Source organism: Halichoeres trimaculatus, unplaced genomic scaffold, assembly GCF_033239565.1.
Source record: "Halichoeres trimaculatus isolate MK-OKI-2021-1 unplaced genomic scaffold, fHalTri1.1 fHalTri1_scaffold_15, whole genome shotgun sequence".
NCBI classification, from domain to species: domain Eukaryota; kingdom Metazoa; phylum Chordata; class Actinopteri; order Labriformes; family Labridae; genus Halichoeres; species Halichoeres trimaculatus.
Window position 1 is genome coordinate 20,973,434 of NW_027437193.1, and position 144,179 is coordinate 21,117,612.

The 144,179-nt window shown below is 39.2% G+C and overlaps 2 protein-coding genes across 3 annotated transcripts; one reads left to right on the forward strand and one right to left on the reverse strand.

Moving 5' to 3' along the window:
- Positions 1-5,124: 5,124 nt before the first annotated feature.
- On the reverse strand, positions 5,125-77,075 carry slc1a7a (solute carrier family 1 member 7a). The gene is made up of 11 exons (XM_074688478.1): positions 76,926-77,075; positions 57,469-57,548; positions 34,099-34,314; positions 21,377-21,419; positions 19,829-20,060; positions 19,535-19,634; positions 17,591-17,824; positions 14,382-14,576; positions 10,664-10,798; positions 10,279-10,378; positions 5,125-6,515 (listed from the first exon to the last, which is right to left on the reverse strand). The coding sequence occupies exons 1-11, from the start codon at positions 77,064-77,066 to the stop codon at positions 6,249-6,251; spliced, it is 1,743 nt and encodes a 580-aa protein (XP_074544579.1). The 5' UTR covers positions 77,067-77,075; the 3' UTR covers positions 5,125-6,248.
- Positions 77,076-133,301: 56,226 nt separating this feature from the next.
- LOC141804448 (protein shisa-like-2A) lies at positions 133,302-138,552 on the forward strand. 2 transcript variants are annotated; one of them, XM_074688878.1, is made up of 3 exons: positions 133,302-133,705; positions 134,121-134,257; positions 134,417-138,552. In XM_074688878.1, the coding sequence occupies exons 1-3, from the start codon at positions 133,524-133,526 to the stop codon at positions 134,599-134,601; spliced, it is 504 nt and encodes a 167-aa protein (XP_074544979.1). In that variant the 5' UTR covers positions 133,302-133,523; the 3' UTR covers positions 134,602-138,552. The 2 variants fall into 2 exon arrangements, with proteins under 2 accessions (XP_074544979.1, XP_074544978.1); XM_074688877.1 differs by having other exon boundaries at positions 134,121-138,552.
- Positions 138,553-144,179: the final 5,627 nt, after the last annotated feature.

A 144,179-nucleotide genomic window follows, 5' to 3' on the forward strand; every position in this document is an offset into this window, starting at 1 on the left:
GTTTCCAAGCTGGGAGAAACATTACCACTTCTCTTTTTTTTTAATTTCTAGTGAGGTTAAAGCTGCACCCCAAAATTGTAAAAAGAATCTAATCTGGAGACAAACATATTGTTCCAGCCCTACTCTCTACCCTTCCTCCAGACTCTGGATCCTTGATTCCCAGATGTTAATGAATAAAAAGAGGATTTCAGACCACCTTGGCCTTAAATCATTACTGATACTTTGAATTGATCAGTACTGTTGATAAATACGTTTCACACTTTACACACTGCTGATTAACGCTACAGTATTTTTTCTGTAAATATAACATCACATCAACATCATCACTTATTAGAAAAGCTGTCATGTTACTTTACCAAAGTGCTTCAGGACTACTTCACATTTCTGTCCCGTTTCAAAATTCAAACATGTGCCCTACTTTCATTTTTATTCCTGAGTTGACCTCTGACCTCTGCCTGTTTACGCCCCCCTCACCCACCCCACCCTCCCCTGTAGACCTTCTGCCAGCTCCAGCCTGTGCTGCTCTTGGCTCGTATCTAACTCTCCCTCTCTGTCCCTGTGCCAGGTGTCCAGCTGGCCAAACGCTTATATCAGATGCTGCCCAAGCTGCATCGAGCTGACCTGTTTCACTGACCATTAGCAGTGGGCTAATGGGTCTTTAGGATCTAAACTGTAACAAACACAGTCAGAGGGTTAAATGAGGTGAAGCAGCGCTGAGTTAGATCAGGATTTCAGGTTTGCTTCCTCTCAAGTTTACACAGGGAACTTTTTACTTAAGCTTTGACAAAAATCTTTGCTAGAGAAAAAAAAATTGTGTTTAATTAAGGGGTGGACAAGTTCTGGTAAATTTCAGGAAAGATTTTTTTTTACCTCAGGAATATTAGACTTTTTCAGGGTTCTGTTGCTTTCAACTTTAATAGATTTGTCTTAAAATTCATAGAAAATTTTGGGAAATTTTAGGTAGGGATGGTACCGAAGTAGGTACTTTTATAGGTTCCAACCAAATTCTGTCTGTAGTACCGAGTACCAATACACGTAAAATCAAAGGATACCATGTTAAGGTACCTAAATGCACCTTTGTGACCGTGAGGGAGTGGAAAAGTAGGTGATTTTCCATGCTGGACATGAACACAGCATTGCAAGGTTATATACTGAAGAATAAATATGTTAAATCAAAAAAGTTTGAGATTTTATTATTAAATAAATCAATATTAATTACGGCATAAACACACAAAAGCACCAAAAATTGGCACTGTTGAGTACTGATACGGATTGCCAGGTACCAGGCATCGGTACCATATCGATTCGAATGTGAAAGGTACCCATCTGTAATTTGGGGTTTCTTCTGTTTACTATCAACTTGAACAAACTTTTCAAAAATGATATTGGTTGAAACAACATGACTGAATGCAAATTCAACAAATAATTCCGTTATAATTCAGTTTGATCAACATCAGTTAATACTTCACTAGCCTACAGTGTTTCCATGGAGACCACATTTCTGGATTTGGAGTCTGGAAAAACCCGTCAAGGTAAGATTTGATGAAATTGATGACAGCAGCCAATGGTGACGATGAGGTCCAGGTCCTTAATGAATAGAAAGCACGGCCATGGTTTGACATTTTTGAATGAACCTTTTTTTGGGGTGTTGAGGGGACATAAGGAGTATGTCCAGGCCATTGTAAATACTTAAGTCTTCTTTTATTTTTCAGCATTCATATTATTTGTTGTTGCTTGTGACACATATTTATAACTATATTCATAACAGTTAGACTCAGTTAAGGAAAACTACCTAAAATGGTTTATATTATGTCATCCAAAAATATTGCTTTAGATGTGTTTGCATGCATGTCTGCTCATAAGCAATCATTTTTTGAAAATAGCTACAAACTTATATAACAAGGTACATATAGTTTTTATACATTCCTGGAAATTCCCATTAGTTTTCAAAAAGTTTCATGGAAAGTTTCCAATTTTGAAAATTTTCTGAATTTTGCAACCCTTATTATGATGTACTATGTTTGAATGCCATCAAGTTCTTCAATGCAAAAGCTTTATCTACAACCCACGGTCACACCCTGATCGGGATCTTCACAAATTTTATCCTGAAACTTTCAGCATGTACTGTCTTTAGACCTCATTAAATCAGTGTAAACTAACAGGCTTCTTCCATGAATTCCCTTTATTTGCATGTTTGAAAAAGAAAAAAAAATAAAATAATAACGACCTTGACACATACAGATGTTTACACCACAGCAGTGTTTGTGGAGCATTTCCTTTGCATGTGCTGTGTAAGCCCCCCAAGGTTACTGAGTTTAAAGTAGTTTTTCTGTTTTTTGTATTCATGATCTAGTTTTGCTCCAAGGTTGCTGTTTTCATACTCACTGAAAGCTTTTACATTGATTCAGCTGAGGGAACAGTGAAAATGCCCCTGACAGCACACCTATGAGCACTCAGCCTTCATTTTAACTGGACACAATATCCTGCTCAGTCACACGGGTTCACTGGTTTGTTTCGTGCAGTATGTGTTTGTCCTTGGTTCTGATCAATAGACTGAGTGATCAGCAGGTTGTTTCTGCTGATATAAAGAAACCTTTTACCTTTGAGTTCCCTTATAAAAACCCTCATTAACCATCAGCTCTTTTATTACATGTTTTTCTCCTGTTTTAACCATGGTTTAGTGAAAAGGTGTGTTACACTCACAGTTAACAGATCCTGTGGCCTTTTTAATATGAGATATCTTTGCTTTTACTCTCGCTGAATAATTCAACATTGAGTTTTTCTGCCTCGACACTATCACTATCTGTGACAGCTTTGTCCGCATACATCCATCCTCAATCACGGTTGGATCTTCAAAAGTATTCTGTTGACTGTTCACATCATGTGCCTCCTTTCATTTTCTGGATCTCTACCATAGTTTAGACTTTCTGTCTTGAACGTCTCCTGCCTTTCCTACTTTGTCCCACCTCTGTTCTATTTTTACACACAGTAAACAAAAGAACATCAAAGTCACCACACTTCTTTCTGCACTCTGACATGGTCACAGGCAGCTCCAGTCTGTCATTAAAGCTCCATCTCCCACATTAACAGTGTGCTATCAGCCCACAGTGGCACAGGAAAATCAGCCAAACAGAGGCAAGCACTCAGCACGGCAGTATAATGGATGTCTCGTCAACTGGCTGCATGGTCAAGGTTGACAGCACACTTACCAGGACGATGCACGATAAAAGCTGAAAAATGGTAGGTATACTTTTTTTGAATCATTTTCCTGCTGGGAGGTTTAACATCAGAAGCTTCAGCTTCTTCATAGATGGTGAGATATTTTCTTTCCCTGATACCTGAATCCATCCTGCAGTCCACGTTTCTAATCAAAGAAGAAAAGCAGCCCCAGAGCATCACTGAGGCACCGCCATACTTCTCTGCAGGCAGGATGGTTCTTGTCAATACATGCTTCATTCCTCCAAGTCCCCAAAAACTTTGACTTTGTGACACTGAATAGCTCCCTCTTTCTTCCACGTCCACTGTTTTCCCAGCTTTACACTTGAGAAAGGCCATGATCTCTCCTCTCAGGTTTTTTGACAACTCTCTCCTGACTAGGTCATTTTTGCAACATGTAGTCAAATATCTACAGGAACAAACCTCTATTTGACGTCCTCTAACTCAAGCAAACACAGTCCAACTCACTGGAAACAGTTGGATAATTTTGAGTGCATCTGTGCACTGTAAACCTGGATAAGTTGAGTTTACTTGAAAAATGCTTGTAAACTCGTTACCTTAAAATAACGAAGTAGTGAAAAAAGTTAATTTAACTCAACATCTTAAGTAGTTACGATTATTATGGAAAATCATTCTACCCAATGTTTTTAATTAAATAAACCTGATGCTTATTTGTTACAAATTAAAATATTGGGTAATGTTAAACAAATTTGCATATTACTGTAAAACATAATAAGTTGACTTGACTCAAAACTGAAAGAAGCAATATCAATAAATTCTGCCTTATGATTTAGTGGGTGTAAGTTTAAGCAGATCTGAACAACTAAATTAAATAACATTTTAAAGTACAGCTGGGTCTTATATCCACAGCGGTCCCTCCTCACTCATGGTTAAAAACACTGTCACAACAAAAATCAGCTCTAATTTCATAACTTTGGTAACCGTAAGTGAGGAGGGAAGGCAGTAGATATGAGACCCTGCTGTACATTGGAATATTTTTCTTTAGGGGGCACAGGTTGTCTGAGCCCCACGGCACTGACTGGTAGTCTGTGCTCCACCTACTGGGTCTTATACCTATTGACTTTAGTAGTGTGCGCCTAATAGTTAGTATATTGATTAATTATATGTTTGACTGGACTATCATGCTATTTAGGCCAATTTTAAAATTATGTGTCAAAAGTTGTAAAAAAGGAAACATTTATTTATTGTTGACACAGTTAGTCCACACCACATAGAGCATGGACAGCTGATCGATGCCACAAGGAGCACAAACAACTGGTCCATGCTGTGACGCACAGATTAACTGTCCGAGTCATGTGGAGCACAGAGAGCTTGTGCCACAGCTGCACTTTTAGAAGTACAGCAGGGTCTCATATCGACTGCATACCCTCCTCACTCACGGTTACAAAACACAGTCACGAACTAATGATTTTAAGTTGTTCTTACTTAAACAGTAACAAAAGTTAAATCTACTCAGAAATCATCATTTTCAACTCTAAAAACTCAGACATTTGAGTAAACTGAACTTACTAACAAATTTTAAGCTTTCATAGCTTAATCCAATGGAGTAATTTAAACTTTGGGGTTTACAGTGGGTATGGAAAAAAGTGACAAAGAAATACTGAAATATTATCACATAAATATATAAACCTATATGTGGTTTAATTAATTTTCAGAGGTGACTTGCTGAAAGGACATCAGTGAATCTCAGTCTGGAGAAATCACTTAAGAAAAATTTGAATAAACCAAATTAAGTCTGATCCCTCTCATGTCTTTACTTACTTCAAGAAGTATAACCATAGAAATTCGGATATCAAAAGAAAGAATAATAGGAAGGTTGTTTATATGTTTTCAATAAATATTTTTTTACTTCTTGATGAATTCTTTTGTACAGAGTTGGTATATTTTTATCATTTTTGGATTACAGCGAAACATTTTTCTTTGAACAAATACAGAATGGCAGCTTTGAAACATACTATTGTGGTATTAAAATCTACATTTTTCATAATTTCTTAAAATACATACATGTACAGCATATATCATATACATATGGAGAGAGTTCAGAGTGTGACCTGTGACCGTTGGCTCGTGTTGCTCCTGCTCCCGTATGCTTCTCCTTTGATTGTTTAAGGCAAAGAGGGAATACAATGGGATGCAATGACAACCTAACACAACCTCCACGCAGAGCACACACTCATCTTCTTTGTCATTATCACTTTCATTTTTGACCGTACAGTACTGCAGGTATGTATGAGGCATTGTACCCACTGACACTCGGGACAACAAGGCAGAGAAGTGCAGGAAAAAGTGACGCTGAGAAAATTTAGGGAGTTAGAGATTGTGCTTTTAAAACCCCAAATCTAATCCTGAATTAGTGAAAACTATTGCATTCAAGGGGTTGAATAAACAGTTTTTAATCTTATCCTATTGTCTCTGTGTTGTGTTTGTTATTGTGTCAGTGTATCTTTTGGAAAAATGCTCCAAACAGGCAACATTTTTCCTGAGTTTCATCGTAGAGGACAGAATGACAACAAAAAAAGCAATATACAAAACCCCAACCAATAATATCCTAAAAATAAACCAAGCCAGGTCATAATAAATAAAAAGAGATATGAGTTTCTGTTTCTTCTTCCCCCAAGTCCACAAAGGGAAAGGTTCCTTTAAAAAACATCCTGTCATAGCTGACGTTTTTTATCATATGAAATCCATCACACTGGGCTGACTCACAGATCTGCTGGAATAAAGGATCAGCTCAGTCAGTTACAGCAGCACACACACTCACAGCTGGTACCAAAGATTACATTTCTGATAAATATGTACACACAGACAAACATACACAATCAAATGTGGGTAGATATGTAGAAAAAATGTCTTTTTCTCCAAGGTTATCTGTATTTATTCTCACTGGGCCGCCCTCCTCATCAGAGAGGAAAAAGTGTGTGAACTCTGTCACCTCAATCTTTCATTTTCTCCCTCTTCTGCCGGCCCTGCAGCTGATGAGCAGCCAGTCGCTGTCAGCAGAGCGGCTGCCTCTATACGTTAGTCTCCAGCCCGTTCATATCTACGGCACAGTGGTCCTTGTCCCTGTGCTCTCTCTTGTGGTGAGAGGCATGACCGTGTTTCTTCTTCTCCATTGGCCTGATCCCCTCCTCCAGCTGGATCAGCCGGGCCACGTCGGGGCTGAGGTGATCCTGCTTGGTGCCTGGCGGGGGCGGCTGGTAGCATCCATTCTTCTGGTTCTGGTAGGTCATCATCTGCTGGATGCTTATCATGGGCTTAGTTTCACAGATCAGAGGCACCTGGTGAGACAGGAGGAAGAGAAGAGCGACAGAGTGAGTAGACAGATATATCCAGCCCAACAATCCCTCCTGCTTTAGATGCTGTTCATGTTCTCTCCCCCTGCGCTGCACTTTTCATCCCTTGGTCACTCATGAGCCAGTACACAGCCCGAAACCCCCTCAGGCTTTGTGTGTTTTCATGGCTGAAAACTAGGTGTGATGGAGCCTTTACAACCCAAGCCCAAAGCTCTGAAACCAGCTGTTTGAATAAATAGATAAACCATAAATCTCCTCTGAAAACTTACTTCAATTGAAGAGCTTATGCTGATTTCTTGAGATTATGGGCCGTTCCAATTATGACTCATCCACACAACAACAAGCACAAAAAAAGATAGAAAAACCAAGAAAAAAGAGAGCAGAGAGAGGGAGGAGGACAGGAAAGGCAGAACCAGGGAGACGACTGTTTGGGCTTGAGCTTCCCCTGATGGATTAGGGAGGAAGAGAGGAAGAGAAAAGATTATGTACTTCCTGGACATCAGGGCAAAATGATTATCCCAAGTGGTGCTTGGTTTTATTCTTGAGAGGCACTTTGTCCAAGTTTAGAAAAAAAAGAGGGATAACAATAATAAACATCATTATAAGTGCTTTTTAACTCTCTAAGCCCTGGCTTTTTTATGTGGATCCTGCTAAAAAATTGACAGACCCAAAGTGGAAAGAGTATATCTTTGCATACAAACAAGGTCTACTTAAATCATTCTGGGATCATAATGAAGGGAACACTTGTGAAATTTGTTCCGAGGTGTCAGTATTGGTATTTACTGCACTGGCTCAAAGTAATAACTATGACTTGAAAGTGAGAAAGAAATATATATATGACTATATTTATATGTGTTAAGCCTTAAAGTCCCGCAATTGGAAGCTCACAAGGTTTAAAGGGTTCAGTGTTGTTGAATTGTTATTGCAACTGTCTTAAACTCTGTCATAAAGTTTAATGGCTTATCTAAAAGCACTCCAGTTTTGTTCAATACAGATAAACATTGCTTGCATTTACATTTTTAAAAGTACATTAATGATTTATTTTTTAAAAGAATATTTAAGTATTTTGTTCAATTTTCCAGAGATCCTGACCCTTAACACTTCGAAATTTCTCTTGAGTTTTGTTGCTTTTGTTTTCCCTGGTCTCATCTTTGCAACAAGCCGATAGTTTTTGAAAAATTTTGAAAAAAACCTCCAGTCCTGCTTGAACGGCTGAATTCCAGGGTTTAGTTTTTATTAAAATGTGTCTTATTCAAAGCACCTTTTTAAACGAAACCTTAAAGCTATAGTCTACGATTTGGAAGCTTGGTTATTATTAATAACACAGTTTATCAGGCCGATATGGTCCGATGGTCCAATCTATGGTCTGATGCAAAACAGCATAATAATTGACCAATCCGAAATGCCGTCCCCCTCATTTCAGGTTTGTGCATGAGTCCATCCAATCCCCTGTCTCCTCTGCTCCACACCGTCCTGCCCATGGTCTGGCCTGGACCTTCACCACCACCCCTCTCACGTCAGCTAGCTGCTCAGCTACTGAAGCGTCATGGAGCCAGAGAAGTTGTTACTGTTACCCTCCATAGGGAAGGGAAGAAAACAAAAAAGTTTAAAGGAAAAGGCTGAAGCAAGGAAGAATTATGAGCGATACAGGTGCCAATGGAGACTGAATATTGGAGAAATGAATGATCAGTGGAAAAAGCTGCAGAGGGATTTGGGACTGAAGACTGACGCTGAGACAGCTGAGTTTCTGTTGAACAGGTAATGACTTTGTTTACCACAGTGGAAGATGTCTGCTGAATAATTCTGGTTAGTCTGTGCCTATACTGGCTAATGGCTAAATGCTGCTAGTCGGAACGGGTCGGCTCTGTCAATAGATTTTAGCATAAGTTAGCTGCACATCTTTAGCATTGTAAATTAAGCTGGTGAAGACACGCCGAGAAAGGTAAAGCCTCGTCCACAGTTGGCTCTGCTCTGATCAGCTGGCAGTGGCAATGCCAGACCTGCTTCGCCAGCTAATTCATGGTTTTGATCACGTTGGTCCAATTGAAAAAGCTACCACTGTGTGTTACAAGGAGGAAGAGTGTCGTGTTAGCTACATTTTCTGCCGGCCTGCTTCTTGCTTTGTCATAGGGGGCGTGCTGTTAGGAAGCAGGGGTGGGGGTGGGGTGTTTTTCAAATGTGTCTCATCGGCCAATCTGGGTTTCAGATCTAGGTCATAGCTTTAACCAAAAAAAAAAAAAACCTGACTCAAAGTCCTTTCAATTGGCTACTCTTGCCATGAAAATTTTTTGGTTGTAATTGTTAAAAATCAGATAACATGTGGCTATGTTTTTTTTTCCATTTTAAGAATTAATGGTTGAAAGACTAAACGCTGCAGTACGGGACAGACCATAACTTTGTATCATTCTGGTCAGTGTCTTTCAAAGAAAGATCTGTCTAATGCCTCATACACTGATTAGCAGGCTTGTGGAGTAACAGATTATATGTAAGCATTACGCAGTTAGGATACAAAAAAAGGTAACTGTAATCCGTTACAGAACAGAAAGAAAATACAGGTATGTTTGATAAAAACAGGGGTTATTTAGCAGGATTACATTTTAAAATCAAACAGGACACACTACAATCGTCGGACAACATTGTCAACTTTGTAAACAATACTGTTTTGAAGGCAAAAACTTTGAGAATTTGTAATCAGTAGGTGTACCGCCTAAATTTCCTTCATAGTTTTAATATTCTTTTTTCTTTTTCTAAAAATTAGTATATGGACACCTGATTTGCGAGAACTGTAAAAGGAGATTTTATTGTTGTACCTTTTTCTAAGAAAAAACACCAAGCAGATGACACATCTTTTATACTCTCTTGTCTTTATGTGTATTTTTGGTGTTACAGAAATCCAAAAGTAATTAAGAGTAGTCAAGTACATTACTTTGATATTGTGATACTTTGAGTAAGTTACTAATTACATTTCTTAACACGTAACTTGCAGTTGTACTGGATTACATTTTTAAAGTTTAGTAACAAATTCTGCTGTCTGGTTTGAGAAATGACAGAGGTCCAGATCTTTGCTGTTGAAAAGATTGAAGATGCTGTTTATGCTGCTCTGTCCCTCATCTGACTGCAGCAGTTTTGCAGAGACAACATGACATTGACAACATAATCAGTCTTTTTGTTGATGGTCTCATCAGCTCTTGTGGAGTTGCAGCTGATTCACAAACAGATCTCATATAGAGGCTCATTAAGAGACAAATACAATTTATTGGCTCATTTCTTCCATGGTCAACTGGGTAAAAAGGGACAAAAATCTTCAATTTGCTTAAATAAGAGCTAGAGAGTTCCTCAAATTGGTTTAAATCCCCTGGCCTTTAAATGCGATGCTGAAATAAACAGACCAGAGCACTTCCTCTTCCTCTGCACCTCTGCACTGGATTTCTTCTCTGACCTTTTAATAGTCAATCTGAAGCCCTCTGGATTTGGCAAACAGTAAATTATTGTAATAATTAACTAAAGAGTCATCGTCTGTCCTTTCTATAGAGAAACCCCACAGTAATGCCACAAAGAAGCTCTTGATCTGCTGTAGTTTCTGCTTTTCTGTAAAATGCCCACTTAAAATAAAACTGGTAAGCACTTCATTTGAAAGATCTTTGTTATAACAATGAACCATCATTTACTTCACAAACTGGGACGATAAAGATCCATACAAACCCAGAACACACACATTATTTTCAAGTTTGTCCTCGTGCAAGCTCACCTGCTCTCCTTCTTTGACAAAATCTTTCCTGCAGATGTGAGCCATGATGCCTGTGGCGAGAGCGTCACCCATCACATTGACCATCGTCCTGAAACGATCCCTGAGTGATGAAATTAAAAGTCATTCATGGTGATGATGTAATTCAAAAAAATAAGACATTTCAAAACATTAGCACTGAGCCTTTAGTTTGTTCAGCTTTCAGTGGGTTGATGCTGGTTTATATCATTTTAAAACATCAGGCACTTGTGCCCTGTTGTTTTTTAATTCAAAGTCAATGAATGGATGTAAAGATCTGTGCTTTTTCCTACACTGTAAAACCTTTCCACATAACAGCCCGCTGTGACTTGCTGGCTTAGATTGCATCCACCAGAGCAGATTAACTTACAACGCCCAGTCAACGGCAATGATCAGCGTGATGTCATCAGTGGGCAGTCCAACTGAGGTCAACACGATCACCATGGTTACAAGTCCAGCCTGAGGGATGCCTGCTGCACCGATGCTGGCTGCAGTGGCTGTGATGCTGAGAAGACAAACAGAGGAGCAGAGTTGTCATGGTTTTATGAAACATACAGTGAAGTACTTATCAAACAAAGTCATCAAATGAAACGGTTGAATTTTTCTTTTCAGGTTAAATTGCAAAACTCAAACACCTGATTGCTACAGGTTCATTTAAAGTTGCATGTTTGACAGTCCACAAAAATTAAATGAAGATATACATCCAGAACTTCCAGCCATTTCTTTCACGTTTTGAATTTTTATATATTGAATTTTTTTTTTTCAAAATTACTCCATCAACTGAGAGCCCTGCATAAAAAAACTCAGCAGTAGTCAGTGTTGGGACAATGTGTGAAGAGAGAAGGTGACATTGTGGAGAATTAAATGCAGGGCAATAACTGTCGTCTTTTCAGCTTGTTTGATCAGCAGTGTTGTTTTTTATTCTTTAACCCCTTACTGCCTGAATTAATTAACAATTATTAAAATAGATTGTCATCATGTGTTATTTGAGTGTGGTACACACAGTAGTTATAACTAAGTTATATTATGTATAAAGACACAAGTTCATCCCCTGACCAATTTATTCTGACATAGTGGATCTGATACGATCTTTAGTTTATGTAGAATATCAATCAATAGGTGTTTTCGGCTGCATCTAGACCTGACAGAGTATACACACACAAGGTATACGTGTGTGTGGTCATGTGAGAAAAATGTCCTGATTTGAATCCATGAGCAGTCATTGTAAAGAAGTACTAATCTTTCTTGACTTATAGCTGCCCCTTCTCAGCTGAACTGACAGGAGAGTTCGGATGCATTCTGAGCGAGCATCTGAAAGAGTGAATCAAGTCCTGTGGAAAAAATAAATAAAAAATCTGTGCCTGCATTTCTCATAATCATATCTGGAAAATGTCAGGAGGTTGTGTGTGAGAGAGACTTTACAAATGTAGCAGGCAAGGCAAGTAAGGTGAGGATTTATTCAGCCCTTGACCACAGGGACAGAGAGCTTGAAGAAAAAAAAACAAAACTCTGATCAGTGGAGGTAAGACACAACGTCCACATGAAGATTTTTAAGGTACTTTTACACATTCATTTCTGCTAACGTACCCTTTCACACAGCCACATTTTTAATTTGATCTAGTAGCCTACTGTTTATAACCAAAAAATTGAAATAAGTTTTTTTTTAAACCCAGATTCATAGTTTCGAAACACAAAGTCGTCACCTTGTGACAAGATCACCCACTCTCTGCCGCAGATTGTTTTTCTAACACCCTGAGACACTCATGAAGCGTCCCTCTTCTAACGTGAAGAGGGGAGTGAGAACACGTTACACAGGTCGAAGATAACCAACAGTATTAAAAGCTGCTTCTGAAAAAAAGAAAACATTGTCCTGCCTGTTGGGCTTTGTTGTTCATTTACAGGTTATCTCAACAGCTCGGATAAATAGGAAAGTTAAATCAGTCTGAAGTTTGGATTTAGTGAGTTCAGGATCCTTTCCACAAAAATAATAAAGCAGCCTCACATTTCTATCTTATTTCCTTTAATGTGTCTGCCCTAATTTTAAAAACTGTTGGTAGTGTTTTTTTTTTCCCAGGATGATGCAAGCAATTGTAAAGAGTTCATGTTAAATTGTTAGCAACATGCTAATGAAAATTAGCTTCCCTCTATCATCAGACTTAAGAAATAATCTTTAGTTGTAAATGATTCAGCGAACACTGATTCACTTTTCTGGATGCTAATGCTAACCTGGTCTAGTGTTTCAAGCTTAGAATGGAGCTAATTAGCTGAGCATGCTAACACTCTATCAGGGCTTCTGAAAGTATATATGTCTTATCTAAACAATTCCTCACACTTTTGTTGTGGTGCTTTTGAGTTTTGACACACAAACACATATGAATAATACAGATAAATTTTATATAAAACACAAATGATTCAGTTTAAAAAACAAAACAAAACAGTGTAGCTTGAATTTTAAAAAAGAGGAGTTACGTCTTGACAGACTTTGTGGCCCAAACTGTTGAAGTTCCCCCGTCAGACAGCAGTATAGCTCATAAGCCCTGTCTCCTCCATTAAACCAGGAGCAGCATGGGTAAAACTTTAAAACTAAAATACATGTCCAGTACATTTTCTCAAACATTGTATTGTCATTATGTTTTTTTCTGCTATCACACTTGTGCCTCAGTGTTCATACTCTTTCTGGGGTTTCCGGGGTTTCTGCCCGTTAAAGGGGAGTTTTTTTTTCCTGCCATTGTAACTTGTTAAATGCTGCAAAGTGTTTTACTCATAGTGGGTTAAGATGAAATAAGACTTATCTTGTCTTGATGTTGGGTTTCTGTTACTAATTTTTTTTTCAACATTAACTAGTCCAGACCTGTTTATTTTTTTGGAAAGTGTCATGAGATGACGTTTGGTATGATTTGGCGCTAGACAAAGACTGATTGATTGATTGATAATTTACGCAATATAATGCAAATCAATCAGTAAAGTGTTGATTTCAAACCTGACACTGTAAGGAATACTGAGATTTTTTTGTTCTTGCACATTTACTGAGGTGATACTTCAGTTCAGGGCTGTATGTTCAAGAATTATCACATCAAAGAATTTGACATTTAATTTTGTGAGTATTTGCATTCCTACGCTGCCCCTGTGTAGGAGGAATTAGAGCTATAGAGAGAGGACGACTGAGCGGATATTCTGTCTGAGACCTTAGACCTTGAGCTGAAACTGACAAACTGTCCCTTTGCAGGGCCAGGGAGGTTAGGGATGTTGGGTTCGCATGCAGATAGAAAAGCTCCATGATCTGCAGCCAAACAGCACGGTAACAGGACGCAGCGAGAGGGGAAAATTATTATAATTCTGGCGTGACATGGGAGATGAGTAATACAGGTCATATGGGTTTTACCGCCAGGGGATTATAAACGAATGGGCACAGACTGCAGCCATGAGGAGGTCTGCTTAATGTTATTACAGCTGGATATGTCATAAAACAAGAGGTTGGACAGGACGTTTTCACTGACCTGAGTGAGCACAGGTGATGTGTTTGGAAGTGATTAGCTTAAGGTGATTTGGCAGGAGAACAGGAGGCTTTTTCAGTGTGTTTGTTTGTGTGTGTGTGTGTGTGTGTGTGTGTGTGTGTGTGTGTGTGTGTGTGTGTGTGTTTGTGTGTCTGTCTGTGTCCCTGGGGCTTCCAGACTGATTTAGCAGAAATCAGATCAGACTAAGAAGCTCATATGAGGCGTAATCTGTGTGACATTTACATATATGTGTATCAAGTAAATCCCATAAATTTTTTTATTAATTCAGAATTAAACTAAAAGTGTGACGTTAGATTAATTCACATGTTGCACTCAAACATCCCCTGTACGCCTGCACCGTTTTTTTTCTGACCCAGAGGGAATTTGTTTTATTTATTTTAGCCACAAACATCTCAACATCCAGTTTTTGCATTTCATCATTTCTGAGTGTGACACTGACACGAGTTAGACGAGGAAGAAGATGATGTTTAATATGTGTGGATCTGGTGTTTTGACCTTCCTTGCTTACATTTATTTACGCTAATAAATTAATTTCCTCAAGTGTCTGCTTTCCTTTTCCAGTCTTATCCTTACCTGATTGTGATGATCTGTCCAAAGTCTAGCTCATAGTTGTTCACTTGGGCGATGAAGATGGCCGCCACGGCTTCGTAGAGCGCAGTGCCGTCCATGTTGATAGTGGCTCCCACAGGCAGCACGAAGCGGATGATTCGCCTGTCGATGTGGTTGTTCTCGAGGAGGCACTTGAAGGTGATAGGCAGAGTGGCAGAGCTGCAGCAAAGACATTTCCTCACAGTTAATGATCTCACTCTGAGAAATGCAACGTAACGTATGATATTGTAAGACAGGAGCTACAAACGTGATTATTGCACAGGTGGTGAAGCAACCAACTCATACATTACTCCAGGTTGTAGTTTACTCTTGGATAGTAGCTTAACCATATACTTTCTTTTTTTTTTTTAAAGTTCACTGTATTTGTCTGATTATGTTGAAATGGATTTTAGTCAATCAAAGAGTCCAGCATTTACCTGCATACCAAGAAAAAGATATGTATGGAAAAGAAGATATAAATTTTAGACACCTGTGTAAGAGTTAATGAAGCTTAAATGTGAGATCACAGCTGATAACACTTAAGCAGATAGCCTGAATGTAAAAACAAGGTGGAAAGGTGATATTTTCTAGAAAGTTGCTACCTGAATAAATTCAAATTTTGCTCTAACGCAAGTTGATAAACTGACTGTACTAAATCTAATGCTGTGTTCGAGGCAACCCGTAACTTGTATGTTACCCAGTTGAAATCTCCGAGTTCCGACCTGAAAGCGTTCTAGGCAATTTACGACTTCCGTTTGAGCGCAAGGAATTCTGGGATGTAAACAAACCAGCTTGGCAGAAATTCTAAGATTTATGCTTGGTCATTTCAATTACCAAAGGAGCCTGTAAGTTCTTTATTTAAGAGAAACGGAGGAGGGGAAACGGCACATGAGGTATTTACATTATATTTCATGGTATATGTCGTTATTTTAAAGTGTATTTTTGTTGATTATGCACTGAACGCCAGAGTTGCTGCCAGTGTGCAATGTGTGAACTTCAGACTAGAAGTTTACACTTGTAGCCCAGTGATGATCACTCTCTCTCCATCCCTCCCTTCCTCTATCTCTAGCAACACATTTGTCCACCAATTCAGACACATAACAGATTATAGCACATAATCGTGTGTGTAAATTGTGATTACAACATTCGAATTTACTTTACATTGTTGTAAAGTCTATTTCTCACTGTGTGTCACGCGCAGCACCACCACATCCATAGAGGCTGCCATATTGTTTTGGCACAGATGTGACGTCACAAGTCGTAACTCCAAGTACATTGATCTGGTACGAGTTCACGGGTCGTAAATTACGAGTTCGACTGCCGTTCCAGGGCATTTTCATGAGTTACAGGTTGCAAATACATGAGTTACGGGTTGCCTCAAATGCACCATAACATTTCTCATGTTAGAAAAAAATCTAGTTATGTTTTTTGCTCTTCATTTTGTGAGAAATCTTGGTTAGATAAGATCCGGATGCTGCAAAAACACAATTTCCTCCAATTAATGGTGTGTAATATATGGATGTAGTCTCCGTGACATCACTCATTTGTTTCTGATTCCGATTTTTCAAGTCTGTCTTTGGCCGGGTCTGTATTAGAAGTGCTCAACTCAACCCAGACTTTTTAAATTCAGGATGAGGTGAAGAGGCTGGCCTTAAGCCTCATTTCTGACAGCTACAGGAAGTCAGTCGTGCCCTTCCATAGACAAAACTTGTAACTCGTAATAACAAGTTATGAAAAAATCCAGCCCCCATACAGCGTGCTGATAGAGAGATGAGAAACTCATTAATACCAAACCAGTTTTTGAATCAGGCTGAAAATATGATGATTTCTTAATTCAAAAATCAGCTTTTTTTGTATTGATGTGTACGAGGTTTACAAGGTCTCTGCCGACAGTCTCAAAAATAATAATAATGCCACATTAAGTTATAACACCCCAAATAATGTAATGAAATAATGTAATAAATGTTCACTTCATTAATTGATAATTTCCCATTATGTAATAAGTTCTTACTTATTACAGGCAGAAACTCACATTTTGTAATAAGTGATGCGATATGTAAGAACTTATTACAAAATGCAGCTTAGTTTATTACATATTGCATTCAAGAATTTTATTACAAAATGCAGTGTTATTACATAATGAAGAGATAATTTATTACATTATTTTTGGGGCATCATTAAAAAATGTGGTATTACAGAGCCCCCAGTTACACAGCAGAAATAAACATGTTTACAGTCTTCAAATAAACAAACAAACAAACAAGATTTTTTTGTAGGAATGGTATGGCAGGGCTGGAGGTTGAATTTTCAGTGTGGACAATTTAAAGTAACGTGTGTGTCAGTGTGGGTCAGTGTTTACAACACAGCAACCTACATCATTCAGCTTCAAGACCCTGCTTTAAGAAACAATGGGCAACGATACTGATACATCTGTCTCTATAGAAATCTGTGGTTTAAATTCTGGTTTCATATCTGAAAAAATCAATGAAAAACAAACAGAACACTGGAATTAAATTAAATAAATAAAATAAACAATTAAATAAATAAAATAAACAATTAAATAAATAAATAAATAGCTAACAAACTAACTAACTGACTAAATGACTCCATCCCTACCATCACTGCTGCACTGAGAAGATGAATGAATTTAATGAACTGAGGGTTATTTCACTGCCTGCTAACATAGAGTCCATACTCCAACAGCTTCTAGGAAAGCTTCTAACATGCTTGACTGGCTCTGAGGTGCAGTGTTGCTGGAAAAGTTCACCAATGAGCCCATTATCACTTCAGACATTAACAAAGTCAAGAGGGTTACAGTAAAAGCAAACAACCATTATGTTAAAAGTGAACTCTGTTATTCATGTTTCCATTTACACAGGGAGCATATAAAGCACTGTCACCCTGACCTCTCTTACCTTTCTGCATTTGAAATAGCTTTTTCCAGAACATAAATTGAGGCTTATTAAATTCTAACTACGCGTATTACCATAGTAATGAACCATCTAAAGTGACAGCACTAAATGAGCTGCATGTTCATAGTGTGGATGCTTCAAAGGAGATGGAAGGAAAAATACAACAAACAAGATAGAGATTCATTATTTGTTGCAAATGTGGTCATGAACTTATTCAATAGATTCATATTTCTAAACCCTATGGAGTGTTTTACTATTGGCTGTAAGAACCTTTATTCTTACCTTGAGGAGGTGGCGAGGGAGATGAGCAGGGCCTGCAGGATGCCTCTGATGTAAACAATGGGGCTCTTTTTAGTGATGAAGAAGTACATGGCTGGGAGGATGAATAAACCATGTAGGATCAAACCCATGACGACTGTAATGGCGTAGAAACCAAGCTTCTTTCCCATAGCTGAAGGGTCGTCCATCTCCAGGATTTTTCCAGCAACCAGGAACACGATCCCAAAGGGGAAATACCTGAAACAGAAAACTTTGAGTTACTATACATCTGCTTTGATATAAACATCTGTATCCAGATGCTATGTATAGACAGTTGCAGCCCACTACGAAAATCACTGAGGAAGAATTTGACTCAGGCTTGACTCAGGCTCTGTGCTGCATCCTGACACTGCACTGGGAGTTGAAGACCTGATAGAGGACTAAGCCCCAACTGGGTGAAGATGAACAGGATGTGTATCTAGTGAAAGTCTAACACAAGAAAGCCTTGCTAGGTAGAAAAAAAGGGTAACTAGTGCGTATAACATTATCCCTTCTCACCACTCACATGCTGTAAAACCCAAAGTTCAAATTACTCAATTGGATTGAGCTATCAAAACTTAAAATTTGCCAGCAAGGTTTGATTTACTGAAATATCAGAGTTTTTAGAGTTGAAAATGATGATTTCTGAGTAGATTTAACTTTTGTTCCTTAAAATCAATAGTTTGTGACTGTGTTTTGTAACCGTGAGTGAGGAGGGGACACAGTCGATATGAGACCCTGCTGAACTTCTAGACATGCAGCAGTGGCACAAGCTTTCTGCGCACCACATTATGCAGACTGTTTGTCTGTTCGTCATGGCATGGACCAGCTGTCTGTGCTACTTTGACACTGATCAGCTGGCTATGCTTTATGTGGTGTGGACTGGCTGTCTGCGTCAAAAACAAATTAACGAATCATTGCATTTTCAAAGTGGGCTTAAATAGCATGATAGCCAGATCAAGAATTTCATTAATAAATACATTAACCATTAGGAACACACTGCAAAAGTCAGTAGGTACAAGACCCTGTACCGTGGAGCACAGACCAGCAGTCAGTGCTGTGGGGCTCAAACAACCTGTGCCCCCTGAAGAACAACATTACAATGAACAGCAGGGTCTCATATCTACTGCCTCCCCTCCTCACTCACGGTTACCAAAGTTGCGAAATTGGAGCTGATTTTTGTTGTGACAGCCTTTATAACCACGAGTGAGGAGGGAATGCTGTGGATATGAGAGCCAGCTGTTCTCTAAAACGTTATTTAATTTAGTTGTTCAGCTTTGCTTCAATTGTATAATGCTACATTTACTTAATTTATGAGGCAAATTAATGGATATCACATCTTTCAAAGTCAACTTATGTTTTACGGTGATATACATTTTTTTTTTACCTTACATAATATTTTAATTTATAACAAATAAGCATCCGGTTTATTTGATTAAAGACATTCAGTAAAATAATTTTCCATAATAATCATAACTACTTAAAATGTTGAGTTAAATCAACTTATTTCATTACTTAGTTTTTTTAAGTTAACCGGTTTACGAGCTTTTTTCAAGTAAACTCAACTTATTCGGGTTTTAAGTGCACTTGGGTTGTCAAAATGAATAATTAATGTAGTATATGACTTGATTTAAAAAAAAGTCTATTCTAAAGCAATCATTTAAATTTAAAGAGTCAAAATGTCCTATTGTCCAAGGTCAAAAGGTAACAAAGGTGACTGAAACGACAATCGAAGTCATGAAGTCCAAATGTTGAGAAACCGGGAATAAAAACAAAAGGTTTGGCCATTTGTTTGGATGTGTAAATGTAGAGCCATTTAACTAGTTTATGGACATTTTTCATTCAGTGGTGACACCACTTCACTGTCACTGAGATCACAGAAAGTCCCAATGATTCTTCTTCTCTCCTGCTTTGGGATAAAACTCGTACCAGATAACGATGGCCACAATCTTCAGGACAGCCTCATTCAAACTCTGGCAGAAGTTCACCAGAGCACTTCCATTGGGTCCCATTCTCCCCAGCATTATCCCTGCACAGAAGAAAACACAAGAACACATAATGTTCTGAGTTAAACTCAGAATACTGATGGTAATTTTATCTTCAGAGGATGACACTTTTAAACTCATTTAGCAGATATATGGGTTGGCCAACTTTTCACAATGCAATTACAGATGTTTATAAACAGCACTCTGCATAATATGGTTTGTCATGACAACCACTCACCCATGGTTGCGGAGAAAATCACAATACCCAGCACGTTCATGCCCTCGCTGGTACCAGGTGATGTTTTCATGATGACGTCAGGTGGTGGTGTGAGGTCCAGGGAGAAGTTCTGGACGTCAGTGCCGTTGTCATCCTGGATGCCGTAGATGTAAACCCTCCGCGTGGTGGTCTCATCCAGGAGCTGGGCCACCGTGGGTTTAGGGATGAGCTCAGGGACTCTCTGGGTTCGATACTATAAAGCAAAACAGACCCCAGGCCAAACCGTTAGCAGATTAAATATGTCGCCAGATTCAGAAGCAGCAGATTGGTGCATCATAATGAAGTGTCACAATGGATCACATAACTCAGATCAAATCGGTTCAGAAAATGACTTTGATGTTTGATATACTCACTATAAAGTCATAACTTTAATATGGTACTTCTTCAGTTTTTTTTACATTAAAAAATCTGTCACAACCCACCTTTTGCAGCAAAATCAGCTATAATTCAAGCCACGTACAAACACAAAAACTGAAGTCTCTGCAAAGAAGTCAGTTATCTAATACTGATTGATAGCACATGAAACCAGCTGCTGATTCTCACAGATAAATGCCGACATGGTGACAGTGAGAAGAGGAGGGTCAAACTATTGTTTGGTATAAGCAGCCATATCTATGTAGACCCTTTCTTGTGTTAAAGTTTCCACAAAAACATCACAATACAACAGCCTATCTCTCTGCAAGGTATTTATAGTTTTGGAATTTTTTTTTAGTTTTTAATTTTTTTCTGTTTTGATTTTTTTTTTTCAATTTCAGTTTAGTCTTAATTAGTTTGTAAAGCAGGTTTTCTAGTTTAATTTGGTTTTTATTAGTTCCAGTGTATTGTTTTAGTCTTTTTCTGTTTGTTATATGGGACATTTGTCAGGGTTGAGATGAAAAATGTCAGAAAAAGCTTTGTGTAATTAAGACTCAAAACATCACACCATTTATAAATGTATTCACTGAGGACAGGTGAACAACCCTCCTCATAAAACAAGAAAGATGAACATCCGTTTTGTCTTGTGCTCCAATGTGCTGTATGTCTGTGCATTAGCTCCTTTTTAGGGTGAAGCTCGGTTAGCCTCCCAGTGTGAGCTTTCAGCTAGACTTTGAGATTGGTGGGACTTTTCCCCTCGAGAAATGTTCCACATACTTTATCACCTTCCACTGCACGGCACTTACTCCTATCAGAGACACTGTCAAAGCAATCCCAAATGGGGCTCTGCCACTTTCGATCAACTTTTCTCTCCTATTAAAGCTCTGATACCGTGAAAGCAGCAGAAAACAAAAAACATTTCATATCCACTCAAAATACTGAGAAAAATAAGAACTAAAGATATTTTTTATATTCTTTTTGTTTATCTAAATCAGAAACTCGCAGTTTACACACACACACACACACACACACACACACACACACACACACACACACACACACACACACACACACACACATATACATACATATAAATTGCTAATTCTGTTTGTGTTTGCTGTGTGTTGTGTCTTTGCCTTAAATAACTTCCCTTACCTGTTGAAAAGTGGCTTGAACCAGGTTGGCTGGAAACATGTTGCTGGAAAAGACAACAAACAAACATTTATAAGTCTCTGGAATTACATTCGAACAAGCAACACAGCTCTATCTCATACACTACACACTAAATATAAAACTATCTCACTCAAAATTTTAGCATTTATAACAGACATGTTTAAAGAACTCCTGTGGGAGATTTTTATTCTTATTGTCTGCAAATCAAAAGTTTGTATTTTTGTCCCCAATACTCTGCCTTCGGAACAGAAAGAAACATAATTTCTCTCCGAGAATTAGTGGTACTTATCCTGTCCCAGGGCATTTATTCACTAAATGTACCATTATGAAAAGTTAAGTTGAATTTATGCTTATATATAGTATATTTTACTTATTATTGCACCTCAGGAAGTTTTTTTTCATATATTTTTAGTTTAACAGTTCGTCTCTTGTTTTAACACAAAGTCCAATTATTGTTAGACTTGAAATTCTTATTACAAGATTGCTCAAGAAAACTGCTGCATGGGCAAATAATTTGACTGGTTTTAAAACGTTTTCTTATTAATTTCAGTGTTTTTGTATATATTTAGACTCCATGTTTTGCAGTGTGAATGTGAATCAATCAATCAATCAACTTTATTTGTACAGCACTTTCTAGTACAGGACTTTGTAATACAAAGTGCTTTACAAAAAAAAAATCAAATAAAATCAAATAAAATCAAATCAAATAACACGAAGTAGGATAAAAAGCAGAGAATTGCATAATTGAATAAAATGAAAACACAAGACACGCAATCCCCCCTCCCCCAAACCACATTCAATATACACACACAAAGGCATAAAAAGGAAATTCTGACTGAAAACAGAATAAGAATTGGAGGACTGAGGAAATGCCATCTTAAATTAAAAGAGAAATATAATTCAATTCATAATGCAATACAATTCAGTTACACAAGCAACCACTGTGACAACATAATCACTTCTTATTTATTTCCCTCTCGATTTATTCCCTCTGATGTGTATATGTGCATAATGTATTCTGTACACATACAGCATACATTACCATACACATCCACCACATCCACCAAATCCTTACACATCCTAACACATCCTAACACATATCAAAGCAATCTCCCAGACAGGCCGTGGAATATTCCAGCATCCTTCAAAACCCTTAGCTGTTTTGGAGCTGCCTACAAATGATTGATTTCTTTGTTTCAACAATTCAGAATGTAGTCTGCACAAAGTTCAGGAAAAAATTAGAAACTACCAAAAATAATAAAGTATTTCGTATTTTATTTCACATGTTAATGTTTGCCTTTTTTTTTGTTTTGTGTCCAACATTTCCTCCAATTTGACAGCTTTTATGCGAAATACAGAATTGTTTATTTTTTAAGTTTGATGAAGTTGTTTCCTGTATTGTTGTTTTTATTGTCTCTGCTCTCATTGTTGTGTAGCCTGTGTCACTTTTTGTCCTGGACCTGTTTGGCTTATCTTGTCATGTGAGTTTCCAGAGGTCTGTTTTCATGAATCCAGGTTAAGGTGTTTATTTAAATTATACCTACAGGCCTGTGATTATTGAGAATTGTTGTGACTTACGTTGCCTAGTTTTTTCCAGTGTTACGGTGATTAATTTTTCTCTTTTGACCAGTATGTTACCATGAATTCCTGTTGAAATTTTGCATTGTTTTTTTTCTTTTTTTGCGGCTTGAATAAAGAGCCCATTTGTGTCAAACTTTTGAATTGAACCTTGAATGGGTTCATGACTTGAGGAAACACACAAAGAGCAGGACCCCATTTCAGATGAGCTAAAGAATTTAACCCCCCCCCCCCAAAAAAAAAAAAAAAACAAAAAGAAAAGAAAAGAAAAAAACAAACAATCAAACAGAAAACAGTTACTAGACACAGTGTGTGACAATAATGGATGTGAGACCTGAGGGAAACACAATGTCAGAAGGTAAAACTAAACTGAAGACACAGGAAGTGAGAACTAGAAAATTAACAGGAAACACAGGGAACAACACAAGACATGGATCACTATCCATGGTTACATGAGGAGTTTTCCATCTTCCCAATGGAGTCTTTCTGAATGACTTTTCCAAAAACAATAGTATACATGAAAAGGAATATTCCAATCTCTGGTCTACATGCGCTGCTATAATCAAACAGAACAGTCAATGGGGCATGCGCAGAAAAACATAAACATCAAGTGATTTATCAAAGATGGAGGAGGACAGTTTGTGTTGTCCACGCATTTTTTTTGCTAGTTGCGTCTTATGTCATATCTGAGCATGCGCTGAAAGAACGCACCCTGACAACTTTCCATCCGAGTGGATACATGATACCTCAATCGGTTTGGGGAAAGGAATATTCCACCCCTGTGAAACCGATAAAATGTCCATTCAGATTGGCACTTTTCTTCTGGAATGTGGTGTATACAAAGGTTAAATTCTTTCCGTTTGAGCAAATAAACCGAATGCAAGCGGAATATTTGGGTCCGTGTATACATGGCTACCAAGAACAAGATATAAAGTCATGAACTCTTGACACAAAGAATCAAAAGGCAAATCCGTGAACACACAGATACAAACATAAAGAACACACAACAAAGAGGGCAACATGTCAGTCCATGTATTGTACAGTCAATGGTAAGTGTTGTTTTCCAGAAAACATCATAACAAAACTTATTCTATAAATGTAGAGAAACTAATTTACTGAAATAATTTATTTCTATCTGGATCTATATTGATAATTAAAGTGTATATTTAGAATTTGAAATCTATGGACTTGCACAGCACTATTGACCAGTTACAGTTAAATGCAATTCTTTGTGATTATGTTTCCTGCAGCTAACTGTCCTGTTTTACACGTGTGGATTTCTGTCATGACAAACAGGGGATTGACTCACCCAGTAGGTACACAAGCCAGACATTGATGTCTTTTTTATAAAGCAGTTTAACTACATGTTCAACTTATTGTGAACCATCTGACCTGAGACAGTGTGGATTATAGATGACAGCATGAAGGGGCGCACTGGAATCGAACTGGTTCATTGATTTCAATAAAGGCTCCACATACCCACAAACACATGTCTCCTGTACAAATATACAACAGCCTTTTTTTAGTCATCAAAACAGCCTCTACATTGTTTCTGCAGCAAACCTACAGGGAAAAGAGCTTCAATGAGGCAACTTAAATCTGCAACTGGGAAATAATGACAGCAGCTTCAATAAAGCAGAATTAAGATGTCAAAGGTTTATGCCAGACATGCCAACTGGTTTTCCATTGTTTGCAAAAATCACTTCAAATGTCGATCATCTTACTGTTGTGCCCATAGGTTGTGCCTCAGCTCCAGAAAATCAAAGAAAGCATTATTAACAACATTCCAGCTTCAGTTCAGACAACTCACACTTGAATTGTTTATTTGACATGCCTCATCACTCGTCACAGATAAATTTACACCACAACATTGAGGAGTGATGACCAAAACCTACTGAACACAACCCTCCCCTGGAGCCTGCAGGTGGTTGCTGAGGTTAAAAAGAGCATGCAGCAATACAAACGCAGGGTAGCAGAGGCAGGGACAGGTATTAAGAGAAAGATATGAGACTCCTAGTTTAAACAGACCGCCAAATTGAGAGTGAGAGTATGTGATTGAAAGATGGTTATGACAGGTGGGACATGCGATATGTACATGGCAGCACAGCTCGAGTTGTCTGCCTGAGCTATCTCACGGCTCGCCCCATTTGGTCATTATTTGTCTGTGATAACCGCTTCACCTCAGATTCCCTGGCACAAGTATTAAGGCCCCTGCATATCCACACCCCATGGAGGAAGCCCCTGAGCAGGTGGCATGAGTTCAAATCCAACCTGTGGCACCTTTCTCGGTGTCATCCCCCCACTCTTTCCCTGATTCTTATTCAATCCACTGCACTATCCTTTCCAATTAAAGGCATAAAAAGCCCCAAGCTTTGACTAAAAGGAAAAAATAAAAAAGGAAAAGAAAAAAGAAAGAAAAACAATGATTTACCACACAAAGTTTCACATGAAAGACAAAAAAGTAATTAAATACTCAAAACGCTCAGAGCTCCACAATCAACCAAATTAATCAGCGGATGAAGTTTTCTTTGTTAGATTCTGAGCTGATCCTTCGAAATGGGTGAATTTGTGAAGTTAACTCTGACAGATTTTAAAACCTTGGTTGAACTACAACAAGTATAACTGAAAATGTCACTATATGTCTACACTATGGCATTCCATCATTGAGGGAAAAATAAAAAATCAATATAGACCTTATACTAATGTGTCACACAGCAGAGGAAAATACAAAAATAATAAGTAGCACAAAAGCATTATTTATGATCCTTGAGTGCTCTTGTGTTTACAGCCATCACAGAGGCTTCTTTTACCACGACTGTCATGGGCGGCTGTGACGCATCCTGTCCTTCATACTGCAAGAAAAAGCAGCATAAGTGCCTGAGAGGAGCATTGTGGAGTTCTATAAAATTGCATCCCAAGAATGACAATCCATGCAGTTACATTGCCACAAATAAGCTGTATAGAGAGGAAAGCATGAGTCTTTTTTTTCGTTATGTGAACCACTCGACTAAACTGATTAAATTGCTGAAAATCTAACTTTAAAAAACAATGAAGTTTTCTGACCTTGCACACACATGCTAATATCATGTTTTATCACGAAAAATTTCCAAACAACACCATTGGAATATCGTTGAATATACAAAAAGTCCTCTTTTACATGTCACTTTCTTTTAGGGGGTGGCTGTTCATTCTCTAACTCCTAGATTTAAATGATTTTTGACAATTTCCAATATATATTATTTAAACATACCTAAAAAAATAAAATAGATACAATAAAATCCTTTAAAAGGGAAGTTGATAGGTCCAGATTAATTTTAAAGATTTTGTCAAAATAAAAAGTCTGTACATAGTCACATTAACACTATAACCTTTTTCTGAGTCACTAGCTAGTTTTATGTTAGCATAATTAATGGAAACAATCAAATACATAAATTAAGAGATTTTTTAATAAATATTTACAAATAAATTAATAAATACATTTTTTTAAACAAAATCTCATTGTCCCAAGTTTTCATGTCACAACCAAAACACTTTTTTTTTTGTAGGCAGGGCTTGATTTTAGACCCACCCCATGAAATTTTGCCAAGCAAAGACATTACCTTCCATGGCCACATGGTGAGTAGTTAGTATACAACATTATGAAGTACACACCTTCCAAAGTCTGTAAACTAGTCTGTGGTGTTAATGATTGTCATGATCAAAGACATAGTTTCTGCAGCTGGATAAGCACTTTTAATTTAAATGCTAAATGTAGTGTTTCCTATCTCTGTACATATGTTCAAAACTGTGTTTGATAGCCACGTTGTGCCTAGCATTATGCCAACAACTAGCATTAAAAATCACTACCAAAACAGTCACTACCAAAACATATGGAAAGGTTTCAGTTGTGACATTAAACAATACATAGGGACTTTAGGTTTAACTGCCATAAATGGACTGGTTGGGTCATCCACAGATACTGAGGAATAGCATGTAGAAACAACTGATAATCTCATTTAAACTGTGAAATATTAACAGGCAAACACATCAAAGTGACACTATTTAAAACACATTTATAAAGGCATCCAGAGCATTTACTCTAATTTTTAATGCTTACAAAGGGAAAATGAGTCATGTTTTGAATCAGCAACATGTACTTTTCAGTATCAAGGATACTACCTCAAAGAGAAAACCAGCTGAGATGAGCATATTTATTATACTGTCATTCCTGTGAAACATGATGGATTCATTAGTACTGATTTGTTGTGTTTATCAAATGCTGAGAACAACAATGTATATAGACTATCAGTCAACCTGCTCATTAGTTATTGGCACATTGGAGAAAAAAAAACAAGGTGTTAAGTCATTTGCATTTTTTGATCAACCTGTGAACTCTTCTTTAAACTCTGGAAAAAAACAACAACCCTGAAACAGTCTTTTTTCGTCTTATCTTGGGTTTAACTTTTAGAGGCAATGGTGCAACATGCAAATTGATGCAAAACATGACAGATAATACAAGTCTAGCAACTGGTTTTTGAAATAGGTATCATAAATCTTGAACCATAGAAAAAAAAAAACACAGAGCAGAGATAGGGATGCACGATAGTGGATTTTTGCCGATATCCGATATGCCGATATATTGAAACCCCTTTTGGCCGATACCGATACTGATACTCACAAGTTTGTTTGTTTTTTTCACTGAAAAGAAAGCTAAGTCCATCCTGTACTGGAATTTATATGTAACTCTTATTGTGACGGTCTTATTTGTTTAAGAAACACACATAAAACAAGACAAAAATCATTTAATTTTACCATAAATAAGAAAAGTATTATTTTTTCAAACTCAAGACATTCAGTATTGAAATACAGAAAAATAATTTCTTTAGATCACATGAACTTTAAATGTACAATGCATTTTTTAAACATAACCAAGTTGCATTTGATTATTTTAGAGCTACTGTAACAACCTGGTGACAGACACAGAGCTCTGCAGTGCAAATAAATGAAGCGCTACATTTTATTTAAGGAGCTTATTTTTCAGATGGAAAATAATAATAATCCTAACTGAATAGCACCTTATTGGCTGTGTATATCGGGCAAAAATTGTAATAATTTTCACATCTGCCAATACCGATAAACGTGTTTTTAAGCTTTTATCAGCCGATACCGATATTGTGCCAATAATATCGTGCAGCCCTAAGCAGTAACCACCCGACCAATCCTGATGACTGAACACACATCAGAAAATCATCTTTCCTCAACAAAAGTTCAAAGTGGTTTCAAGTTTTACTCCTCTTCTACCAGTTAATATAGAAAGCTGATACCAAGTGTTGTATGAAATTGTAGAGCCTCACAATTCTCTTCAGCTGCTCTTTAAATAAAAGGTATTACATTACTGTATTAGAAGAACACAACACTGTAAACCCTAAACTTCAGTTTACTCCAATGGATTAGGCTATGAAAACTTCAGTTCAGAGCTCTGAACTGAACTGAACTTAAAATTTGTTAGCAAGTTCAATTTACTCAAATGTCTGAGTTTTTAAAGTTGAAAATGATAATTTCTGAGAAGATTTAACTTTTGTTACTGGTCAAGTAAGAACGACTTAAAATCATTAGTTTGTGACTGCGTTTTGAAACAGTGAGTGAGGAGGGGACGCAGTTGATATGAGACTCTGCTGTACTTCTAGAGTGTATTTCATCTGTCCATGCTTTATGTGGTGTGGACTGACTGTGTCAAAAGAAATGAATGTATCGTCTTACACTTAATTTTAAAAGTGGCCAAAATAGCATTATAGTCCAGTCAAACATTTCATTTATAAATACATTAACCATTAGGCGCACACTGCAAAAAATCAATAAGTATAAGATCCCGTGCCATGGAGCACTGAGCACCAGTCAGTGCCGTAGGGCTTAAACAACCTGTGCCCCCTGAAGAACAATATTTCAATGTACAACAGGGTCTCATATCTACTGCCTTCACTCCTCACTCACGGTTACCAAAGTTATGAAATTGGAGCTGATTTTTTGTTGTGACTTTGCTTGTAACCATGAGTGAAGAGGGGATCCTGTGGATATGAGACCCAGCTGTTCTTTAAAATTTTCTTTGATTTACTTGCCCAGATTTACTTTAATGTTTTAATACTACACTCAATTCATAAGGAAGATTTATTGAGATCTCATCTTTCAGTTTTGAGTAAGGTCAACTTATTATGTTTTACAGTGATATGCAACATTTTTTAACATTACTCGATATTTTAATTTGTAACAAATAAGCATCAGGTTTATTTGATTAAAGACATTCAGTAGAACAATTTTCCGTAATAATCGTAACTACTTAAGACGTTGAGTTAAATTAACTTATTTCATTACTTAGTTTTTTTTTATGGTAACTGGCTTACAAGCATTTTTCAAGTTAACCCAACTCATCCGGTTTTACAGTAAAGGTTGATTCGTTACATGGCTCTTTTTCTTTCCCAGGATGAATTACTGAATACATTTTTTTAAATGGCCAGGTAATTGTAGAAACTTAAGAGAGATTTTCTAAAAGCTGAACAACATAGAGCACCAGTTCTCTATTACTTGAACATCACTCATACAAAATAACTAAAAGCTTTTCCTTGCACCATAATGCTAAAAGTCTTTGAGTGCAGAAAAACATTTTTCTATCCTGAGTGAAAAATCCTCATTCCAGTGAAAATGAAGCATCCTTTTTCTGAAGCATTGGTGGCAGTTTTGTGAAACGAAGCGTGGTGTGTTGTTCTTTATTAAGAGGAGTGTATGTTAATGTATGTTACATTTAGAGGCTGTAAATCCCACATCAACACAAAGCTGAAATCAGCATCAAAATTCAAACATCCCACTCCAGCTGCAGGGAGATTAAAAGGCATATTGTATTTTACAGCCTGTAATTCAAACAGTGATTTATATGACATATGGTGAAAACATACAGCGACAACATTCTGCACGGATTTGACCCCTCTGGCACTGCATCGTGTGTCTAAGACTGAGAAAAGTAGGCTAATGAGAATCCTTCAGCCCCATAAATCCAAGTATGTGCATATTAATACATACTATGCTCACTACACCCACCCACCCACACACACATACACACACATACACACACAGAAACACACGGGGCTGCAGACAGGAGGGCACAGATATAGTATGCCCGCATGATAGATGAAGGCTGTAAAGAAGCTTTGCGAGATAAATCCAAAGCACAGCTGTGCTCTGTGAAACACACACACACACACACACACACACACACACACACACACACACACACACACACACACACACACACACACACACACACACACACACACACACACACACACACACAGAGATCCTGTGCAGGACTGAGCTTCACCTCTGCCACATGATCAGAGCAGGGTTGGATATCAGGGTAGGACGGTTTGTTCCTTCTTTTCAACCTTCTGATTAAAAAGTGACTCTATCAAATATAATTCATTTTGTGTGATTGGATTTTGTTATTAAGAATTTCAAATATCTAAAAGAATGATTTATCTCTCTGGATTGGGGGAAAGAAAATCAAACATCTTAATAACACAAGAAAAAAATCATGAAAGAACAAACAGGGTTTTTGTTCGTTGATGCTGCGTTTAGGAAGAGTATTTTGTAAACTTAAATATTCTGGAGCTGTAGTTCTTCCTTCAGACGCTGACTGTGCTGCGCGACTTTAGCCCACTGACCGACTGTCACAGTGACACAGTGGCTCCCAGGCCTCGCAGTCATGTTTATCGCTGCAGGGCTGACCCAGGATCACCTCCAACACTCCATACTTCAGCGACACTAATTAGCTTACCGCACTAACCCACTGGCACACGAGACTCCAGGCTTTATGCTCTGACCTCAAGCAGCAATTCCTCAACTTCAGGGCTCAAGAAATGGCACGCAGAGCGAGAAGTTAACATATCTCATGTAGTTTAAAATAGCTTCAACAAGGAGGTTTTAGCACGAACCACCTGTGACTTTAAAACCTTAAGTTTGCACCATTTTCTCAACTCGACTTACAAAGGAATGAAAAAAGTTAACATATAAACTTGCGATGTTGGAATTTTAGTTTAACCTGCCCTAAAAAAAAGTCTACACGCTCAACTTGTCCTAAAACACTGCAGAAGCCCTCATCATGTCATGCTTTTTTTTTTCCCCTTAATCTGGTCAGTGTCTCTATCCTCTGTTAGCGCCCTAATGTCACCATTAAAAATGCAGATGCTAGGTTTGAATATGCATCAGTAGTTGTACGATGATACAGTGAAATGCTGAGCCTGGATGTTTTTTACTTTTAACCATTTTAACTCTGACATCTCCACCAATGCCCACCTGCTATTGGCTAAAAACTAACTGTTGACTGCGAAGTGAATGGATGCTAAGGTTAGTTAGCATGGCTGAAGCCTAGGCACTGGGCTGAGGAACCAAGGGGCAACATCTGTTCGTAAAAATGAAGCCTATGCAGAAGTGCTAAAAGTTGCTGTTCATTAAGAATCAGCTTGAGGCTGGCTGCAGAAAACCAAAAGTCACGTCCACACCCGGCCATAAAAACAGACTTTTATGGCATCAAAAAGCACATCTACCACCTGGTTAAAAAAAACAGCTTAGGTCTATCAGCACACACTGTATGTTGAGTTTTTTATATCTCTGCAGTTTAGAAGTTATTGGGATGTATTGATTATCCAATCAGAGACACAGCTCAAGTCACGTGACTGACAGGCGCCCTGTAGCTGTTTGACAGGAAACTCACAGCCAACGTCATATTCGATGTGGCTGCGTCCATAGATTGGCTTCATTTCCCGGTTTCAGGAACAGACGTTGCTGAGGCTACATCCATGTTTTATACAGTCTATGTGTGCAACGTCAGCACCACAAACTGCACTGTCAGTCAGTTTCCAATTAAAGTCAATCTTCCAATTCACACAGGCAGACTCATGGACAGGAAGTAAGGCATTCAAACAGCACAAATCATCTGGTCCTTTGATCACACACCTTAACATTAACAGCTACAAGGTACCCTTGGTGCCTGAAGGGTGGCACATTTAAAACAGCCAGTGGCCCACCAAAGTGCTTAAACAGTAAAAAAAGAGAAACAAAAAAAAGATAAAAACTGTACAACAATAAAACTTGAAACATAAAAAGCATAAAACATATAAAGATTGAAAAAAAAACCCCAATATAAATAGACATAAAAGACTCAATAAAAGTGGCTATCACAGCTCTTTTGAGAGCATGCTTATGTACTGTATGCGAGTGAGTTATGACAGCAGATAGGAGGGCGCTCCAGAGGGTCATCAAAAATACCCAAAAGATCATCTGCTTCATCTTCTTCATCACTTCAAAGCAAAGAAAATGAATTCATGTGCCATTCTCTGCGTGTTCGGTTTTTTTAGTTTTACTAGCACCGACTGATAGTTCTGAATTAAAGTTTATATTTTTGGCCCAAACGCCACCTGTGGCCAAATAAAACATTGACTGCTAATCCCCAACACTTAGCTTTCCTGTGTCTGTGGGCGTTACAGACAACTCTAATGTTTTCTGGGACAGGAGGCATCTGTTCAGGGCAGACGGGCTTCACCTTAATAGATACAGTAGCCGTCTGCTGTCCCTTAATTTGGCATACAGGATGCAGCACGTGCTCCCTGTGTCCACCTCTCACCACTACAAGCCTGCACCTGCTGACTGACCATCACAGACTGATGTCCTCCTGGTCTTTGTCACCATGATTTTGTTACATACACTTTAAATCAATACAGCCTTTACAGGCATCTGACCATCAATCTACCCAATAACTCATTCATGCTTATCAGGATTACTAACAGGCAACACAGCACAAAAATATCCACCTGTACAAATTTAATGATAAAGAATCAGTTAATTCTCAGAAAACATTACCTGCACTACACTAAACAAGGCACTTTAATATCTGCTTCATGTGATGGACCACCAACTCAGTGAGAGGCCTCAACACTAAACTTCATACTGTCTGAGAAATTGTCAAAGAGCCAGGTGTGCTGCATTTCAACATCCCTTGGTTTGAAGGAATCCTGCTTGATGATAACACTTTTTTAGTCTAATCTTAGTTTTTTTTTTTATTCTTTTTGAGTGGTACATCATTCTCATTTTGTTTTACGCTGCGAAATCCAGAAATTATGTGTTTTGTCAGAGTTTGAGTCTTGAAAAACCCCAAAATTGTATTATCAGACTTAATATGCAGACTTAAATCTAACAGGGCAAGAAAAAAAACTTTTTTAGTTCCTTGCATGCAGACTAATATCATACTGAAAACAACAAAACAAAACACAAAAACAAAAAAAAACAAAAAAGAACATGAACACTTTTTTATTTGTCTCCCACCACTGACGGGTTTTCTTTTATCTTTCATAACAATCAAGGTGTCATTTTTGTCTTTCAATATCTTGAATGTTTTTCTGAACTTGTCAAGTGAATGTGGTTCATGTTAAGTTTAATTAGACATTGGATTTACAATTTTGATGACAAAAATAAACACTTGCTTAGATTTCAGTATTTGCAAAGTGCATTTCTGAATGATCAGAGGGTTCTTTTGTTTTCTTGTTTTTTTTTTTTTTTTAAATTATTATGATAATTTTTCCCGAATAAATCATCTTTTAGAGCTTCTTCAGCTTTATTTCTACTGTTTGAACCAGGTTTTTTGTGTCTTGTCGATTCCTGCATATTTATATCTAAAATTAAAGCGTTTGAAAATTCCCTCCCACGTTTCATTAGCTCCTGTTTTATTGAGTCCTTTGTTTGTTCCTTTATTACAGTTTGACTTTTCTTTCTTTTTTTTTTCTTACATGTGTGTTTTTTCTGGTGTTGTTTTAAACCTTGCCCATTAAAGGGAGGTTTGGATTTTGTGAAGCACTTCAGGCTACATGTTGTTGTCTGAAAAGTGTTTCACTTATAAAGTCTAACTGATTGATTGATATGCTCAGTGAATATTCAGATAAAACCTCAGTGGGCAGAGAGCTACACTGGATTTAAATAAGTATCATCAGATCCTCAAATGGTGAGCATTATTTGTCTACATGCCCATGAAAGGTGTTGTTCAGGCACCTGTCATGTGAATAACACATTAATACCCACTTGTCAGTGAGGTGAGAAATTCATCTTACCGAATGAGATCCAGCAGAGCGTCAGCAGAGCTTGTCATCGGCTTCTTACTTTCATCAGAATCTTCTTTCTGGGCGGCTCCACCCGGATGGATGATGTAAACCATGACGATGCCCACTACCACGGCAACAAAGGTGGTCCAGAGGTAGTAGGAGATGGTCATGATGCCCAAACGGCTGGAGCACTTAGCATCCAAGGCAGCAAGACCTGACATCAAACTGAAAGATGGAGAGGAAGAGAAGAGAGCGGGGAGAAGAAGATGGAAGAGGTGAACTATTAGAAAATGAAGGCTGTGTTTATTCTAACTCAGTTTTTCAGAAGTGGACAATTAAAAAATGTAAAGGCCTGTTCCTGTTTTTGCAAATGTGCTGACCCACCAGCAGAGTTTGAATTGATAAAAAAACTTATTTTTGTAGAGCTTTCCGATCTTCGTATTTTACTTTTGATTTTTTTTTAATTTCTCAATTTTAACCTTCATATTCTGTAAGTATAAGCAGCATAAGGATAACCATTACCGCAAGCAGCTTACCCCATGTTTAAGCCCGTGCTCTGTCCTTCAGAGAAAAGGACCAATCTTGCTTCTTGACTTTCAGTCTACATGCTGTAAATAAATATGTGTTCTGCTGGGAAAAGGTCTGACTACAGATACTGAGAAATAGAAATTAGCACAATAGCACATTTGGTGCTGATAATCTCACTTTAAATTGTGGATTATGAAGAGCAAAAAAAATATAAAAGTGAGACTATTTCAAGATCATTTACAAAGTCCTCAAGGTGTCTGAAAGATAATTCAGAATATTCTACTCCATTTCTACCAACTCTGCTCTGCTAAATTCTCTTTATTCCTACCCACTCAAACCGTTAACAACAGGAGCCCCTTCCATGAAGAAGGTTAACAGCTGTATGTAGACAAAGCAGTTGAAGTAAAAAGTGAAGCTGAGAGAATGAAGAGGAAACTGGATGGTTTATTCTATTCTGACACACTAAAAAATCTCTAATTACCATGAACCATGTGGGGAAAGAGATTTGTCTTCTTTCAATCAACAATTTTTTTTTCTAATTGCCTAACTCTTTTATTTTGTAGGCTGTGTGGAACAAATGGTTTTGATTGGTTAACATACTACAACAGCAGCAGGTAATTAAAAACAGCAAGAGATGCCCGGACCAACCATAACAAATTAATCTGCAGGAAGTTCACACATTTCATCTCTCCCTGTTAGGCTAGCTCTCACAGGGCTGCGTGAACAAGGTGAACTGAATGAAGCCAACTGCATCTGTAAAAGCACGTATTTGCTACACATTCAATGCTGTATCCCATTTATTTGCTTACTCAAGAATCTAACCTTCTGATTCAGGGACAACCACTACCACTGAGCCGCAGCTGCCCCACAGAGTTTTTATGGAACAAGGATAAAAAAGAGCTCGCTTTGAGGAAAGTGAAGGAGGAGGTAGAATATCTGGTAAAATGTGAAAGGAAATGTTTGTCACGTGTTTACAAGTATTGTTGTTCTAGCAAGATTTTACTCCCCAAGTTAGCATGACACCTTCACTATACAATGGAGTCAAGCCCAACTTTGAGCGTGGAGGGGCATGAAGTACAATCCCACCGCATTAAAGTCTTTGGACACATTAGGTGTGAAGTTCAGTGTGGTTAAAACAGTGAAGCAGCTTAATGCTCTGATTATAACATAATGATAATATGACTTAGGCTGATAAGAACACCACTGCCACTGATGCCCCAAACCAACCAATGAATCATAACAAATCAATGTCAGATCATTAAAATAATCTTTAAATAAATATTGGATAGCTGAGTTTTACATGTTGCAGAATAGCACATGCTGAGCCAGTTAAAATTATAACCGAGCATTATTGGGCTCAGCCTGCGAAGCTTCCAGTCTGTTTCTGCAGGATTGGCTGAGACATGACACAGAGAAGATTAAACCACAGCATAAGATAAACCATGAAGCTAAATTTACAAATGTGTAAAGAATTAGCAGAATATTTTCAGATACAGAGCAGAAAATATTCCAATCTGAACTGAAGTAACAACAGTTGTATTGTGAACTTAATGTGAAGAGTTTTTAGTTCTTCATGAACTGATGCCTCAACACAAAACATAGAATTATATCATGTCCTCAGGAGCGAGACTTAAGGGCAGGGTTGGCAGTCCTGAAAAACTAGCATGAATTTGAATGTAGCATCTCGTCAGGACTCCTCCTGGCCCCTCCTCCCCCTCCGCTTGGAGCTCCTCCATAGCAACGCCCCTACTCACATGCACGAGCGACGCTGACTCGTGACTTTGATCGTGAATGACTGAAAGACGGACTGAGCACATCATTTTATATTTTGCACTACGACGAGTCATGTCTCATTTAGAGGTAAGGAAACACCAAAACTTTAAAATGTAAAGCTAAAAAATAAATAAACAAAAGTGACTTTTGTTAGTACTCACAACTGTCATGCTATCCACTTTGACCTGTGACTCAATATCAGGAGTAAAGCTATAATACAAATAGTACATGTACATTTTCTCTTGGACTTACTAAATGTCATGTTTTTTTTTTTTTTTCAGAGCCCCTGTGGTGAGAGTTTATTAGACTCTGATCCAGACTACAGCCCAGGGCCAGGTACCTCATCGGGTCAGAGGGGACAGGCCCAAGGTCGAGCGAGAGGGGCAGTAGTTAGAGGCAGGGGAACAGAAAAAGAAAAGAAAGCTTCTGTCTTTCTTTTCTTGCTCTGTTTAGCCGGAGGAGCGGTTACCAGTAATCGGGGTATGGGTACTTTCTCTGCCATTCATCTGCTAAGTGCAAACTTGTACACCACTAAACTCGGGAACACTCTGATATACTGATATGACTGACACATGGTGAAACGTACGCGCAGGAGGAGGGCAAAACAGCAGGATGGGATTTGATTGGTTTAACAGATTGGATCCTAATCGATGTGATTGGCTGATGTTTTCCTGGGTTTTCTCCTGCTGTAGCTAGCGGATATTATTCACTCTCAATTAAGAACACATCATGTATTGCTTGCCATCGGGACATAAAGATCATTTTAACCAGTATAACAAAAAGTGTTTCTAAATCAAACTACCAAGTATACCTTTAATTTCTTACAGATATTTTAAGTGTGTGGTACTGCTGTTACTGGAAAGAATTTTTTGACTATTTAAAGAAAGAGGTTTAGGTTTTTCATTGCTTCGTGTAAAGGACAGGATGAGCAAATAATAGAGAAAAGGATTAATCAGAACTTTAACTTTCTGATGCTTTAGCATGAACTTGTATAAAAACAGGAGCAGTTATTTCTTTTCCCAGAGTGCCTGTGTTTGGAATGGAGAGTCAATAAAACAAGTCGATTTTAAGCATGTACCCTGAAGCACATTACCTTTGGATGAATTTGCAAGAAGACGCACACTCTCTTTGAAAGTATTGCTTTTAAAGATTGCTGTTTTTTAACTTTACAGGGCTTTACCGAGAAAAATAAGTCACTTTAGAATGAGGACAAAAGAGTTGAAAAATGTGCAGAGTTATGTAAGTCTGCTGTCACTGGGACAACAGGGCCGTGATAGGTGATGTCTATTTCAAGCTAACAGATCAAAAAAAAAATCGGAATTTACAAAGTTACATTGTTTCATTACAGTTAATAATTTAGCATAGCTTTAGATAAATAGATAAATAAACAAATCACTTCATCACTCTGCACATTAAAAACAAGGTTGCTCAGAAACAGAAAAGTGATTGAAGAGAAAAAATCGAATTAATTTATTGAAAAGCTTGAGCTAGAGCCGTATTTGCATGACATTGGATGATGATGGTGATGGGAACTTAACGTAATGTTAGTTCTTTGAAGAGTCAGAAACAGCTCATAGTACTAATATCTATCAAGAATCTGATTTCAATGTTAATTTGGCTACATGTCAAAGAAATTGATGAAAAGGGAGTTTCTATGATAGATCAGTGAATTAAATGAAATAAAATTATCAATTAAATTAAATTAAATTAAATTAAATTGATTAGATTATGGCTTGGGGCTTTTTGCAAATCTTATTCCATTTAGAGTAGTGAAAAAATCCTTGTTAACGCCGTGAGACTCTCAAACTGCAGCATTAAGGTGTTGTGGATAAAAAAGAACCCAACATGGAGTGAAAGAGAAAATGTTCAAAGCTAGTTAAACTACAAAGTATTCATCTGGAAAAGCAGCAGAATACTCTCTCCATGTCCTTGCCTAAGGAAACTTGTAATTAAAGCTTCAAATGGGAGACAGATCACGAAGCTTTGATAAAATCGAACCACTTGGCAGAAGATGTTTTTCAAATAGAGAGGGCTTTTCTGTCAGTCACTGACTCTGCTGTCTCCACTGACAGGTCTGAAGCACACTGAAGACAGAACGCAACATCAGAATCGAGAAATGATTTCTTCAGTGTTAATTATCTTTGCCACGTACTCTGTCTCTCATATTTATAGATTGTGAAAATCCCCATTCAGAGCTTTTTGTGTGTCACCGCACATCATATCAAACCTTGGAAAGAGTGATTGGCGTCTTTGATTGTAAACACTTTTAAAAAGAAAAGAGCCATTTGCATTTAAATTGACTGCTTTGTATGTTCCTCATGTTTTTGGAATGAATTCTAAGGGCATGTATATGGATGGCAAAGTAAAGACACCTTGATTCAGCATGGCAGAAGCATATGGAAGTCATTGTTGGAAGACATGAGCCGTGGGATGAGGATGGCGAATAAAGAGAAAGACAGAAGGAGTGTGAAAGAAGGAAATCTTTGTACTTTCTCTTCAGCAGGGTTGACAAGATTTTCTCCCTGTTTGAAGAGTAATCTAGTTTGACTTGGCAAGCCTTAAGACGGGTCTGCTGGAACCTTCACTCTGCCTCATCCTGACATCCATCCTGTTTTCATCTTTGAAATGTTGCTTGGACAGAGAGCCAACAGTCAGGGTTAATTATTTCTGTCTACGCTGTTTTTTTTTTTTTTTTTGGAAAGTATTTAACAAATAAATAATGTAACTTAAATCTGAAACACTGGAAACAAAGCCTTCAGAGACATATTAGAGAAAAAATTTAAACTAGGACAGAATTTGTTTTGTACTGCACAGCAGTTTCACAAGGAACGGGTCATGATGAGTTCAACTCAGCTTTGATTTAGTGGTTGTCCACAAGAAAACAATGCTTCTGTACCATGTATCAACAGCATCTTTTAAAGTGGACATTTCCTTTATTATCTTAAATATTTTTAAAAAATGTTAAACACAAAAGGATTACTTGAATTAGCATAGGGCTGCACGGTGGTACAACAGCTAGTGCTGCAGCCTCACAGCAAGAAGGTCACCGGTCCAAATCCCAGCTTGGCCATGGGTTCTCTCTGGCTTCCTCCCACAGTCCAAAAAACGCGCTCATCAGGTTAATTGGTGACTCTAAAAAGCCCATAGGTGTGTGTGAATGGTTGTCTGTCTATGCGTCAGCCCTGTGATGACACAGGCAACCAGGCCAGGGTGGAAAGGAGTATGTAGGCTCCAGCTACCTGTGACCTTGAACAGGATAAGCGGTTCAGAAAATGAATTAATGAATGAGCATAATGTATCCCCAGATAATTCCCCCATATAAACATGGACGCAGTCTGAGTTGATGTAACCCAGCAGCAAACTCCGGTCTATGAATATGCAACAATGCGGAAGTGCTAAAATCTGCTGTTCCTCAAGAGTCTGCTTGAGGCTGGGTCCAGAAGTATTGGAAGTCACATACACACCAAGCCAAAAAAGCAGAATCAAGTATTTAACACAGCTAGGTGTCTATTTAGGACCAAGTCTGCAGACTCCACTGAACATCTGGACATACCCTGCAGTACAATTGAGCTAAGATAGCATTCTAGTCTCCCTGACGGGTGACGAGACTAGGTCCATGTTTTATACAGTCTATGGATGTAACCCACTGATTTTAAAGAAAGCTGTCACCTTATTAGATGACTGCTTTCAACCTTGGTAGGTTGCTAGGCACCACCCTGTTGGCTATGGCTGCCTTTTGCAGCAGCTCTCTCTTCTTTGTCCGTTTCTTGTAATTTTTCGCCTCTTTTCCGTAATCTTTATATTTGGAGTGGATCATTACTTTGTATGGCTCATTTGTTGATCATGGATTCCCAACTTTTTGTGGCTTCAGTGATATTTTTACTACTTTTTCTCCTGTGTTTGTCTGGAGATCCTACATGTAACCATGGCCGCATTGTTTACATGTGAACTCAGCTGTTAGCAGTCTGTAGTAAGTCAATGCTAACTGGTGTAAGGCCTGATGTTTTCCCACAAGGTGAGAAGAGGGAGGTGAAGATGACGTGCTGGTTCTCAGGTGTGAGCTAAGAAGTGGCGACATGGACCTGTCCGTCCATCCATCGTTATTGGGAACGTAAGATCTATCTCCAAAAAGATGGACGAGCTAGCTGTGCTAACCCAGCAACAGAGGGAATACCAGAAGGCAGAGTAGCATCATGCTATTCACAGACATGGCTAACAGAGATAACACCAGACACCAACTCCACATTGGAAGAACTTCACCTGCTGTGAGCAGACAGGATACAGGAGACAGAGACTGAACAGACTGCTGAAGAAGCTCAGTCCTGGACCCTGTGGAGGTGGAGGCTGGCTGAACTGGACAATGATGCACAAGCTTTCAGCATCTATTCTCTTACGGACCTTTTTGCACTTTCTATACACTTTCTTACTTTTGTTTTCTTGATTGCTGTTGTGACTTCAATTTTATTGTACTTGTTACAATAACAATAAAGTTCTATTCTATTCTATTCTATTCTATTCTATTCTATTCTATTCTATTCTATTCTATTCTATTCTATTAGTGATGCTGACTCAACTCGAGGCAGAGAGGCGGAGTAGAGGTAGGCCTTCACCCTTTCATTAAACAGTCACAGTCTGTCTGGCTGTCAGTCAAGTCAACTGGGCCTCTGGCTACACATCTGTACCTCACACAGTGTGTGAGGTGGGAGGAATAAGCTATTTAGACAATATTTTTCCTTGCTAGGCTGTAAATATGTTTTCTTTTGGCTCCACTATCATCATTTTTGAATAGGTATGTATGTGGTTTACTTTTGGAGCCAGCCTCACAGGGACACTGCAGAAACTCCACAGTTGCTTCTTTGTTTTGCTTTGCTTTTCTCACAGTCAGAGCTCACTGCTTGATTTAAAACTATTCAGTGCACATTTTCATCAAAGAAGATAGAGACTTTATCGACTGTCTCATTGGACGAATAATCAGTTGGGCAATGTTCACATAAAAGCCCCCCAACAAATGATTAATTGTGCATTTTAAATGTATGCACAAATAAAGATACATGCACAAGTCAAACAACAAAAACGTATAGAGTTTGACATACTTTCATACATACTATGATTCATACATGATGGATTGTCCTGGCTTTTGATTGTTTTTGATATGACTGACACTTTAAGTGCCAGAAGATAAATATCTCATGTCACAATGAAGCTCAAGTTAAAGTTTAGAAAGGAAGACCTCATTAAGCAAACTGTTTCCATTGTTCATTTCAATTCATTCACTGTGCTCACTCCTCTGTGTATTCTCACTCCTGTTTCCTGAGGTCACCAGCTGCTCCAATGTAACCCTCTTTGTAAACCTCTCATCTGTTGGAGACCCCATCTCCACCCATATCAGGGGTCCTCAAAAGGTGGCCTGCAGGCCTTTAAGTGGCTACTCGCTAAGTTATTAAAAAAAAAATGTAACACCCCCCCTGTCCCCCAAGGAAAAAACAACAACTGAAGAATAAGGAAGAAAATTCAAGAATCAATGCACTCCATCTACTCACTAAAACGACTCTATAACCCCCCCACCCCGCTTCCTGTATGCGCGCACACACACACGCACGCACGCACGCGCGCGCGCGCACGCAAACACACACACACACACACACACACACACACACACACACACACACACACACACACACACACACACACACACACACACACACACACACACACACACACACACACAAAGAGCACCAGGTAATTAGGTTTGTATTTATGACTCCATTAACTGTCCTAACAGCAGTAGCTAATGTATGGACTCTGTAGCTGAGTGGTTATTTCCTTTTTTTTTTCAAAGGACTTTCTTTATTGGACGTATTTTCACTGGTCAGTACGAAAGTGAAATGTAGGATAACATCCAGTCAACCCCCAGCCCCCCATTTCAACCCTCCTAGCAACTTTCTATTCAGAACAGAACACGTACACAGAAGTGCAAAAATAAGCAACAAAAGAAAAAATAAGGAGCTATTGGTTTTTCAAGTAAATGTGAACAGAATTATCAATTTGGATTTTATTTTACTGTATCTAAAGCTACTTTAGAGATATAAAAAATGAGTGAACAAGGTCTACCAAGAGGGGGGGCAGACTCATTACAAGGTGCTGGTCAACAGCATGCAGTGTGAAACATTGTATTAGAGGTAATCCTATAATAAGATATATAGAAATAGAAATTGATATATAACTAGAAAAAATTAAAAAAATGAATTTAGAAAATTAAAAGGGGGACTGGAAGTAGTTTCCGAATGATTTTATTGTTTGAAAGTAGCTTTCATCCTGAAAAAGGTTTGGAGACCTGTGCTGTAGATGACATCTTAAGCAGTCTTGCAATCACAACCCAGCCTGTGCATTTTGGATGAGCTTTTAAATATATATGAACATGCAGCTGATATCTAGCAAACAGTTATCCAAGTAAGCATGTACAGCTATTCGTAGCTCAAAACCATCAAACGATTTTTGTTAAAAACCCAGCTTTAAAAAAAAAGTGAAGACATGCAACCTGACGACAGATCACTGTGCAACTTCTTCTGAATCAAAATTGTGACAGCTACCCATGCTACAGCTTAAACTACATCTTCTTCATCCTGTCGAGGAAACAACCTGGCCTCATGCTGGCAGCCACATTATGTTACTGAGTCTCTGCTTGTCTGGAAGAAATGAACCCCCCCTCCCCGCTGAGTGTGATTTTCAGAAGGCTTCTTCCTCATAGCTGGAGCGGAGATAAAGCCCCTCAGACAGCCCCCTATTTAATTTCCTGTATATCGATATAGCTTTGATGCATCATTACTGCTTTAACAGAAGCTCCCAGTCGTGCTGTTCAGTGTATGAAACTAAAAACCTTCCACTCCTTTCCCACTCCTTTCTGTTTGTTTGTTTCTGGTTGAGATGTGATTAGAATTACGATGCCAGAAGACACACAGCTTGTGTGAATAAACTATGCCCCCCACGGTATATTGGACAACAAGTGCAGCCGCAGCAGTGATAACTAAGGGGCTTGCCCTCCAGCGGTCAGGGATTAGCTGACCTCCAGCAGGAAAATCAGGTCGTCATAAGCAGAGTCAAGCTGAGGACGACACAACAAAACATCAATCTTCTGGGAAACTGTAGTCGGGCTGTTTTAGCTCAATTGTACAGCAGGGTACGTCCAGATGTTCGGCAGAGTCTGCAGAGATGACAGGACTGTTTTTCTCCCCCTCTCTGCAGCTCTTTGAAAAACCAGAAACTGCAGAGAGAGAAAAAAAGAGGAACAAATTGCATTTGCTGTTGGAGGGGATTTACCTCCTGGCTCCTCTTCCTCTTCTTCCTCTTCCTCCCCTTCCTCCTCCTGACTCTGTGCATTTAATTCTGGCAATAGTATCACTGTAAAGTGTTGCACTCCTGATGGGAGCTATCCATCAGTCTTTCTTATCTTAAGTGACTAACTTGGCAGGTGGTTGCAGTTACAGAACCAACAAAAGCATTGAAATAGAAGTTTTAAATACAGCAGAGCTCTTTTCATTCATTTAGCTAAGCTGGAGTTGGGTTCTTCAATACTTAAAGCTCAAACAAGAATTCACAAGGTATTCTGGCATATTACCATTTGATTTATTTGGTTAATTGTGACATGATGAGGGTTGAAAAGTGGCATTGCCTGCTTTGCTTGCACCTTGCAGTTCCAAACACACTTTGCTCTGCGGGACGAAGTGGGTGACTGAGATGCAGAATGAATGGAGGCAAATGTTTAGTCATGTTTGCCATCAGTTCACACTGTAGGCCCCTTTTTAAAATTCAGTTTTAACCTAGAGCTGTCAAACAGTGATTTCCTAATTGTAAGCATTTGTTGGATTCCAATAGCTAACCACATTTATTACAACAATGTTTTAGCTCAGCTGTTTGCACAAGTTATTCCTAGACTAGCTCCTTGATTTGAATCCATAATCTTGTGTTTTGTTGACTGTGCTTTGTCTCTTTTTGTGTTTTCAGTCTGTAGCTTTCTGTCTTGGCCAGGTCCCCCTTGAAAAAGAGGTTTTTAATCAACCTGGTTAAATAAAGTTTGAATGAATAAAAAAAAGATAATAAAACATTTCAGTGGTTTGGCTAAATTTAATCCGCAAATGGAGCACACTAACTAAACATTCATACCCCTAAAGCGCTCACTAACACTCAAGCTTGTCTACCCCTTCCCTACAAACATTCAAATATCAATGGTTATACCCTCAGGAGCAGTTTAGGGCTCAGAGTCAGAGGAAATTGGATTCAGATGTCAATTTTCCAATGAGAAGACGACCAGCTCAATCTTTTAGGCACGGCCACTCCATTATAAGGGCTGCTCTTATACAGTATGAAGGGGCCACAATCAGCCAACCCTCTCACAATGTATGTATATGCTAATGTAATTCAACTATGAAAAAAAATGAATACAGAGAATCCAGAACTAAGCTTCATGTGCTTTTAAAACCTGTTATCAACCAATGATGGTTACCTGTTTTTTTCACGTTATCTACTTTGTTTTGACTGTTTCATGTAGTTGATTTGTTTTCAAAGCATTTTTGATGTTTTAAAAAGTGGCATGTCTGTAAAGTTATTTCTATTTTTTTAAAAACAGAATTCAATTACATAACTCAACACTCTTGTTTACTTTAGCTGTTCAGCTGCCTCTTTCCTTGTCACTGAGAGGAAAATGAATAAAACTCTCTTGATTCAGACCACAGAGTCCATCCTGTCCTTCTCTGAGATATCTGAGTCAAGGTGGGATTACAGCACATTGCCTGCCATGTGAAGCAGCCTTGATTGAGAGGTTTCAAGTACACGTAGAGCAGATCTGCTCCAAGATTTTTGGACCATATGGGGCTTACAGTCTTCCCTGCTGCCCCTTCGCTGAGCTAGAGCATTACAGTAATCCTTGGTCCAGATGAAAAAAATAAGGCTGAGGCTCCTTGGAGAGGGGTTATCTATAAGGGCCATGTGGTAGTGACACAGTGGCCTTTCTCTGACACTCTGTGGACCACATCAATGTTTCATGGAAATGTCAGGTCAGGTTTAAGGTCTAATAACTTCACACTCCAACAGCCTTTTATTTATCTGACTTGCAGAAGCTGTAGAAAAGGTAGTTTTACACAAAAATTTCTGACCTTCTCTGAGTATAAATGGCAAAAAGAGTTACCTGACAAGGCTAACCGGTCAGCATAGGTCCAAATAAACATGTTGTAAATCTATGAGCAGTTCAAACAATTAAGAAAATCGGAATTAAATGCAACAAAAGAAATGTGCTACACAACATAAAATGTTCAGCAAAATGCAAAACCAGCTTCATCAGCAACAAATGAGCCAATTCCCATAGCACACTGGAAGTTCAGGTACAAGCAAAGTGCTGCAAACTGGATATAAGACAAAAGGATTGTTCCAGACCTGTAGGGGCCTTCACTGTGACAGTAATGTTTTATTATTTGACTGAAGAGTATAAGGAAGGCAGTAAACTCACTATCAGACCATGTAACAGTCGACACAGGGAGGAGAGTGTCTGTGAGAGCCGGGCCTCCATGACTACAGCGCAAAATCACAACTTAACAAAAGTCTTACTCATCTTAAAGTGCAGAACAGATTGCTGCATTAGGATCCTCCTTTTAAGCCAGGTTTAAGTTAGCAGTGACTCTCAGTGAGCCATGTAGCTCACAATCCATTTAGATGACTCTGTTAGCTGTCAGGGTTAAAGTACAGAGTGCAGCTTACTCAAATTTAAACGTTAACCCCTGTCACCACCTTCCTTCAAACAATAAACCTGGTTGGGTGAATATAGAATATAGAAGCGCAGAGTATCTCTGTCAGTCAAGTCTCTATCTGTAGCACTTGTTCTCAGGGTTGGTGTGTGTTTGGATTTTATGCATGTCCAGAGTCAGAGTGTTTTCCCCCCTCTTCTGTTATTTTTGCTGTTATTTAAAACAAACGTCCTTCACATTGCTGCTCTTTTTTGTGCATTTGTATTTGTCAAGATTTTGCTTGAAACTTCTGTAAAAATCTGGGCCACCCTGCCACCAGCAGCACCTTCTCCTCACAAATGTATGCGAGCATGCATTACATAACCATGAACTTGCCACATTAAGTAAATAAAAGTATTCGGATCACTCAGAGTGTGCTGACCTTAACTAAACAAAATTTGCACCCAGTAGATTGGGGCAGGATGTCAGGCAACAAACTTACATTAGAATATTAGTTGAATATTAGAATAAGATACCTAATTATGACAATAAGTGACAGTATGAATGAGGAGAGGCCCATTAATGGGACAGGAAGCATGCAGGAAATCCCAACTCAGGTGACACCAGTTAGTCTGTCTGAACACACATGGAGTATTGAAGGATGAGGAAAGATGAAGCCAAACTGCAATGGAGCAAAGACAAGTAGGACATGGATCTGATGGAAGTCCAGTCTAAATAGACATCCTCTTATCCACTTTATCCAGACTTCATTCTCACACAACTCCATTTGCCTTTTATTGTGAATTTTATGAATTACAGGATTATCTTATCTTTTCTTTGTGATATTAAGGCTTTGCTGTTAAAATTCATCTTCTTTATTCCTTCCTTCCTTCCTTCCTTCCTTCAATTATTGTACAGATCTCAAATTATTTCACTTTCTTTTGAGTCAGGTACATGGTAGGTTTCTCGTTCATCCTAAGTAAAATCAGGTCTGAAAGTCCAAGTCCCAATATCAGGAAGTTGTCAACTACCTTAAAACGGTTTCTACATCAACGATTCAATTACTCATTTATTCTATGGGTGAATGGGGAGTGGAAATTGTTTCTGTGTTAATATAATTTTCCTGAGATTTTTTTTTTTCTTTGATGGTCCTGTCAAAACAAAGGCAATCCATGAGGAAGAGGAAGAGCCAGCTCGCCGGTAATAATGAATAAAATGCTGTCAGTGATCAAGAGACTGACTCTTGGTCTGAGCTTTGCTTTTTGAGAGATAAATTCTGTGATAAAATCAGATTAACAGGAAATATTTACTCTTAAGCTTTTTTACCCCCTTTTTTTTCTCATTTATATCTTAATGTCATTTATCCCATCTGCTACTGATATATCTATTTCTCCAATATTTGTGCACTTTTTTCTTATGTAGTTTCTTATGTTTATAGACACTTTACTACCATTTAAAGATGTATATGCCATGTCAATCTTATATTTTTCTACTCCTGGCCAAAGAAAATCAAAAAAGGTTTTTTTTATTATATCTTATTTCATTTATTTTTAAAAATCTGCTCTTATCATAGATATTTAATCAAATTTCTCTGTGTTGCCTTTTCATCATTCATGGCAGTAAAAATGGAGAGAGTTTGTCATTTTCTCTACAAACTTTATGAAAATTAGACCAGTAGCTTTACAAACATCCTGTTTTGAAGCAGCACCATAACGTATCTTCTTGAAGTTCTGAATAAAATAAATTAACTTGAATCGTATCGTGTCTTTCTCCTCTTCAGCTATTTTTAAATCAATCTCTTGCTCGTGAGGGAAAAGATGTGCTCATTATCGTGTAACCTTCCTGAACAGTATGTTGTTGTATGGTTAGTTTGTGCATGAAGGTCTTGCTTATGTGAGCAATCGAGTCTATATCAATGATCAGTGACGTCCACTAATGGCTCTTTTTATTTACCCACTGTTTTTTAATGTGGTGCTCACAAGAGAAGCAATCTAACAATCTGTGAGAACAGTGGGGCTGGCTCGATGAGTAATCACATGTGTAATTAGTCATTTATTGATCCAGCACTGTTGAACATTCATGAGAAACAGAACAACCCAAGAAAAAGACACAAAGCACAGAGATATTCATTATTATTTAAGAAACTACATTAAATTTAAATGAATGAAGTTTTAAGAAATGAATAACTAATACAGTGAGTTTATGGTCCTGCTGCAGGGCTTAAGGTCTGTGTTTGAGTTACTGTATTTTTTACGGCCATCGGCAGGAAATCCTCACTGTCCTGTTGTGCTCTGCTTAGTGTTTATCTGTCTCTCTCTGTATGCTGAGATTAAGAAAACCAATTCACTATAAACCTCTTGTTCATCCAACTCTGCTGCCTGACCTGCTGAGCTGACCAATAACATGCAGCAGAGAGGGTTGTGTCAGGTTTCTGTGTCCCAGAAAGGACAGATAAACAAGAAAACTATTTATTATTCACAGGCAAACTCAGCAGACGGGAAAGAAAAGGACAGAAATGTGATGTAACATAACACGCTGCACGATTGCCGTACATCTTCTGTATTAGGTACATAGTGTGCTGGGGTTGTAACAGATATCACTATGTGTCACCTGATCAGAACTGTAGCAGAACATGCAGTTTTCTCAGTGAAGTAAACTCAGAGTTTCTTATTATTTAGCCTGTTCAGCACAGCTCACTCCTGATGGCATTTTCTCCTCTATTTGGTTTTGTAAAGTCACTGAAGAAGGGAAAATGAAACCTCCAAACCCTCAAGCTTGTTAGAAACTATTACTATTTATCTTTTTATTGAAGCTGTTTGCAGTCTGGAAGAAGAAAGGGAAACTTTGCAACACGGCTAAGTATCTGCAACAGCTGTCGTGTTTTTGGGTGGAACTACCCAGTTTTCAAGCTTTGAGTCCAAGTCCCAACAAATATTAAGGAAACACTAATGAGCTTTGTTTTATCTAAACAAAGAAACAAACAATGCACCAGGCTTGCAACACTGATTATTCTTTTTTTGCTGCTTATGTGGCTGACTGTTTCAAACCCTTAGAAAAATGTACCCAATGCACCATCGACCAAAGAGTACGGATGTGTCTGCACATGTTGATCAGTGACTAGTCCAACTTCTCATATTGACCTGTAACATCAGGAGGGCTAGCCAAAGAAGAGGTCAGTGCTTAAAGAGCTCCGAAGATGACAGGCAGGCAACAATTATACCATACTCAGCCGCCCACTGTGGAAAAAGCTAGCACACCAATGAGCAAACACAAATAGTAGGTACAGGTTTGTACATTAGCCTCACACTTCACTGAAGCTAAATGGAAGTGACAACATGATGATATGCCTGCATATGGATGATTTTATAGCTTTCCACTCTCCAGCCTGGGAAAGTGACAAATATTATTACCCTTCACGCTACGAAGCTTCTGAAGGCAGATTGATTGATGATTTTTCATCTGCTTGGGTGCCCACCGTGGAGTTTAAAAGTGCACTGATGAAAGAAACTTGTATGATGAACCCAAGTGTCAGTAATCAGAGGTTTTGTCACCCTTTGTTGGCTCTTTGTGGTGATGGATTAAATTTTGCAACTCCCCGAATGACCATAGCAGTCATTTTGACTGTCCAGACACTGTTGGCGTATAATTTGGATAATCAATAAAAAGATCTAAGAATAAATTGATGAAAAAGGTTAAGAAACACATCACAGTACTAAATGGAAATTATAAAGAATAAAAGCCAGATGAATCATCTTCAAAACATCGAGACATTATTCTCTGAACCTGGTCATCAACCTGAATCTCCCTCAAAGCTCTGAAGCTACGCTAAAGCCTCCATATCCGTCCATCTATAGTTGTCATTTATGCCTCTATTTGGTTTTGAGTGAAGCTATAGCAAGATTTTAGCTTCACTGTGCATAAAAAAACAAAACAAACACAAGAGCACAGGAAAGAGCGGGAAAATGTTCCAAATGGTGAAATATGACCCCCCCGTAAAAACCAGGCAGTCAATTTGACTGCTACAGCCATTCGAGGTAATATTACTCAGATCTTTTTTGTGTTTTAGAATTTAAATGCTAAAACAATGGAAGAATAAAATATGCTCACGTTAAGGAAAAGTCAGGGTCTTACTGGTGCAAAGGTTTAATAACAACAAAGTTATGACGTTGCAAATTTTTTAGTAGTCAAAATGACTCCCTTAATAGAGTGAGTGCTAATGGTGTAAAAGCTAAGGCTAATACAACACAATAAAAGTAGCTGTTTTAGTTTTCTGTTTTTTTCTAAAGCTTTTGTAGCAGACTCAAGCTAGGCTATCGCTAGCTTGTTTGTAGATGCTCTGTTTAGGTTTTACTTGTATTTTATTTCCTAGCAGAAGCCTAACTACTAACAGTGGTCACCTTTCAAAAACCCTAACAGGTTAACATCTACATGAAGCACTCTCAGGTTAAGTGCAGTGCCTCCTTAAAGTTAAGTGAGTAGTTTATAAGGGAGCTACTGCTAGCTTACTAGTTCACGCTAGCAAAGTGTTTCAATTGGGGCTTTATTGCTTCAAAACAATCACAACATGCTTCTAAATGGTTAAAAACACTAAATAAAAACACACTGGCAAAAAAGAAAATATTGGTGTCTATAACGTGTTCGACATGGCTTCAGAGACTGCTGGAGGAGCTTTTCTGCTAAATGAAATAAATCTATTCGATCAGGCTGAAGATAGTTTGTATAATGCAGAGTCTGAGCATTAGAAATAGTAAAAGTTGGCTTTGTTGACTTTCTAAAATGAGCCAACATAAATTCTCTTTTACCAAACTGAATATTTCCTGTAATCATAACATAAAACGCGAAATGGACAGGACCGCAGTATAGCACCTGGCTAAGTCATCTCGTTACGATTTTCCTCCATGTTCTTAAAGCTCATGTGAGGAGTTTTAACTGCTTATGAAACAAACTAAAATTAATATACAAACCTCCTTGTGACTGATAAGAGCAACAAAGACTATCAGCATGAAGATTAATGACTTATATTCAATATATATATATTTTTTTTAAGGTTTGAAAGTGTCAGATGCAATCGACTAACTTAAAGATGCTGACAAAACCATCCAGTGTCCTCTTCAGGGTTTACTGCATGCCTCGCCTACAGCTGTTGAAATTTCTCTGTGGTAGCTTCAACATTGGCATCTGTTTTTAATAGTCTAACTGGCAGTTAGTTAGCCTCCCTTACAGCAGTCAGCTTTCTGATGTTGATCCTGCAGTATTGTAATGTTGGTGTGAGAAAACCCTCACCAAGATAACAATACCGCAGGATCAATATGAAAAAAGACTAACGCCTGAAGAAGGCAGTGCTGCTTTTTAAGGAAGTTGCAGAACATGAGGGCTTATGTAATGACTAATCAAAGATTGTTTTGAATTAAGTTGAGGAGTTTGTTATGCTGCTGAGCTGATGTGACAGTCGAAGCTTCTTATTCAGCAGCTAAATCTAGTGTGACTGATATCTGAGTGAGAGACAGCCCCAGTTAAATGTCAATGTTTACTTCAAATTTTCATAAATGAAACCCCCTCAGGTTGTCAGTCAATTAATAGAATTCACATTTAATGCACTGAACTAGCTGCAAAGTTCTGGGGCATTAAAATACTTTTGTGATCAAATACTTAAAGGTAAAACTGGTAGTTTGATTTAGATACACTTTTTGTTATACTGGTTAAAATGATGATATGTCCCTATGGCAAGCAATACTTGATGTGTTCTTAAATGAGAGCAAATAATATCTGCTATCTACAGCAGGAGAAAACCCAGGAAAACATCAGCCAATCACATCGATTAGGATCCAATCTGTTAAACCAATCAAATCCTGTCCTGCCATTTTGCCCTTCCCCTGTGCGTACGTTTCACCACGAGAAAGACAGAGGCTTTCTTTTCTTTTTCTGTTCCCTGGTCTCTAACTACTGCCCCTCTAGCTCGACCCCTGACCTGATGGGGTACTTGGCTCTGGGCTGTAGTCTGGATCAGAGTCTAATAAACGCTCACCACAGGGGCTCTGACAAGCAAAAAAAAATTGTGACATTTAGTAAGTCCTACAGAAAATGTACATGTACTATTTGTGTTATAGCTTTACTCCTGATAATGGTCACAGGTAAAAGTGGATGCTAGTGTGACAGTTGTGAGTACTAACAAAAGTCACATTTGTTTATTTGTTTTTTAGCTTTACGTTTCAACATTTTAGTGTTTCCTTTCCTCTAAATGAGACATGACTCGACATAGTGCAAAACATAAAATGATGTGCTGAGTCTGTCTTTCAGTCATTCACAATCATAGTCGCTAATCAGTGGCACTCGTGCATGTGAGCGGGGCCGTTGCTTTGGAGGAGCTCCAAGGGGAAGAGGGGCTCAGTGGAGTCCTGACGAGATGCTACATTCAAATGCATGCTAGTTTTTCAGGACTGCCAACCCTGCCTTTAAATGAAATATGCTTCAGTTACACAACCTCCAAAAAATGAAGAAGTTTAAACAGTGAGAAAAGATGACTGCTATGGTCTCTTCACTGCTTGTGAAGATATTTAATCCCTGCATGTCATCACAAATGTAGAATTCATAATAGATTTTAATAACTGAGCTCTTTGATTTGAACCTCTTGCAGCACAACCTGCACAATAAATTAGGGTGAATTTAAATTATTTGACGGCAAAATTACATTGTGACTCCATGAGCACATGGCCGGTCCACAGTCTCAGCAAGAACACTCTGCTTCACATTAAAAAGCATGAAGGGCTTCAATTTGTGGCACATCCATTAACAAGCTCTTTTACGCTGAATTTACTGGTGCTGTCTCAAGAAAATTACACCCTAGCTCATTTTATCTCCATGCTCTTCTCTCAGTAAAATAAATGCTCATAATTATCTTGCTCTGTGGTCTAACCCTCAGACAGATTTGATGGTTAAAGGATCACCCATAGTCATACTTATATGCAACCAAAAACAGTATTTGAATCAGTGCAGGGTGCCCAAGCCAAACAAGCCATTCCAAGACAAGACAAATTGGACATGTTTGCATTAATGTCATAGACCCACAAGCAATTAATTTTATTTTCAAAGAGAAAAAATATATGTGCAACGTTTTCACTTTCTCCCCCATGCCAATTATTTCCCAAGCACAGAAGCATAGAGGCTATGAAAGGAGAAACCATCATGTCAAATCAGGTAATGCTGGGTTACAACTCTGTAAATAAGCACTCTGTAAATGCACACTTGCATGGCATTGTGATGGTGGTGTTCAAGAGTGACATGGACCCACTGACATCTAACAACAAGAATCCACACAAAGACAGATGCAGTAACGGGGCTGTGAAAACGGTGTGGATCAGCCATATGCTTGTGTAAACGCTACATATCATTTGACGGCTCTTCACCTTTGACCTTAAGATCTCAGACAAAGCATTGATGAAGACCATCCTTTGGAAGCGCTATATTAAGATGCTTGAGCTTTCTTTCTAGAAACCACACATACAAATGCAGTTATCATCTGAGAAGTTCTGTTTATTGCAGCTAAGTGATTAGCGACCCAAAAAATAAAAAGATACATGGAGCATAAGGACGCAGTAAGTGGAGTGGCCATTGATTCTTCATGACGCGTTCATGGGATAATCTGGTTTCCGCTTTGGCTGGTGCACAGATGGCGCAGGGGTGAGGAAAAAAATGGGGACAGACAGGCTATAGGACTGCTGCGGATGTTCACCCCTATTAAGCCCTGCTGTACCATGCACCATGCTGGTCTACACATCCCATTCTAGACTCACACTGCTGTCACCTGAGGGTAGATTGACAGAACAGAGCAGAAGGACGAGTGAACATGGAGTGACGAAGATTGTATTTGTGTCTTTGGCTTGGGTTTGAAGAAATGCAGACGCTCCGCAAATTATCTCAGATTGGATAGGTAGGGGGGCAATTATAAAGAGGGACACAGCAGCTGTGAAGTAACAAGCAATGCTTTCCACTTTCATTATCCATGATTGCCTCTATCCAATCACAGGCAGGCACTAGTGTGTGTGGCTAGGTATTGTGTGTGTTCCTGACACTGCTGCAGCAGCATGCGCCCGTGCTCCATGTGCTGAATAATGGATCTTATCGCTCCTACATTCCTGAGAGGGGGAGATGGTGTGTGTGTGTTGCTCTGCTTCATGCATGCACTGTCTCAGATTAGTTGTAATTAACGTCTCTTCACTTCACGTGCAACACATTTAGCATGGAAACCTGTGCTGTGGTGATCCCTTGATCTAAATCTGTGAAAGAAGGGAAATTGATCCCAATATACGAGAAGGAGGAGAAAAGATCTCTGAATACTTTTTTTGTATTTGATATTGAAACAAAAGAAAACTGAAAAAGAGAAACAAACAAGGGAGACAAACTGGATGGCAGGGAGAGGTAGAGACAGACAGGGTAAGGGAGGGAGGATTAACTTCTCATCCAGTCTTTGCTGTTGCATAGATTGTAAGTAGCTTATTGCACAAAGCAGCCTGCATGTAACTGGTGCGTTTGCATGGTTTGTTTTGCGAGGTTTTCTCTCTCTCGCTCTTTGGACATCATTGACCTCAAGCAGGCAACAAGCTTTGAGCCTAAAATAGTCAAACTGAACAATCTGGCAGGCTGTGAACGCCAATAACTGTATCCAAAGCTATAAAAGGGCAACAGCTGGGTTTACTTTAACATGAATTGCTAAAAGGTCAGGCAAAACTATCATCTAGATCAGGCTTCTCATCAGCATTCATCCCCAGACAGCCATGCACAGCCAAAGGTGCAAATCTCAGCTGTAAATAAAATAGTCTTCACATCATGGAGGAATGACATTTGGACCTCAAACAGATGAATCTATGACTAAACTAGAAAAGCACTCAGAGAGCACAGACCTCCTCCAAGCATATTGTGATTCTCACGCAACACTTTAGTCCTACTTTAATGTTATACTCCCTTTCAGCAGACTGTCTGCTACAATTTGCTGTTAGTTGCAGGTTTGTACCATAATTTGTCACCTGACAGTGTTTTTTTCATATGAATATTTCATACTCTGGAGCTTAGTATCCAGAATATTACCAGGATCGTGAACTTGTCTTGTATTGTTTTGCAAAGCAATCTGACAATTTATTGTGGAGTTATGTACACATATGGTGAAAACGGCCCTATCTCACAATGATAAAGAATCCTTTAAAAAAAAGTCCTGGATCCAGACAATGATCCAGATCACCTCCAAAATTTAATCACTTCTTCCTTATCCCATTTTGAACATTTCCGTGAAATTTTTATCAAGATCCGTTCGTGGCAGACAGCCTTTCCCAAAAACATAACCTCCTTGGTGGAGATAAAAATGTCTTAAGAAGGAAATAAACACATTACTGTAATTATACCCTTCGAGAGTCCTCATGATGTTTTTGTGTAATGATTATAGCCAGGTTCATTTGGTATTGGGTTTCTGTGGTATTCTCCCCCTCCGGGTTCTTTCCCTAATTTATATTATTTACCATATATACCATAGGAGTTCTATTTGGCTGTATAGCCGTGTTTCCACCAAGCAGAGTGGTTCGGTTCGTCTCAGTACATCCCAAATTTTGTGGCATTTCCACTGACTTATCCCAAGACAGATCCTTAAATAACTGAGACGAGCTGTCCCACTTTTTGGGACCCTTCCGTATAGGTGCCAGACTGAACCGATCCGCTCTCAGAAGGTGGAGCTACAACACTGCAGACCATTGATTGGGTCGGTAGAATTGTCAATTAACGTGCAATAGTGGCTGCATTTCTCCTGGCGGCACACAGACTTCTCTGAAACAAAGATTGATTGTTCTTGTATCAAAGAGTCACATGCCATACTGAACCATACTAAACCGAACCGGGCTGCTTGGTGGAAAAGCGGCTTTTGGCTCTGAGGTGGAAAGAGCGCACCGTCCATCTCTTTCATGTGGCAGGGAGAGCAGCAAAGACCCTGAGGTACAGAACAGAGGGGCTCCACTGACAAGAAAGGACACTGCAAAATTTGAGGGAAGCAGCCAATGAGCAGCTGATGTCCTGAACCTGAACTATCACTTGGCTCTGTTTTTAAATACAGATGTTTCAGTAGCTTCAGATTGAGATTCGTATGCTGCCCAAACACAGGGCCACCCTTTACTCAAAGCACAAAAAAATGAGATATTGAATTCAGCCTGTTTCATAACCAGCTAAAATCTCCCATACAAATAATTTGTCATAATACTCTACCCTTCCATATTTTACCAAACATTTCCTGTTTCGCTACAGCTGTCCAATCAAAAATGCCAAGTTTCCCTGAAATAATTTGTCAGGTGGCTTGGGCTGATTTCATGCTCAGTGCCAGCGCTACACAAATAAACAGCACAGTTCCTGTGGACAGCTGATAAAGTCAGGAGTCTAACATAAGGTATAAAGGAATTCATAATTGACAAAAAATGCATTAAGCTGGTAAAATAACCACATTTGTGCATACTCTATAGGAATTTGTTGAATTAGTCTTCTATAAGAACAGAAGTACACAGAGTAATGCCCTGACAGTAATTAGCCTTGATGCATCATGAATGAGTTTCTCTGCTTACGTAATGTCTCTCTTGATAACAATCCTCCAGAAACATGAATGATTGTTTATAACCTATTTGCAGAAGCTGATTCAAAATGTTTCAGCTCTTCAATCCAACGCAGTCACAATTTTATCAGGAGAATCCTAAAATAGCTCAGGGCTCACCAATTTAAAAATGTTTTATACCATCAGAAAATATGCAATGCTTGTTAGAGCAGAAGGTGAATTTCTCAGGTGCACGTTTCTTAAACACAGCTCAGGTTATCTGAATCTTCTTTGCAGCAAACCTCCTTTTATACGTACACAGGACAAAAATATGAATGCAACACTCTGTTCAGGAGAAAGTGCTCACTGACACAGGCTTGGACAAATTTGTGAACAGTATTTGAGAGAAATTTGTGAACATAGAAAAACTCTTAGATCTTGAAAAATGGGACCAAACATAAAAGTGTTTTGTTAGTATTTCTGTTCAGTCTTTGTCAGATCAGGTAAGAAGCTGCTGTGATGATTACACTCCCTCATCGACAGAACAGTTTTCTCTCCTTCTCAGTTCAAAATAATCAAAATATTTTAGCTCTTTTGATTTTGGCAGAAGACAAACTTGATGATATCAGAGCAACGGGTGACCAAGAACACTCAAAGCGAACAGATTTTTATGTGTGTGTTTGATATCACTTCATTAACTCTTCATTTGAACCTGACCTTTTCATGAAGCACATTCTAGCATTAAAAATTATAACCAACCCAGAAAGTTTTCGTTAGTTTAGAGTGTGTGTGGTGCTGTGCTGATCTCACCTGGATACGACGAGGGGCAGAATTAACATTTTTAACATCCTCATTAGCAGCTCTCCAGGGAACTGGAAGTACTTCACCTCCTGCAAGGGACAGAGAAACACAAACTGTTAAGATCAGTGATAAAGCCGGTTGTTTCTCAGTCAGAGGATCAGGGTATGATCCCAGCTTCTACAGTCCTTGTACAAGATGGTAAACCCCAAAAAACTGATAGCTGAATGTGACAAGCACAAAAAAGATGCTTTGAAAGAACAGACTGGAAAAGCGCTGTACAGAAAGTCCATTTCCATTTGCCTTTTTCAAACACCCTGTCACTCGACTGTCAAATACGTTTTTTTTGTCGTCCCTTCTTCATAATCTTTGTATTTGGAGTGGATCAATACTTTGTATGGCTCATTTGTTGGTCATGGAAACCAAACTTTTTGTGGTTTGCAGTGATATCCTTTTTACTACTTTTTGCTCCTGTGTTTGTCTGGAGATCCTACATGTAACCATGGCTGCATTGTTGACATGTGAACTCAGCTGTTAGCAGCCTGTAGCATGTCAGTGCTAACTTGTGTAAGGCCTGATGTCTTCTCACAAGGTGATGAGAAGGAGGTGAGGACGACGTGCTGGCTCTCAGGTGTGAGCTAAGAAGTGATGATATGGACCTGTCCTTCCATCCATTGTTATTGGGAACATAAGATCTATCTCCAATGAGATGGACAGGTGCTAACCAAGCAACAGAGGGAATACCAGAAGGCAGAGTAGCATCATGCACCAGACACCAACGCCACATTGGAAGAGCTTCACCTGCTGTGAGCAGGATCTAGGAGACAGAGATGGAGCATGACTGAAGAAGCTCAGTCCTGGACCCTGTGGAGGTGGAGGCTGGCTGAACTGGACAATGATGGACAAGCTGTCATCATCTATTTTCTTATGGACCTTTTTGCATTTTCTTTACACTTTCTTACTTTTGTTTTCTTGATTGCTGCTGTGACTTCAATTTGGTTGCACTTGTTACAATGACAATAAAGTTCTATTCTATTCGAGTATGGGTTTGGCCAGAGACGACTAATCTTGGAAATGTAAAACAGAACGTGGTACATACATAGACCCCAGAGATGCTCAGTGTCCGATGGGCGGGACAAAGCCCAGCGTTTATCCAATGACCATCCAGTTTCCTCAGTGGAACAACCCACTCTCCACTTCCCCGCTGAAGTCAGAAGACGCCCAGCATCTGACTGTGTTAAAGCTCTGAGACGCTATGGGGATGAATGAGAAGGAGGTGGAGCCAGTTACCTGTGATAGGTAGCTGATTCTTAACAGAAGTTAAAAGAATTCTAGTGTATGTTTTGTCGATGAAGTGTACACACAGCAGTACATATCAACACTTTTTGGGGGGACATTCCCTTGCAGTCATAGAGCAATCGCCACTGCTGTATCATCATACTCGTACAATATTGTAGTGCACTCTATTTATGATAAATAAAGAAATAGATAAACTATATAAGACTGAACAACAAGACTCTGGGAATCTTTAAGATGCTTCACCAGGTTTTAAAACCTAAAGAATTTGAAGTGTCTGGTTTTGCAGCTTTGATGACTGAAAGAAATTTCTTCTCTGCCCATAGTTAAAAATAAACCTTATTTTTTCAATCATAACTGGTCCTGAAGCTTGAGTGGCCTTGCTACAGGAAAAAACAACACAAAAAAACAACAACACAACAAACTACTAAGAAGCACTTAGCCACACAAAGCACTCTGTCATTTTACTTCCTGCTGTCTCAAACTGCTTTAAGCTTTTATGCTGTTATTACTGAAAGGCCAGGCAGTTTTTTACCCTGCTTTCATTCCTCCAAACTTCTGTTTTTGCAGTTTCTTGTCAGTACAGAGAGTCCCTCTTCAGAACAAACATGCATTTCATGTATCTTTTCATTATGTTCCCCTTAGTTTGTCAAAACAGAGTATTGCTTGTATATAAGGGCTTACCTCTCAAGTGTGTGTGACTTTAATCCATAAAAGCTGATACTGTTTGCTTTGCTTTAACAGAGATTTTTCTGTTGCACATTATCTGGGTTTGTTCTCTCAGATGTTTAAACGAGCATTTCCACTTCAAGTATTCTTCTGAAGTGTTGAAAATGAAAAAGGTTAAAGCCACTTTGAGTCACAACCAGGCAGACTTAGACCCTCTAAGTCCTCTGTTACTTCTGTCAAGTTTGCAATATAATGAGCGAATACATCATATGAATCTGACTAAGGTCATTTTGACAGGAGTAATAGGTTAATGGTCTACATGGAGAAAGCGTCTCCATGTTTATCTCAGTCTTTTCATAAAAAGCCTTTTCACCACCCAAGCACTCCCGGTGGTTTGTTCTGCATTTCAGAACTGCCAGACCCTGACATTTACCAGGTTTGCTTCTTACACAAGCAGCAGATTTTCCCTTTTCAGACACTGAAGTGGTTTTGTAGGTGAGTAGGATTGTAATTAGGCCGGATGCAATTGTGATAGTTTTAGTCTTTGCATCTATGCTTTGTGCAATTGCAGGCATTTATGGTAGCAACAGATGAGTGGCAGAGAAAAATGCTGGTATGGAGAAAAGACTTCAATTCATGCACAAGATTGCTCTGGATATTTATAGAAGTCACTCCGCTCGCCCACTTGCTTGTTGTGGATCATTTTTAACATTTTCATAACCGCTCATCTGACTTCTTGCAAAAAAAAATTTACCAGGGTGCTGGTGGTAAAAAGTCTGGGTAATGATAAGGTAAAACTTTCTGTTTCTGTTCACACATGCTGCCCATTTGAGATTTTCTGGCGTTTGGTGTAGGTGGGTACACACTGCAGCAAATGTCAGCTTCTAACAAGATAAACTGACAATCATCATCTTTCCTAATTTTAGTTTGGCAATTAACTTTTTATTTTCATACTTTACAAAAGAACACTTTGCTGCAGTCAACTCAGGAAGACAACTTCAGAGAAATAACTTTTAACAACAGCAGCTGTAGGATTACACGCACAGCTAGTCGAGACCAAAGTTTGAGCTTCATTTCTCTATCCGTGTTTCCTCATCTGTATTCTCCACTCTTGATAGATCTCACTGGTACAGAGGTTTTCTTTATTCATGAGGAATGATTCAGGTGGTGCTGCACCTGCTGTCAGTAATTCAAATCTCTTTCTGGGTGAAATTTTTGGATAAATTAGCTCCAGTCACTGGTTTTTAGTCCAAGTATAGAATCTAAACAGTGCGCAAAGACCTCCCTTTTACTTTTAATCCATACAGTGGTGCAATACATTTGTTTCAATGTTTTTTCTACATTTAGGAAGTGTTATGAGTGGTTAAGTTGAAGTTAATCATCTAAGATCACTGAGGGGTCACAGTAAACTCATTTACTCAGAGCATGGGCTCATTTGTTTCTGAACCAAAAATATGAAGGTTCCAAAACTCTCCAAAACTAGAGGAAGTCCTCATTCAAAAATAAATGCAAAAGTAAATATAGAATAAGTTATATTTTCAGGATTCTGCATGTTGAAGGGATATTTCAGTTTTTAGAAATGGGGTTGTATGATTACATGTTTCTCGTACGTGCACTGACCACAGTGGACACCGGTGAGTTTGAGACCCTCAATTTAACCTTCATTTAAAAAGGTAAGGAAACCTAATTGGAAAAAAAAACGACTGGCCTGGCCAAGACCACAGCAGTGAACAGAGTTTCAGAGGAACGCTAAAACAGTCTTATAACATAGTACATGGTAGCTCATAACAGACGGGCAACAATTTAGGCAGCTGCTTTTTACCAAAAACAGCAAGTAATACAAATAAGTAAAATAAATAAATCAAATAAATCAAAGCGTCCTGTGGCTTTCTCTTAACAGAGTCCCATGAAATCAATTTGCTGAGTTTCAACTCTTTTTGTAAATTATTCCAGGCAGAGGGAGCAGCAAATTTAAAAACCTTTTTTTCCCCTGTTCATTTTTGACCTTTGGGACGAACAGCAAATAAGGATGGGAAGGAAGACCATTGGTTCCTGTACTCTTCTGAATGATGTAGGTCTAAAGGTAAGAGGGTGGAAGGCCAAAAATAACCTTATAGACAAGGATGTGCCAGTGTTTTAGTTTATACCTGAACAATAAGGACCATCCCACATGACCATACACAGAGTTAGTTAGTTATTATCTCGGAGTGCCATGATATGTATTTAGAGTATGTAAACTCTGAGATTTAATGGAAAACTACTTGTAGAAACAGCACCAGTTTTCTTCGGATAGGGCCAGGTCTGCCACATCATTTAACTAATTTTGAGCAACCCCCTCTCTAAGTGCATATCTTGGTTTTAAGTAAACACACAGCTGAGGAATTTTTCAGCACATTACTTTGCCATCAGGAAGCCTCTTTCTTTTTGTATATGTCACCCCAGACATACTCTTCTTTCTGCACAACACTGATCCAGGTCTGCTTCTGCTTCTAAGAGACTAAGACGCTATCCATCAAAGTGATGAGTGGTTCTTGCAGCACTGACGACAATGCACCAACGTGAAAGGCAAAGAAATATTAACCTTCTTCTGGAAAGATCCCAAGTTACCTGGTGCAACACTACTTGCTGTCAAAAGAGAGAAGACTTGGTATCGTGTGTGCCTCAGGACCTTTGGGAATCAAAGTACATTCACCGGCTACTTTATTAGACACACCTGTCCAACTGCTCATTCACACAAATTTCTAATCAGCCAATCAGATGACAGCAAACTCAACGCATTTAGACATGGTCAAGATGATCTTCAGCAGTTCAAACCGAGCATCAGAATGGGGAAGAAAGGTGATTTAAGTGACTTTGAACATGGCATGGTTGTTGGTGCCAGACGGGCTGGTCTGAGTTTTTCAGAAACGGCTGATCCACTGGGATTTTAACCCACAACCATCTCTAGGGTTTACAGAGAATGGTCCCAAAAAGAGAAAATATCCAGTGAGCAGCAGTTCCGTGGGCCAAAATGCCTTGTTGATGCCAGAGGTCAGAGGAGAATGGACAGACTGGTTGGAGCTGATAGAAAGGCAACAGTAACTCAAATAACCACTGGTTACAACTGAGGTCTGCAGAAGAGCATCTCTGAACACACAACACGTCCAACCTTGAGGCAGATGGGCTACAGCAGCAGAAGACCACACCAGGTGACCCTCCTGTCAGCTAAGAACAGGAAACTGAGGCTACAATTCACACAGCAACACCAAAACTAGACAATAGAAGATTGGAAAAACGTTGCCTGGTCTGATGAGTCTGGATTTCTGCTCCACATTCAGATGGAAGGGTCAGAATTTGGCGTCAACAACATGAAAGCATGGATCCATCCTGCCTTGTATCAACGGTTCAGGCTGCTGCTGCTGGTGTAATGGTGTGGGGGATATTTTCTTGGCTCACTTTGTGCCCCTTAGTACCAACTGAGCATGGTTTAAACACCACAGCCTACCTGAGTATTGTGGCTGACCATGTCCATCCCTTTATGAGCACAGTGTACCCATCTTCTGATGGCTGCTTCCAGCAGGATAACGCTCCATGTCATAAAGCTGGAATCATCTCAGACTGGTTTCTTCAACATGACAATGAGTTCACTGTACTCAGATGGCCTCCACAGTCCCCAGATCTCAATCCAATAGAGCAGCTTTGGGATGTGGTGGAACGGGAGATTCTCATCATGGATGTTCAGCCGACAAATCTGCAGCAACTGCGTGATGCTATCATGTCAATATGGACCAAACTCTCTGAGGAATGTTTCCAGTTGTTGAATCTATGCCACGAAGGATTGAGCAAGTTCTGAAGGCAAAAGGGGGTCCAACCTGGTACTAGCAGGGTGTGTCAAATAAAGTGGCCAGTGAGTGTGTACCAGCGTTTCACCTTAGGCTGCAGAGTCTCAAGACTCTACTGCTGCACTGAATGCAAGAGTTTACAGACTTTCTTCAATATTCAGGAGTTAAATTATTAAACCAGAAAAGCCAAATGAAAGTTAATCTTCAGAGTAAGTGTTTGGCTGTTTTTTTTCATTTAATATTAAAACAACTGATGGTCCTAATTATTTGTTTAGATTTTCAAACACACTTTGTTGGCTGCTGATGAGGAAAACTCAGTTAAAATAATCTTTACAGACATTACCGTGTCTGCTGGGTAATCTTGGGCTTTTTTGGTGATTATGATACAAAAATGAGATAAACAACAACAAAAAAGATTAAGATTCTGTGACACACTCATAATAAATACAATAAGATGATTGATGAGTTGAGATAAATACTTTGGTTTGACTCTCTCAAAATTAGCTTCATTACATGGTGAACTGGGTACACGTGTAGATAACTGTAGCCTAGCTTGTGTGCGGTTTATTGACAGCACCTGTACTTCCTGTAGTTCTGCTTGAGTCTGGAAGGCTGCTGATTTACAGCACCTTCAGCATTAAATGACAAACCTGAGAAGCAGAGGAGGAATATCTTGCTGCTAAAGAGACAGCAAGCAAAAGACTAGCAAGAGAGCAACTTCTAGATGACATCTGGCTGTCTCCACATAATGAGCTCAGATAAAACCGATGTTGCATTGTGTTTCTTGGAAGTAAAAAAAACAAAAGTAAGCTCACACTCTCACTAATGCATCATTAAAAGAGACAAATGTAGCACCTGTATATGTCTCCAGTGTTTCTAAAAATGATTAAAGATACACATTTGAAATATGGTAAATATAAAGTAAAAGGGGATGCCAAGATTTAAAAATCTGGCCAAACCCCCCCCCCCCCAAAAAACATTACTGAACCACAATGACAGCTAACTGTGGAGACAAAAACCAGAATGAAGTGGTGTAGTGGTCTGAATTGCAGCTGGGATGAAAAAATAAGAGCAATAAGATGCAGCATCAAAGATCTACACATTGCGTCTGTGACAAACCCGTACACAGCTCAGTAGAGCTTTGGTATCACATTATTTTTAGACATATAGCTGCCTCACACATCCTGAGATCAAAAGGTGTTAGAGGAACAGTCTTGCCTTCCTGAAAAGGTGTCATCAAAGAGGACAGAAGCCTCAACATCAGAGTTTACAGGAAACCAACTCAAAAAGCCAGTATCCCCTCTCCAACCCACACCACATCCTCTGGAACACGTGCTGTAGAGTTACCAACAACTTTACACCTCAGAGCTCAGTAATCATTGGGAAAAGAGCAGGAACAAAAACATGCCAAGGAACCACTTAAAACCCGCAAAGCTCCAGCAGAGAATTGAACAGCAACAAACAAAAGTGTTATGAATATCTGAGAAAATTGGAAGAATTTTCAATGAACACAACATTCTGCTACATTTCAAGCCTTTCAACACACTGAGACTTAAAGATGGTTAATCTGAAGGACAGTGAACCACCACCCAAACAGAACAATGTAGTTTATGCCATACAGTGCACCAAAGACTGCAGGGAACTGTGTGTTGGTAGAACTAAAAAAACACGTTACAGACACACGGCCCTGCACAGAACAGCCAGCCCCTCATGTCTACACATCTTCAAGGACACGCTGTTACAGACAGCACAGTTCTGAGTCCGGACAAATCTCCATCAAACAGCACAGTTTGATTCTCTAGCCAAGCAAGTGAGGCCACACTCACACCAGAGAACACGTGACCATAAAAATTCTACTTATGACTCCTTTAACCAAAATGACTGTCATGAATTAGTGAAGTAGGCTGATGACTCCAACAACCCTTCTAACAGCCAGGGGTGGATCCAGACTTTATTTAGATGGGGGCACAGGGGCTACAACAAATAAATCATGGGGGTGTTACTTACAATTAAAATCACACAGAATGTGTCTGTGTCTTAATGTTTACATCATGTGCTCATATATCACATTACTTTTTGTACCAACAGCTGTTCATGTAAAATAAGCTACAAATGACTGCACACTAACTAACCAACAATTTTGATAGACCCTTATTTTTTTTCCCTTTAAAACCTAAATGATACATATTAAACTGAGGAAACAATATATACGGCACCATCAATTTTTGAATTACCTACCTCCCAAAATATTTTATAATCCTCGAAAAAAATACACAAGGACGGCAGCTGTCAGTCATTGTTAAGCCTTACGTAAAGCCTTGTTTTTAACCTTGTTTAACTAATGAAAATGAAACTTTCCAGAAAAAAGGGGAACTTGAATACAAGACAGCCAAATGATATCTTCATATCACCACAACAATTGGACATGAGAAACATTTCTACGAGGAGAATTGAATTTTTTTTGCAATTTCATTGCACAGGTTGCAATGACAAATAAAGTTCTATTCTATTTTTGAAAGATTGACCACAGCCCATCTGGGTTGGCTGGAAAGCCGGATTTTTTAACCTATACTGCAACCAGCCACCAGGGGGAGCAGTTTTTGTGGAGACCTCACTCCAAGCCGAGCAAGAGGACGTCCATTTTTTTTTACAGTCTATGGGTGTGTCCAGTTGCCTCTATTGAACCACGCTTGGATGAACAGGAAGTGTTTTTTTTTTTTTTTGAAAATAAAACATATAGCAGCTGAACACCGTAAAAGTGGCATTGGTCAGCATTATGATCACACAAACTGACTTCTTGATATAAATGTTTTTTTTTTCTTTTTGGGGAGAAAACCTTATTTCGAACACACTGCCATAACGGCCTTATCCAATAAATACCCCTGAGCTGCAGGAGGAACAATCTGCCTCTGAGGCATGTCATTTACTAACAATGAAACAAACACACTCGCTGATTCAGCTCAATTTCAAGTGCACACAACCACACAAAGACACACAAAAAGTCAATGGGCTGGCAAAAAAATTGAATTCATGCATAGACACACAAATGCAGGAAATGTGTTTCTTATTGAATCCAACTGTTTCTGAAAAAGGAGAGAGATGATCTGATATGATGCTGAGAGTTTTTTCTGAAATGTTGCTGGTAGAGTCAGGACACCTGTTGAGCTTCAAAGAAACACCTCTGAAGGCTTTGTTTATTTGGTAGAAATTGAATGAAATCTGTATTCTCAGCTGTAGGGACCCCTGCCATCAACACTTTTTCTCTGCTAAATGTGTTTGTTGAGCTTTTTCTCCTCTTCATTTCTGCTCTGAAAATCTTCCCTGAAGCTTGATTCTGTCAGAAGCTTCAGAGTACGAATCTAACATAGCAATGAGTGTCTGTTACACTCAGCCTCTAGACAAATGAGTTAACACAATGACATTAAGGCTTATTGCCACCAGGTTAATCTACCTGTGTATTCGGAGAATGCTACAGTTCTTAAAGATGCTGTCTGTCAAATGTCTTACGTCAAACAGCAATTACTGGTTTATCAGACCTGAAGAGGACGTCAGATCACAGATATCCAGGTCAGGGACAGAAATTGAGCTTGGATCCTTTACCAACACTTAGTTGAAGTACTTCTGAAGCTCCTATTAAGCATCTCAGATATTCACGAGAATGATACAAAAGTGACAAGAGCCTGGAGCAACTGCTTGTATTGAGACTTTATTAGCATCCTTAATAAACCTGAATTTCCCAGGGGAGGCATGGGCCCCCTTTAAAATCTGGCAGTCCACCCCAGGTGCCATAAATCCCGAGCTTGTATTGGTCTTTTGCTTTGGAGGCAGGATTTACTGGTTATTCATCATAACAAGTAGTAGCGATCTTAGGTCTCACAGATAACAGATCTCACAGAAGCTTATATAACCAAGCACAACTTCAGAAAATAAACCTGGAGACAAAAAGTGTAACACATGTAAAGAATATTAATACACATGCTAGTCTTCCTTTCCAGCACCAGTGTTGGGATTAATGGCGTTAAAACTTCTGGTGTTACTAATGCCATTACTTTTCCAGTAACAGGTAATCTAATTAATTATTCTTTATAAACGTTATAACGCTGTTACCGACAGTGAAATGGGGCAGGTTACTGCGTGTCCAGGCACAGGAGAGCTCTGCAAATATAATGTGGGGGAAAGCGGCAGACACACAAGTAATGATGAGTTTAATAACAATGTTGACTTGCCCTTTTACAAAGAGCTGATGCTAAAGTAAACTTTTCAGCAACAAATATCACATGGCCACCTGTGTGCGTCTGTGTGACCTGCAGTCAGAGAGGATCTCCCGCACCTGCAGCGTCTTTGGATTAAACCAACTTGGGGGATGGGGTAGATGCTTTATGGAACTTTAACAATTTTTAGAGATGATGAGACCATACTTAAAAATACGAGATTATCAGAAGAAATTAGAAGTTGGGAGTGGAGTGAGGTATAGGGTTAAAAAGCAGGGGAACCCTTTTGAAATCAGGAGTGTTGGCAGGTCTAAGATGCAGGACAGGGACAGCGGATTTGATCTGCGTGAGAGCTGAGTTGTCTGCTGGGTTAAAACTGGCGTTTCTAGGATGGGAGTACAGGCGTTACATCAATGTCATTTTCAGGATGGAAGTCAATAGAGTCCACTTCAACATCATAGATGTAAAAGGTAAAAACATATATGTGCAGATTATGTCCCAGAGAAAAACCTGCTCAGAAACAGAATTCTTTTGCAAAATCAAAGATTTTTCAAAAAACTAACACAAGAATTACTGTCCCTGGTAACTAATTATGTTTATGAATGAGTAGTACCGACACTAATCAAATACTTTTTTGGGGGAAAGTAACAAATAACTATAACTATTTTCTAAGTAATTTGCCCAACACTGTCTAATAATGTACTTGGGTCTTGGTACAGTTTTGTGTACATTCACTGCCATGCTAATGTAACAACCACCCTCACAGCCAGCCCCTCTAATTGACTGCTAAGTCAGAGGCAGTCAGACCAGGAAAATATAAATATAAATACGATTCTGACAAGTCTGAGAGTATAAAAAAGGCATATTGATGCCACATGCTCAAGGGGTGATTTTGATAAATCATTAATAATGACAGCCCTAAATCAGGCCATGCCTCCTGGTCACTTGAGGTGTCAAATCTGGCATGAAATCATCTAGTCAGAGGCCAGCATAGCCACTTTCAAAACATTTTCAATAGCAAACCTTTTTAATAAGGCAGAAAACTTGAAGAGAAAATGAATAATAAATAGCAAGCCACTTTGTTTATGCAATCTTTGCAGACACTTCACATTCACCAGAAGCTCTCCTTTGAACTGAGAGCGTGGGTACTTGAAATATATGTGTATATATATATAAATATTTTTAATGCATTATTTTTGACTAGTTATTCAGAGATACATTGCAAAGCTACAGAGATGAGGCAAATGGCAGATGTTTTGTTTTTGAAAGACCCAAGTGATGAAACCTTGCTCTTTAGTAGTGCTTGAATCTTCCCTATCAAAAACTTCTGGTTCAAACCTGTGGCACTATGGAAGCGTATTTAGGACAAAATTCATAACATGAAAATGTAATTGCAATCCAGGAAAAAAAAAAATATTTCAAGAATATAGGTGCAATATTTTAGTCAAAATGAGAATTAAACATCAAATATCCAATTAGTATTTTCACATGATTTACAGGTCATAAAAACTCCCCATTTCCCTCTCCACTAAGATAAGATAAAATAAGATAACATGAGATGAGATATGATAATATAAGATAAGATGAGATAAGAGAAGACTAGATAAGATACGATAAAATAAAATGAGATGAGATAAGATAAGATTAAGATAAGATACAAGACAAGATCTTATAAGATACAAAGATTAGATACAAAGCCTCTTCCCTCTGAGCCCTTGAGGTCTGTCTGATCAAACCTTGGTGTTTGAGGCCCATCCTTCCAACATGTCGTGAACCAGTTGTTAGGAGATCCTCATGTAATGATGTGATCACCTCATCATTTTAACTAGGCTCACAAAGAAACTGTGCTATTTTATTTCATTTATTTATTTATTGTAGAAGGGACCATTTTTGGCAGTTTACAGGAAGATTCAAGTATGAACATCGTGGTTGTTAGTTTTTACCCATGTTCCCCAAGAAGCCCAGGACCACAGGACCAAATGACTTCAGACCTGTGGCCCTGACCTCTGTGGTGATGAAGTGTTTTGAGTGCCTTGTGCTTTCCAACCTTAAATCAATCACAGACCCTCTCCTGGACCCCCTGCAGTTTGCCTACAGAGCTAACAGATCTGATGATACTGTCAACCTAACCCTCCATCTCATCCTCAAGCATCTGGACTCAGCAGGAACCTACGCCAGGATCCTGTTTGTGGAATTCAGCTCTGCTTTTAACACAATAATCCCAGCTCTGCTTCAGGACAAGCCCCCCCCCAGCTGAACGTGCCTGAGTCCACCTTTAGGTGGATCACAGACTTCCTGTCTGACATCAGCGCTGGTTCCCTCAAGGCTGCGTCCTTTCTCCTCTGCTCTTCTCCCTGTACACCAGCAGCTGCGCTTCCAGTCATCAGTCTGTCAAGCTCCGCAAACTGACAGACACCACTCTAATCAGACTCATCTCTGGTGGGGATGAGTCAGCCTACAGGTGGGAGACTGACCATCTGGTGTGGCCAATACAACCTCGAGCTTAACGCTCTGAAAACAGTGGAAATGGTTGTGGATTTTGGGGAAATTGCAGCCTCACCAAGCCCTATCGCCATCAATGCATCCACAGTGCCCACTGTGGAGTCTTTCCGCTTTCTGGGGACTATCATCACTGAGAACCTCAAGTGGGAGTTCAACATCACCTCCCTCATCAAAAAAGCCCAGCAGAGGATGTACTTCCTGCAGCAGCTGAAGAAGTTCAACCTGCCATGATGGAGCACTTCTACACTGCCATCAGCAAAGGACAACCACAGGCTGCAGCGTATCATTCTCTCTGCTGAGAAGGTGATTGGCAGCGACCTACCATCTCTCTCTGACCCGTACACCTACAGGACTCTGGGGTGTGCAGGTAAGGTTATGGACGATTCCTCTCACCCCACACTGGTAATGCAGCAGATAACTGAAACAAATTCTTGAACTTTGGCACAGATACTCTCTAATGGATAATCTTTTGAAATAAAACGTTAGACACCTGAAAAGTTGGCTACCATTTCCAGTAAACGCTTATTAGTCCAAAAGCGCAAATGGTAATGCAAACATTAAATTTGGTATTAATACTCTCTAAAGGACATGCTTTTAAATTACATTCAACGCGTAACATATCAAGATGGCAGCCATTTTTTAAAACATGGGCACCATTTCTATGGAAGCAAAATAAACACTCTTTTGAATAATGATGCTAGACCGTGCAGGGCTACCCTGTACAGTGCTAATGGACCTATGAAGACCACAGGCATACTGTTCTTTCACACTTCACAGGTTGTGTTACTGTATCAGCCATTCACAAAAAACCCCCCCAAAAAGACTGGCAAACCTGGGACATTTGTCCTGAGGCCTCTCCCATCTTTAGCAAATCAAGTCAGTACCTTCCTGTACTGGCTGATGTGACCTTGAGATCCTGGAGAAGTTCATGGTCCTGATGTATGAAAGTTCAACTTCAGTTGTTAATGTGGATGAGGCTAGACTTGACATGTTTTCCATTTACCATTTGAACTATTGAAAAAATGTGTGTACAATAGAAATGGCGGCCATCTTAAAAAATGGCAGCCATCCTTGATTTCTGCATCTCTGATGTTATATTTCAAAAGGATGTCCCTTTGAGAATATTTGTGCCAAATTTCATGTTTGCAATACTATTGGAACTATTGAAATAATAAGTGTTAGATAGAAATGTCAGCCATCTTGAAAAATGGACCCCATCTTGAATTTTCATGTCTCTAACAATTCATTTCAAAAGAATGGCTCTTAGAGAGTATTTGTACCAAATTTCATGCTTGCATCACCATTTGAAGAATACTCTTGAAATTGCAATTATCGGCTGCACTATGGTGAGAGGCTGAGGTCCACCAGGACCAGAACCTGTCGCCACAAGAACGATTTCCTCCCCTCTGCTGTCAGCCTGATGAACAATGTCCCTGCCCCTCCTCCTCCCACATAACTAGAGTCTCCCCATGAGACTGAGTCTGTCTTTTATTCGTTACATTAACACCCACTGAACTTTAAATTGCACAGCTCCATATCACACCTTGTATTGTTTGTTTCTCTTTTTTTTTTGTATAAATATTCTTTAATTTTCTATACTTATGTATATTTTATATCTCATTTTTTTCAATATTCTATTTTAACAAGTGTACAGCTTGTAATTGTGTATTATTTAAGTAGCCGCTCAGATGCTGTTCATGTTATTTCCTTGTTAATTGTTGGCACCAATACACCAGGTCAAACTCCTTTTATGTGTAAATGTACTTGGCAATAAAACCCAATTCTGATTCTGATGTGGAAATGCCGTCTTAAAAAAACAAGTATGAGTGGTGTCTTCTCTGTGTGGACTTCCACTACTTTTGATAATAACAGCTGTTTGACTTGTTGTTGGTTTTGACTGGTCAGTGATCAAGAAGAGAGCTGAGAGTGCAGCAAGCAGGGAAAGATGACACAGAGGGCATTTTGTGCTGAGAACTCTTAGATCTGAGAGCAGCTATTAGAAAATAGTTTTAGTGCAAAAAACAGCATTTTAAGACGCAGCCTTTTCCTAAGCAAAGCCATGTTTTGTTTTGTTTTTCAACGGAAAATGTACATCTTCGAACTGACCTTGAGTTTTTTGCTTGCAAACATACTTCTCTCAGTCAAACTTCACCAGTGGAGCTCTGAATAAAGACACTTTCAGGTGACTGACTGCAAAAATATTGAGTCTGCTTTTTTGTTTAGCTGAATGCAGACCTGAACACAGGCAGTACAATTCAATAATCTCATTGAGGTTGTGAAGAGTGACACAATTTCAAAAACCAGCAGACAACTCTTTGGAAGAGATTTTTAAATAAGGGCTGTTGTTCAGAAGCTGAGTGTCAGGCTGCTTTCAGAGAGAGTTCGAATCAATTCAGAGAACAGACTTAATGTGAAAGTGTTGACTGAGGAGATTAATCAATAGAAACGTCGGCTTGTTTCAACAATCGAAATTCTTTTCAAAACCAGTGAAGCTGGACCTTACTGTCCTTTCCTTGAATTAGAAAAAAAAATGCGGCAACTTCATTACAGCTCCTCTGTCTGTCGGCCTCTCTGTTTCATTCACCATAATTTAATTTCATAACAATGTGAGCATGTGCCCTCCTCCTGCTACCAGCTGTCCTCTCTAATCCACTTCGTTCTCTTCCCCTCAAATCCATTTTGCAGCGGTGACAGACACGATTCTGTGAGGAAGCAGCAGATTGTTCGTTTCTACGGTATAATTACTCTGCTCTCTTCATCAGATTGAGACTTCATGTGTGACCCTTGTCAGAACCAGCAGCTCAGTCTCCAGAACCCTTTGTTCCCCACATTTTCTCCTCTTTTTCAAAGAAGAGATTACTCCACACCTTGAGGTCAGCATGTTCAGGATTGTCACTCAGGCAGTTTTTTTCATCTCAGTCTAACAGAGGGAGTTAAAACCATCCTGACAGAGTGTTCGGCCTGTAGTCCACAGCCTGAGGTCTCTGTGTTAGTGACAGGCACAGAAAGGAGCTTTGTTTCTCATTGAAAAACCACTCTCACTCTCCTATGTGCTGTGTTTGTTTTTGGTGGTCCTCTGTGAAAGGAAGACAGGAGCTGCAAAGTGCTCAACATTGTTATTTCATCTCTTGTTATTCTTGTGATTAATTTCCAAATCTGTCATAATAGAGTTTTATCACTGCTGCTTTCTCGTTCCCTAAAAGGAAGATATTATGTGTTATAGTTTGTAATGCATGAGATTCTGGATGTTGATTTTGAAATTAGAATAAAAAGCAATGTGTGAATTTAAACAGGGTGGTGTTAATGACGAGGTATTAAGGCCACTGAAGAAATTGAATAAATAAATACATTTTCGTGAAAAAAACTCAACATTTTTGAGTTTCTACAGTCGCAAGTTTTCGACTTTAGAAACTCAAAAATTTGCAAGTTCATAAAGTGGAAAATTTACAACTAGTAAATTTACTTGTTTATGAAGTCACAAGTCCTGTATGCTAGTTGATGCACAGGGGATGCCACGCTTGAGAGATGCAGATGTGATAAGCTGAAAAAAGCTAAGCTGAAAAAACAACTTAAAAAAAATGTAAAATTGAAGGTTGTTTTGTGACAGATATAGGAGACATCAGATGTTTTCATGTGTCTTTCTACGATCCATTTGTTCATCGGTGATCTACTGAGAAGTCTGAGTGGATTGTAAACTGTTATTGATTGCTCTGGTCTCCGCTGCAGAAGCGCAAGATCGTCTGTTTACTTTTCTTTTCATTCCTTCTATTACATGCTCCTGAGGAGGAAGGTTAACGACTCGCTCTTTCCTTTGTGTCCTGTTGAATCACAAACCCCATCTGTATAGCTCGGGGATGTAACCATCTATATCCCTGCATCTGCCTGCTGCGTTGAACTTCTTGTTGGATAAACGCAAACACCTCCTCAAGTTCAGCGTGCTGCTTTCTTCTGAACATCCTCATGACACAACAACGTCTTTTCAGAGTCTGACTGCTTATAAGAATGTGATGACTCTGCGCTAAAACCAGTAGTATCTCCTTATTGCTGAGACCAACTCAAAAGTAGTCTGATGAATGATCTGATGAACTGGGACTTTATATACTAGGAAGTTTTTGAGTTCAAGTCGTAAACTTGTGACTTTACAAACTCGAAAATTTCTTGTTCTTATCTTGAAAATTTTGTGTTTAATTTTTTCGATTTTTTTAAAATTTTATTTCTTTAAGTGGCCCTTATATGCCGTAGTAGGAGTTCACCACATACATCAATATGAAATAAAAATAGAGTTTGTCAGAAATTAGGTTATTAGTAAAAAAGATCATGTGTACCCAATGAACAGCTGAAACACTGGTTCAAACCATGACCACTGTTAAAATAAAACTCTTGAGACATTTTCCTTCAACATCCATTTTTCCTTGCTTTTTATTTTGTTTTGTTTTTTGATATTAATTCTGGAAAAGGTTAACAGCTCCCTAGATATTCTTGTTAGAATCCACTAGCCCCAAAGTGAAATACTTATAAGGTTTATATGGAGGTTGACATCTTAGACAGGCATCATCTTTTGGTACAAACTGGATTTTAACTTCTGCTGAAAAATAAGCTTTAATCCACACAGGCGGCCACGTAGCGTCACATGATGTCACATATTGAGTCTCAGAGGCTGAACGTTTAAGCTCAATATCCTCTGTTTACAGCAGATGCTTTGATCTTGTTCCCTTGTGATAAATAAGTTAAAGCCACACTCACCGTTGTTCAAAAGTCACGGTGTCTTTCTTCACAATGAAGAGCAGCATGCTCAAACGACCCCATGCAGAGCATTATCAGAGGGTTTAGTGACACGATGCTTGCAGCTGCATACTCACACTATTCTGATTTTAGCTCTTGCAGCAAATTGAAAATGCATTTATGCCAGATAGCTAGTGAGCAGGGGAATATGAAGTCACATGAGACATTTTACCAACTCAGTGTGATGAATTCAGCCTTTTAGTGACCCTGTTATAGAACATATTCAGATTAGTCCTTTTTCAGCATTTCTTGGACTCAAGGTGCTTTGGATTTTACAAGCAGTTTATTCAGCAAACCCTGAGGAATCAAAGTGATTTGGCAATTCACCATTTCCAGTAATCTACGTTACAATGAAAACCAGCCTTTTACAGGAGCTGTGTGCTCCATAAAAATAAAAAAAACTGGTTCCAGAAGTCAATGCAAAGCTTTTGCAGTTAAACAAAAACAAAATGACACCACAACACCTGAACTCCTCAGCACATGCATGTTAAAAAAATAAAGGCAATGCCTACACGTGCCTTACATCAGACTTAACAAAGCACACAGACCCAGACACACACTCACACACGCCAGCTCCAATGGGAAAAAAATGTCATCATGCAAATCCATCTTAAATCCATTCCACTCTGGTCTGATTCAAGCCCCCTTCAATCCAGTTTTTTTTTAATCAGTCAAACTCTCATCGATGAACTCTTTCTCAGCAGTTCAAACTTGGATCTCAACAACGTTTTTCCAAAATATTTCAGAATAATTTCTGTCATTTTCAAATAAAAAGCACTCAGACAAAGTTCTATGGTACGCCATAATCGTCCAATTTTTGTCGCCTTCTTTGCGTTTTCTGTGTCTCGTGTCTTTAGAGTGCTTCCTGTGCAGTCTGCTGTGTGTGAATTATATAAGGGGACCGAGTGGTATGTTGTTGACATGATGTCTCTGGGAGTGATTGACATCTAATCTCTCTAGCAGCAATCCTTTTTCAAGGATGCAGAGAGTCCAGCCGTGAAGCGATCAGAGTCACTGATGAGATACTGTTTCACATTCTGAAACGTCAAGAAAACCCAAAGCGCTGCCAACATGTTCTCATTCTTAGTGCTATTACACTGCAGCTAAAAGAGGAAATAGATGACCTTTTTTATGATAACTCTGAAATAGATTAGCGGTTAAGAGTGTCTTTTTTTCTTACTTTGCACCAAAAAGCAGTTCACCCTGGGTGATTCATACAGCCGTACCTTTTCTTTCTCTCTTATTTTATCCCACCGTGAATTGTGGAGGAAAAAATCACCTCATCTCTTTCACTGATGTGAAACTGAACACTTTGCTCTCATCCTGCTATCCGAGGCTCTGCCATTGTAATCATCATATTATCTTTCTCCACTTAATGGTCCTGCTATTATGTGGAATCAAGCGTGAATGTGTGTGCTGTTAATTCAGCTGAGTCTTAGAGACTTCGACAGCTTGCTTCTGGGATAAAAAGCCACCCTGAGCGGGTCATTTTCACACAAGAGTTCAGTTTTCGCTGAATGTATGCATGTCAAAAAAGCTAAGCGTGGAAAGTTTTGGTTATATCAGGGAAAATTTAAACTATGTTGCCAGAGTATACATACTCCAGTGGCTTAAAGGAGTAGTTTTTTATGTAGAATTGGTGAAACAGAGAACAAGCTTCATTTTTTGCTGGCCTGTGCTCTATGGAGTGTGGCTTTTAGGTGAGAATTTATTTCAGTGCTTATTTCTGTTGGCTCAAAGCTTAGGGGATGAAACAGGGTATGTTATCCGAGACCAAGCTGTATAACATCATAATATGATTCAATATTTACAGTCGATTTGGTTAAATCGAATTTCTTGAGCTTTGAGAAATCTGTTTTTTTGTTTTTTCTGTTTTGAAAACACAAGAGGTTTGTAAATTACATTTTGAATACAACATCTGTGCCCTCATAAAGGTAGCAGTACATGAGTGTGTGTTACTGAGGAAATGTTACTGTGCAGCACATGGAGTGCAGGTAAAGACGCAGATGTAGAGACCGGGGAACTGGGTAATCTCCTGCATTAGGGGATTCAGCGTCTGTATCTGTCTTGGCATTTAAGGAGCAGACAGGAGGTAACATATGAGCTCTCAAAGGGGGGTAGGGGAGGTTGGGGGAGTTGGTGGGATACTGTGAGAGGGAGCATGGGTTTACAATCACCACTAACTGACCTGCTCGGAGAGTTGCTTCCCTCTGAGGAAGAAGCCCAGCAGGCAGCCAATGACCACGGCCAGCACAGACAGGATGAGCAGCCCGTTCTGCTTACAGACGTTCTTCACCCGCCCCCATACTTCTTCCAGAGCTACCGCCATCCTCCACTACCTCCTCCTCCTCTTCCTGCTGGTCCTGACTGCAACTTTCCAGATGTCCCCCTCAGACAAACCCACCTGAGCAAGCCCCCCACCCCCTTGTACCAACTATTCAGCCATATAGAGCCAGCACAGAGTCAACAGGCGCCGCCACACAGGGAGAAACAGCGGAGTGTGGACGAAGGCAGCAGGTGGGGCGAGAGAAACAGATGCAGGCTAATGGAGGAGAAGGCTGATATGAAAGAAAAAAAAAAAACTAAAAGAAGAAGTGAAAAAAGAAGTAAAAAGTTAGGTTGTAGCCTGAAGAGTTTGAGGAAAGTGAAATAAAACAGGTGGTCGTCCGCATATAAAGCACTTCAGGAGGGTTTTCCTTCCCTGGTTATTCCAAATGAGAAGAAAAGCATCATACAGACACCCTCGCTATCGGCGTCTGTCTCTCCCTCTCTGTCAGTCACTCCCTCTCTGTCAGTCACACACCCCCCCCTCCTCCCCTGACACAGTCCTGATGGTGACCAACAGGGGGCTCTGCGACAGCTGGTGGTATTGTCATCAGGGTTAATACTACGATCCTATTAGGTCGCACTGCACGACTCAGATCTAAGGCTGGATTAGAGAGCTCTCTGAACAATTGGACAGAGGATTGTTCCAGATCACAAAAAAGGGAAAAAAGCACAACAAGTGACAGAAGGTAACAAATCTACAAAAGAAGGGTCATGGTTTTGTTTTGTTTTGTTTTTTACCTGTTTTTAACCTGGCTCATAGCTCTGATGATGGAGACATCACTGCAGGTACATGCACAACCAGACACAAACACAACCTCTGTGTTTTCCACAGCTTCTTAATCATATTTCACAAGTGCGCACACACACACACACACACACACACACACACACACACACACACACACACACACATACACACACACACACACACACACACACACACAAAGGAGGTGTCTTTGGGTTGCAGGGGGCAGTAGTTTCACAAGTACAGGACAAGCAATCAAACTGGAACTGATCTCAAGCTCTTTAAAATTCAGTCAGGCTCTTCCACATTTACATCAAAACATTTGTCACGATAGACCTGAGGATAGAGATAAGAAAGATAACATCAATTATCACAGCTTGAATCAAAAATTAACATTTGCACTGAGACGGAGATATTTATGGTGAAACTGACATTTACAGTTGAAGCAATTCGACGGTGGTGATTCAAAGAAGTCCACAGGACAAGGGAGCCTTGGAATCCCATAATGCTCCATGGTCAGTGACTTGAATGGATATTCACGATTCACAAACGGAGAGAAAAGGGAAACACTGTAAACCCAGATAAGTTGAGTTTACTTGAAAAATGCTTGTTAAGTGGTTAGCTTAAAAAAAAAATAGAAGAAATGAAATAAGTTAATTTGACTCAACATCTTAAGTAGTTACAATTATTATGGAAAATTATTTTACTGAATGTCTTTAGTTAAATAAACCTGATGCTTATTTGTTACAAATTAAAATATCAAGTCATGTTAAAAAAATGTTGCATATCACTGTAAAACATAATAAGTTGACCTTACTCAAAACTAAAAGATGTGATATCAATAAATTTGCCTTATGAATTAAGTCAATGTAATAATAAAAAAATCAAGCAGATCTAAACAACCAAATTAAATAACATTTTAAAGTACAGCTGGGTCTCATAGCCACAGCGTTCCTTCCACACTCATGGTTACGAACGCTGTCAAAACAAAAATCAGCTCCAATGTCTTAACTTTGGTAACCATGAATGAGGAGGGAAGGCATTAAATTATTGTTCTTCAGGGGGGCATAGGTTGTCTGAGCCCAACGGCACTGACTGGTGGTCCGTGCTCCATGGCACAGAGTCTTGTACTTGTTGACTTTTTCAGTGTGTCCTAATGGTCAATGTATTTAGAAACAACATTTTTGACTGGGCTATCATGGTGCTTTGGACAATTTTAAAATTAAGTGTAAAAAGATATATTTATTTGTTTTTGACACAGTCAGTCCACATCACATAGAGCATGGAGGGGGGTGCAGACAGCTGGTCCATGCTGTGAAGCACAGAGAACCTGTGCCACTACTGCACATCTCAAAGTACAGCAGGGTCTCATATTGACTGCGTCCCCTCCTCACTCACGGTTACAAACTAATGATTTTAAATTGTTCTTACTTGAACAGTAACAAAAGTTAAATGTACGTAGAAATAATCATTTTAAAGTCTAAAAACTCAGACATTTGAATAAATTGAACTTACAAACAAATTTTAAGTTTTCAGAGCTTAATCCGATGGAGTAATTTGAACTTTGGGGTTTACAGTGCAGCTCAGTGTGTCAGTGCTCCCCAGCAGTCTAAGCCCAAAGTAGTATAACAAAGAGCTATTTTAGACCTAAAATTAACTATAAGCTTTATCAAAACAGAAAGTTTAAATCCTGCTCCTAAAGTAGAGAAGGTGTCGGCCTTCTGAACTCTGACGGGTATCATTCCAAAGAAGATAACGAAAGGCTGGACCTCTCATACTACTTTTAGAGGCTGTAGGTACAAGGAGCAGGCCTGTATGCTGATAGTGCTGTGATCTAGAGGGGCAATGGAGTACTGTAATCTGCTTAACCCTCTGGTGCATAGTGGTCTCTGCAGTGGAGAGCTACTTAGAAGTCATTTTCTCCTGAATGCAGTGGTCTCTGTGGAGGAACTACTTGTCAGCTTCTGGAGTGCTCTCTGCTGCTCCACTCCTTTGAGGTTCATTCAGTGGTCAGTCGGTGTAACTGTAAGTACATTTTCCATGATAACTGCCAGATAGCCACACTCATGGACCCCTGCTGACATATCATGTCAATCCATAAAGTCTAAAAGAACCCAAGAGATGAAGAAATATGATGATATAAAATACCCTATCAGCAGTTTTATTTTATTATTTGAAAATGTTGTTCCATGAACAGAAAATTATGATTGATCATTTGTCCACTGAGGTAGACATCATGCAACACCAAGTTTATTTCCAAAGCTAAAATGTGTGAAAATGGGGTAAAATGTTTTGCAAAACTTAAAAATAAATATGATTAAAAACTTTTTTCTCATGACCTAAGAAGAATGAAAAACACTTAAGGACAAAAATCTTGACACAGGCTTTCATGATCCATGCATCTGAGGGTTAAGGTGTTGTGGGGCATTACCTTAAGGAGCTTTGCAAGTCAGAAAAATGATTTTAAATTCTATTTTACAATTTATGCAGATCCAGAGAAGAGAAGCTATTGTCAGGGGGTTGTCAGGGGGTTGTGTGCTGTTGTTTTTGTCCTAGTTTTCGTCAAAAAAAGAAAAAAAAAAAGTTTTTTTGGACCAGCTGAAGAGTCTTTAGAACAGCCCAATAAAAGGAACTTGCTATTATCCAACCTAAAAAAAACAAACCTTTCTAGGCGCCAGCGCCGCCCTTCTGGTTGTGGCTGCTTGTTGCAGAAGCTGTCTCTTCTTTGTCCGTTTCTTTTTTCTAATTTTGTTGTCCCTTTTTGGTCATCTTTGTTTTGTTGGTCATGGACACCAAACAGGTTGTGTCTTCAGTGATATTTTTACTACTTTTGCTCCCCTGTTTGTCTGGAGATCCTACATGTAACCACGGCTGCATTGTTTACATGTGAAATAAGCTGTTAGCAGCCTGTAGCATGTCAATGCTAACTGTTGCAAGGCCTGATGTCCTCCCACAAGGTGAGGAGAAGGAGGTGAGGACAACGAGCTGGTTCTCAGGTGTGAGCTAAGAAGAGACGACATGGACCTGTCCTTCCATCCATCGTTATTGGGAACGTAAGATCTATCTCCAATACGATGGATGAGCTAGCCATGCTAACCCAGCAACAGAGGGAATACCAGAGGGCAGAGTAGCATCATGCTATTCACAGACATGGCTAACTGAGCTAACATCAGACACCAACGCCACATTGGAAGAGCTTCACCTGCTGTGAGCAGACAGGATCCAGGAGACAGAGATTAACAGACTGCTGAAGAAGCTCAGTCCTGGACCCTGTGGAGGTGGAGACTGGCTGAACTGGAGAATGATGGACAAGCGGTCATCATCTATTTTCTTATGGACCTATTCTATTCTATTCTATTCTATTCTACTCTAGACTAAAGGTCACATATGTGTGGTCCAGTTTCATTGCACCACTTTTAACAGGATGTATATGATCTTTGTGATATTGTGAAAGGAAAAACAGCTGTTCTTGAAATTTTTTGGATCTGAGAGTGAGCAGCAAAGTATTTCTGGTCATCCATGTCTGTACTTCTGTAAGACATGGTAATATTTTTATATGGTGATTAGTGTCATCTGCAGGATATCACATAAATGAAACAAATATGAAGAGGAAACTAGAAAAGCGCTCAGAGAGCTACTTTAATGTTATACTCCCTTTCAGCAGACTGTCTGCTACAATTTGGTGTTAGTTGCAGGTTTGTATGATAATTTGTTTCCTGACAGTGTAGAAAATTATGACCCATTCACATTCAATATTCCAGATCTTAGTTTCCAGAATATTTTCAGGATCTGGATCATACTTTTACATCTGCCAGAAATTATGGTGACCTTGTCTTGTTTTGTTTTGCAAAGCAATCTGATCATTTATGGTGGAGTTATATACATATATGGTGAAAACGGCCCTATCTCACAATGATTAAGAATCCTTTAAGAAAGTTCTGGATCCAGACCGTGATCCAGATCACCTCCCAAATGTAATCAATGGGTATATTTGTGGGGGTGGGAGGTTTGGGAGTTTTTATGGTATTCCTTTGTTTCTTTTTTCTTTTGTTTGGCTTTTTTTTGTTTGATTTGTTTTTATCCTCTGTCAGGCACTTTGTGTTGCACAAGTGCATGAAAAGTGCCTAATAAATAAAATAGAGTTGAAGTTGAAGTTAATCACTTCTTTTTTATCCTATTTTGAACATTTCCTAAAAAATTTTTTCATGATCTGTTAGTTTTTGAGTTGTGTTGTTCACATACAAACAAATGGACAAACTCTCCCAAAACCACAACCTCTTTAGCAGAGGTAATAACCTTGTTCAAGCACCAATCTTTGTTATACTCAATGACTTACTGTATCTTAGTGTGTATAGAGGACCTCTTTTTTCTTACATGTGCAGGCTAACAACGATCAGCTGATTTATTTAATTTGCTTTTTATAAAACATTTTTCTTAATTCAGAAGAAAAACTATTTTTATGGATTTAAAAATATTTTTCAAATCCCATTCAGCCATTCTATTAGAGAAACCTTGACCCCAGAAGACAGAGAGAAATGTACACCTTCCTTTCAGCACACTGTACATCAAAAGCATCTATAGAAATTAGATTAGCTAAAAGCAATGGCTACGTAGACTTTCAGGGTTTTTGAATGTAACCTCTTTTCTTTCATGTGTCCACACACTCCCATTAAAACAAATGAAGTTATTTAGCTAAGAGCCAAGGTGATGAATCAAACTCCAGAAAAAACTGAGACGCTTCTGAAGCTTTCATTAGTTCTTTTTTGTTATAAAAGGAGTAAGAAGTTAATGTGTTACACTATCTTTTAAAAAATTCATTACTGGAAAACAACAATTGCACTCATGCAAATGAACTTCTATTACTTTTTTTTCTTTTTAAATGAACAGAACAACCCCGCAGTCAACACTTCATTCAACAAGTCCCCGTTTTAACACAGCAGTATGAGCAGTTAATGCTGTTCAGTGTGCTTGCAGTGTGATAAATGACTGATCAAACAAAGTGACTTTATGTTTCTTAATGAGTCTTAATCACACTTGTTTTCAAATGCCTGTCAAAGGAAATAATCTACTCTCGAGAATTATATTTTTTGACTCCAGAACCAGTAATCCTAGTTATGCAGCCATGTCCTCCTAGCAGCGGTAGGAATGTGATTCTGTGCTTAGAGGGGAATGTAAAATATAAATCCAAGAATATCATGCACCACCTGATATTGCTCATTTCAAAATGAAAAATGTCACATTCGTAAGCAGCAGGCTGTCGCCAGGGGAAGGTTGATCTTTGTCAGGTTATTTCGTTGAAGCTTCCAGGGAAGAAAGCAAATATTCATGTTTTTGTAACTGTCTTAAATTTACCTTTCAACTTCCTTTGACGGTTCCTTTCAAGCTGTGTCCAGGAATGACTGAGTTGATTCAAAAACAACAACAATGTTAAAAAAAAATCTTTGTTGTAATTTCAGTTTATTGTAAGAGGCAGGGGTGGGAAAAGTTCAGGTGCTTTCCTTCAGCAGGATTACTGATGCGTAAAGTCAGATACAATCTAAAATATTTTACATTTTTACCACAGTTATAATGAAGCTCTCCAAAAGAATTTTAATCCTTCTGGAGCAAAGCTTTTAGCATATAATGTTATATTTAAAATGTAACATTTAATTTATCATACACTTTGTTTAGGAAACTCAGAAATACCATAATTTCTACAAATCCAACATGATGGATTCAGTTGAGTCACTTAGAAGCTCACATTGACATTAGCTTGCTAAAGGTGATTGTGATCTATAGCCCAAGTAGGACCTTGTGTCCTGCTGTCAGGATGAATCCTGGACATGTGTTAGGGTTTGAGTTTGTCCCTATCTTCTCCTCAGTGGCAGTGGTTCTTTGACAAGTCAAACATGCTGCACTAATCTTACTTGAGTTTACTGTTACAGGGGCTGTGAGGGCTATCCTCAAAAGCTAGTGTATTTCTAGGATAAAGACTCTGATTCCCATGAGCACTAGCATCCAATATTGTGAGGATGTGAGATGCACCATGTGACTCTTATCAAGCGCCGTTTGTTTTTGAAGAAATGAATGGTGAGAAGTCTCTTTTTTTAAAGCTACTACTAAGTGACGTCATATAGTTCATAAAAGTTGTGTAGCGTTGTTCGAAACATGACATCAAGCAAACTTTGTAAATGTAGCTTAAAGTGTAGTTCAGCACCAGGCTTTACCTGGAGCCATTCAAAGCCCTGTTCTCTAAGACATGTCTCTAATGTGTAGCGTTTATGAATCCTGGTTATGTCCTTCCAGTTCTTATCTACCAACTACAACCTCACCAAGCAGAGCAAACATAACACAAGGTAGCCCATAATTGCTGTTCCCCCTCACTCACGGTTTCAATGATTGTTATGTTTTAACAGTAAACCGTTCTTTCATCTGCACTGTGTACCCAGAATTGTTTGTAAGCAAGCCACTAAAGTAAGGCTTAATTTAAAAGAAAGTTTTGTTGGATCACTGATCAACTGCTAAAGTGCATTCTGCCGTTACCCATTAATTTGCGTTGTGATGGCGTTTTGTAACCATGAGTGAGGAGGGAACACAGTGAAGAGCAGGGTTAGGTAAAATTGAGTGGTTACACAGAGGCAAAGGCTATTGGATAGCCCTCCATAGTGCAGACCAATTGTCTGTGCTCTGCACATGGCACAGACTGGATGTCTGTGCTGTATGACATGGGCTAGCTGTCCATGCTTTATATGTCACTGAGGAGCCTTGCAAGTAAACTTCAAGTTAACACAGCAGACATTAATGTTTGGTGCATGCTGGGGCACAGCAGAAACCCAGCTAGTGTTGAGTGGAGACACTGAGGGGCATGAAGCACGCAAACGCCATGCCATGTGGGGCATGAAGCAGCCTGTCCATGCCATGCAGCACACAGACAGCTGGTCCGTACCATGCGGCACGCAAACAGCCAGTCTGTGCCACATGCTGTGAGGAGTGTTTGAAGTAACGCTGTGTGGTCAAAACTGCAAAGCAACTCCTACAGTGGCATGGTTTAACACCAGCATAGAGTTAAATATCTCAAAACAACACCAAGAACTTAACACTGAACTGGTTTAACACTGGAATTTTAACACTGGGGGATTTGCTATGTAGACACAAATCAAGATTACACATGCAGATTTTATTGTTTTTCTTCCATGTCAGCACTTGCACGATCTACAGATTATGAATACACCGAGCTGTCTTGAAAACTTACACTGCTCAACACTGAGACTGTCCACTGAGTGTACACTGCTAAAAAGCTGAGGGGACAAAGAGAAGCAAAAAGCAAAAGATAAAGCTGGAGCTGCCTCCTTATCTTGAGACTTTTCATACACTTAGATCTGCTATTACATATAGACCCCCAACTTCATACTGTTCCCCCTCTCATCAGGTCCACTGTTCCAGCTTCTCAGATATCCACCTTTAAGAGAAATGTTCACTCACTGCTGAATATTATACCCACTGAGAGGTGCAATGCAATCAGAAGACCAGAATCAGTAGTCATAATGTTGGGGCTGTTTATCAATTTGGGAATTACATCGTAGTGGGTCTGAACTTTACACTGTGTCCCATGCACATTAACATTTATGATTGATGTAAATTCTTCACTGTGTTATTGCCAATGATAAGAATAAGGTTTATTGATAAAATACTTGCAGCTACACTCTTTTACAATAGTTTCACCTTTTTTGAACAGATTGTAAATTGCTACTATCCAAACCAGGAAATCCAAACAAATAGTAAAGAGATAGTCACTTGCAAAGGAGTCATATTAGCTTTGTTATCTTTTCTTTTCATAACTCTGTCTTGTCTCATTATGTTAATACCAATTCATTTTTCAAATTCTACTTTTCCAAAGTGCTTGTACTGTATTAAATCAATTTGAAAGAGAAGGGAGAAAGTGTGAAAATTAATTGGAGAACACCTTTGACATGCTCAGTGATGCTGATAAAATCTGAAAAGAGAAACCAAAAGCTGCCTCAAACAGCTCATGATAATCCCAAACAGGTCAGACTGGCAAAAGCCTGCTGAAAAAAAGAGAAAATTAACCAAATAAATGGAGAAGAATCAAGAAAATAAGATGAAAAGGAAACAACATGAGTTAAGAGAAGAATTTCAAGTAATAAACTCTTTAAGAGAAGGTAACTGAAGAGTTATATTGTTCATTCACTGTGACCTCAGATCCCCATCACCCTGATTACATGAAGCCCTGCACAATGCAGACAGCTTATTTCATTTCCATTAACAACAATGCACCACGTGCAACACACCGAGAGAACCAGAGGCTCTTATGTTAGCGTAACAAGCTTTCACATGATGGCTGATATTACTCTAATTGTAATCCCAGATGCCACATCTGCTGCGGGGCTACTGTGTAATCCCTGAGCAGAGGATGTGCTGTCGTCTGAGGCCAAAGATGTGGACTCAGATGCTGGCGGGGCCCCCTGCATGCGGAATCCGCTACATGCTAATCACTAATGCTGCTCTGTGACCTGCAGGTAATGTCTTTAAAAAAAAAAAAAGCTTTGCTGACATATTCAAGTCAACGCAGCTCAGCAATATAACTACGAGGGAATCTTACTAAATCAGACTTTGGAAGAAGTGGCTGCAAGGCTCAAAGTCACAGTGGGATGGATGTAGAAGGATGGATCCTGTATCAAAACGATTAAGAAAACAAACCCAGCACCTTAATGAAATTGAAGATATGTAGTTGTTAAGCACAGTATTTTCCTGTTTAAATGGTGATTTAAATAACCTTTGATCAGCAGTGTTAAGATTTCTCTCTGAGACCAAAACAAATACCTGCCCTCACATTTCCAACACCCAAAGCATGCACTGGACTAAATTATAAATATAACATTGAAAAAACTCAAGCTGTCTTGGACTGCTTCTCCAGCTGTAACTCCTGTTGCTGTATGAAAAAAATCACCTTGTTTACTCTGTATGGTTTTCTGCCTCTTTTCAGCCCATTTACTGACAATTCTGTTCACCATAGGAAAACCCAATGAATATCAATGAGGACATCACGTAAAATTTAATTTTGTGGAGTAATTCAAGGGTTTTGAAGACTTACAGGTTTATGGTTTTTGACAAGTGAGGCTTCAAAGGAGGTAATCTCATGATTAAAGGTCATACACATTTGTTGCAACCTATGGATGCGAGGGGAAACAGTGTTGTTGAGACTGTGCCGTGGTTCTAAGGGTTGTTGCTGTGGTGAAGGTTGTTGACAGGGGAGCAGAGATGGATGGGAGGAGCAGGTAGGAAGAGGAAGGAAGAAAATTAATGGTCAGGGTTTTTTTCAAAGATAGGGGATGGTTGGCCCTTCTTAGCTCCATGAATGAATAAGTGATATGAGGGCTGATATCAGCACACTGACAAACAGAAACTGTGTCTCTTATGTGCTGGTGTAAGTTTGTGTGTGCCTGTTGTCATGGTGCCTGTGTGTGTGAATGAGAGTACTATTTATGAACAAGTAGGTGTGTGCTCTAACCACCCCATCCCCTCTTCAATCCCCCACCACTGTCAAATAATCCCCTTTCTTCTGCCAATTTTTTTTCCTGTTGCGGGATTGGACTGGCAGAGATAATCTGGGATTAGAGCGAGCAGTCAGCCCTGGTGTGTTCCTTATTCATTTAGCTGTGGCAGACATGTTCAACATCCGCAGGTCATTTACTGTGGGTTTCAGCATATTCCATTACATATTATTCCAGGACAAAAATCTGCAGACTTGCATGTAAAACTGTGAGCAGGAATAAATGTGTCTGCTGTCTGTTTGGCTGCAGCGGAGCAGCTGCTTTTATCCTCATGACACTAAATGAATGTGGACCTGGCAGATTCCTGCCTATGTGGCTGCCAGGCAGCAATCTTATATGACTTTATCTCTTCCTCTTCTTTAGTGATTCAGAATTGTACTTTTTGTTTCACTCTGTCTCTCTGGCATTTAAAATCCATTCACTGTTTTACAACCTGATTACCTGCACATTATTATAAAGTAGACACTCCTCAAATGCCAATTTATGATGTGTTCACAGATCAAAAATAGAGACATAAGATAAGTTACAGAAATATCAAACTTTTATTCATATCAAACCCCTCATGGCTGTTTGGAAGTTTGCTTTAAAAAAGGCTGTTGAACATTTTTTGGACCAATTCACAATTCAATACAGGATTCAATCGTTTGTAGTGACAAATCACAGTGTCACAGTTATGTTCAGTAGTTTTATTACAATCTCTGTCTGTGGTTTCAGGTCTGTTGACTTTCTGATCCTTTGTAGTGTACCTCAGCGGAAAAACTGCTCCATGCTTTTAACTCCAGCAGACTTGATTACTATAACAGCGTCGCCCTATCAAATCAGTCAAACAGCTGCAGCTGGTTCAGATCGTTGCTGCTCAAGTCCTCACGGAAACCAAGAAAGTGGTTCACAGAAAGTTCACAGACAGTTCAAAGGTCTTTACACTGGCTCCCTGTTTGTCAGAGAATAGATTTTAATACACTCCTGCTGGTTTATAATGCAATGAATGGATTAGGGCCAAAATATATCAGTGATCCTCCAATCCGGTACGAATCATCAGGTCAACTGAAACAGGTCTGCTTTAAGTCCCAAGAGTCAAAGGCTACCTCCACACTGCAGTCAAATGTGACCTGAATCTGATTTGTTTCTGACAGTGTGAACAGCACAAGTCGCATTGAATCTGATCTTCTCAAATCAGATTCAGGCCACTTTCAAATGCGATACTAAATCGATACATATCCAATTTTCATGAATGCGACCGTGGTCTGAACTAGTGCTGCACGATTTGGGGAAAAGGTGCGATTTGCGATAAGGTGGACAATATTGCGATTGCGATTGTGCTTGCGATTTAATAAAAAAAGTTGTGTCATGATGAGTCTACAGACTTGCTTGGTTATCATGGAGAAAAATCTGAATTGCATGTGTTGACATTGCGATTGCGATTGCGATATCCTCTTTTGCGATTACATAATTGCATGTGCTGACATTGCGATTACGATTGCGATTGCGATAATCGTGCAGCCCTAGTCTGAACCTCCAGGTCGCATTTAATGCAGCTTTGACGACATTCTACAGCAACAGTTTACCTCAGGACAAATGTTTTCAAAGTCACTTCATGGACGGAATATAATTAGAGGTTAAAATGGAGAGTGTCCACCTAACGGTTTATATCAAATAAAATATAGCCATAAATAGTAAAGTACTCAAGGTGAGCTGCTGTGACAGCAGGTATTGCGTTATGGAAACAAACTTTCCAGGATTGTGAGGCACAGTTTTGCTCTGTGTTTGTTGCTCCTCATCACACCGTGCTGTGCGTGATGTCATTAATGTTAAACTGAGCATGCGTGTCACTTCTGAAGCGTGAGCTGTTCACATCACAGTCTGCAGTCAGGTCACATTTACAGGTGAAATCTGAACAGCCTAACACAAAAATTGGAATTGAGCATTAAAGGCTGCAGTGTGAACGTAGCCAAAAGCAAACATGGAGAAGCAGCATTCAGAAAGAGTCCTGACATTTTGTACTCAAGTACTGTTACATTGCTCGAACAGTACTCAATTACAAATAAAAGTAAAAGTGTTAAAATAATGCTTAAGTGAGAGTACAAAGTCCCCTTTTAAAACATACTCAGAGTATTAACTACTTTTTGAACAAGCGATGTATTATTGCATTGTCAACAGCAGCCATTCAAATTGATTTGAGGAGATGTTGTTGCCAGAGTGATGTCATGGTACTGCTCGGTCTTTGATGGGTGTTTACCCTGTAGAGATAATTTTACGGCCATGTCATGTTCAGACATTACTTAATCACATCGCTGCCACTAGCACTGAAGGGAAACATACTTTTAAAAACTCATTCAACCAGGGAAACAATTTAAGCTCATTTTTGATTGTTTAGCATCGTATGAATGAGCGGTTAATGTGGTTAAACTTTCTAGATATTGTTTATCTAAAGTGCAAATGGAGGAGTGCTGATTTGTTTTGTTCCTCTCTATCATCCTCTTTCTCTCCTCCTCTTTGCCACTCTCCTGCAGGTGGGGCCTGTGATTGGCTGAGGGGTGTGGAGGTGCACTGGCTCCTGACTAAAGGAGGACGTGACGTGGCGGAGAGCGATTGGCTGGAGTCTACTGACGGGGTTTTCAAAGGGGGCTCCGGTAGGCCCTCCTGCCTCACCACCGCCATTCGTTTGAAGCAATTTTCAAGTGTTGTGTATGTGTGTGTCCTCTTTATAACCACAGATTAGCCACTTATTAAGTTTAGAATTGTGAAATAGCAGTCTTGGTAAGTAGGGGAGAGCAGCGTGGGGAGGGGATCAGTTTTCTTCTGTTTTTGCGCTCAGGGAGTCAGTCTTAGGTTTAGTTTGTTTTCCTTTCACTGTAGAAATAGATAAGGTATTTTGATTTATCAGAGTGAATTTATTTGTTTCTTTGTTTCTTTGTTCTTTTGCTGTGTCTCTTGAGGTAACCCAAGTGGGAAAAAAAAACCTTTAAAAAGAATTAAGCCACAAGTGTAAACAAATTTTTGAGTGTTGTAAAAATGAGTGAGAGGGCTTTGACTTTGCCAAGGGATGCAGATTTACAAGCTTTACTATTTCTTCAGCAGAAATGAATGTTAGATATCCATCAGTGGCTGAGAAAATATATTTTTCCAGCAAATCTCAGATACACCTTTGAAATATTATGACAAACCTTCCCAAGATTAATATTATCTTGTCATGTCTCCCGCCTCAGTCCAGGAAGTGATTCATTTCCTTTCTTGGGGTAGCTGGCTATTTTTTCAAGCTATTTTTCTTTTTATACCTTAAAATATGAGGACAGGACAGTGGACTGAGCAGGAAACAGGGAGAGAGTGAAGAGTGGCATGTGGGAGGCCATAGGCTGGATTGAACCCAGGCCAACAGCCAACCAAGGGACCAAGGTCATTACTGTTAAGGATTTCCATAAGGGAACAAACAAAACCGCCAGGCCATATCTGTGCTCAAGCCTCATTTTTTTTAGAATGGTTTTAATGGAAAAAAAATATGATCAAAATATGAACAAGGTCATCAAACAAATCTTTGTTGGTGGAGGAGGAGGCATCGGGAAATTTAGGGCACTCAGCAGTCATATTCTTTGGGTTTTGGTTAAAAATGCACAATTCATGCAACCTGTTGGGACATGCTGGCTGGAGCTGTTGCTGAATAAGTCAGCACCAAGTGGCAACTTCTGGCCTTAATATACGGAGCCAGTGCAAAAGAGCTGCAGTTCATTATCAGTCTTGTGTTCAGTAATGAAAAAAAAATTTTTTTTTGTTTCTATTGTCCTAATATTTAGTGAACAGATTGTGTGCTGGGTTGTCCTGGGCACAGGCAAACAAGCCAGTTAGCCTGCCCATATGAGCCAAAATCTCTAGTCCAAGTCTGACTCCAAGCTCTCCGAAATGCATTTTCACTGTTATGCATAAACAAACACGAAGACTCACATGCTCGCACAAAACACCGAGTGCTTGATTATTACCTTGAAGTGAATCTGTGCAACTAACAACTGTGGCCCTAGGTCAATGCTGCCTATCTGTTTACTATTACATATGGGGATTATTGGCATGGATCTTTGGCATTTTGAGACATATCGACATTGGCCTATTGTTAATCTGGTGGAAGAAATGAAGAAATTCATTTAAAACTATGCTTTTTGGCTCTGATGCAGCCGCACCGCAGTTACTACCCTGTCTCTGGCATTGTCTTACCCTAAGTACCATCTGATTGGTTACAAGCAGAGCCATGGCTCAGGTAGCAGCCAATCAGCAGTCAAAGCTGTGTCTGCAGTGCTCTCTCTCTCACACACATATAGATGATTTTTCTTCACTTTGCAAATTGAAGAAACTCTGGATATCAGATGTACATTTCGAAGATAAGTTTGGGCAGTAGACTCTCACGAAATTGTTGTAAACATCCCCGTAGTCAACAACTTACAACTACTAGTGACGTCACTGTGAACCCAATAACGTTATGTAAACGTAAGGGATAGCTCTGCTCACTGGCAGCAAAAGCTGGTCAAATGACCAGGGTATTACTGTGCTTGATCTGCCACCAGCAAACTCACCAGACCTGAACCTTGCAGATCAGGGATCATCAATGTTTTTCAGACCGAGGATCCCCTAACTGATGAAAAAATGAAGCAGAGATCCCCTTTAATAGATACTATAATGTACTAATAAGTACGAAGCTATTTGAATAATACAAGGTACGGTGAGTAGGGTGGCCTTTTCACTGCCATTAATAACCATACCTTGTCAACTTGTACCAATGCCAATATCAACACTGGCTGTCAGTTGCTGTCATTTTTATTTTAAACTCAACTGTGAAAACAAAAGTGATGGCTTACTTGAGCTGCTGCATGCACAAAAATACTGAACTTGTTACCTTGCATGTAATACTGTGCTATTGAATTTATGAACAGATTCATGTTTTTTTCAGCATACATGTCTATCCTCAAGCCATTTGTGGATGGTACTTATACTCCCACATTGGTGAGATGTCCCTGACGGAGGTTGGCCATGACCTGTAGTTCTTCTTCAGGCTGGCAAGTGAGGAAAATCCACTTTTGCGGCTCATTATAGCTTTTGCTGCAAATTGTGGAAAGTCTTTGTGACAAGAGACCCAGAAGTAGCTGAGTGGTTTAGTGTCATAAATGTTTTTTAACGTTCTTTCGGTGGATAGTTCGATCTGCTGACCTTCCTCTGTCATTGTCAGGTCTGCTGTGTCGGCTGCATTATCTCTAAATGGAAACTGTACCATGTGTTGTCCCTGCACCAGGACACAGCCTCAAAAAAGTAGTTCTTAAATTGACCCTCAAGCCCCTCCAAGTGAGAAAAAAATGCACATGTTAGGGGAGTGGAGAGGGCAGTGGAAATTGGTCATTCACTCATGGGGTCATGGAAAATATTCCCTCCCGATGTGCTCCCTCCATCTTCTGATTGCTTTGAGAAATCCTTTCATTCTGTCATACAGTTCAATATCAGATTTGCATAGAACTGTCATGTTTGCTTAGCTCAGTAAAATGTCACTAAGATATGCAAGTTTGGTGATCCACTGAAAAGTGCAGCCAGGTAAAGAAGAAGTAAGAAGGAGAAGTAAAAACTCCTGAATAGATGTGTGTAATTCCAAAATGCGTGATAACACTGTCCCACGTGAAAGCCAACAGTGGCACAGTATGTTCTTCTTTCTCTGCAGCAGAAAGATTAAAGAAGAGACGCTTTGTAAAGTACTCTTCTTGATCACATTGACAACTTTTAACACAGAGTTCATGACGTGGAAATTCAGCACTCATATCTTTGGCAGCAAGTGACTCCCTGTGTAACAGGCCATGTGTCCAAATTGTTTGTGTTGCCAAATCTCTAACAAGTGCGATTAGTCAATTTTCTAAACAGACCAGGGCTCTTGCACAGCCAGTGCACAGGCAGTGCATTTTGCCCATGAAATCTAGCATCAATCACTTTGAGGATTTTAGAACTAGTTGTGCGTTCAGGAAGGCAATTGCAAACTAAAACTTGTCTTTTTTGTCACTTTGATTGACAAAGCACACAAACGTCAACAGCTAGGCGTCCTCTGGCAAATCTGTTGATTCATTCACTTGATCTGCCAACCTTAGCTATCTCACCAAAAATATCACAGACCCCTCCGCAGTACCTCTGCCAACCCCCAGGGGGCCACAGACCCCCCAATGTATGAGATAATGCAAAGAGAAAGATAAGAGACACCAGACCGAGAACCCTGACCTACAGCAGAGCTACAGGCTAACCATCTTCAGGTTGCATCGCGTTAACCCCTTGATGCCTGTTATTGCAAATTTGCGACATACCCTGTCAGGTCATGATGCAGCTAAAGTGACCTTTGTCTCTCATTATTACCTATTGATTCATATTCTACACAAACCAAAGATCGTATCAGATCCACTATGTCACAATAAATTTGTCAGGGGATGAACTTCACATGTCTGTATATATAACTAAACTTAGTAATGACTATTGTGTTTACTATACTCAAACTTACAATCTACACTTAATTAAGCATCTCTAAGAATGCAAAAATAAATAAAAAACTATCTATCGTTATAATTCTCAATTAATTCAGACAGCAAGGGGTTAACACGGTATTTCTTAAGAGGCTCAAACCATTTATCAATTTTTTTTTTTAATGAACATACTTTTCAGGAGGCAAACAACTGAAATAATATTTTAATTTTATGAGTTACCAAGCTTAGGCTTTTCTAGATAAGCGATTCAAAATGAATGAATGATATTTCACTCCTCCTTTGTTAAATCAATTCAATATACAGTTTTTTTTGTTTTTTTTTTAATTGAACAACTAAAATCTATCAACTTCTCCAGAAAATGCTTGTTTGTTGAGATGCACCTGTATACAACATCTTAAATGGGCCAGTTGAAATGACAAACTACCCGGTGAAAGAAACAGGTTAGCCAGTGTTTTCTCAAAGTGTAGGCATATAATTTCAGACTGCATTTTTGTGACATGTATTTTATGATCTAGGTGCTGCTGCTATAACCATAAATGCCATGAGTCAACCTCTGAAGGAGAAATATGTGCACTTGACCCAATTCAAGCCTCATTAAATGCTCAGAATGTGTAACACTTATGGAGCTCACCTCCTCTGACTGTATGTACAGGGTCTGTGCTCTCTCTGCTTCAGAATAATGGTAAACATAAACTTCCTGAACCGAAAAACAAATCTGACATTTCTGTCCACTTATTATACCAGCATTTTTTTATACAATGTGACACTCCTGCAATTGGGTTAGGTCTGTCTGGATTTCTCCAGGTGGCTGAAGAGATTATTCTTTAGGAGTAGCTCTGCTAGACTTGGTCTTCTTGCTTACAAATCCAGGAAAGTTAAATTACTGTTTGAAATCCTGTTATTTATCTTCCTTTTCTTCCTTTGGGAAGCTCAATAATTTATACAAACAGGTTTTTGGTGGCTTTGCGCTGTTGTGAAGAAAACACTTGGTGGGTAAATAAATAAATACAAGCATTGGATTGTGTTTACGTGGAATAGATGTCACGTTTTTTGTAAGAGGCTTTTCTCTTTTGATCCCACAGAGCCAAATAAAGGTGGGAATGAAACCTGAAAGGAGGTGTCAGTAGGTGGAAATGTTTTCTGCAATCAAACTTAACACTGTTGAATTTCTTCGTTAAGTTTTCACCAAGTACAACACACACTCTTCTTGTGTGTGTTGTGGACATTAAAGGTGCATTATAGAATTGAAACAATATCTTGTGTATTTTTAATTTATTTAAAAGATACACTGTAAATCCAGACAAGTTGAGTTTACCTGAAAAATGCTTGTAAACCGGTCAGCTTAAAAAACGAAGTAGTGAAATAAGTTAATTTAACTCAACATCTTAAGTAGTAACGGTTATTATGGAAAATCATTCTACTGAATGTCTTTAATCAAATAAACCGGATGCTTACTTGTTACAAATTAAAATATTAAGTAATGTTAAAACAATGGTGCATATCACTGTAAAACATAATAAGTTGGCCTTGCTGAAAACTAAAAGATGTGACATCAATCAATTTGCCTTATGAATTAAGTAAATATAATAATCATAAATCAAAGCAGATCAGAACAACTAAATTAAATAACATTTTAAATAACAGCTGGGTCTCATATTCAGTGTTCCCTCCTCACTCATGGTTACAAACGCCTTCACAACATAAATCAGCTCTAATTTCATAACTTTGGTAACCGTGAGTGAGGAGTGAAGGCAGTAGATATGAGACCCTGCTGTACATTGAATTATTGTTCTTCAGGGGGCACAGGTCATTTAAGCCCCAAAGCGCTGACTAGTGGTCTGTGCTCTATGGGACGGGTCTTGTACCTACTGACTTTTGCAGTGCGCACCCAATGGTTAATGTATTTATAAATGAAACTTTTGACTGGCTATCATTCTATTTTGGCCAGTTTTGAAATTAAGTGCAAAAAGATACATTTATTTATTTTTGACACAGTCAGTCCACACCACATAGAGCATGGACAGCTGATAGATGCCACAAGGAGCACAGACAGCTGATCTATGCTGTGAAGCACAGAAAAACAGTCTGTGTAATGTGGAGCATAGAGAACCTGCAAAGGAGTAATTTGAACTTTGGGGTTTACCTTACACTTTTCTCTTTCATATAATCGTCACACACCAGTCCATCCTTGTTATTATGTTGAAATGCTGATTCAGCATTTCAACATATTGTTATCCTACTTTATTATTATGTTGAAATGCTGATTCAGCATTTCAACATATTGTTATCCTACTTTATTATTCCAGGTTCTTCTTCTTCTTCTTCTTCTTCTTCTTATTCTTCCGTACGTTTTTTGGCTCTTTTCACAGCCTTCAAATTTTGTCCGATTTTCACCGTTCAACTTTTAAACTATTCAGCTTGTTTAGGACATGTGTGCTATATCTTTTCACTTTTCTAACTATTAAACTTTTTGATTTATTCAGCTTTTTCCAAAAAAAATTCTCTATTTTAAACAGATGGGAAATGTCAGCTCCTTCCTTTAAATCTCCTTCAACTTCAACAAGCTCTAACTTCAGCTTACTTCCACTTACAGACTTCAATTAAACTTTAAAATGTTCAGCTATCTTTCCTCTCTTCAGGTTTTTATCTGCTCTTAAACAGCTTTTACTGTTTTTGAGATTTCACTCTTCAAGCAACATAAACTTTTCCCACTTTGCCCTAAAATCGAGGCTGCTAGACTGCGGAATGTTTTCAAATAGAGTGAAAGAGGCTGCTGCAGTAAGGTTGTGCTAATCTCGATCGAATTGTCATAACTTCCAAAATCTTCACAGCAGAAAAATAAAAAGTACATTAAATGGTTCACTGAAGGCTCCTGCTTCTTACAAAGGGAGTATTTTAGCAAAAAAAATGTACAGTTTTGCCAAAAAACGCCTCAGTGTGAGAGAAACCGTCACATCCCTGTAATCTGAAGTAATGTTAAAATCTGACCAATATTTCTCATCAACTTGATTCCTAACAACTTTTATACATCACCCTCCTGCGGTCAGTTTTAATCCTATCATCTTGTAAAGCATATCATCTTGTTCATCAGAGTCTCCAGATTCTCACAATGTTTTTGTTTTTCTTCTAGCCCTTAGGGTTTCAGCATAAATGCAGTTTGTTCGGACCTATGTCTAGCCCAAAAATCCAGCTTAAGATCAGTGGATACAAAGGAGTTCCAAAGTTCAACTGCCATTTCACACTCATTATGACATCAGCAAGATTACCATGGTAACCACACAGCTGTGGATATTCACTGATTAGTCTTTGAAGGACAGAGAAACACATATATTTCTTTATAATGCCTAAACAGCCAACCCAAACTGTCTTACACGAACACATACAGCCAACCCAAACACACACAGACCAACACACACACACATACACACACACACACACACACACACACACACACACACACACACACACACACACACACACACACACACACACACACACACACACAAACATTTTACCATCCAAAACCGTCAAAAGGCAGCAGAAGATTCAAACATGACAACCTTTCATCACACACAGCTGTTTATACTGAGTAATCAAAACATCCAGGAACAAAGACACACATGTACTTCAGTTACTTATAATACCATACCTCCCCCTTTGACTTAATCTACATGCTCCACTATTTATACAGCTTTGTCCCACAACTTATAATTGACAAACTGCTGGTTTTTCTTCTTCTTCCTTCCTTTCTTCTTACTAGTGCTGCATTAATCTCTGTACTGTTTTTCCCCTATTTCTTCTACTTCTTCTCTCCATTCCACATTTTCAGCTCTGGTTCACATCATAACCCCTTTTTTTAACTTTTAAATGATTAAACTTTATTTAAAACATTTTACCATCAAAAACAGAGACTGAAATAATCTTCTGATCCCCTGCAACTCCTTCAACTTCAACTGCTTCTACCTTTTGCAGACTTTGACTTGAAACTCTGTTCACACATTAAACTGCTCCTATTCTCTTCATCCCATTAACACATTAGTCATAGATTTCTGCTGTCTTCTACATTTTTGAGATTTCACTGTTTGGTTTCTCTCTCTTTGTATTTATTCATTTTAACTTTTAAAGGCTGATTTACATTTCCACTGTATCCACGTTCTTAATCCACTCCTTTATTTTACATTTTCAGCTTTTTCCACTTTTATGCAAACTTTTCCAGCTTCAGCATTTCAACGCATTTGCTGCAAGGAAATGCAACTTCTCTAGTTAGGGGCTCGGGCTTCGAACGAGCCCCTCTCCTGCATAGCAAGCTATGCAGGAGAGGGGCTCGTGGCGAAGCCACGAGCCCCTAATGCTCTTCCGTTCGCCTCTTTTTTCTTCATCTTCCGGCCAAAAGTTTGGCTCGCTACTCCTCCAAGGGCTTTGAGAAAACCCCCACAAATTATACATCAAAATGTGCGGCTCGGCCGGGAATGGTGTGCTATTATTTTTTTCACCGATTCGCCAAATTTTGGCCGACTTAATGGCCAAAAATGGTGAAAAATCCCTCATAGAGAATGAATGGGGAACCTAGGAATCTCTCCCTCTCGCTGCCCAAAATTTCCACTAACTTTGAGATGCTAAGACTTTGGCATACTTCCACTTACAGGCATCATTTTTGCACTAAAATGTTCACTGATCTTTCAGCTCTATGAGTATGACTTTACTTTTTTGATATCTATTATAGTTTTTGAGATTTTACTGTTGAAGCAACATAAACTTTTTGGTTTTTGCCCTGACACCTCAGCTCCTCCAGTGCGGAATGTCTGAAAGTAGAGTGGGAGAGGCGGCTGATGACAGGTTGCAGCATTCTCCAATGAATTGTCATAACTTCCAAAATCTTCACAGCAGATAAATAAAAACTACATTATGACGTTCCCTGACATCTCCTACTTCTTACAAAGGGAGTATTTTACCCCAGAAATGTACTGTTTTGCCAAAAAACGCCTCAGTGTGAGTGAAACCGTCACATCCCTGTAATCTGAAGTAATGTTAAAATCTGACCTATATTTCTCATCAACTTCATTCCTAACTACATTTGCAAATCGCCCTCGTGCGGTCTATTTTAATCCTACCATCTTGTAAAGCACATCATCTTGTTCATCAGAGTCTCCAGATTCTCACAATGTTTTTGTTTTTCTTCTAGCCCTTAGGGTTTCAGCATAAATGCAGTTTGTTCGGACCTATGTCTAGCCAAAAACTCCAGCTTAGATCAGTGGATACAAAGGAGTTCCAAAGTGTAACTGACAGATCACACTCACTGTGACATCATCATAATGATCACCATGGTAACCACACAGCTGTGTCTACTGACTGATGAGGTCATTGAGGGACAGAGAAACACAGGTTTTTGTTTACTATGCCTGAACAGCCAACCCAAACTCTCTTATACACACACATACACACATACAGCCTACCCATACACACACCCATGTGCACATGCGCACGCGCACAAACACACACACGCACACACACACACACACACACACACACACACACACACACACACACACACACACACACACACACACAAACACACACACACACACACACACACACACACACCCACACACACACACACACACGCACACACACACACACACACACACACACACACACACACACACACACACACACACACACACACACACACACACAAACCCCCATCTCTTCTCTCTCAATTCTCTCTGTCTCTTTCTCTCTTACTCTCTCCCTCCCTCTCCCTCCCTGTCCCTCACGCACACAGAGGTGCATGATTTTGAACATATCATTTGGCTGCCTTGTATTTAAGTCTTTTTTTTTCTTCTGAACAGTTACATTTCCATTAGTTATGAGAGGTTAAAAACAAGGTACTATGTCACATTTTATGATAATTGACAGCTGCCGTTCTTGTGTATCTTTTTTCTGGGATTGTAAAAAATGTCAGGACGTAGAGTCAAGAAGTGATTAGACTCGCAAAAGAAAAATGAAGTTATTAGTTTTGTTACCTAGCGCCACTCAGATCCTCCCAGACTCCCTCACAGTCTGTACTGCGCAGACTCTGGCTGCACAACTGCTACCAATGGCTGGGCCTTTCACAGAGGTATTTTGGCTTCAGAACTGTACAATGGCAGAGCCACGCTGTGACTCTATACAGTTTATGTTTGGGACGTATTGCTTTGGGGCTAGAATAGTATAGATATGAAAGTGTGTACACACACACACACACACACACACACACACACACACACACACACACACACACACACACACACACACACACACACACACACACACATACACACACATACACACACACACAAACACGGACCCCCTTTCCTTTCAATACGCTCTTTCTCTCCCTCACCCTCTCTCTTTCTCTCCCTCTCTCTGGCTCTCTATCTTTTCCCCTATACAGCTGTCCCTCTGTCCCTCACACACACACACACACACACACACACACACACACACACACACACACACACACACACACACACACACACACACACACACACACATACACACACACACACACAAGTACTTTAACAAGTTCTGCAGAGCTTATTTGGGGTTAAGGATTTGTAATCAGCCACTCTCCCATGTCTTGTGATATGTAGGTGTATATTTGTGACATAATGTTTTGGGGCTATAACAGTAAAGATATGAAAGTGTGCGCGCGAAGCGCGCTTCACTGTGCATGAGGTCATTTGACACCTGTTGAATCTGAAATAAGAAATGTTAAGAAGTGTTTTGCTTTGTCAGTCCGAAACAAGATCTGGTGACATCTGTGTTTCTGAAGATTTTCAAGATATGAAAGTATGCGCGCGAAGCGCGCTTCATTGTGCATGGGATAATTTGACACCTAGTTGATCAGAAGTCAGTACAAAACAAGGTCTGGTCACATCGGTGTTTCAAAACTATTTAATGAATGCAAAAGCCCGGCCGCCGCCCGAGCCCCTCTCACGATTTCCGTGGAAATTGTCTAGTTGCTGTGAATGCAGCAATGCATTCACAGTATATGTTCTTCTGTGACAAAAAAATTTATTCTTCTTCTTCTTCTTCTTCTTCTTCTTCATTCTTCCGCCCGCTTTTTTGGACCGCTAAAACTCAGGCAAACTTCAACCGATTTTCACCGTTCAAACTTCAAAACGTGTGTTTCAGTTGGGACAAGGGGGCTATGACTCTTCAGACACTTTTCACAAATACTTTTCGAGATATTTCAGAATTTGTGCGTTTTTTGGTCTCATAGAGATGAATGAGGAATTTTCAAAATTTTCTCCTTTCAGGACATTTTTTCAGCCTGCTTCAAACGCTCCTCATTCAGTCATACATTCAGCTACAAACTCCATTCAAACTTTAAAATATTAAGCTACCTTTTGGCTTCATTCAGTTGGTTTCAAATGTTTCCTAGCATTCATAGTTTCTTCACAATGACCCTTCAAAGGTCATGATGCATTTCAGCTCTTCGAGCCGTTTAACATTGGTGTGTATTGGACGGAATGTTTTGGCTCAGAGTGGGAGATTCAAACGACAGAGCAGGGAGAGGGGGAAACAAGACCTGAAAAATTTCTGGGTAAACTGCTCTTTTGGTCACAATGTTCGCTCCACATAGGCATTTTATATATCAAAATGGAGGAGGGCTTGTCCTGCTTCTGACAAAGTGGTTTTTAAAGCAAAAGGATGGAGCACTTTTTCACAAAATGGCCAACTGTCATGAGAAGTTCAAAAAAATCCCCATATACCTCCATGTTAATTCCTGAGGGGTTTTCTAAGAGATCAGTAAATTTTCCCTCATCTATCTATCGCTCTCGTGGGTTCGTTTCTTGACCTTCATGCATGAAATTTAGACGGACAGCTTCCTCTGGGTCTCAGGATTCCTACGGTGTGTTCATTTTTATTCTAGCCCTCACGGTTTTGGCAAGGTGACAGGAGATTCGGACTCTTGCTTTGCCACAAAATCTTCATAAGATTACAGTAACAAGGGCAAAGTTGTGCACCTGCACCTGCTGCCCTTGACGAGCTGGTCACCGTGGAAACCTTTGATCTCATGCAGCTGTTTATAGTAACTCATCAAAACATCCAGGAACAAAGACAAGCATGTGTCTGTTAATTTATCAGTAATAACCAATGTAAAATCTGGCTTCAGATAAGCCTCAGCAGACAGGTTTACATGATTGAACACACACACACACACACACACACACACACACACACACACACACACACACACACACACACACTCACACACACACAGGGCAAAAAGTATCACACTTTAACAGCCTTTGACTTCCATTTCCCTGAATCATCTCCTTATTTTCCTAGATTTTTTTCTTTAAATTTAAATTCCTTCCTTTAATTTCTGAATTGATTCAGCCATTCAAACTTTTAAATCCAATTTTAGATTACACTGATTCATGCTTCATGTTCATTCTTTTTGTCAGAATTGGAAGCACCTTTACACCCTGATTTCAAAGGGAATGTGTTGGGAATCAACAGACTCCACCAGCTCTCTGATGGCAGTTGGTGAACAATGATCACCATGGCAACATCTGGCTTCAGATGGGCCTCAGCCTACAGGCGTACATGGTTAAAAAACTCACACACAGGACACACAGGATTACATTTTAACAGGGTTTAAGAAAGCCGACTTACATTTACCCTCAGTCAGGTCATTATTTCCATCAATGTTCTTTAAAATTTGAGACATTCCTTTAATTTTTGAAAAGACGCAACCATTTCAACTTTAAATTTCTTCATCCATCCCATTTATTCGACCATTTATTTCCTTTCATCCAAGAGTTCATGGCAGCCTAATTCAGCATTCTGCATTAGCAGTTGAGCGCAAGCTTTTCAGGAGTTCTTCTAACAATTTTCAGACATATCCTCAGTCATTCATGATCAGCATTCTACATCAGCAGTTGAGCACAAGCTTTTAAAGACTTCATTCAACCATTTTAAGACAAATCTTCAGTCATTCATGTTCAGCGTTCTGCATTAGCATTTCAGTGCAAGCCTTGCATGACTTCATTCAACCATTTTCAGACACATCTTCAGTCAATCATGTTCAGCTTCTGCTTTAGCATTTCAGCGCGAGTTATTAAAGACTTCATTCAGCCATTTTCAGACACATCTTCAGTCATTCCTGGTCAGCATTCTGCATTAGCAGTTCAGCGCAAGCTGCTTCAGCATTCTGCATTCACAGCGCAATTTCTTCAGAAATTGCTTTTCTAGTTAGGGGCTCGGGCTTCGAACGAGCCCCTCTCCTGCATAGCAAGCTATGCAGGAGAGGGGCTCGTGGCGAAGCCACGAGCCCCTAATGCTCTTCCGTTCGCCTCTTTTTTTTTCTTCTTCATCTTCCGGCCAAAATTTCGGCTCGCTACTCCTCCAAGGGCTTTGAGAAAACCCCCACAAATTATACATCAAAATGTGCGGCTCGGCCGGGAATGGTGGGCTATTATTTTTTTCACCGATTCGCCGAATTTTGGCCGACTTATTGGCCAAAAACGGCGAAAAATCCCTCATAGAGAATGAATGGGGAACCTAGGAATCTCTCCCTCTCGCTGCCCAAAATTTCCACTTACTATGAGATGCTAAGACTTTGGCATACTTCCACTTACAGGCACCATTTTTGCACTAAAATGTTCACTGATCTTTCAGCTCTATGAGTATGACTTTACTTTTTTGATATCTATTACAGTTTTTGAGATTTTACTGTTGAAGCAACATAAACTTTTTGGTTTTTGCCCTGACGTCTCAACTCCTCCTGTGCGGAATGTCTGAAAGTAGAGTGAGAGAGGCGGCTGATGACAGGTTGCAGCATTCTCCAATGAATTGTCATAACTTCCAAAATCTTCACAGCAGATAAATAAAAACTACATTACGAAGTTCCCTGACATCTCCTGCTTCTTACAAAGGGAGTATTTTACCCCAAAAATGTACTGTTTTGCCAAAAAACGCCTCAGTGTGAGTGAAACCGTCACATCCCTGTAATCTGAAGTAATGTTAAAATCTGACCTATATTTCTCATCAACTTGATTCCTAACTACTTTTATACATCACCCTCCTGCGGTCAGTTCTAATCCTACCAGCTTGTAAAGCATATCATGTTGTTCATCAGAGTCTCCAGATTCTCACAATGTTTTTGTTTTTCTTCTAGCCCTTAGGGTTTCAGCGTAAATGCAGTTTGTTCGGACCTATGTCTAGCCCAAAAATCCAGCTTAAGATCAGTGGATACAAAGGAGTTCCAAAGTTCAACTGCCACTTCACACTCATTATGACATCATGATGATCACCATGGTAACCACACAGCTGTGGGTAATCACTGATTAGGTCTTTGAGGGACAGGGAAACACATGTGTTTCTTCATTATGCCTAAACAGCCAACCCAAACTTTCTTATACACACATACACACGTACAGCCAACCCATACACACACACACACACACACACACACACACACACACACACACACACACACACACACACACAGTTTTTTTTTCTGGGACTGTAAAATATGTCAGGACGTAGAGTCAAGAAGTGATTAGACTCACAAAAGAAAAATGAAGTTATTAGTTTTGATACCTAGCGCCACTCAGATTCTCCCAGAATCCCTCACAGTCTGTACTGCGCAGACTCTGGCTGCACAACTGCTGCCAATGGCCGCGCCTTTGACGGAGGTATTTTGGCTTAAGAACTGTGCAATTGTAAATGGCGGAGCCACGCTATCCACTATACAGTCTTTGTTTGTGACATATTGTTTTGAAACTAGAATAGTATAGATATGAAAGTGTACACGCACACACACACACACACACACACACACACACACACACACACACACACACACCCACACATGAACCCCCTTTCCTTTCAGTACTCTCTCTCTCTCACCCTCGCGCTTTGTCTCCCTCTCGCTGCCTCTCGCTCCCTCTCGCTCCCTCTCTCCCTCTCGCTCCCTCTCTCCCTCACACACACACACACACACACACACACACACACACACACACACACACACACACACACACACACAAACACAAGTACTCTAACAAGTTCTTAAGAGCTTATTTGGGGTTAAGGCCTTATAACCAGCCACTCTCCCATGTCTTGTGATATGTAGGTGTATATTTGTGACATAATGTTTTGGGGCTAGAACAGTAAAGATATGAAAGTGTGCGCGCAAAGCGCGCATCACTGTGCATGAGGTTATTTGATACCTGTTGAATCAGAAACAAGAAATGTTAAGAAGTGTTTCGCTATGTCAGTCCGAAACAAGATCTGGTGACATCTGTGTTTCTGAACATTTTCAAGATATGAAAGTGTGCGCGCGAAGCGCGCTTCATTGTTCATGGGATAATTTGACACCTGTTCAATCAGAAGTCAGTACAAAACAAGGTCTGGTCATATCGGTGTTTCTAAACTATTTAATGACTGCAAAAAGCCCGGCCGCCGCCCGAGCCCCTCTCACGATTTCCGTGGAAATTGTCTAGTTTTTTCTTCTTCATCTTCCGGCCAAAACTTTGGCTCGCTACTCCTCCAAGGGCTTTGAGAAAACCCCCACAAATTACACATCAAAATGTGCGGCTCGGCCGGGAATGGTGGGCTATTATTTTTTTCACTGATTCGCCAAATTTTGGCCGACTTATTGGCCAAAAACGGTGAAAAATCCCTCATAGAGAATGAATGGGGAACCTAGGAATCTCTCCCTCTCACTGCCCAAAATTTCCACTTACTATGAGATGCTAAGACTTTGGCATACTTCCACTTACAGGCACCATTTTTGCACTAAAATGTTCACTGATCTTTCAGCTGTATGAGTATGACTTTACTTTTTTGATATCTATTACAGTTTTTGAGATTTTACTGTTGAAGCAACATAAACTTTTTGGGTTTTGCCCTGACGTCTCAGCTCCTCCAGTGCGGAATGTCTGAAAGTAGAGTGAGAGAGGCGGCTGATGACAGGTTGCAGCATTCTCCAATGAATTGTCATAACTTCCAAAATCTTCACAGCAGATAAATAAAAACTACATTACGAAGTTCCCTGACATCTCCTGCTTCTTACAAAGGGAGTATTTTACCCCCAAAATGTACTGTTTTGCCAAAAAACGCCTCAGTGTGAGTGAAACCGTCACATCCCTGTAATCTGAAGTAATGTTAAAATCTGATCTATATTTCTCATCAACTTGATTCCTAACTACTTTTATACATCACCCTCCTGCGGTCAGTTCTAATCCTACCAGCTTGTAAAGCATATCATCTTGTTCATCAGAGTCTCCAGATTCTCACAATGTTTTTGTTTTTCTTCTAGCCCTTAGGGTTTCAGCGTAAATGCAGTTTGTTCGGACCTATGTCTAGCCCAAAAATCCAGCTTAAGATCAGTGGATACAAAGGAGTTCCAAAGTTCAACTGCCACTTCACACTCATTATGACATCATGATGATCACCATGGTAACCACACAGCTGTGGGTAATCACTGATTAGGTCTTTGAGGGACAGGGAAACACATGTGTTTCTTTATTATGCCTAAACAGCCAACCCAAACTTTCTTATACACACATACACACGTACAGCCAACCCATACACACCCATACACACACACACACACACACACACACACACACACACACACACACACACACACACACACACACAAACACACACAGTTTTTTTTTCTGGGATTGTAAAATATGTCAGGACGTAGAGTCAAGAAGTGATTAGACTCACAAAAGAAAAATGAAGTTATTAGTTTTGATACCTAGCGCCACTCAGATTCTCCCAGAATCCCTCACAGTCTGTACTGCGCAGACTCTGGCTGCACAACTGCTGCCAATGGCTGCGCCTTTGACAGAGGTGTTTTGGCTTCAGAACTGTACAATGGTAAATGGCAGTGCCACGCTGTCCACTAGGCAGTCTATGTTTGTAACGTATTGCTTTGGAGCTAGAATAGTATAGATATAAAAGTGTACACACACACACACACACACACACACACACACACATGAACCCCCTTTCCTTTCAATACTCTCTTTCTCTCTCTCACCCTCGCGCTTTGTCTCCCTCTCGCTGCCTCCTGCTCCCTCTCGCTCCCTCTCTCCCTCACACACACACACACACACACACACACACACACACAAACACAAGTACTCTAACAAGTTCTTAAGAGCTTATTTGGGGTTAAGGCTTTATAACCAGCCACTCTCCCATGTCTTGTGATATGTAGGTGTATGTTTGTGACATAATGCTTTGGGGCTGGAACAGTAAAGATATGAAAGTGTGCGAGCAAAGCAAGCATCACTGTGCATGAGGTTATTTGATACCTGTTGAATCAGAAACAAGAAATGTTAAGAAGTGTTTTGCTATGTCAGTCCGAAACAAGATCTGGTGACATCTGTGTTTCTGAACATTTTCAAGATATGAAAGTGTGCTCGCGAAGCGCGCTCCATTGTGCATGGGATAATTTGACACCTGTTCATTCAGAAGTCAGTACAAAACAAGGTCTGGTCACATCGGTGTTTCTAAACTATTTAATGACTGCAAAAAGCCCAGCCGCCGCCCGAGCCCCTCTCACGATTTCCGTGGAAATTGTCTAGTTAGGGGCTCGGGCTTCGAACGAGCCCCTCTCCTGCATAGCAAGCTATGCAGGAGAGGGGCTCGTGGCGAAGCCACGAGCCCCTAATGCTCTTCCGTTCGCCTCTTTTTTCAACTTCTTCATCTTCCGGACAAAACTTTGGCTCGCTACTCCTCCAAGGGCTTTGAGAAAACCCCCACAAATTATATATCACAATGTGTGGCTCGGCCGGGAATGGTGTGCTATTATTTTTTTCACTGATTCGCCAAATTTTGGCCGACTTATTGGCCAAAAACGGTGAAAAATCCCTCATAGAGAATGAATGGGGAACCTAGGAATCTCTCCCTCTCACTGCCCAAAATTTCCACTTACTATGAGATGCTAAGACTTTGGCATACTTCCACTTACAGTCATCATTTTTGCACTAAAATGTTCACTGATCTTTCAGCTCTATGAGTATGACTTTACTTTTTTGATATCTATTACAGTTTTTGAGATTTTACTGTTGAAGCAACATAAACTTTTTGGTTTTTGCCCTTACACCTCAGCTCCTCCAGTGCGGAATGTCTGAAAGTAGAGTGAGAGAGGCGGCTGATGACAGGTTGCAGCATTCTCCAATGAATTGTCATAACTTCCATAATCTTCACAGCAGAGAAATAAAAACTACATTTTGACGTTCCCTGAACTCTCCTGCTACTTACAAACTGAGTATTTTACCCCAGAAATGTACTGTTTTGCCAAAAAACGCCTCAGTGTGAGTGAAACCGTCACATCCCTGTAATCTGAAGTAATGTTAAAATCTGACCTATATTTCTCATCAACTTCATTCCTAACTACATTTGCAAATCGCCCTCGTGCGGTCTATTTTAATCCTACAATCGTGGGAGGCACATCATCTTGTTCATCAGAGTCTCCAGATTCTCAAGATGTTTTTGTTTTTCTTCTAGCCCTTAGGGTTTCAGCATAAATGCAGTTTGTTTGGACCTATGTCTAGCCAAAAACTCCAGCTTAGATCAGTGGATACAAAGGAGTTCCAAAGTGTAACTGACAGATCACACTCACTGTGACATCATCATTATGATCACCATGGTAACCACACAGCTGTGTCTACGGACTGATGAGGTCATTGAGGGACAGAGAAACACAGGTTTTTGTTTACTAAGCCTAAACAGCCAACCCAAACTCTCTTATACACACACATACACACATACAGCCTACCCATACACACACACGCGTGCACATGCGCATGCGCACGCACACACACACACACACACACACACACACACACACACACATTCACAGCCAACCCATTCATACCCACGTGCACACACACACACACACACACACACACACACACACACACACACACACACACACACACACACACACACATAAATCCCCATCTCTTCCCTCTCAATTCTCTCTGTCTCTTTCTCTCTTACTCTCTCCCACCCTCTCCCTCCCTCTCCCTCACGCACACACAGGTGCATGATTTTGAAGATATCATTTGGCTGCCTTGTATTTAAGTCTTTTTTTTTTCTTCTGAACAGTTACATTTCCATTAGTTATGACAGGTTAAAAACAAGGTGTTATGTCACATTTAATGATAATTGACGGCTGCCGTTCTTGTGCATTTTTTTTCTGGGATTGTAAAATATATCAGGGCGTAGAGTCAAGAAGTGATTAGACTAGCAAAAGAAAAATAAAATTATTCGTTTTGTTACCTAGCGCCACTCAGATCCTCCCAGAATCCCTCACAGTCTGTACTGCGCAGACTCTGGCTGCACAACTGCTACCAATGGCTGGGCCTTTCACAGAGGTATTTTGGCTTCAGAACTGTACAATGGCGGAGCCACGCTGTGACTCTATACAGTTTATGTTTGGGACGTATTGCTTTGGGGCTAGAATAGTATAGATATGAAAGTGTGTACACACACACACACACACACACACACACACACACACACACACACACACACGGACCCCCTTTCATTTCAATACGCTCTTTCTCTCCCTCACCCTCTCTCTTTCTCACCCTCTCTCTTTCTCTCCCTCTCTCTGGCTCTCTCTCTTTTCTCTTTACAGCTCTCCCTCTGTCCCTCACACACACACACACACACACACACACACACACACACACACACACACACACACACACACACACACACATACACACACACACACACAAGTACTTTAACAAGTTCTCAAGAGCTTATTTGGGGTTAAGGCTTTGCAACCAGCCACTCTACCATGTCTCATGACATGTAGGTGTATATTTGTGACATACTGTTTTGGGGCTAGAACAGTAAAGACATGAAAGTGTGCGCGCGAAGCGCGCTTCATTGTGCATGAGGTAATTTGACACCTGTTGAATCAGAAACAAGAAATGTTAAGAAGTGTTTTGCTATGTCAGTCCAAAACAAGATCTGGTGACATCTGTGTTTCTAAACATTTTCAAGATATGAAAGTATGCGCGCGAAGCGCGCTTCATTGTGCATGGGATAATTTGACACCTATTCGATCAGACGTCAGTACAAAACAAGGTCTGGTCACCTCGGTGTTTCTAAACTATTTAATGAATGCAAAAAGCCCGGCCGCCGCCCGAGCCCCTCTCACGATTTCCGCGGAAATTGTCTAGTTCCAGGTTCTTCTTCTTCTTCTTATTCTTCCGTACGTTTTTTGGCTCTTTTCACAGCCTTCAAATTTTGTCCGATTTTCACCGTTCAACTTTTAAACTATTCAGCTTGTTTAGGACATGTGTGCTATATCTTTTCACTTTTCTAACTATTAAACTTTTTGATTTATTCAGCTTTTTCCAAAAAAAATTCTCTATTTTAAACAGATGGGAAATGTCAGCTCCTTCCTTTAAATCTCCTTCAACTTCAACAAGCTCTAACTTCAGCTTACTTCCACTTACAGACTTCAATTAAACTTTAAAATGTTCAGCTATCTTTCCACTCTTCAGGTTTTTATCTGCTCTTCAACAGCTTTTACTGTTTTTGAGATTTCACTCTTCAAGCAACATAAACTTTTCCCACTTTGCCCTAAAATCGAGGCTGCTAGACTGCGGAATGTTTTCAAATAGAGTGAGAGAGGCTGCTGCAGTAAGGTTGTGCGAATCTCGATCGAATTGTCATAACTTCCAAAATCTTCACAGCAGAAAAATAAAAAGTACATTAAATGGTTCACTGAAGGCTCCTGCTTCTTACAAAGGGAGTATTTTAGCAAAAAAAATGTACAGTTTTGTCAAAAAACGCCTCAGTGTGAGAGAAACCGTCACATCCCTGTAATCTGAAGTAATGTTAAAATCTGACCAATATTTCTCATCAACTTGATTCCTAACAACTTTTATACATCACCCTCCTGCAGTCAGTTTTAATCCTATCATCTTGTAAAGCATATCATCTTGTTCATCAGAGTCTCCAGATTCTCACAATGTTTTTGTTTTTCTTCTAGCCCTTAGGGTTTCAGCATAAATGCAGTTTGTTCGGACCTATGTCTAGCCCAAAAATCCAGCTTAAGATCAGTGGATACAAAGGAGTTCCAAAGTTCAACTGCCATTTCACACTCATTATGACATCAGCAAGATTACCATGGTAACCACACAGCTGTGGATAATCACTGATTAGTCTTTGAAGGACAGAGAAACACATATATTTCTTTATAATGCCTAAACAGCCAACCCAAACTGTCTTACACGAACACATACAGCCAACCCAAACACACACAGACCAACACACACACACATACACACACACACACACACACACACACACACACACACACACACACACACACACACACACACACACACACACACACACACACACAAACATTTTACCATCCAAAACCGTCAAAAGGCAGCAGAAGATTCAAACATGACAACTTTTCATCACACACAGCTGTTTATACTGAGTAATCAAAACATCCAGGAACAAAGACACACATGTATTTCAGTTACTTATAATACCATACCTTCCCCTTTGACTTAATCCACATGCTCCACTATTTATACAGCTTTGTCCCACAACTTATAATTGACAAACTGCTGGTTTTTCTTCTTCTTCCTTCCTTTCTTCTTACTAGTGCTGCATTAATCTCTGTACTGTTTTTCCCCTATTTCTTCTACTTCTTCTCTCCATTCCACATTTTCAGCTCTGGTTCACATCATAACCCCTTTTTTTAACTTTTAAATGATTAAACTTTATTTCAAACATTTTACCATCAAAAACAGAGACTGAAATAATCTTCTGATCCCCTGCAACTCCTTCAACTTCAACTGCTTCTACCTTTTGCAGACTTTGACTTGAAACTCTGTTCACACATTAAACTGCTCCTATTCTCTTCATCCCATTAACACATTAGTCATAGATTTCTGCTGTCTTCTACATTTTTGAGATTTCACTGTTTGGTTTCTCTCTCTTTGTATTTATTTATTTTAACTTTTAAAGGCTGATTTACATTTCCACTGTATCCACGTTCTTAATCCACTCCTTTATATTACATTTTCAGCTTTTTCCACTTTTATGCAAACTTTTCCCGCTTCAGCATTTCAACGCATTTGCTGCAAGGAAATGCAACTTCTCTAGTTTTATATCTGGTCTTTCGTTGCCCTTCTAATGTGTGCAGTAAGATCACCTGACACCACTACAGTGAAAGCTGGGGCTCCATCTCTGAGAAGATGATTGAAAATCTTTCACACAGAGTCTCTTCGCACCTAGATGATTTCCCTCGTCACCATGCCTTGTAACCATGACGGAAGCCCCTGAACCCAAGTGATCTCATTATATCTCTCAATGTGCATGAATTAACCTTCACCAAACCGTCTTTGGGATAATTAGATAAGTGATCCCAGCAGTCAACCCAACCCAGAGTTATCTGAATTTACAGTTAGACACCACGTGTTACTCATTCCTCCTTCTTTCTAGTCTTTGTTTAAACTGGAATTTGAGAATAATTTTTACACTTTTTATGTCTGGCTGAGTGAGGCTGAAGTATTTTGAAGCAAATTAAAAAAAAAAGGATCTTGGTGTGTCTTTGGTGTGGTCCAAATGTTCATCTGACTGACTTCCTAATTGCAGCCACATTCACAAAGGATCGCAGCTTGTGTGCCTGCTTTGTGAATTTATCGCCTCATTCACAATTCAAGGGTCATGAGCACCACAAACTGCTGTGTAGTATTTTTTTTGTTTTGTTTTTTACCATTTTACTTGGGAGTATTGTGAGGGATGCCAACCTGAAACCATCCATTGACATTGTTACCTGGGGCGGACCTAAAAATGTGTTGATTTTAAATAGAAACAATAAAATTAAGTAATAAAACATCTGTGCATGACATAGCCTTTTCAGTTTTCACATGTCTAGTTGTGCTCATGGTATGTGTCTGTTTGTGGTCAGGAAATGAAGCCTGATACTTCATCAGTAGCTTCTAGTCTCATGTTATTTGATTATTGGCTTCATCTTACGGAAAATATATTTTCAAGAGTTTATATTTAAATATTTAGAGTATTCCAAACTAATGGTTATCTGTCTATGTGTCAGCCCTGTGACTGACTGGCGACCAGTCCAGGGTGTACCCCGCTTCTCGCCCAATGACAGCTGGGATAGGCTCCAGTCACCTGTGACCCTGAACAGGATAAGTGGTTCAAAAAATGAATGAATGAATGAATGCATCCTAAACTCTGAGGCTGCTTTAATTATTATTTTAATCACCAAAAAGAGGTCACTTCTGTTGACAATCCAAACAAACAAGTCTCTGCACCTCTCAAGAATGACTGAACGAGTCATATTTTCTGCCACAGTGTACAAACTGTGTGCTCAGTGGAACAGAATGTGAGATTTTCCATTAACCCACTCAAACTCCAGTCCCTGGAAACATTCCATATTTTTACATCCAACTGTACAAATGCATTGCCACCTTGGGTTGCTCTTCTGATGGTCAGTGAATTAAATTCACTTTAATTAAATTCAGAAAACTTTATTTATTTCCAAATTTCTTTCGACTGGCTAATATTAAAATGTCCATGTTGGCTGCCATTGACATCTATAGACATTAATTGTTACCGTTAACCACATATTTAGAAGTAAATTATCTATTATCTTTTTCAGTAGGGGGTGCAGGGTCTGGCAGAGCTTGTAAATCAAAATCATGCTCGAAATCTACTGTGGGTGAGAGCAGTGCACCCTTTGGATGAGAGATCAGCATGGATGTGAGGAGATGACGTAAGATGACAGAGAGACAGCGAAATGCTGTGAGTCAGAAAAGTTCAGGCAGCTCAAGCTCGAACTGAGGATGTTTTGCGGTAGTTCAGAGAGAAAGAGCGGCGCGATCGTGAGAAAAGATGATACAGATCATGGAGAGGATCAGAGGTTGGAGTGCCTGAGACTAAAACAATCAAAAACAGTGTTTTTTTTCTTCTTTTTTGAAGAGAGACATAGAGAGGGTCCACTATTCCTAGGTACTTTTGGTGTTTACATAGTCATAAAAAAACAATATTATTTGGGTCTAGAAAGATTGTTAGAGATACTTTGAAAATGACAGGCAGCCTGATGGGAGCCACCCAGGCTTAGTGAACAGAGTGCATGAGAAGCCTTTTCAGTGTGGCCTGCAAACCTGCACATGCAGTCAATGAAGATTTGTGAGGTTACCCAATTATTTTAGAGCACTGTCCCAGTTCTTTCTAGACAGTTTCTGTCCTAAAGGCTGATTGAATGAAACCAGCTTGTAATTGAGAAAGTGATAAAACTTTCTATGAAGGAGTAATACAATGTCCTGTAAATGTTCTGGCTTACTCCAAAGGAATTGAACTTCTTTAGGAGGTATTGTCTCTGCTGGCTTCTTCTGAGGATCTCCTTGGTGTTGGAGGAGAATTTCAGCAGACCGTCAAAGGTGGTATCCAGGTATTTATATTCCTTGACGTGCTCTTTTGGTTCACCATGATTTGTGGTGATGACTGCTGCGGCAAGCTCCTTCTGCTTTTTTGGAAAGGGTCATCACCATCTCTCACCACCATCTCTTTGGTTTTGCTGACGTTTAACTCCCGACATGCATCGTCACGTCAGTCTACAAACTCTGAGAGCTGGTTCATGGGTTTGTTGAAGAATTCTAAAACAGCTTGCTGATAATAGTAGTAACTCAGGGGGTTCCATAGTGAAAACTGGTCAAATTTTCTTCCTCTAAGGACTGATCTTGTTGAACAATGCAGACGAGTAGCTCTTTTAAGTGCCATTTGTTGTGGCAGTGGACCATTCCCCTATGCAGTATTTGGCCCAATCTATTGTGCTACTGATGTTGTAAGCAGTGGCACCTCCAGAATTTTTTTCCTAGCCTGGCCAGATGGGGCCACTGAAAATCTTGGGGTCACACACCAAAACAAAAAACTATGATGGAATTAGAGCAATTCTTCAATACAAATGTTTTAAGAAATTCATTGCTCTTCCAATGAGCTGATCTTCTTTACTGTAAAAAAGACAAACAGCTTTAATCTGAAGGAGTGCATTCATTGTTAGATAAATGTATGAAAAACAGACCTAATCCTACACACACACTTATTTTGGACAGTTTTACTTGCTTGTTGCTGTCTTTTTGTTACTGTCATCAGTGGGACTTCATCCCATCCTTGCTTGTTGGTCCAGGAAAAGGTGGACCAGCTGCTCTTGCTGAATCCTGCCTTGTTACTGCTGCCTGTTCTGCCTCTCCCTCCTTTTCTGGGAAGGCCAGAAAATGTATCAGGGTGGCTATGGCCCCTGCCGGCCCCGCCTTAATGGTGCACTGCTTGTAAGGTGCAGTTGAACTAACAGACAAATACCATTTCGCAAACACTGGTCACTTCATGTCTTAGACTTGGAGGTATTTTTCATCCCACTCACTGTGTTCAGAAGGACAAAATGGCCAATCACAACCTTGTAGGCCTCACTTGATTGGTCAATACGTTGCAGTTTGGTGAGCTGATTGGATGCTTGGGCAGTGCCACAAGCCAATTGTTCAACTTGAGGCATTTTTTCCTGATTGTGTCAGGGCATAATGTCAGCACCTGAAGGCAACACGCTGCATGATGCCTACAAATGAAGAGCCTATAGACATCCAACAAACAGCTGTAACATTATTTCTGAAAGCTGATCCTCTGACTTTAACTTCTGACAGTGGGGGATGACAGACATCCAGTCGACTGTCGTACCAAAAGCCTTCCTCTATGCAGATGATTTTATTCCTGACACCATTTCGGAAGCAAAGGATAAAAGGAAATCAGGCTTATAGCAGAACAATAAATGTGGCTTTTAAGGTTTGACTTGCATGGATAATGACAGTGGTTTTTAGACCTGTCATCTTGGTAGGTACGTTTTTTTCATTTAGTCATTCCGATGACACGAGCTTTGTGAGATCTCCAGTCTTTCTTCATGCTCTATACCACACTGAAACACACATAGGTTCAAGCATTATAGTGTAAATTTTTGTGGGTGTCAGAATCACTGTCACACAGTGATCCTGTTCAGTTTAACAGGATGTTTTGTCGCTAATGTTCAAGCCCACATGCTCAGATCCAAAGACTTGTTCTGTTTAACAGAAAATGCCCCTGAAAGACCCTAAGGCTACATTTCAGAAGCAGAACTGATTACACTGCACTTGCAACAACCCACAGCTTTGATTAGGATGTCAGTGTTTGCGTCATATACATAGAGCATGAAAAAGACAGTCCTTGATTTTGGCCTTGGCTATTCCAAAGAAAAATAAATGGAACATTTTCCAAGACCTGAAGGTCAGCAGGATGTCCTGGATTCTGTGCCATAAGAGAAATGACACTTTTTGAAAGGTAAGATTGTACAGATTTGTAGCAATGCAATGTAACTACTCAGCACAGTTTGAGTTGAACTCGAATAAACGAAGAAATTTTAAAGCCCTTGCGAAGACTTTTCAGCTGCTTATGAAAAAGACTTTTCTGGACGCCTCTTAATGACTTACAACAAACTAATGTGGCAGTTGTTTATAACTGTTATTTTTCTTAGTGTTTTATCTGGCCTTGATTTTCTGTTCATTTTGTAGATCAATCTTGAATATAATGTCTGATTTACTCTGTGTTTTTGTGACAATTTGTTATTCCGAATCCCTGTGAACATTATTATAAGGTAGGTCTCAAATGTGGGGCAGGACCTTTAAATCCCATTTCCAAATATTCATGATGGTTGATAGATGATGACATGACAACAGGATGAGGTTATATGGTAGAAGACTTTACATACATATGTATTGGATAGAATCTCTAAAGAAGATATCACCTTGTCCAGAGGGAGCACTTTGTGGGAGCTTTAGGGCTGGCCATACACAAGATTTGTGTAGCCAGATTTGGGCCTGATATGCCTTGCTCAGTCATCGTGGGTTGGGACCATAGACTGTATAACTAACAGACATAGTCTCCCCGACATCACCTGTCTATTTCTGTACCAATTTTTTGAAGCAAACCAGCTGTTGCGGCCATATCAGAGGCGACACAGGCGCAGGGTCTCCATATTAACAGTTGCAGGGTCACGTGAGCTGAGCTGTGTTTATTTTTGCTGCGAAAACAGCTTTTTTTGGCTTAGTGTGGAGCCAGCCTCACTCGAGGAACAGCAGAATTTAGCACTTCCACATTTTTTCATATTTTTGGACCTGAAGTTGCCACTTGGTTGGGTCCCGGTTGGGGTTTGCCAGGACAAATTATTTATCCAAATAGTCCTAAAATAATCCTGGTACCAGTACAAGTCTTTTACAACTCTAGGCCACATCTGAGCCTCACAAATCTCAAATATTAAATATTAAAGATACTAAATATTTATGATTCCTTGTCAGACCACACTGTTTAAAATTGTAACTTAACAGGAAATGGTCAGTAATTTTTAATAGATTTTTTCCTGTTTTCACAACAAAATTGCAGTATATTTGGAGACATTTTCAGTACTTTCATTCAAAAATAAATAAATAAAACCAAATTAAACAGTTATTAACCCCTAATTTTTAAAGTATTTTCTCTGTTTTTCAAAAACTACAAAATGAGAAATTTCAGAAATTATCTGTAAAATGACATCCTGAATGTTCAGTTTTAGGTATTATGCCAATAACAGCATATAGATGCACCCCGTAACCCCCTCACTCATAGTTGCAATTCTCTGAAAAATACAAAAAAAACAAAAAAAAAACAAACAAACAAACAAAAAAAAAAAGTAAAAGCACTGGCAACAACGTATTCAGATGAATACCGCAAAATTACAGTCAAACACTGCAAAAACATAGAAGTACATGAAATAACTGTAAAACTACAGGACTTCACTATTGAAAAATAAAATCTGTAAAACAAAAAAAAAAAACGTAAAAGCACTGGCAGCAGAGTTTCCAGACAAATACCATAAAATTACAGTCAAATGCTGTAACACAAACCTAAGTAAATAAATAAATAAATAAATAAATTTAAAAATACAGTAATGAATTGTCTTTGATCAGTGACAGATTAAAAAAAAAAAAAAAAAACTCCTAACAGAATTCACTGCCCTTCTCCTAACAATACTTTCCTCTCATGCATCACTGGTCATTTTTTCCTCCATTAGCTTGTGTCATAATTGTACTATTTCCCATTCATTTCAAAGCAAAGTCATTTTTATTGTGACAGTGCTTGTAACCATGAGTGAGGAGGACACACTGTGGATATGAGACCCTGCTAAAAAGGGGGCACAGCATGTCTGTGCTCCAAGGAGCAGACCAACTGTCTGCATTCGACGGCTCAGACCACGTATTAAGTGATTTTTACAGTGTGTTTTGAGTTGACAAACAAAAGTGTTGATGGTCTTTGCTATGTTGGTCAATTTTTAATAACAATGTTATTTGAATTACACAGCCGGTCCATGAAGTGTTGCACAGGCAGCACGTTCCCCCCAATGCAATACTTGAACAATGTTCAGCAGATTTTTTTACCCTCTGTGGGCCCTCCTCACTCATGGTTACAAAACACCTTCACAACAAAAAGTATTTTGCTGTAAAATAACCATATTTTTCTGCAGAACTCTTTGCATTGTCACTATATTGAAGGTGTTTGACTGTAATAATTTAGGAAAAATCTGTTAAAAATTGATATTTTTCTTTAAAATTACATATTAATACTGTAAATCTGCAGAGACTTGTCTTTGGTTTTACATAGTTTGTTTTTATACATTACAAATTTTTTTTTTATTGTTCATGGGAAAAATAGTATTTTCTCAAGAAATTACTTTAAATTGAGTTGACTGTGTCCTAGAATAAATAATTTGTACCATAAAATGACAGATTAACCTTAAAGAAATCTAATTTAAATGTGTGAATGTATTGAATGTTGTTTTACAGTAAAATGGACATTTATAAACTATAAAATTCTGTTTTAATTTATTTTGACTGTAAAATCTAGTCATGAATTTTTACACTTAATTCACATAGTTCTGTGTTCCAGCATTTGGCTGTAATTTGACGGCATCAGTCTGGAAACTTTGCTGCCAGTGATTTTACTGTTGTTTTACAGATTTGTTTTTTTTACAGTTTACCTCAGGCTTAACCAGTGAGAAGGGCAGAATCGGAAGTGATGTCAGGGCTCATGAGCACAGCAATCAAAACTGTACCCAAAGTCAAGTGGAAAATTGAAAAAGAAAATATGTTGCATTATTTGCCCTTAGTCTTTTACATTTTTTTTTTTAATTACCGCATGACAGATAAACACAGTCTAGTTCGCCCTTAGTGTTCTTCAACTTCTGAAGCTGCCTTTGATCACACAAGTCTCTGTGAAATCTCCTGTCTATGGAAGTGTTGATTCAAGCGCTCAGTGTTAGGTGAAGCAGTCTTTTTGTGTCCCACACGAATGAAACAAAGTGTAAGATCTAAAAGATCATGTTGAGGAGATGCATTCACTGTGCCTAAATACACAGAAAGCAGCAAGTGTAACAGAGAATATCACACGTCGCATCAGACTATTAAGGGTTAAATGTAATGCTCTTGTATTCTGCATTTTGCACAGTGTTCATAGCGATTGCCACTTTGAGGTTAAATCTATTCATGGGTGTGTTGAGAGCTCCAGTTGCTCTGCACTTTTTCCCTGAGGTCAACCAGGAATTATCATGCAGTGAAGTCTCCTGTAGGCAGTGGGAGGTGAAAATATCATCTTGGGCAGGGAGACATGTTGGTGTTTTTCTGTGCTGTTTTTCCCTCTACTCTCGTTAATAGAGTACAGCTGCTGCTGTTGTTTACCTCCACAGAGCTCCATGTGTAAGTATGCTCTTGCTGCAGCACTAGATGAACACCAATGATAAATACATCATTGTTCATAAAAATTCAGACTATATTTTCACAAACAAGACATAAAAAGTCAATGGTGGACTGCAAGTCAAATTTACAGGATCTGATTTTCGACCATCTTTGCTTTCTTGTTGCAGTAGAGCCGATAGGTTTTAATTCTGATTACTTCCATAGAGAACAGAGAGCTCAGGCTCTGTTTTACCTGATGCCCTTCACAGCAGATATGCAAGAATTTTACTAAGTGAGACAGAAAATTAGCCACCAAAACAAAATGACCAACATCCAGATGATTTTCAGAATAAAACACTGTGTTGATGACAGACTGATCTCACCAATGAACTTTCAGAATGATTGGATCCAGGTCTGCAAATGGGGTACTGTTAAAATACTGTTATTAAATAAATGTATTTTAACAGAACATTTTCAAACACAGCATTGAATAACTCTTTCAATTTATCAGAGTAAACAATGGGGAAAAACATTCAGCAAAGACTGATACTCTGCTCTGTCCAAGGCTAACACCACAGTCTATGGAAGGACACTGCTGTGCAGGGTGTTCTGGGACCTGATTGGATCCAGTCTCATACATATGTCAATTTTATTCAGCAACAGGGGTAAACATCCTGCTGTCTTCTGCAAAATCTCTCATTATTCATGATTCTTTAAATCAGTATTTCAGGAGCGTACTGTTTATCCACATATAAAGGGCGACCATGCACACACTAATTAAATGCATGGAATTGGTCAATAATTTGGCTGATGGTGTTTCTCTTGAGGTCCTCTAGAGGGAGCAGTGTCAATCTGAGATTAATTATTTATCTTATAATTAAGTTAACAAAAACCAAGGAAGCTCATTTGGACCTCACGTTAACATTCTGCATTTAATTGCAGAATTAACAAATGTTCAAAACCCAGCACAAAAAAAAAGAAGAAAAACTCCTTTGGCTTTACAACAGATGGTATACAACCAGTGGTGGCACAACAGCTCCCCCAACGTGAAACTGGCATTGAAAGAGCCTTCACTGCAGCCGGGTGACTGACAGCAGCAAAGGTCACCAAGCTGTCAGCATATGGATGAAACTACTGAATTAATCCTTTTAAGACTTGTTTTATCCAAAACCAGCTAGTTCTTGGTTCATGTTTACACCACGATGTGTAATGCCAAGATCACGTCAGCCAGATCAGAACTGAGCATCACCTGCCCAGTATATAAAAGCATTTACTGATGCAGTATTCCACACAGGCGCACAGAAGAGCGAGGTGCTCTCAGAGCAGAGCCTTTCTGCCAGATATAACCTACTATATGCAAATAACTCATTCCTTCGACCTTCCTTCTTTCCTTCCTTCCTCCCTCCCTTTGGAGAGGAGTCCACACTGTAAAAAAAAAAATCTGTTAAAATAATGGTAAAAGCACTGGCAGCAAAGTTTCCAGACAAATAGCGTAAAATTACAATCAAACCAATCTACAGTAATTTCCTGTGAAAATACTATTTTCCCCATGTGCAATAAAAAAATTATGATGTATAAAAACAAACTCTACATAAATCTAAAGGTAAATGTCTGCAGATTTACAGTATAAGTATGTAATTTTAGAGAAAAACTATTATTTAACAGAATTTTCCTAAATTATTACGGTCAAACACCTTCAATATAGTGACAGTGCAAAGAGTTCTGCAGAAAAATACAGTTCATTTTCAGCAAAATACTTTTGTTGTGATAGTGTTTTGTAACCATGAGTGAGGAGGGCACACAGAGGATATAAGACTCTGCTGAACATTAAAGTCTTGCATTGGGGGAACATGCTGCCTGTGCAACACTGCAAGACCCGCCTGTGTCATTCAGATAACCTTGTTATTGAAAATTGACCAACATCCAAAGACAATCAACACACCTTGATTGTTAAACACAAAAGACAACGTAAAAATCACTGGGAACAGGGTCCGCACATGGCACGGATAGTCAGTCCACTCCATGGGGCACAGACAGCAAGTCCTCGGCACTGGACACAGACAGTCGGTCTGCCCTTTGGAGCATAGACAGCTGGTCTGCCTCCTGGAGCACAGACAGCCAGTCCACTCCATTGGGCACAGACAGTTAGTCCGCCCCGTGGGGCACAGACAACTAGTGCACCCCCTGGGGTGCAGACAGCTAGTCTGCACACCTGGAGTACAAACAGCTGGTCTGCTCCTTAGAGCATACATAGCTGGTTCACGCTGTGGAGCGCAAACACACTGTGGCCCCTGTATTGCAGGGTCTCATATCCACAGTGTGAGCTCACCACTCATGGTTACAAGCAATGTCACCATAAAAATGACTTTGCTGTGAAATAAAAGGGAAATAGTAAAATTTAGGACACAAACTGATGGAGGACAAAATGACCAGTGATGCATGAGAGGAAAGTGTTGTTAGGAGGAGGGCAGTGAATTCTGTTTGGAGTTTTTTTTTTTTAATTCTGTCTTTGATCAGATTCATTCCTGATTATTACATTTTTTTCATGTGATTCCATGTTTTTACAGTGTTCGAGTGAATTTTTTTGGTGTTTGTCTGGGAACTTTGCTGCCAGTGCTTTTACCATTTCTTTTTTTTTTTATTTTCCTGGTTAAGTTCTGTATTTTTACAGTTATTTTTCGGTAGTTCCATGTTTTTACAGTGTTTGACTGTAATTTTGCAGTATTTGTCTGGAAACTTTTTATATTTTTTTTAAATCAGTGAATTGCCACCATAAGTGAGGAGGGTACAGGGTTCAGCTGGTATAATTCCAAAAATAATCCAGGATGTCATTTCCTGATATTTTGTGTAATTTTAGTTTTGTATAATGTTTTTTTTTTTTTTTTTTTTAAAGAAAAGATATTTTTAAAATTAAGGGTAAATTGCTGTAAAATTCTGATTTTTCTTTGACTGTGATAAATTACTGAAAATATCTGTAAATCTACTAACATTTTATTGTTTGCTTAAAAAACAAACAAAACAAAACAAAACAAAAACAAACAAACAGGAACAATCTGTTAAAAATTAAAGACCCATTCATGTAGAATTACATTTTTTTGACTAGTGCAGACTGAGCTATGGTTTTGGTGTTGTTTTCTCATTCTTGGTATGTCTAATGTTGTTGTTTATTGAGGTTTGTTTATCATTTACATCACTTCACTACTTCTGTCAATTTAACAATAAAATTTAAAAAGGCAGGAAACATCTAATCCATAGGTATGTACAGTTTACAATTACGAAGTTATGAACTAGACTTTCTTGTTATTAATTTGTGAAAACTACTGTGAAATTTTGACTCATTTATTTTGATAGGAAAGGGTTTGAAGTTATGCACAGTTCGGCTGACTTCACTGAGAGATGCCAGGAGGCTCAGAGCCAGCCTTGAGATGGATTCAGCTTTTCAGACATGTGGTTAGGGTTTGTTAATTCCTCACAAACCACTGTTTTGACTGGGTTCCTATTTAAAAAAAAAGTGTTAGCTATGTGTACATATATCTTTAAATGTCTAATCCATATTAACTGTGAGGGAACGTAACAGTTTCACTCTTTTTTCTCTCATCACTTTCTATACAGAGAAAATATTCCTGCTCAAACCAATGCTAGTTTGTCTTTTTATCTGAATTCAATAGTTTTTTTCTGGCAGTTTCTTTTGCTGAGGGTGTAAGGATAATAAATTCAGAGCAGGCAAGGCTTTCAAAGAGGAGATTAATTGACCCTATTCTATCTAACTTTTGGGTGATCTTGTACTATCAGGGTGACACAAAGACCTTTTTTCCCTTTTATTCATTCTAACCTTGTGCCCTCCCCTTCTTTAACACTCTGTGACTAAAAACAACGTGAGAACATACTGATATATATTTGACCCTGGTTCTTTGTCATTTTCAACCGCAGACTGAATGAGTGTTCACAGTATATAGATTAAATAATATATTAGAATTAAATCCAAAGGCTCTCATTGATGTGAGGATTTCAAAAGAAGTGCTACGTTTCATTCACCTCTGGGGAGGATCTCCTGTGTTGTAGTTATCATAAAAGAAAGACCTATGCAATAGTATGTAATACTCCCAGGAGCTGAGGTCTTATAAAAGATAACACAATGGTTTATCTTGTCTAGCTACCTCAGGCAAGGTCAACACCTTAAGATAAAAATGCCACACAGAAAACGTAAAAACAAAAAAAAAGAGTAGAACCCAGTTTGTGATTATTTATGTGAGACTTTTTCACAAATAATACGTGTGTTGATCTGTATTCTTTGGCTTCTCTGCTAGAAATAAAACAGACAAATTACACAGGAGAACACAGGATGTAACTAAATTTCCCTTTACATCCTGTTTAGATTCAATCAGAATGAATGACTTAGGTTTGGAAGTCACAGCTCAGAAGGTTAAGTGGGAATTTCTTGCGCTACATTCACACAGAAAGAGAATTTGAAAGGCAGGGGTCAAGGTTTGAGGAAAAAACACAGCACTGCCAGAAAAAGAAGGAGAAGGGCAAAGCAAAATGGGCTGTCATGTCCTCATGTCATCTAAAAAAAAAACTTTGCTGCCAGTGATTTTACTGTTGTTTTACAGATGTGTTTTTTTACAGTTCTCCTCAGGCTTAATAACCAGTGAGAAAGGTAGAATGGGAAGTGATGCCAGAAATCAAAACTGTACCCAAAGCCAAGTGGAAAATTGAAAAAGAAAACGCTGTATTATTGCTGCCAATGCTTTTACCGTTTTCTTTTTATATTTTTTTTTAATCAGTGAATTGCAACCATGAGTGAGGAGGGTACAGGGTACAGTTGGCATAATACCTTAAAGAAAACATCAGAAAACAGGAAAATCTGTTAAAAATTACAGACCATTTGCTGTAAAATTACACATATTTTTTTTAACACTGTGCCTATAGTTCACCAGTGCCAAATTAGTGTAATTTTCCCTTGGTCTTAGGAGAGTATAATACCCAACAGACATCCAATGATTCTCCCAAAAAAGTAATACGCAAGAAAAAAAATTGTAAGAAAACAGAAGTGGAAGTCACTGAGTAGGAGGGGTATAAAATGATTGATGAGAGGAAGGAAAATTTTTTCAGCAGAATCTCTTTTTAGCAAAAACCCAGCAAACAGATAGACCTCAGCCTCCCAGTTGCCAGCAGAGGTAAGAATCAACTGAGGGAGAACAACACAAGCGGTCCTGATAGCTGCAGACGGGGATGAAACCTAGAACATACAAGATCAGTCCCAAACATGTAGAGGTAAAACTTGCTATTAATATTCAAATAATTATGCCAAGTTGATTATCATGATGATATCACAATTTATAACCACATATAACATTAACCTGTCATGACAACTTGTCAAGTGTAGCTTGTCAGATCTCTGTGTAAGAAGCATTTGGATCAATTTAAGTAACCAGTGAAGGAATGACCCGGACAGGAGGTCAACGTAACAAACACACCTTTGAAGTGAAAAACAAGGTCTAATAACAACAACTTGAACAACCCGGTCACCTCGACCCACCTCAATCAATCCTCGATTTGCTCACAGAATCAGTCCAGCAGGATTGTGAATACAGTGTAATTCTATTTAAATACATGTTTTTCTTTTTCCTTTTGTTGTTTTTAATAAATACTGAGTGAGCTGCATTCGGCAGTCATTGTATCGGCCAAGCAGGATTGATCTGCCTGTCCTCACAGAATCACCTCAGTGCTGATGCAGCACAGCCAGAGACACAGGAGAAGCAGAACATATTTTAACTATGAAGGATGACCTCTGGGCTGATACTTCTGTGAGACAATAACACTCCCATGTGCTCAGACACTGTGCATTTCAGGTGATGATAATCTTCACCAAGAGAAACCTGATCAAGAAAAGTGCATGCATAAGGTCAAAGTACAGACATCAGTAGAAACACAGTGCAGTTAAAGCCAAAATAACTACAAAAAATAAAAAAATAAAAAAATCATGCGTAAAATATGGAAAAACATTTGCATGAATGCTTGTAATTGCTGGTCAGGTCAGCTGCGCCCCTAAGGATGAAAAAATCTGTTTAAGGTCTTGAAAATTGCTTAGCTATGAAAAGTAGGCCCCAGTGTTGCAATTGAGCTATTCAGCCCAAAACTTTTTCTTTTTTTTCATTTTGTACTGTACTAGACAGATTTTTGCCGTTCTGATCTGTTTTTGAATGAGTTTTGTGTGTGGTTTCTGGTGCTTCCAGAGCCAGCCTCAAGTGGACATTTCAAGAACTGCAGTTTTCAGCAATTTTACCTCTGCGTAATTTCTTGATGGAGTTTGCTGCCTACGCAGAACTTATTCTATGGACTGATTAGTAGCATGATAGTTTGAAAAATAAAGTAATAAATAAAACAAAAAGTAAAAGGTGTAGGAGTCCAGTTTAAACTCTCTTGGCTAATGAAACAGTGGGATAAGAAATGAGTAGAATAGTTGATTCTCATGTTTTCTTCCTCATCCCTTGAAGTCCAAACAGGGATTCTGTGAGGCAGACCGATAACTACTAACAGATGTTAGGTTTCAATCTTTTCTCTCTGTTTCTCTCTTTTCAAACTGCACAGTGAAATATATATATATATATATATATATATATATATATATATATATATATATATATATATATATATATATATATATATATATATAAATTTTATTTTAAGCAAAGAGTATGCTTTAGCAGTTTCTTTCACAATAAGAGTGTTGCGAATAGTAAATTTGGAGCAGGTAAGCCTGAAAAAAAACAACCCACCCCTATGACTAGTAGCTGAAAGCAGTGGACTCAGGAGTGCAGAGGTCTTGCTGGCCTTTACTTAACACCCCACTCAGGTCTGCAGAGACGGGAAGAATACTATCCTTGACATTCCTGCTTGGCCTCTGTACTTATTGTACATTCTGTATCCCCGTGTCCGAGTCCAGATCAGACTCATTTTAATTCTCTTGGCCACATAGGCTTTAACATTCTTTTGAACTGAACCACTTCTTCAATCATGCACAAGGACTTCGATTCAGTTTCCTGGTGGTCTGAATCTCCAGCACGCCCTAGACTCAGAGCGGCACTGGGTGGTGTAATGTACTGCTTAAAGAGAGATCTGTAGTTTCTTCAGTCGTGATCACTTTAGCAAAGCAGTTAGAAACTAAGTTTCAATTTACAGTGTGCAGGTTTTATTTACAGATTGACAGGTAAACATTTTTTATTTATATAATGATTTTACCATAGGAGACATGAGTTGTTTCTTGTTACAGTTAAATAACTCTTAAATTCAGTTACCTCATCAATTTCTCAGTCCTGTCAGGGATTAAGCTGCAGCACACTCCTCCTGATTAAGATTGTTAATGCATTGCTGGTTGTCTACCCCTAATGGCCACCATAGGTAGATGCTGTCTGCATGACCAAGTTAGATCTGTGTGTTAACTTGGAGATGGTTACAAAGCATTTTATTCATCTCAAACCACATGGGTCTCTCCATGTTGTAAAGATACACAGAAATCAATGGTGCACAGCCCTCAGAGACACTAGCAGTGTGCACCAGTCTGTGGTCTGATAATCAATAACCCACTTATGTTCCTCTCTCTGCTTTATTAGTGATAGAGATGTTCACCTGAGTTCACATAAAGGACTCAGTGTCCTCTCTTGAAGTGAGTGATTTTGCAGTATGGTACTTTTGCTCGTTTTGCTGTTTGTGTATTCATGACTTTGCTCTGTGTGTGTTCACAGACTGCTGGGACGTTCTGATTTCAGCATGATGCATTATTCTTGGTTTTGTTTGTGTTCTGTTCAACTGCTTTCTGTTTACATTGATTGATTTCTTTAAAGAAAGTTTTCATTGTTTGATCCCTGTAAAAGAAATGTATTTTTGAAATCACTCAGCTACGGTAGCTTTGTTCAAGAAAAACAATTGGGTTAAGCTTGCATGTTGTTATGCCTCTTTTAGTGATAAGGATGGAGAGTTGTGCTGCTGTACGGCAGACTGCAAAAAACATCTGAATATGATTTGGGGATAAAAACAGTCTATGTTTTACATGTATTGAAAACATCATATGCTTGGTTGTGAGCTTTGTGTATAGGGGAGAATGGGATGGTGTGTAGGAAAAGAGATTGTTATTAACTAGTTGACTGGTTGCTTTAGGGTTGATAGCTTTGATACTAGCAAAACGTTCCAGTTGGGGTTGGTTGTCACATATATGTATCTATCAAATACAGTAAGTTTGCTTGAAGGTGTGTTTTCTGTTTATGTTCCTTGCTCCTTTTTGTGTTAAGATGCATTTGCTTGTAAATGAAAATTAACTTTGAAACTTAGGATCTGTTTGCACAACACATGTAGCCTCCCACCGCTCCACCTGTTAAGGGCGTGGATTTTCTCAGACCAAAACGGTGGGAGTTTGTTTTCTTTGGGTTCTCTTGTTTAAGGTAGCTACCCGTAGGTTTACCTGCATAAAAGTATTCGTGCCACTCCTGAACCATATGAGATACACCTTTTTGTGTAATTCAATATCCCCTCTGGCTTATTGAGTAAGAATAACTGATCCCAGACAAAAGTGGTTTTAAACTATGATACATCAATTTAATAAAACAAAATATCACACACAGTGGTGGATGTCTCAGAAATACTGTCTCAAAAATTAGGCAAGTTGTGAGCTTTCTTGAAAAATAAAGTATTACCCTTATATCCTCCTGAGACCCGACAATTCATTTTTGTGCACTGTAGTACACATTTGTTTTTCCTTGATTTCTCTGAGAGTTTAAAAATCACTCAGTTGAGTCCTGATGTGCCTTACAGAGGACAACCAAAGCTCTCCAATGATGCATCATGTGTAGGGGTGAGGCTATGACAAGTTTCTTTTCCCTGTCTTTTCTAAATGGCATCCATCTCAACAAGCACATTTTATGGGAAGAGAAAAGGTGAGCATGATATTTATATCTAAATTGTTTTTCAACACAATACTTTGATGGTTTATGATTATTTAACATCTTAGGAGCATTTTAAGTGAATTTTTAGAGCTGAAATTATTTTTTATCAGGGAGAAAATTACTAATTAATTCATGTGTACCTGTAGTGCACATCAGGACTTACTTCATGTTTGTTTCACATTTGTTTAGTAGACAGCTCTATGACAGAGTGTGAGAGGATTCTTACCAGAATCATTGAGGGAGATTCAGACATAGATCTTTCTGAAGAGGAGAGTGAAGGAAGAATAGGTGAGACAGGAGAGGATGATGCAGATGAGGAGCAAGATGATTTTGACCAAGATGCAGAGCCAGAGGAAGCTGATCAAGACGCAGGGCCAGAGGAAGTGTACCGTCGCCCTTTATGGGTCAAAACTAACACGTAGGCTTTTAAATAAAAAATATTATTAACATGAACACACAACATTTTCATTTCTGAATTTAATTCATTTGAATTCCATTCCATCAATTAAGTGTTTTTTCTTTGTCTTAGGTTCAAGCCTATATTAGAAGAACACAGAAATACAGATGATGGTACCCTAATGAGCCGCAGAGACTAGAGCCCTCAGCAGTACTTCCAGCAGTACATTGATGAGAAGCTGATTGAGGATCTGTCTTTCTTCACCAACCAACGCATAGTAATGACTTCAGGCAGCAGCATGAACACAACGCCTGAAGAGATCAAAACCTTTTTAGGAATCTCTGTTTACATGGCGTGCCTTGGATACCCCAGGATTAAAATGTTCTGGGCTGCTAAAACAAGGGTCCCAATCATAGCTGACTCCATGACAAGAGATCGCTTCTACAAGATCCGATCTTCCCTTAAGGTGGTCAATGATCTGGATTTGACAGAAGAGGACAAGAAAAAAGACCCCCTCTGGAAAGTCAGACCTGTTCTAAATAGAGTCCTCCAAGGCTGCCTCAAGATGCCCCGACCAACAAAGGTCTGTATCGACGAACAGATGGTGCCATTCACCGGCCAGTGTCCAGTTCGTCAATTTGTGCCTGGAAAACCAAATCCAACAGGATTGAAGGTGTTCATTCTTGCAAGTCCAAGTGGTCTTGTGTTGGACTTTGAAACATACAGAGGAAAGAACACCTTCGCTCAAATCCCAATGATGGGAATAGGGGGTAATTCAGTCATGCCCTTGACTGACACAGTTCCCAGAGGAAAACTGGTCTACTTTGACCGGTATTTCACGACCATCAACCTTCTGGATGCTCTTCTAGAAAGGGGCCGGCCTGCCACAGGAACAATTCAGAAGAATTGCATTCCAAAAGAATGCCGATTCAGTTCTGACAAAGTCCTGAGTTCAAAGCTCAGAGGATCATCAGAGATGATTGTGTAAAGACCTGATGAAATTGCAATCACCAAGTGGATGGATAACAGGCCTGTTATTATGGCATCAACTGCACATGGGATTGAACCCCAGGATACCTGCTCTAGATGGTCAAAAAAACAAAAGCAACAAATCCAAGTCACAAGACCTGCTGTAGTTGCAGCATACAACAGCAACATGGGAGGAGTGGACATGTGCGATCGCATGCTCAGCTTCTACAGGATGTCCAGCCGCATCAAGAAGTGGACTGTCCGCACCATGCTCCACTTCGTTGATTTAGCCATCACCAACTCCTGGCTTCAATACAGAGAAGACAGACAGACCTTGCAACAACTTGCAACTCCAGCATGTAAAAAGAAGACCTCTCAGTACCTGGAGTTCAAAATCCTCTTGGCTGAGGAACTGATAACCCTGGGACAGACAGGTCAACAACATTCGAGGCCAGGATCTGACACAAGTGATGAAGAATACCAGCCAGAAATCAAGAAAAGAAAGCCCCAGCCAAATGAGAGCATCAGGAAGTATGGTGCAATCCATTTGCCTGAAATGGTCAACAACCCAAGACCTTCCAGATGCAGAATGCCTGGGTGTAATAGTAAAGCCTACGTGAGATGTGTGAAGTACCAGATGTTCCTTTGTGTCACAAAGAAATCACAATGCTTCATCCAATACCATCAGTGAAGAAACTTGAGGACACTTCCAGCAGAGCAATCTGTTTTCATTATCCTACTTTCAAAGTTTGTATTGAAGTTCTCCATAGCTGGCTTTATCTGGTTAATGTTTTATGAATTATATCATTGAAGTCCGGTTGTGCCCTACAGTGCACATGTTGTAAAATTTAAATAAAGCTAACTTTAGAAAAAAATATTTATGAAACATGTTATTTACTGTCCCAACACTTGATTTAGTAAGAGAAAATCAAAATTACAACACTTTTATTTTCCTGGGTCTCAGGTCCTTCAAAGTACAACACACCTTACCAAATTAGAATAAACCCATAAGTCTATTATAACTGGATAGTTTTAGGATTTTTGCAAAACAAAACTAATCCTGCACTTTAAACCATATAGTTTTCTTTTACACTCGTTAACCTTCTGTAAAGAGTAAATATGAAAACCTGCTTAAGTTGTTGGCCCCCAACCATGCACACACTCACTCACTCAAAGCCAAACAAAACGTTGCAGGCCTGTGTGAAGACTTCGCGCGTTGCGACCGTTAAAGTCCTCCGTCTCCGACGACAGAGTAACAGTTAAGAAAGATCACATGCCATACGGGCTCCGAAGTCCCTCTCCTCCTCAGCAGAAAGACGTGGATGCACACTCACGGTCTGGTGGAAGAAGTCCTCTCTCCCCAAGAGAAAAGAACAGGTAAGCTCACGGGGTCCCAGCAGGAATCCTCTCCTCCAGGCGGGAAACAGCGCAGCCGACCTCCAGCGCAGCCGAAGCAGTCCTCACGACGCGGTGCAGACCTCCGCAGACCTTTGTCACCACTACAATCCAAACGTGAAATTCCCCACGGTCCTCGCAGCAGAAACTCAGCAGAAACAACAGCAAAACTTTGAGGGAAAGTCCTCCCAGTCCTTCTCCTGTCGGCGACTCTGGCGTCGAGCATAAAGTCCACTGCGGCTTCTCGGTAACAGTCACTGAAGCGCCCTTACATTAACACTCGTCTCAATAAACTCCACATCAAAAAGGAAAATGCAGCAGCTTCTCCTACTCTTGATTTCTTCAGCAATTACCCAAAAATAAATGCAAAACAGCTTATAACTGGAACTAGCATAATACGTGCACAACTCTGCCGCTGTCCGCCATAGCTTCTTCTTCTTTCTTCTCTCTCATAATCCCTCTCCATCAACCAATCAACGCAGACCATCCGATAACAACATCCAATCAATGAACACACATTCTGACAGGAATTCTCGCAACATTTTAACATTTGCCTTAAACTTAACTTTATAGTTGAACTATTATAGTGATATTTTTCCTACATATAGGTTTAAGTTAATCTTGTGTGCTGTTTTTTCCTCTTTTAATAGGTTCATTTCACTTTCCCTTTTTTTTTTTAAGTTTATTTTTTATATTTTTTCAATTACCCTATTTATTTTTACTCTTACATAAAACATCATTTAAAACACTTTTGATTAAACAATACACTTATGTACCAACGGGCTACAAACGGTTTTAGGGTGAAACGCAAAACTATTGTTGTGTTTCCGCATTCTGTTTACACAGAAACGGCATTTAAGCCGACCTAAAACGCAAACTTTTGAAAACGGCCTCCAGCGCGGAACTTTTCTGAAACGCTGCCAACACCATTGCTGTCATAACAGTAAACCAGCGTTTTCAGTGGGAACGTGGATGCCACACTCTGCTTCACACAAGCGCATCCAACAGTACAGTACTGTTGCTACAATCATTGCGAACTTCTGTGTTTTGCTTGTGCTGCTCAATCTACTGAATCTACTGACTGTCTTTCAACAAAACGTGCACCTGTTGCTCCACTCCTGCTCGTAGTATTCCCCAAACAAACTAGATGATTGGCTCAACTATTCTTCGGTGTAGATCTATCAAAAGCAGATCCTGGACAAGACAGTTATAGCACCACCTACAGGCCCGTTATGCTTACTACAGTGTTTTCAGTCCCTCAGCGTTTCCATGTAAACAAATCTTTTTCACTGTGTTTTCAGATGAAAAGTCATGTAAATGGGGCTTTAATCCTACCTTCTTGCCTTTAAAAGACTTTCCCCATTAGTGTATGACAACAATTCCCATGATGAGGTTGTTTGTCACAGAATGTCAGAGTTATTGCCTCTTTGTTATAATGAGTTGGAATGAGAGGGTTACACATTTCAGACCAACAAGTTAAACTCCAATTTTATGTGGGAATGACTATTGAAAGATGTTTTAATGATAATCTCATATCTGTTTATAAAGTGTGACAACCAGCCCTGGTCTCCCCTACAAGTAAAATGAACAAGATTATAAAAGTGCAACAAAACACTACTTTAATTCAAAATACTGATAATTACACAGATTTGACCCCTCACCCTTGCAAAAGGCATTTTCTTTAGTACCCCCTACCCATTCCCAAAAATTTGGATAGTTCTCTAGATCCAGTCCACTGTTTGTGATTTAAAGAAAAACCTAAGAACAAAGTATTTCTGGTAAACAGAATAAGATTCTTAGATGAGGTATGAAAACACAAAGATGATCAATATTTTAAAGAAGCAAAGTGGTACATCCAAAAACTTAATCGGATTAACCAAATTGAGGGAGACTGCGTGCGCGCCCGACGCAGAGTGAGAGACAAACGGGAGGAAAGGTAGAGACGGGGAGACGAACATAAAGATGAGAGAAAAAGAGAGAGGGCTCCAGGTTTCTTTAGATCCCAGCCCTCTACCTCCGTGTCTTTCTCTCTGAGATCAGCTGCTGCAGCCTCTCCCTCAGCAGAGCGCACAGGCACGCTGAGGATGCGCGGATCTACTCCTCTGTAAATTACGGACCTCAGAAGGTTTGGGGGATTATTCCCCTTTATCTCCGCCCGGCAGCATGAGCTCTGAGTGCAGCAGCTACCACAGCGCGGACGGGTTGTTTGTGGATGGTTTCTCTTGCCCCAGACTGGGAAACGCTGTTGCTGCCGTCTACTGCTGTGGGTTCAATGATGTGAAGTATTGCTGTGATGATCCCAACAGCTTTTTCCCCTATGAGTATGGATACATGTGGTGGCTGAGGTAAGGAACATGTCGTTTTTCCCCCCACCCAAAAGTTAAATTTTATTGATCTCCAGTTTGCAGCATTTTGCTAAATTTTGACACAGGCAGGAGTGTCTTCATTTAGATTATTAGATTATTTTGTGGTTGACTCTGACAGAAAGATCTCTAATAAAGCTCATTTCAGGTGTATTCATCCTCACTCATCCACTGAGAGAGCATCATCACTTGCTGTCATTCACTTTCAGTATTTTATCTTGAATTATAGATCAAAAAAAAACATTTTTACCTTTTAATTCAGAATACCCACAGTGAAGTGAAGTTGACTTCTTTGTTTCAAGTTTACAGTACTATCTCTCTTCATATTTCCACTCATGACCTCTTTTCTCTTTCCTCTCCTCAAACTGTCACCTCTCCTCCTCTCCTCCTCTCTCAGTATCGGTGCTCTTGTTGGTCTTTCTATTGCAGCAGTGGTCCTTCTTGCCTTTCTCATCACCGTATGTGTTCTCTGCTACCTCTTCATCGCCACAAAACCCAGTCGTCTTGACAACGGCCTCCCTCTTAGGGCGCCTGGTAAGTGTGAGCAGGCACTCTGTAGGTTTGACAAAGAAGTTATAAGTGAAGAAGTTAACGCACCTTTTTTTCATAGATGGACAAAAAGAACAATTAGACTCTGCAGCATAATGAGGTTTAAAAACACCCACTTTCAGGCTTTTTTCCTTGTGCTTTCAGAAAGTGATCCCAGTGGGGGATCCATTCACGTGAGAGCAGCCAGTGCCTCAGGTCCACATGGCTTTAGGAAACACTTCATGAGCCGGAAACTGGACTGTGATAATCAGCCACCAGACCCTGATCTCCTGTTCCAGAGGTGTTTCACAGCCAACGTCACCAGTGTGAAAGTGGAGAGCTCCTCGTAGGTGGCTGTGTAAAAAAGAAGAAGACCAGAAGTCAAGATTTGAATAAAGCTGGAGAGTCAGGCGGCAGACTGCGCTGCTGGCATGTTCGGTGATACTCACCATGATCTCATGTGGTTTTCAGGGAGGCAGCATGGATTGAAAACAGCAACTGAGCACTTCAGATCAAACTGAGCAAGCGCACATAATGAGCTGTGAAAAGCCCCAGAGAATGTCCTCGTGTTGATTTTTCTCTTTTCATCAAGCTGCCTGAAAGGATGCTTCACCACCACCACCACCACAAAGCTATGACCCACGGATCATGAGTGGAATGTGATCTTATCTAATATTTTTTAGCACAAGATTGGTTGTAATTGGCTCAAAGAAATCCAAAGACTTCATATGAATCTCATTATTAATTCATATGCTGGATCAAGAAAGGGAAACAGAAACAGTGCTGGAGCCTACTTCAGATTTCAGGTGCACAGTTTCTCGTGCACACAAGAGAAGAAGAGCCGGACACAAAAGACAGCAGCAGACAGCCACAGTGAGGCTGTCAAATCAGGATGTTGTGGATTTGTATACTTGTCTGCTTCATTATGCTCAGGGACTGGAACAATGATGGCATTGTTATTCATCCAAATGCTTAAACTCATCTGTGTGTGTGCACCTTCCTAAAACAAGACCTCTTGTTTTTATGCAAGTGTTGATTTGAGGTTAGGGAGTAAAACCAGAAGCGCCTGTCTCTTACAGATAACACTCAGAGCCTTTTCTTTTTGACAGTGGCCATGAAGAATCCCTGGGATGCACCAAGTTGAGTCAGAGGCGTGTCAAGGAACCTATCTTTTTATGCAAATGTCTTTCCTCAGTGCAGAACAGCAAAAAGCAAAGATAAAATATTGACCTTCATGGAGATCAAACCATTAGATCTCCTGCAGTACTTCAAAGCTAAGATGCCAAATCACTGTGGCAGTGTAATGTGAATTTATTTAACTAATTTATTTGTGCAAGTGAAAAAAATTGAGCCAGAGATTCACTTGATGTGAAGCCTACCAGCAATGACATTCAACTGTTGATCAAACATGAGGAAAGGAAGAATCTTTAAAGTTGTTTTTTTTGTCCTTATATCAAGCAGTCTAGTCTTATATATTTCAATCTAACCTCATATTTTTACAAAAAAAAAAAGTTTTCATTACTGCTAACACACAGGAACACAGGACTTTGAATACTGGTTAGCCTCAAGTGTGTAAGTTAGCAGTAAAGTCAACCTGGAGGCAGATAACTCAACATGAAGACTCCTGCAGAGCTGTAAACAAGCTTGTCATTATGTCTTTGTACTTTTCCATTGGATCATGCAACAGTGTTGCCATTTGTGATTTCACACAGCATCATGATCTTATTGAAGCTTCAGAGGCAGTGTTATACAGTCTCACCATTACACCCATAGGACATTTACGCTGACAGAGAGGTGTAACAGTCCCACCTGGAATGGACCCAAATAAATGAATCCAAAAGCAACATGTGGCAGATATCTTTACAAAGATGAAGGCACACTTTGGCAAAAGATGGGGAAGTATCAAATGTCTGGTTTTCACAGACTGGTGTTAGTTGCCACATCATGAGCACAAAGTTACAGCTGCCTCAGAGTAACTAGTGTTTTGGCTCAGAGATCTACTTTGTCAAGTAGTAACTTTCAGATCATTACATTCAAGTTTAGCAATTCATGATACTGTGAATATTTTTTATCAGATCTGTTTTTAATGAAAAACAAAGACATTTGAAAGAGGTGCAAGGAACTAACGGTCAATAGTTGGCGGCGTCATCCTTTAAAGAGGGGGTATTACACTTTTCTGAATTGAAACATTTAAGCCCATTTTTTCTTACACTGGTGTTTTAGAAAAAACTCTTATTTCAGCCTCTGCCTGAAATACATTGTTCTAGCTGCTGTCTCTTTAAAGCTCTCTGATTGGCCAGCCCTCTGGAGGCCTGTTGTGGGCAGAGCTACAGGCAGGTCTTGGTGTTTGAGGCCTGTCCTTTAAATGTATTATAAACCAGTTAGTAGACCCTTATGATGTGACCTCATCATTTCAGTAAGTCTCGTTATGTTCATGTTGAAAATAATATAATGCATAATACCCCTTCATCACTGCCACAAACACAGGTGGCATCTGTGACTTTAAATTATCAACACGGTCAACTGTATCCAACCTCTGGTCAAACCAGTTTAGACTGCAAATGAATCATATTACAACCTATATTCTGAACTGCAATGTGTAGATAGTGAAAAACCAGGGGAAATTAGAAAATGAAAGTTGTGATTCCAGTTCACAGAAGCAGAGTTTAGATAAAAAATTATCAAGTAAGAAATAAAAACAATGCTAGTCACCTACCTAAAACAAAAGGTGATTACTGCCCTGATTTAAACCTAGATTATCATTCAGGACAAAAATTATTTTGCAAAGACCAAAGTTTGTCAGTATACAGATACAGTGCAAAAAAAAGGGTCAAGGTGTAAAAGTAACATGGTGCAATGGTGCAAAGTATGTCAGGAGTGGTAGGTGAGAGTAAAGTGCTATCAAAAGAAAAACAGAAACAGATGGGTGACACCAGGGAGACTACTTCGATGCTTTAAACAGTTCATGGTGGATATGCCGACTTCCCAGTAGGGTATTCCAACCATGGGGGGCGTTTCATTTGAAATTCCTCACCCAGAACTTGTAAATTCCGACTTTCAAGTGCGAATGCAATGCATGATAAGATCCAGGTCTTGTACATGGTGGTCTTGTTACAATGACCAAACAATCTGGACTTTAGGGTTGAAGTGTGCTTAAGCACGGTATGGTTTGCCCTCAGTTAGATCTTTGATGGTTTATCCCCTCGTGTTTATCAAACTATTGCCTGCCATGCTTCCACTGTCAAACTGTGTGTGCACATCATTGTTTACAGAGGAGGATGCTGTGGTGGTGCAGCTACATGCCTAGGTATCAGGGTAATCGGTAAAGACACTAAGTAACTTTTGAATGTCCCCCTATACACCTGTTTGAATTTGACGAGATGCTATGAACACACTGATAGACAAGTGAATGTTAAAATTGAAGGAATCAGGTGTGACAGTAATGTGCTGATTTAAGATATATCTAAGGTCATGGGTGAACCAACTTTAACTCTGTTTTTTAACAAACTGCCCATCCTTTGTCAGTCCTGTTACCAGAACACTGTTAACCTCACACATGTGGCTTACTACTGATTTATTCAACTCATAACACTGGTAAATGAAGAAAATCATTCGTCAATGGAAAGCATTTGACAAATACCTTGTAGCTGTGCCATACAAAGGTTATCTGCTCTGTTAACTGCCTCAGCTTGTGCTCAAAATAGCATAAAGAAAATAACCAGCCTGGCACATCATACTGTCAATCCTAAAAATCAGATGGGTTTATTTTTAGGTTGAATACACAGCTCTCCACTGAAACTACCACTGTAGTTTGAAGATAAGGGCATTTTCTGTTGTTTTCACTAAGGGTTGTAATTTAACAAACAACAGGGATAAGTTCATTTTTTCCAAGTCTGTCTTTTAACACTACTCAAGTGCCCTTATAAATACAATGAACTCATTAGCACAAAGCCAAAAGGATACATTTAAAATCTAAAAAGGAATGAAATAAATGAAAATGCTTTGATTGGCAGAAGTCTTCATGCCATCAGTTTTGAAAAAAAGTATGTTTTTTTTAATCCCCAGAGGACATAAAGAACCCACCCCCATTGAGCAGTATTTGTTGCTGGAGTACAGGGAGATACACATTGTTTTGTTTACAATTATTGGAAGCATTGAGGGAACCAGATCTACTTTTCCAAAGCCAGAGATGATAAAAGGATTAGAACATATTCTTAGATTTCTTCACTGATTATTTTGAAAGGGTCTTAAAGGGATTGTCTGTGATTGGTTTTTGAAGCATGAAGATAGTTGAGCTTACTGTTGTAGTTTATTTCAACCCCTCGATGCATGCTGTTAGAAATTAGCGACGCAGCTGGAATGACCTCTGTACCTATTGATTCATATTGTACACCAATGATCCTATCAGATCCACTATGGCACGATATATTGGTCAGGGGATAAACTTCTCATATATATGTATATATATATATATATATATATATATATATATATATATATATATATATATGTGTGTGTGTGTGTGTGTGTGTGTGTGTGTGTGTGTGTGTGTGTGTGTGTGTGTGTGTGTGTGTGTAAAACATTACTTAGTTATAAAAATTGAATGTACTCAAACTGACAATCTCCACTTAATTAACATCTGTAAGAATGCAAAAAACCCCAAAAACATTAAACAATCTATTTTTATAATATATGAATAATTAATTCAGGCACTAAGGGGTTAAAGAGATGTTGCTGTGTTAAAAGAGTAAAATCAATGGATAGGCTCAGGATGGCTCAAGCTGGAACAGACTCGATAAAGTTGTCGTGAATGGAACAACCTGCTTGTCTTTTGCCATGTTTTTCTACAATGATGATGGCTGGTCAGGAAGGTAACAGCTGGCTTAAGAAGTGCGAAGCTTCATGTGAGTCATCCTACAGAGCTGGTGAATTGTGGGTAAAGCTAACAAAGGGAGGATCCCAGCATCCCAGTGTCAGAAGCCCCTTGTTTAGTAAAGCTACTGGGGTTGCTGGAGATAGACTGCTTGAATGTGCAGCTACAAAAGCTGTCTAAAATGTACTCACTCTTGTAATGTAGAAGACAATGAGCATCCAGTGTAGTCTGAATGCCAAAATGATTAAAATGATGTGAATTTTCTTACAATGCCTCAAATGTTGAGAATCAAGTGGAACACTAATCATGGACAAGATTTTAGACAGACTCAAGTGCTTTGGGTACAGGTAATATTTGTTAGCACTGGAGGCTGGTGACATTTATGACATAATTGCCTTAATTATTATCCAGTGGGGAAAGATAGGCAAGTTGAGTTCATGATTGAAATGATTGTGAGTTATTCTGAATTTTCCGGTCAGTCTGAAGTATGTAAGTGCCTCTTAGTTCTGTGCAGAATAATAGAATGAAAGAGAGTAGTTAAAGAACAACACAAAAGGCACTTAGTGGAGGTGTGAGTGTCTGCTATTAACTGTAGCTTCATTCTTGCTCAAAAGACTCAAATTCAGGACATATTCATTTGATTTGTCTCAGTGTTTTAGTGTGAGAGGCTGAAATCAAGCAAGTATTTCCACAATTGCAACAGGAAACATTTCACAACCGAAATGATTGTGACTAAAACCAGTGTATGTTACTGCACTATGAGCAGTACTATTATGCAGACCTGGAAAATCAAAACTATCCTTTTTTACATTTAGGTAATAAAATCTTTACTTTGGTTCATGTCCCAGTACCATTACATGATTTCACTCGAAAAGCATGTATAAATGCAAATTATTCAAACGTCACCCCTTTATTTGGTTTGGTGAACATGTGTTCTTATTGTGAACAAAGGGAAGATACATGTGCCCTAGTGAAAGCCATTTAAATGTTTTCATGTGAAAAAAATGAATTCAGAGGTCTGAAAACATGACTAAAATAAAAAAGTGACCTTGTTTTTGTATTTTAAAAAAGAGGAAGCTTTAGTATTTACATGTACATGCAAAATTCACGTCTTTTATTCACTTTTAAGATGTGCTTGGAAAATGTTGACTGGAAGCTAACATAACCTGTTTATTATTATTTTTTACTGTGTTAATGTCTCTTTTTAGATTTACTGCAGCGTAAACACCTTTGAAGTCAAGGCTGGACAGTCTTAAGCACTGACTGTGTGCAATCATGGATGGCACAGGTCCTATTCCAAAGTGAAGCCAAAACTTGTAGAGCGCCCCTTGCTGACTGGCAGCAGTAAAGCCCTAAAACACCCTCCTCCTCAGTTGTTAGATTAATTTGTTATAATAATGCTGATTTATGTTCACCTTTTTAATTTCTAAAATTATTTCCAAATTATTTTTGCAATTTGCTGGTCTTCTATTTCATTTCATGTTTGATTGCTCTCTTGACATATGCAGCCTTATGCAGTGTGTTAAACCAGCAAAGAAGAAAAGGTGATTAGAAAAAAGAATAAATATTAAGGGTGCACAGCTACTGACACATAAAACAAATGCATGTCTGCTTCAAAATGACACAGGACTCTATGAACTGCGTCAATCAAAGGCATCATCGACGTTTTATTGGTAAGTTCAGTGTTTGTTTTGTTATGCAAATGAGTTGTGATGTAAACAGGCAGCTTCTACACCCTCAATACATGACAGGGGTGATGAGTCAGTGCATCAAGGCCGTGTTTTGGTGTCACTTATTTTCACTGGAAGGAGACAGAGGAATGTTGTCCATTTCTTATTCAGTCAGAAGTCTTGATATGTTCAGAAACATGTGTACAGTGAAATTTATCTACATAGACTTGAGTCATTTGTTCAGCACAAAGGTTGTGCCCTGTAACATTCTGTAGCAATCTTTTAAAAGACTGAATGGGGAAACTGGTCTGTAGGTTCACTTTGTTTTCATGTGGCATCTCTGTGTTTTATGGCTTCATGTATTTCCAAGGCACTCCCACAATTTGCATTCAAGGTGTTCACGCACGCATTTCATGAAACGGCATCAATAAACTCATGATCAAAAGACTCAGCTTTAATCTTTAATGCGGGGATGCTGCTATTTCACCGATGGACCTGATGGCAAGACATCATGTGGTGTACGCTTACAGTCACAACAAACATATAAACAAGACTGCTGGGGTTAGAGCGGTGAATAACAGCAGTCAGACGCCTACAATCAGTAAAAAAGGAACAAGATTGGGCTGTTTGGTTTAACAGAGACTTCAAATGCTGTTTTCCTCATCACGTCCTCACTGGAACAGCGTCTTAATGTCAATATGAAAGGATTCAGCTCCTTTGGTATTCTTTCTTGTCCATCCAAACATCCCTTGAATCTTTTTCTATTTTTATTTTTTTTAAACTATTATTATTTTCATTTAGTGCAGTAGATTAATCCAGGTAAGTGATGGGGTGTGACAAAGAGTAAACCACTCTGAAAGCCTGGGAGAACTGGTGATACCTAGGTATATAATGTGGCTTGTGCACAGAAAAATCAATGTTTTACAGAATATCACATCCCAGCTGTTACGTTGTAATGGGATTATTGACAATTTATCCAGTCTTTAGAGTAATCAGAGATGTTAGCGTATGTGTCTATGAGTTAAGTTGTTTCTTGAAGGATAAACAATGGTTTTGTGAGAGAAGTATTATGTCATTAGCATAAAGACCAATTTTATTGGATTCATGTGGTGTCTTTATTCCCTTGATGTGAGGGTTAGGGCAAACAGCTGCAGCTTAAGGCTGAGGAACAAGCAAGAAACAAGGTACACTAATGCAATTTGGAAGACAGTGAGGTTAGCTCAGAGTTAAGAATTTCAATCCAATTAATAAATGATTCCCTAGAGCCAAATTTCTGCACTGTGGAGATTAAAAAAAAATGTTAACCCTGTCAAAAGCTTTTTCTTCATCTTTGAGTGATTATGAAAGATTGTGCCTTTTGTTGTTGTGATGAATGGTCCATTAAATTAAAAAGTCTACATGTGTTGCTCGATGAATGTCTGCTTTTGATGAAACCAGTCTGATCTTGAGGATTAGGAATAAAATGTAAACCCAATTCTGCGTGCAAGTGTCTTTGATATGAATTTCAGGCTTATGTTGAAGAGGGAAATGGGAAGGTAACTTGCTGGTGTTGGACTTTTGTTGGGTTTTAAGAGTGAAATGACAGCGCAAAGATGGACCACACTGAAAAAAAATGTTTTGTTGAATTAACCCAATTTAATTAATTTTAGCAGTTGCACGCAATATCTTTATCTAGATCTAGATAATTTATTTGATCTTAATGTACATGTTATCTTTAAGTTATTTCAATTTAATAACATTCGTTGTTGTAACTCAAATACACATAGTAGATTTTACTCAAATTTCTTAAGAGATCACAACTAAATCCATGTTAGATAATTTAAGTTGGTCCAACTACTTCTTTTTATTAGTTGAAGTAACACAGAATTTAAAGTAGATATGATCCATAAAAATACATTGGAAACCTTAACTTAAATATTGAGTTGGATTGATTAAGATAATTTCTTCACTTCAACTGATTGAAGATTCCCGTTTTACAGTGCAGGTTATCCTCTAGCTCTGCTCTCTGATGAATAGGGCCTATTGTACATTACTGCCACCTCCTGCTCTGGAGAGGTTTTGCAGATGGGATTCCTACCTAAACCAATTAGGTTGAGTTAACATAAAGTGATCTTGTTGTTGTAACAATTTTGCACATCATGCTGAAACAACATGTTTTAATCATGTTTAACCACTGAACATAAAATAATCTAGTAGAAGCTACATGTTTTATTTATGCTGATTGAACAAACACCAATGTTCCTTTTTTGAGTGCAGAAGTGTTTATAGATGTCAGCAGGGTTATACTTATGAATGCACCCTGTTATGATTGGACATAAAAGATAAGTGTGAATTGAGGGGGGGATTGTGAATAAAAATGACAAGTCAACGGGCATAAACATTACAATGCTGACTCGTTATTACTGACTGAATTCAGGATGCAAAAGGACTTTGTTTACTTTCCAACAAAAGGTCATTGATCATCAAAAGACATGTCAGAAAGTCATCTCAGCACCCCTTTATGCCTATCCATCTATTATTAGGTCCAAGACCAACTTACATTGTGTCACAAATCACAGTAGCAGAAAATCACAGTAGCAAAACTGAAGGTATCGTTCTGACTTTTCAATTTTTTCTGTATCTTTGAAGAGGTGTTAAACGCACCGTCATTATTACCTGAAAATGACAGTATTAGAGAACAGCTTGTTCCACTGCCTCTTCTAATATATTTTCTACTTGCACCGTAAATAAGATTCCTTGATGTATCAGAGAGATAAATGAAGATGGAAATGGTTAAAAATGTGCAGTGTGTCCCAGTCTGAATTCAACATGGTTTAGATATGAATAAGATTGACACGACTCTTCATCTCAGCAAGATTAATTCAGTCATTTCCTTAAGAACAGATTGTTGGAAGTATAACTACAGAAGAGAGAATAGAGGGTATGCATAACAAGCAGAAGTCACTGCCCACTGAGAGGCAGAAAGAGGGAGATGAGTGGCAACTTTGACTTAATACCATCTAAACTCTAAAACAGAATCAAAAATGGGGAGAGCTGTTGTGGGATTGATTAAATGATCATGTCTGAAAAGCAATCAGAGCTATCTTTTGACAGGTTACTAAAGGACAAAGAGTAGAGAAACTGATGGATTGCTGCAATTTTCAGAAACAATCCAGGCAACAAAGGTGGATTTGTGGTTCTCAGTTTGTGTCAGTTAAAGTTAATTTATGCTGTATTTTGGGGTTAAATCATTCCTTAAACTACGAAATCTCTAAATGTTAGCATTTTTCATTCAGCTATATTTTTCACAACTTAAAGATTTTTTTCTTTGTGTGATTATGAACCTTGTGCTCGACATGATTTGTAAACTAACTTTAACTGAGGCTAACCCAGTTTTCCAAATAAG

Excerpts from the sequence above, each read along its gene's own strand:
- slc1a7a (XM_074688478.1), bottom strand. The coding sequence starts at position 77,066 with ATGGCGGTAGCTCTGGAAGAAGTATGGGGGCGGGTGAAGAACGTCTGT. Across the intron at positions 19,635-19,828 it reads GATTTTCTCCGCAACCATGG|GGATAATGCTGGGGAGAATG; the intron begins GTGAGTGGTTGT and ends TCTTCTGTGCAG. Across the intron at positions 10,799-14,381 it reads GGACAGATCATCACAATCAG|CATCACAGCCACTGCAGCCA; the intron begins GTAAGGATAAGA and ends TTGTCTTCTCAG.
- LOC141804448 (XM_074688877.1), top strand. The coding sequence starts at position 133,524 with ATGAGCTCTGAGTGCAGCAGCTACCACAGCGCGGACGGGTTGTTTGTG. Across the intron at positions 133,706-134,120 it reads GGATACATGTGGTGGCTGAG|TATCGGTGCTCTTGTTGGTC; the intron begins GTAAGGAACATG and ends CTCCTCTCTCAG.